Source organism: Natator depressus, chromosome 5 (assembly GCF_965152275.1).
Source record: "Natator depressus isolate rNatDep1 chromosome 5, rNatDep2.hap1, whole genome shotgun sequence".
NCBI classification, from domain to species: domain Eukaryota; kingdom Metazoa; phylum Chordata; order Testudines; family Cheloniidae; genus Natator; species Natator depressus.
The window spans coordinates 96,008,980-96,130,875 of NC_134238.1; the positions used below are offsets into that span (position 1 = coordinate 96,008,980).

A 121,896-nucleotide genomic window follows, 5' to 3' on the forward strand; every position below is an offset into this window, starting at 1 on the left:
AGTTTTTTTTCACCCCCTCCTTTCCTTTCTATCTCTCGCTCCCCATCAATCTGTGTTCTAAACATTTTCATGACAACTAGATGAGAACTGCAAATATCCCAGTGAATCCATAATATATGGATTTAAAAATAATATCATACCAGTGCTAAATTGTCCTTTATTGGTTAGCCATTCCCTCTCTTCTGCAAAGAGCACTAGAAAGGACAGGGAGATATGGAGAGAAGGCATGGGAACATCAACCCATACTGAATATTACAAAGCATAGCAAAGTTTTAAATAAAGAGGCTTGGTCTTTTCACTGAACCAACAAAACATAATATTATACAAGATTTGTAGTTATTCATAATTTGTTTATTGTATTATTATTTATAGTTTGTACAGCAATAACACTGTCCTAAATACTTCATAGACAGACACTATAATCCTTCTGCCCCTTCTATGCTCTCTCTCTTTTAGGCAGGTCCGCAGGGTTATGTGAAAGTCCATATCTAGTGCAGTAACATATTGTGTCTGCATAGCAGAATATTTGTCCTGAATTCCTCATGGTCTGCCAGGGTCACTGCACCGCCATGAAATTCTGCCCTCTGCTTTTGTGGGGTGATTTGTGGTATAAGGGTGCTATTCAATAATGAGGTAAGGTTACTTCATCTTCTTTCACTGGAGTGAATGACCCTGGCTTCAGTGGAGCTACACTGATTCACAACAGCTGAGGATCTGGCCCTTGTCCTTCCCTTCAAATGCCATCATAACTCTTTCCCTCTGTACGTATCTGATCCAGCCTCTTCCTCCCCTAGCCTTTCTACTCCACCAGTGATGCCAGCCTCAATGTCCTGTTCATCCATTTCCACAACAAACATCTCTGTGCCTCCTATCATGAAGCCCCTAACTCCTGGAATAAACTCTTTTTTCTCTCATCTGCCAAGCTACTTCCTTCTCTTTTAAATCCTTAATGAAGAAAAAAAGACCTACTTATTTTGTACTGTCTACAATAAATGGCTTAATTATATCCGCTCTTTCATATATTTATTTTATGTATAGTATGCTGACAAATTGAAGAGGGCTCAGAGAAAAGCCACAGGAATGATTAATGGATTGGAAAACATGCCTTTATAGTGACAGACTCAAAGAGCTCAATCTATTTAGTTTAACAAAGAGAAGGTTCAGGGGTGATTTGATCACAGTCCAGAAGCACTACACAGGGAACAAAATAATTAATAATGGGCTTTTCAGTCTAATAGACAAACGTATAACAAGGTCCAATGGGTGGAAGTTGAAGCTAACCAATTTCAGACTGGAAACAAAGTTTAAATTTTTAACAGTGAGGGTAATTAATCACTGGAATGATTTACCAAGGGTCATAGTGGAGTCTCCATTGCTGCCAATTTTTAAATCAAGATTGGATGCTTATATAAAAGATCTGTTCTAGTTCATCAAACAGGAATTAATTCAGGGATAGCTTATGTTCTGTGTTATGCAGGAGGTCAGACTAGATGATAAGAGTGGTCCTTCTGGCCTTATCTATAAAGCTATATCAAATAGCAACAACTAAGAGAACCACCAAGCTACTCACACGGCTATTCTGAGTAATCACAGTGAATGGAATATGTCTCTCCCCTTCCTGTGTTAGCAATGTTGGGACCCCCAGTATAAATGGGCCACCAGTTGCCAATATCATTTCAGCCTTGTATCATCTAACTCTGCCGGCAATAATCTATGACGAAATGCTCAAAACACCTATTCTGCCTTGATTTAGAAAGAGCCTCACTCTACTCAACTTGCCTGAAAGCAAGTGGTGAAAATATAGGTTCACACATTTCTGTCACAACCCATGAATCTCAAATCCAGGCCCACAAGATTCATGGGAAGGGCCATGCTTCAATCATCTACCTGACAGCCTGCTGGCAACAGCTTACCTGAGACCCATGAAGACCAGCCCCAGTGTGAGGCTCCACCGCTGATGTCCAATTGACAGAGTTTCCAGAGCAGTTGATTGGTCTGACTTAAGCCAGCAGTAGGAACAGAAAGCTGTCTGAACAACTGGACTCTATCCTCTTTTGGATTGTGTGCTTCCTGTAACCTGCTCCTGCTTCCCCGGCTTGCTCTCCCAGCATTCAGATCTGGCCTGACTCCTGGCGCTGGAATTGTGATTCCTGACTTCTGAATCATCTCCTGCTTCTGACCTCCCGGTATCCCAACCCAGATGAATCTTGACTCCTCTCTCATGACTGTGGACTCTGGCTCTGATGACTAGGTCTGGCCACCCACAACCCAGCTGTGACAATTTCCTGTTTTAGTTTTATTTGTTTCCCCAATCAATAGTACATGAGTTCAAAAACTCATTAACAAAAGTGTTTTGTCTAATGCACAATGTTCTAACATACATTGTACACACAGATATATGCCCTGAGCATGGCAAGAGATCTTATGCAGACATATAGGTCCCCTATAGTATCCTACACATACATAAAACATGAGACAAATTTACTGAGCCAAGAAATACAGGAGTCAGGAGTATGGCCTAACTTGTTGAGGCTAAATAATTGGTTAATTATTAGTAATACAAATCAGCCTGAACCAAATGTTCTAATCTGAGCAACACTGAACTTTAAAGCAGAATTCAAATTGGTAACAAACCCCAATCTGAATTTTGTGATTAGGATTTACCTCTGCAATATCTCAATTGGGCACGCAAAATCCAAACACTACCAAACTTTGAGGTTATTCAAAATCTGTACCTGAACCTGGATAAAGTGTGGTTCTGCCTCATTTCCAATTATTATTGTTGGGAGTTACGAGAGACAAGGTTATGCCCATATTTAGAAAGACTGTGGTGCCCTCTGATGTTTATTTTTTGAAACTACCCAGAGAGATTTATTTAACATGTTTGCTCACTTTAGAAACTAAGCTCAGTTACCAATGTCTCTGAGCACATATATTGTTAAACACAACCCTTTTTGTTTGTTTGTTTTGTTTTTTTAAAAACAAGCAGTCATTCCGACACACCAGACTCTGACATTTAAATCTGGGAATTGTTTGCTGTGATTCCTAATCTGATTTCAGTTGTAGTTGCTCATGGAGAGAAAAAAGGCCTCCCAAATTCACCTCTGCCTCAGTCAAAAGTGAACCCTGACCTCAAACTACAGGAAGTGATGATCTGACCATGACATTTGTAATTTTCACCCCCTTAGTCTCCAAATCTCATCCAAAAGCAACCTGCAGGGTGTGCCCATCCGAATGCATAAAACCAGAAATCATCTTTGGAATGACATGGTGGTCACTATTGTAATCTAATCCTGATCCCATCGTCATGTTTGCAGTGTTGTTGTAGTCATGTTGGTCCCACCATATTAGGAAGACAAGGTGCATGATATTTTATTTGACCAACTTCTGTTGAGGAAAGAGAAACGCTTTCAGACTACACAGAGCTCTTTTTCAGGTCTGGGAAAAGTATTCTCTGTCACAGCTAAATACAGTTGTTTAGCACAAGTAGTTGACACATTTTAAGGGACCATTCAAGATGAAGTGGCCTGTTAACACCCCTACAGTCATAAAACCAAAAAAAAAAAAAAAAAAGACTTGTGAAACCTTTAACAAACAAAACCTTTAATCTCCATGCCAGAGGACAGCTATACGGTCCCTGAAATCAAACCACCAGATAGTGATCAAATCAGCAGACAAAGGGGGTGCTATGAGGCCAACCAGCAATTCTCCAACAGCACCTACTATAAAGAAATCAAAATCCCACACTGCAATTCACCCAGCACTTTAAGGATATCATGAAATCCTTCCCCAAACATTACTCCAAGGAAAAAAATCCTACAATCTCATCCTCAATCCCATCTTAGGGATCTTCTATATGCTTCGAAGATACACAGGTAGATCCATCATATGTGACTCTTACTGAAAGAATATCAGAACTCATAAACACCATCCTCAAAGTACTCACCACACAAAGGGCCAGCTTTCTCCAGGACACAACCGACTTCCTCCAGAAACTCTGCAACATTATCAACCTCCATCAGAATGCTATCCTTGCCACTAGGGATGTCACTTCCATATACGCCAACGTCCCTCACAATGGTGGCATTGATTCCTACCTCAAATATCTCAGAGACAATGGACAACACTCAGATATTCCCCCATAACACATTGTTAAACTCCTCCATTTCATCCTCACCCATAACAATTTTACATTCAACAACAAACACTTTGGCCAAACCATGGGAACAGCTATGGATATGAGGATGCTTTCCAATATGCCAACTTCATGGACAAATGCACCAGAAAACCAATGATATACCTAAGCTACCACAATGATATTTTTATCCTCTAGACAGATGACCTAAACTCCCTCATAGATTTCCACCATCATTTTAACAACCACCAGCCATTCATCAAACTCTCTCTAGAATATTCCTGTACCAAGATCAGTTTCATGGATGCTATGACCAGCTTCAATGATGAAACCCTATATAGACAACTACATACAAGAATACCACAGATCACCACACTTACCTCCACAGATTCAATAACTACCTCAATCGCACCAAGAAATCTGTTATCTACAGCCAGGCCCTCAAATGTGACAGAATATGATACAAGGAGAAAGTCCAGGAGCACACCTTAACACACTTAAAACTGTCTTCACCAAATAAGGATGCTCCACCAGAGAAGTACATCACATCATGGAATGGTCTACCTAAATACCCTGAGAGAACCTGATTAAACACGGGGGATGGGGGGAGGGGGGAAGCCTCTGACCACACATCCCTAGTTGTCTTCTGCCACCTCCCCTGGAACCCATACGGGGTATCCTTAAACAATTACAACTTATACTTGATGTATAGCAAGCATATATGTATATAGCACTCTGATCTCACTTCCACCAGTTTTACGTGTTGAGTTACGCTGAAGTAAATGTCGTTACACTGTAACTCAGTACTGCCAACTCCAAACATTCTAATACCATGAGCCAGGTGCAGGGGGGAATCATGAAGTGTGCTTAAAAATAAGATTTTTTTTTTAAATGTTAAATTTGGGCTTCTTTTTACTTGCCTTCTGGGTTTTATGCCTTTCGGATTCACACTTTTAAGTTTTTTTTTTTCTCTGCAACCATGAGGGATAGAAATTCTCATTTATTATAAAATGAGAGCTGCATTCTCATGTAATAATAGCATTCCAGGAGCTGACTCGAAAGGAAAATACCAAATATCATGAGACACACAATAAAATCAAGAGAGCTGGCAACAGTGTGGGAGTGTGGCTGCAGAGACCAAAGGTGATCCCCCATCTTGGAAGGCAGGGTCTGGATTGCAAGGATAGATCAGCAAACTGCAGATGGTACCAGGCAGTAGGTGCTAGTTGCTATAATATAAAACCTTTTTGAATAAAGGAATAATTTTTAAATACAAATTTTCATTGCTTTAATGCAAATAGAATCCCTGATGACTGAGGCTGTTTGGAAGTGGCCATGAATAAGCACATCTCCCTGGTAGCCTGGCTCCATCCACTATTTTGGCTACACCAATTGCCTCAAAGACCTCAAGCAGACATTTTCACCATGGGGGTCTTGCAGCTTGGCATCTACTATAGTGAAAATCAAGCCCTAGGCATTGCTTTTATAAGTCTGACCTGGCATTATTTTATGTATTTTTTTAATCTATGTTATATGATGTATTTCTCTTTCCCTGAACTCATCTCCTATTGCATTAATATTTAATATTGATCTTTTTTTAATTGGCTGTGCTGTAAAAGCATGTAGTATGAAGACACTGCCTGGATAATTTTTGCTTCATAGAGCTTTTCACAAGGAAAAGAAATGAAGTTAGCCTCATCGCTTTATTGTTTTTTTGGGTCAACATTTGATGAGACTCACGTGCTAAAAGCTTTGTCCTCAAATGCCGATGTTATTGATGACCAAGATGCAAATGGGTTTGGGGTGATACCATTAACATTCATCTCCTAAAAATATGTTGTGGGGCGAATCCTTAACCCTAGGAGTTTTTACATCTACTGAAGCGTTTGACTCCATAACTAATAAACCACTCGCATAGATTATATTAACACGTTAACAAACGGGTTGTTCACTGTTTATGCAGTAAATGAGCCTTAAAAATAGGGTTGTCAGTGTTCCCTGAATGGCTGCTAATTTATGTGCAGCTGTTTGATTAATCTAAAATGCACACCGTTAGAGACGACCAAACTGGTTCAGAGGAAACAAGAACCGATCCGAACATTTGAGTGTACTGCCGTGCTGCCAGCTCTGATGATTTTATCATTCTCAAGCCTCATGGCATTTGGTTTGTGTTGTTGTTTTTTTTAAAATCCCGGGTCCTTGGGCCATGGAAGTATATGAGAGTCTCTGGTTTCCTTTCAAATCAAAAGTTATGTTTCTAGCCCTCACGGGGTTGCAAAGAAGAGCCTGAAAACATGATCTGAGTGCACCCCAAGGACTCAGAAACTAGAAAGCAAATAAAAAGAACCCACAGTTTGGCTTAAAATCATGGTTTAAAAAATTAATCTCTTGATTTTTGGGGGGCGGGGGTGGGGCTGACTCATGATTTTTTGAATGCTTTGGGTTGGCAATAATGCTAATGAAACAGAATCATTTAGTACCAGGACCCAGGGAAAGAGGAAGCCGATTGGCTCCGGCAAGGCCTCCCACTTCCCACGCTATGGTTAAGTATTACCAGTCGTTCATCCTGCTGAAGGCTGCCCCACCCTGCCCTGCCTTAAAGCCAGTGTAGCTGTCAGAGCTGGGTATCCAAGCTTGCTGGAGTGTTTAACCACATTGTCTTTCTGGGTCTGAGAGTAATTTTTCTCTGTGGGCAAGATTTACAAATGTCCGGTTGTTTTTGGTTTTTGTTGTTTGCCTTCTTCACAGCAGCCCAGAGGCCTGATAATTATGGCTAAAAAGGATTCGGAGTGTCCAAAAAAAAAAAAGTTCTGATCGTGGTAAAGAACATCACTCAATATTGTTGCAAAGGGCAGCCTTGTCCAGTGCAGGTCAGAGGCCTCAAGGGGCCAATTCTCAGGGTAAATCTGAGCACAGCACCCAACAAGGGCTGGTGGTCTGAACCATGAATTTGATAGTGGAAGTTTTGCTAGGAGGGCAGCAATTCCTTGATTGTATGATATGAGGCCATTTAGTCTGACACTGGACCCAATTAATACCTGATAGTTTCAGGAGGAGCACTAAGCTTCTTTCATAATACAATAATGTTGTGTCCTGGCACTGTAAATCTATTCACATACCTATTTCTTCCATGCCTTGATCAATGTACCATGCACATGGTTTTCTGAAGTTTAAACGTTCCCCAAATTATCCAGCTGTACTGTACATAAACAGGAAAGTGGCTGAAATAATTACCATCACTGCAAGTGTCCTTCATGATAGAGAATATTGACTTTCAGTGGCTGTTACCACATATTGAGCTATGTGAGTCTCTTCCAATTGAAAATTCCTCTCCGCAAGTGCTGTGTCCTGCATACTGATGGCAACTCATTGAACACAGCGGGGTGTGCTCTCAGAAAAGCAGAGGGAATGTTTGTGATATATGAACAACAACCCAAAACAGCTGAGTATCTATCACAACTGGGTTAATTTTAAGTCTGAGGAGGATGGAATTCTTACTTGTAGCAAAATTTCTGGGCCTGAAATATATTCCTGCCACCATGACTGTTACTAACCAGAGGAATGGGCATCCATACACGCTACTGAAAATGACTGCTCTAAGTTACAGTCTTCCTTCTAACAGAGACAGTTGAGAATGGTCAGAGGTAAGGGGATTCTTAGAATCTAAGAGCCTGGTTCAAAGCCCACCAAAGCCAATATTAAGGCCATAAGGGCTGAAATCTCCTCCCATAGTAGTTCCATTCAAGTCTGTGGCATTTCAATAGCATAAAGCCAGTGTAAGTGAGAGAAGACTCAAGCCCTAATGTTGTTCACAACCTAATAACAAAAAGAGCAATAATCTGTCTCAGGCCAATGAGTTTTTGGCTTCCTCACTCCTAGCTCAGTCAATTGACATCACTTTCATGGAACCAAAATTCTGTGAGTGCAGCAGGAAACATGAGAATTGCATTCAGTTCAGTTAGGAGTATCAATTCCCACCAACTCATATTGCTACTGGAAGGAAACCAGGCAGTCCAAAAATATACTACAAGAATTTGAATTCCTTTATGTTAACTTATGCACATCCTCCCTAATAAGAAAGAGTCCTATGAAGGTAAAGTCTGAGACCCAAAAGCAGCTGGTGCAGGATGGGGTAGAATAAGTGCCCGAGAGCAGAAGTGGGAGGTTCTACTGTCATGCTCCAGCCACTTCAGCAGGACTGAGCTGCTCTTGTTTTTTTCCTCTCTTCTGAACAGTTTCTTTGCATCTTTTTTTCGCCTGGCAGCATCAAGAGATTTTGGAAGATGATCCTGCAGTGAAACCTAGGCTAGACTGTATGGAACTGTGTCTCCACTGATGAACAAGGTATTTTTGTTCATTTTGAATGCAGTTCAGATCCATGGACCTCTAAATTAAACAATACGCTACCCACATTTAAAGTGAAGCACAAAGAAGTGAGCTAAGAAGCTGATATAGGTCAGGGTCTACCCTTATGGAGGCCGCCAGCGGTGGAAATTCAGTTGGAAGAGGACAGAGCACACTGTTGGCTGGAGCTGGAGCTTCAGCTGTGATCTAAAGCCACCTTTTCTGGGTGAAACCCCAACAAAGAGTGTTGCCACTTCTGAGCATGGCTCAGGATAAGTCACCAATGGAATACAGGTGCCAGGCTGGGGCCTAGATGATGTAATATATTACCTGGAATGGCAACCAAAGAAGGAACTATGGAAAAACCATCTTTATGACAAGTTATCCCCCTTGTCTAACTGAGATCAAGAAATTAAAGGAGAACTCGGAATTCAGCCTGGTCCTGCTTTATATCAAAAACCTGGTTAGCTGAAATAACTCATAGATGTGGAGACAGGCTGAGACAGGGGTGATGTGTCAGATGTGGCACACATCTCATTTGCAGTATGGAACTGGAAAAAAGGTGGTATTGGTTAATTTTTAGTTGATGAAGCTGAGACGCTGATACTAGCCACGAGCCAATTTTCTCCCTCTCTCCCCATGCACTTACAGAGATATCCAAGAAATACCAGAACCCCATTTAATAGCACACCTTCTGCAATGATCTGCCTTAATTGTATGGACACAGCACATTAATTGTTTCTAAAACAGAAATGGACATTCTACCATTCAGACAATAGATTTCATTTCAATTTACAGCTGGGCCAATCTTCTAATCTTCTTGAGTAAATCATAGGGTACATATTAAAATGAATAACATTTATTATTTTGTTTGTTTTGTTTCAAAGAGGGAAAACTGTCTGTCCACATTAGAGGTTGGTAATTTTTTGTTTGCCACCAGGAGGTGCAATTGATCTTTCCAATGAACAAGCAGCTACCCCTATGCTGTCTTTCTTGGCTTGGTACAGTTTCTTTTCAGTATCAATAATGCTTTTTACTTTGATAAATGTTTTTGTCTATGGTACTTCTTTCGTGGCATTTGATGGAGGTGGAGGATGGACAGTAAACTTTCACATCCTTTGACGTTTGTGTTTGCTGAACTTTACTCCCTCTTTGAGGAGCTCATCTCTTTCTTCCTCATCCTCCCGCAGCTCTATCTTCAGTTTCTCAGCTTGCACTCAGACCTCAGAGCCCAGGTAGTATTCCAGATCTGGACAATCTCCTTTGCTGCTGTTGAAGCCACAGTAGAGACAGACAGAAATTTCACTTGCAGTGAGGAATCTCCAGTATCACTGTCTTCCTGGCAGTGAGATTTATTAGCCTGTAAAAACTGCCTGAAGGAAAGTGTGGAAGCCCCATCATTTATGACATTTAAAACTAGTATATACAAAACCCTAGTCAATGTACAATGGGGAGCAATCCTACATTAGAAGGGAGATAGACTAGATGCCTAAATGAACTTTTCCACCTCTAGATTCTATTGAGCTAATTAGTGAAAATCTGCATTAAATATGTTGGACCTGATTCCTTCCTGCCTTGCCCTGTGTGTATTCATTAATACCTTTGCAATCCAGATATATATCACTGTCATTCTGAATTGGTAGGGTTTAATGTCCACTTTGTGTTCACTTTCAACCGTGTAAATTACCACACAAGGTGCAAGGCAGAGGAGAATTTTGGTCTGATTTAATCAGAAGTGGTATTTACATGTTTTAAGAGCCTATGTGTGAAATCTGCCATATCTGCACTCAGTTGTACTTCCAATTTTTTTTTCTTTTTTGAGGAGCATGGCAGGTAAAGTTGCCTCCTGTACTGAGTTCTGCAGGACATTCCTGATTTTTCTGAGGCTATCCTGCAATTACAAAGCTGCCAAGATATTGAAAACATCCCCAAATATCTTTGCGGCTAAAACATTATGATCTGACACATGGAAGGCAATATTTAAAAGATGGCAGCCTGTCTAGAGTTCTTTCCATTCTCTTTTCTCTGGGCCTCAGGTAAATGCATTGTCACTAATAATGCATTCTTTTTCTATATTTTCCATTTTTGTTGCACTTTTGATATTTCTTCTTCAGGTTCCCCCATATTGATTTTCAAGGGCACCTGTACAGTTACAGTTCCCTTCCATTCCTCCTACAGTTGATCAGCTATTGAGATTTTCCCTCAATTATTTCCTCTTTACTTTTTTGATCTATGGTAATTTGGGGGGGGAACGCTTTTTTTGATTTTCTTTTTAAATCGAGACTATTGACTAGCCCACATATACTTCACAGGACTATGTTTACAGTTTCTGTTTTAATATATACTGTCAGATACGGAAAAGAACTTCAGTAACAAACAAACAAAAAACATACTTTGTTTTTATTTTTTCTCTGTCCACAAAACCTTTTCTTCTTTCCTTCAACAGCGCAAGATAAAATCCTCCAATATGCGTATTCTCCAAAAAATGGCTCAGTCCGTTCTTCTTTTTCTCATGTTCTTGTGCTTAAAGTGAGAAAATGATTTTTTTTTTAAGAATCTAGATTTTTAAAGACAATTTAGTTTTCCTGAAAAATGTCACCTGTGTGATGGATCAGTTGAGATTTGAACTAGTAACTGCTTGTAGACATAGCATGACCCTTTCTGCTAGAAGTCTGAACTTCAGTGAGAAGGAACAGTGCATACTTCGTTCTCAATTATCAGTGATCCAGAAGCAATCCCTTTTTTTGCTGAGAGAGTATTTTTAGACAGTTTCATTCAGAAACATTTTGTGAATTACTGCCTTCTCTGGTATATATGATTTTAGAATGTTTTTAAGCCTCAATCAGGAGCACTACGTTGTGGGAAAAGTTGAGGAAGGAGCCTGAGTTGCCCATTCCTTTAATTTTGTGTACGGTAGTTTAAAGGAATACAGAGTGTCACTTTGAACAAAGGAGGTATGTGATTCATATGCAAGAATGTGCGAAAAGTGAAGACAATTGTGTTTTCAGATTGCATGAGTTGGGCACATTTAGATGTCTGCTGCATGTGCAGTCACCTGGTTTGCAAGCACAGCTGAAGTAACTGTGCATGTAACTGAGCATACCTGTTGGTGCACAGACCTCAGGCCTCTTTTCTCAAAAGTGGGCCCTTACTACTTTTGCCAAATATCTCTGTAAAAAAACAGTTAAAATGGGAACATAAATGCCACTGATCACTAGATGTTTTCTTCAACAAACCCCTTTATTTTTCCTAATTTAATGGTAAAGGGGGAGTAGATGCTGCTTTTCATTGTTATAACTGACTCTCATGGCACCTGTTTTCTAAAGATATCAGCAAATTGATCTCAAAGGCTCCAAACCAGCAGCCTGATCCATTGGCATGGAACCCTGGGCCGATGCAGAGCCAGGCTCGGGTCTGTGCTAGCAGATCTGATTGCAGGATCTGGAACTCAGTATATACAGGGGTCATTTCACCTATCCCTGAATGGCTACCTGTTAACAGCACATCATAGCTCTGCGCAACACTATATGACAGGAAACAAAGAACACTTTCTCCAGTTAAGACTAACAAGGAAATTTTAAGTAGTGAAAATGAAATCCCCAACTTATTTAGCCAGGTACCACCTCTAAAACCCCTACTCTTAAGAAAAAGTGCTATGGTCCTGTGGATCTCAATTTTGCATCTCATCTGAAAGGTGGCTCTTTCATCAGCTCAGTTCTCCCTAACAATGTATTGAGGCATGCCTTATAAACACTGGTCTGTGTTGGGACAGTGGTGCACTATTCTGTCTAGAGGGCTCCCCAAGAGGAATTCTGCTTCAGTGAGACAGCGTTGTCCTCCGAGCTCGCTACATACACTAGAGATGCACCCACTGCTTCAGAGGGTGCAGCATATTTCTTCCTGTATACTCAACAAGCCCCATGTCTTCTATACTTGCCCTCCCCCGGTTCACCTTTGTTGAGAGGGTGTTGAAAAGAAGCAGCCCCTGCACTTTCACAAACGTGAACTTCGCTTTTTACCTGGCCACTGCTCAAGAGTACAAGGGAAGGAAGGTTTTTTTGTTCCCTCCCGTCAAACACCTCTGCTCAAGAGTACAAGGGAAGGAAGGTTTTTTTGTTCCCTCCCGTCAAACACCTCAGGAGCAGCCAGACACAATCAACCCCGCAGTTCTGACTGAGAGGGGATAGAATTGCAGCTGCCTAGTGTTTTGCTTTGAAATCTGCCATCCAAGGACTGATTATCCATGACCTTGCTAAGCTTGTGTTTTGATCGTACAAGACCACAGCCCAAGGTTGCATGACTGCCAGTTAAGCAGATAGTGGAAATTTAACATTATCATTTAAAGTCAGATTACTTTACAATCTAAGCTATTCTCTTCAAAAGCCTCTGTTTCAGGAGCCCTAGTTTCTACTGACTTCTTGGTATGTTGCTATCTTTGTTTCTTATTTACCTTGTGCTTCCACAGCTGTCCATTAAGGGCTTGAGTCAACTTTGTTACTTCAGTTTTATGCTGGTGTAATTCCATGGCTACACTGGCAAAAAAACTGGAGTAACACAGTGGTGAATCAGGGCCTAAAAAGCCTTTTTAATTTATTTTATTTTTATACCATTTTAAATCCAAAAGTTTGAATAATATCACACAAAGAATGCCATGTAACAAACATAATAAAAATACATAGACATGACTTACGCGTCCAGCTCTGTAATCATTATATCACAATGAGCCATGCTGTGAGTAGAAATCAGTGCAATAACTTTGTAATGCTTAATGGTATAATAAAAAGCAGATGCAGAAGAAATTTTAGCAAGCCTAGCAAGAGAAACCAAATTATTAACAGTTCATGAACTTGAAACTACTTTATAAGCTTGAGGAACTCCCAGACAGCATCAGACAGATGAAAAACTGATACAATTTTATTCTTTCCAGATAAATAACGAAGTTCATTTCTGTGTATATTATGATCCACTTAAATTGCCGTTTAAATCACTGAAATATCACTTCATTTGCATAACCACACTGATCTGTTATTTATGAGCAGATGTGTCTGAGAACAGGGTTTCCAGATACTTATTTCTGCTAAATATAGTCCGTGTTCAGCCTACACATCAACACATGTAGGTGGCTTTACTAAGTAATTTCTCAACCAGACATGACATAAAGACCAGCATAGTAAGTAACTATGAACATGTGAAGAACAATCTTCAGGTGAAATTTCAACATACAAATAGGAATAAAATATTGGTGATAGTTTGTCACATTTTACATCTTCTATTTCTGGAAGCAAAAATCAAATATAGCCCAGTGATTCAATAACATACTTAACAGGGCTTGTCAAATTTGTTTTTAATTTTGATGAAAACCCATCTGCTGGCCTTGTTACTCTGTAAGGGGCTGAGCACAAACATCTAGTTCTAAGGTGAAGAGATGGGGATTTGGACTGGGCCACTCCCTGGAAATGGTATTCAGCCTGTGGCTCTTCATCACCATCCTATTGTTATCTTCTCTACATGGAATAAGATGTCTTATAATGTCCTAAATGATGATTTGGCAGTTGGCCCACTGAAAAAATGGTAATTTTATACAAAAATATAGACACACAAATGGACACCCTCTCACAGAGCCACTGCACAATGGGCACGCCAACCCCATTGCTGAAGAGGCCAGCACAGGGCTTTGTGTAGGTCTTTTATAGGGTAGAATATAGCAGGGTCTATGCAGCAGCAACAGATCATCTGTTCCCACCCTGGAACCTTCTCCATTCCCGACTCACTCCTTTTTCCAGTATTCTGACTGTAGGCGACTGACATGGAGTAAAGATCCATTCCACAGACCGGATGTTCGTGTACATGAACGCACCCGTCCAAACACCTCTTTCTCCCACTCCACCCCATAACCTCCCTGCCCCATTCTGCTAGAAAGGCTGTCAGTGTGGTCTGAAATATCCCACCCTGATAGCAGGTGTTGATCCTGCTGGGGAATAAGTGACTTCTGTTCAATCACTGAAGCAGGTAGCCTGTTCTAGCCTATCCAAATATAAGGGAACTGGAAGTGGCTTTTTAGAAAGAGAAGACTTACAGTATGAGCTGCGTAAAGCTGGTGTGGAATTCTCTGATGGAACATATTTCCATTTGGAAAATCATTAATAGTGAGAGAGATTGAAACGATTGGGAATGCTTACTTCAGAAAGGAGATGAAGAAAAGGGGTGTGATAAAAGCATATAAAATAATGAATGGTTTAGAGGAAGTACATCAGGAACTTTCTTCCTGTCTCATAACACATGGGGATATTCAATGAAACTGAAAGTTGACAAATTCAAAACTGACAAGAAAATACCTTTTCACATAACACACAATTAAAATCAATGTCACATGATGTCACTGAGGCCAAAAACTTAACAAGATACAAAGGGGACCGGATATTGATATGGATAAGAATATGTAGACTAGCATTAACTATTGTGACCCAAAAAAAAAGTTTTGGAAGGAATATGAAACCTCTCATGTTGAGGTTTAAGACAAGCTAACTATTTATGATGAGATGTGCATAGGGAGCAGATTATCTCATAACTGAATCATTGGGTGCTACTGATTGTCAAAGACAGGATACTGAATAGATTGACCACAGGTCTGATTCAGTATGGCAACTCCTGTTTTCTACATAGAGTCAAGCACTAATAGCCTTGTCCTGAGCTCAGAGCTGTAAGTCATATGAACCAAAGCAGAATAATCAGGGTATAAGGGCTGTACAGCTATACATGAAATCTCAAATGTAGTTCCACTGGATCCTGCCATCCTTTGAAATACCCAGACCTGAAGAAAAGCTCTGTGCAGCTTGAAAGCTTGTCTCTTTCACAAACAGAAGTTGTCCCAATGAAAGATATTACATCACCCACTTTGTCCCTCTAATATCCCCTGAAATATGCATTTAGGACAGCTACATCTTTTATAGCTGGGCTAAAACAGACCCTCGCTGGGGATGTGGTTTGAACCACAGCTGAGAGTCTCTGACTTCCATCTATTCATATGCCACCCTCTAAAATTGTCATATAAACAGTAAATGTATCAAATGCAAGTTTGTTTACCGCACAGTAGAAATAAACAACTCCCATGAGACCAGATCCAATGCCTTGGGAAGCCATTAGCTGGTGATGCCTCTCCAAATCTTTCCTTCAGCCTCCTCAGGCTCTTCTCGCTCCAATGAATAATCCTGCATCTTCCAGTCCCTGCCAGCAGGTGGAGCTGTTTGCTGCCATCCTCAGTCTCCATCAGTCTCTGTCACAGCTGGCTGCCTACTCCTCCTGCACTGCAGATTGAAAGGAGAGGTCCTCCCAGGTACCAGAGGCTGGAGGAGGGATATATATGTATGTGGTGTGGACATTGTTCCCTTGTGGTCCTTACCAGCTGCTGTCCCTTGGTAGCGCAGGGCAAATGGGTCCCTCGGCCAGGAAGCGGCCATTCAGTAGTGACTGCCAGGCCCCACGTGTCTGCAACAACCCGAGGTCAGGGCCACACTGCAGGAGACAGAATCTGAGAGTGGAGCAGGCAGAGCTGGGCTGGGGGATGCTGTGGGCTGGCCTGGTCATGTGCACTGCACCTTCTGCTAGAAGTAGGCCTCGAAGTGGCACTGCACATAGTCCAGGTACCCGACCTCGGTAGTGGAGATCTTTGCTTGCAGGATGGGACTAGAGGCCCCAAAAGAAGTGAGAGGCCAGAGCAAACCTGTTGATCTCAGTGAGTATCTCCTCCTCAATGCAGGCCTGCTCCTTGTGCATAATGTCCCTGGGCCTCCCCCAGTCCTCTCAGAGGTAGTGCTGAATGAAGTGCAGCTGCTGCTGGCAAGGAGAGTAAGGTCTCCATGGAGGCCTTGTACAAGGGCCACGTGTCATGGGTGTAGTCATAAACCCACTCACAGAAGTGATTACCAACGTCGAAGCCTCTGCAGTTGTAGCTGCTGTACTTAAAGTAAGTCAGCATCAGCTTGTCAAGGGTGAGAGCGACTGGCACCCCACCAGCAGCAGGATGTTCCCTTCCTGGATGTCATCATGGCAGAAGACCACAGGGGGATGGGACGTGGACTCCAGCAGCTCCCTGAGGCTCCTCATTTCCTTCTGCAGATTATAGACTTTGAGATGGTTGAACTTCTTCAGCTGGGCTTGCTGGGTGAAGGTGAGCTCGGTGTGAGGTACCGTTCCGTGGTCCCAAACAGCTCAATGGCTGTGAGGTTGCTGGGGTGGTCTGAAGGGCTCTGAGGATGCAGGAGTGCTGGGGTTCTATGAGTGCAGAAGGGCTGCGGGAGAGCAGAGGTGGTGATGAGCGGTGGGAGGCAGTTCGAGGTGGCAGAACAGCTCAGGGAGAAGTAGGAAGAGACACACCACACAGTGTGGGAATGGAGATTCCCATAGGAAGAAATGGGAGAAACCCAACATCAGGGGGGGAAATGGGAAAAAACAAATGGCTTTCCAGGAGTGAGGGGGGAAAAGACAAGCTGACCTATTAAGGGTAAGAAAAAACAGATGTGGAAACCAGGTGAAGGTACCAACAAAAACCTGAAAATTGTGCTCTTTTAATCTTCGCCTCAAATGAAGTTTCCAAAGGGGACTGAGGACAAGTTTTCACTTCTGCGCATGTTACTTGATGTGCAAATGGACATCTAGGTATACTCCACAGTTGATGGTTGGGTTATGTACAGTAGCACAGAGCATAGAAGGAATATTTTAGAATATAAGCAGGATATATGGTATTATACCAGTAGATACACCCAATCATCTCAAACTTACCTTTCAGTGTTAAATGTCTGTTTTATGATTGATTTGGTGACATTATTTTACTTGATCCTTGTACAGGCCCTGAGGATGAAGAATGAATATTAGCAAGGTCAAAGGATGACATGAATGGAATTGAAACGGAGGTTACTATTGCCATTGGTTGAAATTTTCTATGCAACCCTTTTTTTGATGAAATATTACCTCTTTTCTAAAATGAACATTTTCCCAGAAGGTTTTTTTTCTTTTGAAATGTTCTGAGGGAGGGGTCAGAAAAGGAAAAAGGAGAGAGAGTGGGGAGAGAGCAAAAATCCAAACACAAATATGTTTTGGAAAAGTTGTGGTTTTTTTCATTGAAAAATTTGATATTTCTTGAAGAAAATATTGAAATTTGTGTGGATTTTTGTTTGTGAAACATATCTACTATGGGTATGTCTACACTGCATTGTAATTCCAGGGAGAAGGGGGAGGGCCGCAGAGCCCGGGTTCCAGCCCAAGCCCAAATGTCTACATTGCAATTTTACAGCTCCACAGTGCGAGCCTGACTCGGCTGACTTGGGCCAGCCACAGTTGTATCACAGGTCTTTTATTTTCCCTTGTGCCTTTTGAGATCTTCTGTTCAAGTGTAAAAAATCACATATTACCTATTCTTATTTAAATATTTTGATGCTTTGTATTTACCCATTATGCCCTTTTGTGTAGGTGCTTGAAATCATATGCAAAAGTCCAATTTTATCAGCCCAATTTTTTAACTAAGATTGTTCAGCTCCTGGCTTCATGTTATAATCTTTTGTAAAGTACTATCAAACTTTATGAGTTAGCAACACTCACTACTGTGTTCATTAGCTCTGGTGTGACTGAAGAAAAATCATTAAAAATAACAAACCCACATCCAAAATAAATTTAATATTATATCCATTTAATAATTTCATTTTCATAAATGAATATTAACAAAGTCTATGAAATGAAAGATATTTTAAATACTTCAGTAAACAGGAATGTATAGAGTAAAACTCTCAAAAGGCACAAATTATTGTGGTAACACTGTGAACTCTCACATAAACAACAAAACATCTCTAAACAATCAGTTTTCAGACTAGCAGCCGTGTTAGTCTGTATCCGCAAAAAGAAAAGGAGGACTCTAGGGTGCCACAAGTCCTCCTTTTCTTTAAACAATCCATGGCTTTTTTTCTTTGGTCTTTGGGACAATGAACCCAGATAGATTTATCGATAGGATGCATTACATCATTTAATAAGCCAAATTCTACTCTCTGTCACACCAGGGTTAATCAGCAGTAACACCATTGAGTTAAGTGATTGTACCTTAGTATAAATAAGAGCAGGAATTGATCCATTCATTCTTTTTTTTTTTTAAAAAAAAAGTGCAAAAAGTATCCAAAAAGTAGATAATTCAAAAGTGGGAGGAGGAAGGTATGAATGTTTTGGCTCAAAGCCTCTTTCAGCAACTTACAATTCAGTAAAAGATATTTTTATTTCAAGTGTCCAGTCTATCAAGGCTTCCGTTGTACTGAAGAAACTAATGTTCAGCATGTGTAGGATAGAGGGAGGAGATATTTAAATATGTGTTTTGGTATTAACATTAAAGTTCTATAGAAAACACATAATAATTCTGAAGAGAAAAACAGGAGGAAGATACATTGATCTCATTAATTTCTATCTCCACAATGAAATAGAAACCTGTATTTAAGAGTGGGTTGTGTGTATGCATGATCAAACCTGTACATTCAGCTTCGACAAATGGGAACAGAATGGTCATTCATAGAGAAGTTTTTTGATAAAAACAATCAAAGTGACTAGAAGGAAATGATTATTAAACTGGAAATGAGTACATTTCAGAATTAGTGTGCTGGGAATAAATATTTCCTGCTGAAACAATTCAATCTGAAAAATGCATAGTTATATGTGTGTGCTATTGATGGGAAGGGGAAAAAAAGGAATAAAATCCCAGCAGTGCAATATAAATCCCAAACCGGCAATTCATTAACTTAATAACAATTATGGTATTTATTAAATTTCCAAAGAAATAGTATTTCCCGGAACTGATTCCAGACACATTAGCAGGGAGTGAGCAAGAAGAAAACCACACAGAAAAAGAAGTTGCGGTAGATTTTTCTTAAAAATATTACCACCTTTTATTAATCACAAATTAATTCTGAAATATTTTTAAAAGATTGCTCCCATCTCCTAACAATAAAAGCAGGAACATGAACCTTGCTTAAAAAATGTTTACTGTGCACATATATAAATGTATACTGTGTGTATAATTTCCATTCTTATGCTGAAGATTAGTCCCATAATAATTCCATAATAAATTATTGAAACATATATTAAGTAATCTATTCAGTGATTTTCCCAATTTTTTTGGAATAAATTATTAATATAAAATGTACACAATAAAATTTTAAACTGACTTATCAGTTTGGTTAATGTTTATAAAAAGGAAGGAGGGAGTCTGTAATTATGGGATATAAACATGGACTGTCCCGCATAAATATTTTTTCTTGTGTGTTTTATATCCAATTTATGTTAGTCTTTCTAAACATGACTGCTTGAATAGCTGCTTTAGTAACACATGTAAAATCATCAGCTCTTTTAAAAAACATTTCCATTAGAAAGGAATAAATGCAAGTAATGGCAAACATCCTAATCAAACACTTTATAGTTTACAAAATCTAGGTAGAAGTCTAACAGAGGCACAGACAACACAGGCTGAGAGGATTTCTCATGATCAATAATAACGTCCATCACACATCCAGAATTGTAATCTGGCTTTTTCATCATTAGGTGTATCTCAGCTCAGATCCCAGTGCAGATCAGGACCACACAGTCAAAGACCATCATTCAGATAGTGATTCTCTTCTCACTTACACCAATTTTACACCCATGTAGTTATGTCTGATTTCGTCCTGAGAGGGGAATCAGCTCCATCATTAGCCTCCTGCCCCCTGCCCTCCACCACTTCCATCATATCTTCTTCTGTTAGATACATCAGCAGATAACTAGAGGAATACTTTTTTTTTGGGGGGGGGGGGTATTTAAAATTAAGCAAAGCTTGAGATTCTGCTAGTATATCAGGAATTTTAATAAAAGGATCATATTTGCTTTTTGGCTTTCTTCTTAATAGGAAAATAATTCAAACTTTCAGAAGAAATAAAAGCAGCCCTTTAAAAATAAAAATAGAATTAAAAAAAAGAGCTGCAATTACTAATCATAGTTCTTTGTAAAATATATAGTGATTTATACCTGGGAGGGATTAGGCCTTTGCTCCAAATCCCCTCTTAACAGTGGATGCCCATAAGTATTATTTGAAAACAAAACTGGAATATAATATGTTTCCCAAGTCATGGCCAGAATCTAGTGAAACTTTTAGATTTGAAAATCTAACCCCAATCTTTACATGCATGCATTTTAATAATATAGTATAAACTTTCAGCAATATCTGCTTCCACTACCCAACAGCCTAAATTCTTGATTCTGATCTTATTTACATAATCTCTAAAGTGGTATAATTTCATTGACTTTAGTGGGGCTACTACAGATTTGCTAAGTACTGGTGTAAATGAGATCAAAATTACAACTAGGCAAAATATTTTGGAAAAAAAAATTTTTCTGAAAAAATCAGATTTGGGTCAACCGAAACATTTCCAAGTTCATGTCAAATTCACCAAATTGTTTCAGCTGAACACAAACACAAAAAATTCTGGAAAAAAAAATCATTTTGACAGTTTTGAAATAAAACATTTTGATGCAAAATGTTTCATTTCAAAATTTTCTTCAATTTCATTAAAAAAATTTAGAGATGTAAAAAAGTCAAAAACGAAATGAAACTTTTTTAGGTTAAACAAAATATATCAGTTGACACAAAACAATTTTTTAAAAATGTTTTCTGTTTGCAAAAATATTTGAAAAATGTTCATTTCAGGTTGACCTGAAACTGTTTTTTATTTTATTTTGGCAAACAAACCTAAAGTTCAGTTATTCACACAACTCTAATCAGAATCGGACCTAAAGCAGTGTGGTGTCCTTACTTCAGTTGGAGGAGCTATACATACAGTACTATCATGACTAATAATGAGCATTTCACACGATCAGTGTACTACTGTACAAACAATAATTAGCCGTATAACATTTATCACAAACCCACTCCTCTGCATACACTGAGTAGATTTAATGGAATGAAACTGCGCAAGTTAAGTGTCAACTCCAGCAGTTTTTAGTCAATGTAAGCTTATCAATAAGTGCAAGACTGGCTTCTACAATATTAATGATATAACATGTTTTCAGGAATAAACTGCAATGAGATTCTAAGGAATTAAAACAAGGACTGTAACATAACCTTTTTTAACAATTTAATAACTAGCTGTTAATGTATTTGTTTCATATCACATAAAAGAAAACCTAGTTTCAGTACAAAGATCAGTTGAGTAGTCATTTATAAGTGTCATAATGACATACCAAATATCCCACAGCAGCATTACATTTTCATCTGTTGATGTACAAATTATCAATGAAACAACACATTTCAATCATTTTAAAAGTCTTATTATTTACAATGACAGTTAAGTACAGAAAGCAACCTATTTAAGTATAAGTCAACAAGCATTACCGAGTAGATATGCCTAATAAATCCTTTGGACTAATTCAGTATTCGTAGAAATTAATTCAATTAATTTGCCTACCTGGCAGCAGTAAAATAGCTTTCAGTGCAGGGGTTCCTTCATCAGGCAAAGTAGCTGATTTGAGCAGTCCAACTCCAGCAAAGCTTTTTTAATAAAGCATTTATCCCAAGAACAATCCCAGTTCCACTGCAACAGAAGGGCAGGGTCACACATGCAACAGAAAAAATAAACAAACAGCAAATTCATTGACATGGGATTGCCCCACAAAAGCTAAACTCCAGCTCAGTTCCATCCAATCTTCTGTGATTAACAGGAGAAAAATCAGGCCCTTCTCATAGCCAGTTTTTTTCTACTGAGCGACCCTGTTAACTTCAAATAAATCCATTATGAAAAAGGCAGTCCTTTACAGAAACAAGCTTCATATATGGAAAAGCAGAGAACAGGCCTTCATGTGACAGGTCTCTTTCACAGCCAGCTCAGCCCACCTTCACTTCAGCCAAGTTCATCATGAAAAGTCACAACAGAGCCTCTTGCAGCCAGCTCCTATTCTGAATTTAAAAAAAACCAAGATGCTGGAACGAAAGATGTGGGGAAACCTAAATCATGTCATCAAATAGAACACCTCCAGGTGCAAGCACACGTGCACACTTGGCCTTGGTCATCTTGATCATCCAGTTCTGGGTCCCCTGGTGGGTAATCCACCTGAGAGCTGGTCAGTTCACTCCACAGCTCTCTGTGATCTGAATAACTGTACATTCCAACACTTCCATCTTGAATTTCTTCTATACCTGGGATTTCATAAACTACACATCCTTTTGTGATTCTAATTTCTGGAGCTGTCTTTTTAACTGCGAGGGCATGCATGGTAGGAAGCAATTCAGTGACTGAGAATAACTCACTTTCTGCTAGATTGTCTCTTGTGTTATTTGCCAGCAGCTGACCGTGACTCATCAGTTCCTTTTTGTTTAGGGGGACAATTTTCAAGCAGCATTTTTTTACAGTACTATGTGATTATAAACTAGAGTTAGAGATTTGTTGCTTGGCAACAAGTTTAGCAGTATGCTAACTAGAATCATCCTGGAGAGCCTCAACTTAATTTATTCAGATACATGAGGGATTCACAGAAAATTCTAATTTTGTGTATATTCTCTGGTTTAATGAAATCTTGCCTGAAAATTAACCTGACAAAATGTGTTGTTCTGGTTATTCACATTATCTGGTTCCCCTTTAAGAGTAGCAGAAGCAATTCATTGTTTTTCAGCTTGCTTAAGTTTTTGTTCCAAGTAATAAGATAACCAACAAGATTTCCAACATGTACCAGGTTGTCATAAAATGAGTATTTAATACCAACAGTACAGAAACAACTGTATATTTTTAATATCATCTGGTTACACAGCAAATGGACCTTAATTTCCAATTGTTTTGCTTAGACTCTGAAAGACAGGATGTGATTCATCTTGTAAGCTTATTTTCTCCTATAACCATTTTAATACTAGATACAATTTTAGCAGCTCATCTGAAAGTTGGAGACATTTGCTTCATTGTCACGGCCATAGATGTGACCAAAACGAAAAACCTTCATAAATTATAGGCTCAGTCATGCTAGACACATGGTTCAGAGGATGGTCTTGCTAGTGAGAGCATAGATCTGATTTGGCTACTTCTAGTCAGCTTTTGGCTCCAAGGCCTTCAGAAGAACAAGGATGGAAATTGACGGACAAGTGCTAAATAGTCCTTCATCCCGCACTGGTCTGAAAATGACTGAGTGAAAGGGTGATATGTAATGTGACTATTTCACCATATGTCAGCAAACGTAATTAAATCAAAATAATTTCCCCACTGCATACTTTATTACCATCCACAGGGAAATCTTCTTTAGTAAATATAAGCTTAGATCATGTTTATTTTTCTCACGTTCCAACTGGGGAACCTGAAAAATACCAGGAATATAAAAGGTATTAAAATATGTGCAAATTACTAAAATGAGTGCAATCCAAACACCAAAAAAAGATATAAAATTTCACCATTTTTGACTCTTCAGGCCTGATTTTGATCTAACACTGGTCTAAATCTTGATTTGAAGTCAGTGCAGTTACACTGATGCAAAACTGGTCTGAGATAAGCAACAGACCTGTGTTTAACTGCTTAGAACTTTTTCACAGCCCTCTGTGCCCCAAAGTTTAAAGAAGAAAGGTATAGACAGGGCCCTTGTACTCTATGGCACAACCTTTACATTTTGTGGCAGCATTCGGTGAGGATGTTACCAGGAAATGCCCTTATCTCCCTCCCACAAACCACACACGATTGTGGCTCATGGCTGGAAATCCTCATTGACATAAAATTCATCAATAATTATTTTCAACAGTAATTTAGGAGGATTTTTTTTCTATAATTACCAGGGGGCCCAGGGCCAGTCCCTTGCTGTTGGCTCCCCCAGTGTTGTTCAGGCATCTGCCCAAAAAAACTCCTTTTGCATGTGTGCCAATTAATTCCCTCTTATGAGGAAAGCTGGAGAGCAAGATGCAGCCTTAGGCAGGTTCTGCCAGGTCAGGGAGCCAAAAAACAAAATGTCAGGCGCCTAACTGCAGCAAAATAGAAAATTCCATGGTAAAAATATTGTATTCTGTGGCATCTTGGAAAAATACCAAATTCTACAGCTACTGAATCATGGGGCCCTAAATGATGGGGCAATTCACCTATCTCACTGTGATTGTTTTAGCTCTTTGCAGGCTCAGACCATGTCTGCCCTAGAGACCTTACCGCAACACAGCTGTACAGAAGCAGCTACGCTGCTGTAAGATTTCCCGAGTATCCACTCTATGCCAACAGGAGAGAGGTCTCCCTTTGACATAATTAAACCACCCCCAACAAGCAGCAGTAGCTATATCGGCAGGAGAGCATCTCCTGCCGACATAGTGCTGTCCACACCGGCGCTTCTGTCGGTGTAAATTATGTTGCTCAGAAGGGTGTTTTTCACACTCCTGAGCGACATAAATTATAATGACAAAAGTGCTAGTGCAGACATAGCCTCAGGCAGTCATCACTGCATCCTGTACTCTTGGTTCACAGTTTTAAGGATGTTGCGCAATCAAAAGGGATAATAATGTTATTTAAATGAAAGCTGAGTTTCTCAAGCATAATTCTGCAGCATGGGGTGAAATAGATTATAAAGTTCGTGGCTGACTGGTCACTAGATTCATGGGCCTTCAGGTATAGAGTAGTGGCTTGCAAGATGGAAATGGTTTTTTTTAGTTATGGTTTGTCTTTTAGATAAGAGCTTCTTAAGAGGCTTAATGTTAAAGACTGTCATTTGAAAGCAAAACTTTCATTTTAAATTATGATCTGTCTGATAAGTATATGACTAATTTATACATTGGAAAGATTATTAATGGCTTGACATTGTCACCTAACTTCTTTTCAAGAAGCAGGCTTCTTGCTTGAACAGTGATAATTACAGTCTGAGAGCCTATAAACTCCACCTGTTCTGCAGGAGAAAGGTGAATGCCAGGAGTGTGCATGGGAACTTGCTGTAGCATAATAAACTGTTCTCTACTTATGTGTTTGTCATAGGAGGCTAACAGAAATGGAGAAAGTGACAGCAAAGCAAATTGTATTTAACTTTTAAACAAAATTTGTTTGTGCTAAGCGGCTAGCGTCAGATTCTGTTCTCATGCTGGTATAATTCCATATAATGTGAATGCAGTTGCTCCTTATTTTGATTTAAGTTGTTTGACAATAAAGGAGACTCAGGCCCTTCATTTTGTCGACCAGATCGTGACTAAAGGCACAGCCCTGAGCATTGGATTGTACATAAATTGCACCATGCAGGAGTAACCCAGGAGGCATTTTACGGAGGTGGTCATATTTTTTCCATTTACAGTTTTTCTTTTGGCAAAAAATCACTGTTTTAAAAAAATGGGAAAAAAATGTAGAATTTTTGCATAGTTTTTGAAATTTCTGGGGTTTGGATGAAAAAAACAGAAGAAATATCAGTTTTCAAAAATCAAAAAGTTCTTAGTTTTCAGTTTTTCAATGAAAAATTTCCCCTGAAAAATCTAGGGGGAAAAACTAACATTTTTCATTTCTTGTGTGGTGGTGTGTTTTGGTTTGGTTTGGTTTTGGGTTGGGAGGTTGGAATATACTTAACATTTTCCAAAGGTAGAGCTTAATCTCTCTTTTGTGCCTAGGCTACCATGTACGGCTACTCTGGCCAGCAAGAAGGGAGAAGGGTCATAGCCCAGGGCCCACCCATTTTTGCCCCTCTCCATCCACTTTTTCACAGAGGAGAATATTCTAAGAGTAGGGCCTGTGCTCCAACCAGATCCCAGGTCTTGATAGATCAAGCAAGGGGGTGGTTGAGGAACAAGCGTCCCTACTTAGCTAAATAGAACAGGAGGACAATGTAGCTCTAAATGAAATAGTTGCATATCTGATTATTGTATCTGTGTAAGCTACACTGCAAGGATATCCTATATACATAGAACAGAGGAGCATCTTAGAGCTCTCCTAACATTTTGCACAGAATGGTCTCACATTATGCTAATGTAATCATGGAGGGGCAATTGTCATTTTTGTCCGCCATTTTGTTTTCCTTTCTTCATGAACACATCCGTTCACGTAACTTTTTTATGTCCCAGTAGGAAGGACAGTTTGCTCAGTAAAACTATGAGAAATTATACATTGTGAAAAACATAATTTTCATTGAAAAAAATGTTAGATTTGGTTCATAAATCTAGCCTCTCTCACCCCCACACCATAGCCACATGGCTGCACATGCATGTGCACACACACACACACGCACCCCTTTCCTTCCTATTCATTTTGGTAATAGTTCACTAACAAGAGAGATTTCCCCCCCATTTTTTCAAACATATTTAGATTTAAACATTGATGTGAGCAATCCTTTGTTGGGCAATGAGACTGTGACGTGTGAAATAACTCCAGCAAATGATCATACGGTTAACTTTAGTTCATTTTCATAATCCAAAACTATCAAGTACAATACTGTAAAACTTACTTTGTGCATTTTCCCCTCATATTTTAAGAGAGTCATTTCCTGGCTATAAAATCACAATATTACAGGATGGTTTTTCCAAAGGGCTCAGGCCTGATCTATCTTCCCCCGCTTTCTGTAGGAACTAGCCTGATCAATTTTTGAAACCTGTTTCTTGGGGGGGAGGGAATAATGAAAGTGCCAACAATCCTGCCTCAACTAGACCTCCATTATTTGCACTGCCAAATGTGGAGGCCAGTATCTGTCTTGCCTTAAAAATCACTGTGTCTTGGATAATTATCAGTAACTGAGAATGTATTTTTAATATGTTTGCATATATGGGGAATACGAATGTTGATATAACATGGTCTAGATAATAGTTAGGCCTTGCCATGAGTGCAGGGTACTGGTCTAGATGACCTCCGGAGGTCCCTGCCAGTCCTATGGTTCTGTGATTGCTGCACAGTGTTCTAAATTTCTTGGTATAAGAAAATGCTGAAAAAGTTTGATTAGTTTCATTCTGGGCTGAACCAATGACCGTTGACTCCCATTGATTTTAGTGAGCATTGGAACAGGCCCAGCTGTATACTTGTCCTGGCCATGGTTTCTGTAACAAACTAGTGACAATTAGGAGTTTTCCACAGAAAAATCCTGGGGCCTGAATATACTCAGCCTTGTACTTGTTTAGTTTTTTACACCTGGGAAAAGTGAATGTAAAATGAGTGTAAAACCAAATCAGAATGGTAGCGTTTTACACCCCTTTTCCACACATGAAAATGACCTCATAATATACATGGCAGTGGAGAATCAGGACCATAGTGTTTGTCACACTTTTTTTTTTTTTTTTTTTTTGGCTATACAGGTTTGTTTAACATTGATAGGAGATCTCTAATGTAGCTGTAATTTAGGAATGTATAACATGCTTTATCAGATCTAACTAGGCTATCTTTATTTGCTTTTAAACTATTAATGGCAGCTATTTCCACTTTTCAAGTGGAGAATAATTTAATAATAATTAAAATATTTGGTGCCACCAACTTTCACGTTTTAAACTAAAATGATTAGTGTTCTCTCTCTTTCTCTCTCTCACTTTTTGCCATGTCAAATAACCAGCCTTATTAATGGTGTATATTTTAACTCAAAAACAGCTTTCTGTGAATGCTCAAATGCTGATGACTAAAGATGTGTTCAGAGGTAAAGATGTTTCCATGTGTGTGCAATGAGTATTTGCACTTACTAATTAGCAGCACACACCTCTGGGTGTGCAAAGTAGGTGTATAGTTACAGATATACAAGTGCACACCAGTGTATAAGTCCATGTGTACTTACAGGATCTGACAATCAAGTTGTATGTCTTCCCAGACATGTCTTTGGGGGCAAATTTACTGAGCGCATTTAGAAAGAAAACCTTTGTTTTCCCTCACAATATTGCATGCAAAAAAACCTGTTGAAAATTGTACCTGGATGAGAGACATCTACCCAGAGATATTTTTTAACTACGTGAAGGGAGAATGAATACAGTCTCTTCAGCAAAAATATTTCCTCTTGGGAAGTTCCAGATCCCAGAGGCAGTGGCTGTAGTGTAAGTGTGTTTTGTATTAGATCTGAAAGGAGGTGATCTATAATCTCACTTTCCCTTTTCCTTCCCCAACCTCTTTTCCCCTACCCAAAGTCTGGTCTCTGGCTTTGCACCCCTCCGCTCCCTCCCTTCTCTCCATTTGCTCTTCTGAAGATGTCCGGGATGGTTAGGATTCATCAGGTCACACCTCAGCCTGTCAGGACACGGCGCCTCCTTTGCCCTGCTTCAGCCCATCGCTTCATTTCATCTGCAAAGAGGCTGGCGACGAGTTGGCCTCGTTAGGCACAAATAACCACAGTGAGCCAAAGGCAGACAGCGATTTCCTTCTCAGTTACCTGTCACATCCCCTCGGCTTTTGCAAAACCAGCCAGTGCTTTTATTAACCCCAATCAGAGCCATGGCAGAGAGGCAGACACACAGGCAACAGAGCTTCGGACAAGAACTCCTACTTTCAAGTTGATAATGACTTGAAACCTGAGGAACCCAAAATCTGGTCTTTCCCCTTGCCCCAGCCTCATACCCATCCTGACAAACTTTTCCTCATCTACCCTCCCTTTCTCCCCTTTTCTGTCCTGACAACTCCCCCCTCCACACTCCACCTCCTACTGAAACTCCTCCCTCTGCTTACCCAATGGCTCAGATTTGACCCCTCTCCTGTTCCTCTGAATGGTTGCCTTTGTAATATTTCCCCCGCACTTTCCTAGCTTGACCCAGGACACTACTCTTTACCTCACCCTTTTACAGCTTAACTTTCCCTTCTCACCTGCCCTCCTTTACCTTCTCCAGCCTGAAACTGTCTTCAGCGCATGCTCATTAGTAGTCTGACATTTCTTCCTGCACTGTTACCCCTCCTTCCCAAGCTTGACATGGCCCTCTTATCACCCAGTGCTCTTATTTCCCCTTTCTTGGCTTGATGCTCCCTGTCTTTCCTCAGCCTCTGTTTCCCCAGTCTGAACATCTTCTCACTCTGTCTGATTTCTCCTTTAACCAGTTTGTCTGTGGTGTGTGTTAAGGGGGAAACTCTCCTGTTTGGTATGTGGTGTTGCCTGTGTTACAACTGCAGTAGAGACATTCACTGTCTCCTCTTCCGCTTGCCATGAGGCTTACATTTCTGGCATTGGACAGAAGAGAGAGGGGATACCAGAAGGCCCAGCCAGAAAAAGTGTGTTAGGTAATTTGATGCCTCCACTGAAATAGAGGCTGGACACAGAACATGTTCCTGTTAACACCCACTGCACACACATATATATACACACACACATATTGGTCCTGCTGCTTGTCTCACACCAGTATAAATCAGGAGTAGTCCCTCTACAGTCAGTGAAGTAACAGCAGTGTAGAACTGGTATAAGTGAGATTAGAATCAGGGCTACTGTGTTTAAGATCACCAGAAACTTGAATTCATGCCTAGACATAGGAAGTCCTTCCAAAGAAGTGGCATCAAAAATATATGCTTTCATATAACTGTTTTATATCTTATACAAAACTATCAACACATAGAGATGTAATTATAGTAATGAAAGTTGAAGATTAAGATCTCTTTCTCTTTTCCACAAATGTGTGCGTACACATATATGTGTACACACGCTCTTGTAAGCCGCAAATTGTGCCCACTTACATCTTAAAAAGCATTGTGTGTAAGCACTGCAATTAGATCCTTCCGTCCTGACTTTTTGTTATGTTGTATATTTTTAACTGGTATCATAAGGAAAGGTGTATTTAATTTTTGGTTAGAATAATGCAAACCCTGCCATTTTGCTGGCAGTTGAGAAGAAGTTTAAAAAAAACCCCAACAGTCAGATACCACTTCCTTCCATGAACATTTAGCAACTATAAGTAGTACTTTGGTTGGCAAAAATAACTGCAGCAATAAATCATGTATTTTTTTAGAGGTGGGTGCAAGGTAGGAACAGCTGCTGATGGGATAGCAATATCCAGATTTTGGAATCTGAGCTGTTCCCCTGTGGGTGCTGAAATACTTCCTAACAAGAAGCAAGAATCTAACACAACGTTGGATTATATATATTTATTTAGTAATTTTACAGAACGTCATCATCTTTTCTTGGAAACCATGCAAACATCCCACCCCCAAGAATGCAGCCTAACTGTATCTATCTGTTTTCCCCTTTCTCCGTCCCCTTCCAACTTATGATCTCTCTTCTCTTCCTAGCTTCCCCCCACCCCCCTCTCTCTCATTAGTTTAGCTTGAGTTAATTAGGAAGAGAAGGCAGCCCTCAATCTGTTATGTGTTAAAATAGAACAATCCAAACAGAGAGGCACAGACACAACTATGTGATTTCATTGTCTACGGGAGACAGAAAGCCAGTGGGGCTTCTCTTATCAAGGCTAACATCTTCCCAATGGTTAATCTAACTGGCTTTAAAATGTCCCACAAATGCAGATCTAGGATAACAATCTTTCCGTGTTTCCTTTTTTTCCATTTCATCATAGGCAAGAATGAGTGAATTGGATTGACGTGGAGGTGATGGAGGAAGAGAAATGGTCTACACGTCAAAATGACAATGTATATTACATGGTTAACAGAATGAGTGGTACGTGCAATAGCTGTGGGTATTTTCATCTGCTCTGTTGTATAACAAGCTGCTTTCCCCCCCCCCAAGTGTATCATCAAGATCCCTCCCAATTCAATGCAGATTAAGTGTTTGCTTGAAGGATCTCTTTCTATGAGTAATATCACTTGATAAATTTGGGATTGAAGTAAGAATCTAAGTATTCACTTGCTGCTATTACTGCTTTGTGTATATATAGAGGTCATGCCTGGTGCTGTGACTATACTGTTGATCACAGAGCTGAGGGCAGAGTGTGCTGTGGAAGTGAAGTTTAGCAGATCTGGGACATCAAGCTTTGGTTGTAAAGGTAAGGCCTTGGAGTCTTGATTGTCTGAGTATGGTACATTTTGCATTTGATAAGATGTATGTTCCAGGAAGAAAAGCATAACAGTACGCATACAAAGAAGAATGTTTATAATGCTTTAGCCCTCAAAGAAATGTTATGCCATATTATATGGGCTACCAATATTTAAGTTTATAGCAATGGTTAAATAAAACTGACAGCTTTGTGTGAAGGTGTGCAACATTTAAGATTGTAATTAGTGTTAAAATTTATTTGTGAAGTACTAAAATGCTTAATGCAGATACAGGTATCTTTGAAATTTAAAAACATGTCAATAATCTTTGACATATGATATGCAGGACACAGAATGAAAAATCAGGGACCTTTGCTGAGAAAAGAAGAGAGAGACCTTAATTGTTTAGAGAAAATATTCTGCTCCCCCTCGCCCCCCAACATGATTTTTGAATGAGACAGAGCACCAGCATTTTAAATGAAAAACAAAGTGCAAGCTTCATAATCAGACCAAATAAGGGCATTAAAAATAGGGGAGTAGAGTATCTCTTTTGAAAGGCTTTCCTTGAAGTTTGCTTTTTCTGGAAGAGTTTCAGGCTAAGCAGAATGCAGTTGGCTTCAGACAGGGATATATTGTCTGTACATTTGCTTTGATTAGATTTTTAAATAAAATCATGTTTTCTTACAAAAATTAATTTAGGGCCAAAGTGTGCTCACCTTATTGAAGATAACAGGATTTGTCCTTTAAATTTACTTGATGTTTTTGTGCTTTATACGGTAATTCAGAGTTAGTCCTCAAATGCTTTTTCTGTGTAAAAGATTTTATATATAGTGCTTGAAGTATTTTCTATTAATAATTATATAAAATTATTATTAAGAGAAAATACTTCAAGTAATGACTCTTGACTCAATATTAGTAACCAGTGGCAGATGGTATTATGTCTAGTATTTCCATTTTCTCTTTTTTTACTGTAAGTGTCTTAGATCACAGTGTGAAATATTTTTAAACAGGCAATCAATTGAAATGTTAGAAATTACAACAAATTTGACTTAATTTAAAAATCAAGAAGATTTGAAACAATAGAGTAAGTAAGATTAAGAATTGTACACGTTATTGTTATTTGATATCTTATCAATTCCAACTAAATGTCAGTATGCTGGAGAGTTTGTAAGGATAGCCATAACATACAGATATGTGTATGTATACTTTCTTGGTTTACTCAAAAAGTACAATAAGTATTAAAATATTAATGTTTATTTACCAATTCCAAATCTCTGGAAGAGTAATCAAGGTTTCCCCCTTTGTAAAGTTGTCTTCATGGACTATAGTTGTTGGGTAAGATTAATATGCTGTGGGTCCCCCAAAAATTGACTTTTACTGGAGTAGATATTTGGCACCATGTGCAGCAGATTAGACCCACAAGTCCCATTACTGTTCATTGCCTATGCCCATGTCAGACTGCCATGCAAGACACCTGAAAATCTACCATTCAAAGCATAGCATGCATCTCAGTATAACATACAGAATCCTTGGCTCCCAACAGCCACTGAGGGAGGGGTATAGAGACAGCATTGCAGTTGGAGGAGAACAATTTTAGAACATAATTAGCTAGGGCTAATTAGTTCTAAAATTAATTAGTTTGTTTCTAGTCAGTTAAGTGAAGTTACTGTAGAAAAGTGTTGTTTAAGAGAGAGAAATGACAATTTAAAATATTATGTAATTTATCTACTATAAAATTTAGGACTGATTCTGCACACTTACAACTCCAGCGGAACTGAGTCTGGGATTGTTCAAGACATACAGAATGCAGGATCATACCCTTTTATTTGTAATAAACATATACTATACTAATTTCAGAATAATGTTTGCATTTGATTAGCGATACATGGGTTGTTTGTGTACCAGAAGAATCAACTGTATTGGCAGCTTTGTTCGTTGTCTAACAGCAAAACCTAGAACACTTAAAGCTCATGTATTTTATCATTTGTCCTTCACATGCCATTATCCTATTTACACTGCTTTGTACCAAAAAAACCCTACAACACACCTATGTCTAGTGGATCAACAGATTTGCTAGTAGAAGCTGCTTCAAATGATTCAGTTGTGCTGGTAGTTTGCCCCCTCTGACCCTAAAGCTGATGAGTGTATTGCAGTGGACTTTACTGTAACATTAGCTAAAGATCAAAACAATGATATTTTTTGTACCTAGTGTTATGCTACAAATTAAGCATTGGAGAACTAAAATAGACAGTGATTAGTGAGTTGAAGACAGTATTTATTTTGCTTTTGCTGAAGTGTGTGTGTGTGTGTGTGTGTGTGTGTGTGTGTGTGTGTGTGTGTGTGTGTGTGTGTGTGTGCCTGAATGTTAAAAAATAACATACCTATACAGTGTTAACACCCATAGAATTTTGCAAGTCTAAGAAGTCAGGTGAAAGGTATTGAAAGCACAGTAACAACTGAGTCTAGTATTCAAGTTGTAACACCGTATTTCTTAACTAAAATGAATATTTTGTGTTAATTGTGTAGTACATCAACAATAATTAGCAGATTCCTCTTTATGCTCCACTTCAGGCGTGTACAGTATATTTACCACTTTGTTGATTTCTTCAAAGGGCAGAGATATAGCTGGCGATCTTAATGACTTCACCAACTTTTTAATATTAACATGTATGCTGTCAAGGGGTTTGAAAATTCAAAGTTTTCCATAAACCATTTCCTACAAACTGGAATATTTTACACTGATTTGAAGTGTTTTATCTTCAGCAGTGTATATTTCATCTTGCAACCCATTGTCTTTGGCAAGGATTTAATGAGGGAAATACAATTGTAAGTTTAGATGAAAAGGGCCTGATTGTCCACTTTATTGAACTGCCATAAAAGTAGCGTAAAAGAGTGGATCATCAGGCCCAAGGATCGTCAGACCATTTCCCCAAAAGTCCAGTGTATTTTCTTAGAAAACAGCATTGGGTCTTCACTTTTAAACATGAAGTAGACCTCTTGTTTGTCTTTGAATCTGTTTTCTGCTTGCATTTGAGTGGTGTTTTCTTCATATCTAGAGGGGGATTACAGACTTGAACACAAATGGTATTTTATGATCTAACAAATAAAACAGTGGTTGAAAATACTGAAACACTGGCTGCAAGGTATGTGATAACCACACCCAAGGCAATTGTAGTTCCACTGTATTAACAAGTGTGCAGTTCGGGCTAATATCCATATTTTACAATAACAGTGACATCACATGGTGGGTAACTTCTGCAATGCATACTACTTTCTTAAAACAAACCAATACCTCATGAAATTTTAGTTTTTAGGGCTTCTTATGGGAAATCTGTGTTAAACAGACTTATTTCTAATTTTAAGCTGTATTTAACATAATGTGATTATTAGTTTTTTCAACACTTTCTATTTAAAAAGAGAAATAGATTTTTAAATGATACTTCAGTGAAAAGGGGAGTTCTGGGTGGTGTGTTTGGTTTTTTTTTCCCTAATGGTACAGTAGAGATGAAGTAAAGAGAAAACCACTATAAAGTATTTTATCGAAGGGGAATTTGACTACTACATGTTAACTGTGCAGACAGATATCTGACAATTAATTAATTTGTAGGACAACAAAGCAAAGAGTTTCTTTGCCCATAATGGATTTCCACACTCACCAATGTACTTTCCTTTCTTGAGCTTGGTCCACCACATATTAACAAACGCCAAACAGTCACGTTATGTAACATAAGGTCCCATTACAACAAATGCTTACTACAAGGCATAGCACCTACTACCATGACTGCGAATGCTGAAGTTCCTCACTGGCACTCCAACTCCAGGCTCACACCTACATGATATTTCAGTACATAATAAGTATCTTTAATCGATTACCATGATTATATTTAAATCCATTCTTGGGCATGAGGATCTAGACTTTCCTGTTTTTTAACACGTGCTACCATTACTAATATGTTTCAAATTACTAAGTAAAGTTTAAAGAAAAGGAGTACTTGTGGCACCTTAGAGACTAACAAATTTATTTGAGCATAAGCTTTCGTGAGCTACAGCTCACTTCATCGGATGCTGTAGCTCACTAAAGCTTATGCTCAAATAAATTTGTTAGTCTCTAAGGTGCCACAAGTACTCCTTTTCTTTTTGCGAATACAGACTAACACAGCTGCTACTCTGAAATAAGTAAAGTTTAGTGATCTGAAAACTTTTCTTTTCAGACTGGAGAAAATACTACATTAAACTATTTGATTGTCTGATGTGTGGTTAGATTAGGGAGAAATTATTAAAATGATTCACAAAGATTGCATTTGGTAATGTGAAATTCTTAAGTATCTGAGGAATATTTTTCATAAATACATGTTAATTTCACAATATTTTCCAAACAAGATACCTGTGAATAATTTTAATTATTATTCTCCTAGTTCTAACCACAACTCAGAAAGTCAAACAGTTTGATATTATACATAAAAATGTCACTGAATGAGTCATCTGTATGTATTATTCAACTAACTTTACTTCTTAATTCGGTATAAAATGCAGCATTGAGTATTACTTTGACCAAATGAATTTGAAACTTATTAAAACTTTATTGCATTAAGTTCACTATTATGGTTCTCATTCTCTACGTTAAGGAAAAAACTCTCATTGACTTCAATGAGAGCAAGATCAATCCTTCTCTCTCCATACACAAATAAATATTAAAAAAAAATAAATGCATCATTGACTTTCATATAAGTGAATTATCTTTACAGCCACGGCTGCACTTAAAATGGACAATATACTTACTACAATCCAATCTGATATAATGTTCATATAATATCCTTTTATATGTGGTATCACAGTGATTTACAGAGGGAGTCAGTCATATGATTAACATTGTTAAATACCATATACACTTTGCTTTTCAAAGGGTCTTATGTTGATTATCCTTCCATCCAAAATCTGTGGTCTCTGATGAAACACTTTTAATTGCATTAGGTGAACCGAAAATACATGATACAATTCTCAAAACACTGAATGCTCTTGAACTATGAGTACTATATACAGCTATAAATTTGCCTAGTCGCAAAGCAGCATCTTAATAACTTGCCCTAGCTTGGTATGAGCTTGCATAACTTTACTGGTAGATGACACTACTGCCTAGTTTTACAATTGTTCTTCCTCTTCATTGCAAATTACGGCACTTGAATGTTGTAATTTCCTCTCAAAGAACAGATATTTTGTAGTTTTACTATGTGCAATCTTGAGTGGGTAGGAGGAACAGCAAGGAATTCCATTACTTATTGCATAGACGTGATGGTATTCCATTAATACTATTCTGTAGGACTGACAATCGTAATGAATTAACAACAAATTGTATAGAGGGAAGAAAGTATTCAGTGCAGAGAATTTTGGTTTCTGTATGTGATTAACTGCATCATACAGTCATACCTGTGTAAAAGTATTATTATTGTTGTTATTTCTACAGGAGTTAGAGTTAGAGCCCGTTACAAACACATAAATTGAGAGGTTTCTGCTCCTGAGATGAGATTTTACACAGTAAGGGATAACAAATTGTGGAGTGGAAAAGTGACGAATGATTATGAGGGTTTATGCTCAAATAAATTTGTTAGCCTCTGAGGTGCCACAAGTACTCTAGTTCTTTTTGCTGATATAAACGAACACGGCTGCTACTCTGAAACCTCCCAAATTGTTGGGAATCAAGAGAAACTTTGTTTGCTGGAGAGCACTCTGTAACAACCTCTGTCTCACTTTTGCCTCTCTGTTTGCTCTACAATTTGCTGATTCTGCAGGTACATAGCATCATCATCATCATGACCAGGGGCTATGACTTTGGGTTATAATTCAGGTAATGTATAATTCTTATAATTTTGATAACTATGGTTCTAATAAACATAATTATTGTATGTTCAGTATAACATTGTCACACACACAAACCATAGAGTTATTAGTAGGAGATAGTGTGGATTCGGCAATAGACACTATTGTCAGGAACTTAGAAAAATAAATCATATGCACTGAAACTTTATAAGCTTACACTGATTTTTCTTGGGATACGTGAACCAAATATTAAATGAAATGTTGACATTTCCAGTGCACAGCCATCATATTCTCTCTTGTGTACAATGATGGAAAACAAGTAGGCATTAACTAGTTTATTAGCTGATAAATTTAATAATCAAACAAAAATATATCTCTTTTCATTTCAAACTTTTTGAAGTATAGTAAGTTCTTAAAGGATTTGTTTTAGGATTGGGGTCTGTTTCTCGTCTTTAAGCTATTTGGGCAACCCCCAGCCAGATAATGTTACACACAAGTGGCAATAAAAGGATTTAATTTACATTCTTGATTATATAGATTACAAGCGGCCTGAATCCATTGGTGACCAAAACTTGCTTCAGAGCATTATTCTAGACAAAAGTATGTACAATTTAAATAGAACAGAATGAAATATACAGTGTGAGATTAAAAGGTACTCTCATTGTATAACCATGTATTTTTGTAGAGAAAAAATAATTATATTTTTTTAAATAGCAATTATAAAAATAAAAAGTAAAGGGGAGAAAATATTTACGTTGCAAATAAACAGCTGTCCTAACATTTGGTAAATGTCTGTAACCATACTGGTTCTTGTGAATGAGTGGACTAGGTAGATAATGTATTACCTTTTGTTTGACCAATTTATTCATTAAAATATACACATTTCTAAGCCACTGATTGCTAATACCTGGAGAAAGGGCTTTTTTTATTTTCTTTTTCTGGCTACTTCCCTAATGGTGAGATTAAACATATATATTAAATTAATGTGAAATCATAGCTGCATTCAGTGATCCTACTATTCTGAAACTGTGAAATATTCTGGCAATTAAAAAAAATAATTTTAAAACAGGAAAGGGATTTGTTTTGTGCTAACTCTAATTTTGGATAAGACAGTTAATAGTGTCACTACACAACATGCAGAAAATTCAAACATATTCCGTTTTTTAATGCAGGCTAGGCTATCTCTAGGATTTACTGTGTACTGTAATTGGGTTTGCTTTATACTTCTGCTGACTAACAGCATTCCTCCAACAAACTAGCAAATTAATTCTTAGATTTTTAGTTGATCTCTTTGATTTTTGCTTTAGGATTGTTTTAAATTTCTGGGTATAAGTGGGTGTTATAGGAATGCCATTCCCTGACTGAGTATTAGAACTGGGCTTAAATATACATTCAACGTGTGTTCATATTATTTGCCACAAAATAGATTAATTTTTAAAAATATTTATTTAATTCAATGAGACTGTCCTACTCCCACTGAAGACAATAGCAAAACTCTGATTGACTTCATGCGGAGCAGGGACTAGCACCTAAATTAAACTGTATTTCCCAAAACTGCAATAAAGTGTTCTGCTTTGTTTTATTAATTTTTGCTGATCAGTGTTGCAGATGACTTGGAACCTGTACGTCACTGGTTCAGCAAACAGTATACATGGGACCACAAAACAACCAAATACATGAGAAACCGGTATTTCAGATTATTTAATTAATGAAGTCAGTTACACTGTATTTAAATTTGAGGATTAGAGGTGTACTACAGAACAATGGGATAATGTAAATTCTACTAATTACCTTAAAAATAAGGTACCTCTCAAGATCCAGGTGTGGGGGTTTTATTTGGTCCATGATAAAGTTAGCAGTTGGTAGTGAAATTTGGATCCGAAATCCAAAGTTTGAGTGTGTTCAGATCCACAGTTTTGGTTCAGGCCCATCTTTAATTAAACTGCTCTGGACTCAATGAAATGCTCAGCAATGCTTTACAAAATGTAAATGGAATAATGTTTTCATTTTTCTTTTCTTTTGTAAACCCCCCACTTTCATTATATGGCTAGGATAATATTTTGAGTTGCACAGCAAATTAATCTGAAAATGTTGTCTGATGAAGCCCTATGGGCAATCATTTTTGATAACAAAGATTATTATGACATGGATGGAATTTTCATGATCCTTCCCGTTCCACTTCAGATTTTACAAATTAGCGTCCTGATCCTGTAAATCCTCACTCAGGCAAGTAGTTCCTACTGTAGGCAATGGAAATACTTGTGTGAATAATGGCAGTGAGGCCAGACTCAAGAATTGACAAAAGATCCAATGCTGATCCCACACTGGTTTTACAACTGTTTAACTCTATGCAGTTCAGCAGGATTACTCCTGAATTACTGCAGTGCAGGTGAGATCAGAATCATGCCCTGCATGTTTACTCCTGTACTGTGTGGCAAGTGAGTACTGGATCTCAAACTGTACATTATTTGTAATGTAAATTTCTAATCTGCCGATTCTGAGATTCTGTAAATCAAATGAAAACAAATCTAAAAAATGGCACTGCAACTTATACTATTGATCAACTTTCGCTTCTAACAATGCCATTAGTAATAATAAAAAAGTGGTAACAGGCTATCTTGGAAAATGCATTTGGGTATATAATCAAAAGATAAATGTGAAGGTAAGTAGGAGAGCAAATGTCTCATCATTACCTATCATATATTATCAAAAACTTCTAACTGTACTACATTTAAGTATTTATTAAATACTCCCTCAAACTCAAAAAAAGGAGAAAGACATTTTTACATACAAGACTTCCATAATGAAGGACATAATCTTCTACTGACACACAGGCTTATAAAGCGCACAAAGCAATTATGTAAAATCAATTGAGGCTGTCTAAATCTTGGCTTTGAAACAAATGTTCATGTAGGGAATGCTGAAAACTACTTGGCAGCAATTGTTACTAACAATGCAGGTTAATAACTGACAACTTTTGGCTTGATCCTGGTCTCACGCAAACCATTTTTACTTCACTGACTTCAGCTGAATCACTCCTGATTTACTTCACTGTGAGATCAGGTTAAGGTCATTTATCTGCAACCTGTGGCATAGACCAATCTGTTTGTTCAGACACAATTATCTGAGAAAACTTTGAACCATTTAGCTAATTATTACTCTAGCATTACTAGCAAGTTGGGAGCTGAACAGAATTATGAATCTTAAATTCTTTTAACAGTAGAAAAATGGGAAAAAATTGAGTTCCTTCTTCAAGTATAACTTCCTTATATAATTCAACTGTCCTATAGCATTTATAAGGATGAAAGATAATTTTGCTTGAGTAAATGCCACAGATTTTTGTTGGATTGATTATTAATTAAAAATCTGCTGATTTCTTTTTATGTGTGTGTGCTTGATCCTGCAAACACTCAATATCAGTCATAGTATTTCAGAGCATGAGAAATCCCATTGAAATAAATGGGGTTACTTGGGATTATATAATGTATACCTTTTCGTAAGTGTATGCAGGATCAGGCCCCAATTTAAGATTCATACTTGCTTCCTGATTGGGACCAGGACTGGCCTTAGGGGTAAGCCACCCGGGTGACTGCCCAGGGGTGCCATGGTCAAGGGGGTGCTATGTGGCAGCACAGAGGTGTGCCCTGCTGGTGTAGAGTCAGAAACTACTCCCGGCTGGCAGGGAAGTGCTGCGTGGGGGGGCATCCAGATTTCTCCCTGCTTCCTTTTGGCAGAGGAACATGGGTGGGGAGCAAACAGTGATGCACATATACTGTCCCTCCCACCCAACATTCCTCTGCGCCCCCCTAGGGCTTATGTGAGGGGGATAGCAAGGAGCAACACCAGGGCTTCCTGTATCCAGGTCACTTTCCCCATCTGGGCTGTGCTGTGAGGCATCAGGAGCTGCTGGTCTCCTGCCCTCCCTTTACGCAGCCCAGGTGGGGAAAGTGATCTGGATGCAGGAAGCCCTGACATTGCTCCTCATTACCCCGTCTCTCCCCGCCCCCCCCCAAAAAACCTAGGGGTGCTCAGAGGAGCAGCATTTGGGGGGGGGAGCAAGCTGCAATGCCAGCTGCGCCATGCATCCAAGTCCTTTTCCCCACATGGGTGCAGGAGGGGGGAAGGGGTTGGGGTGCAGGAGGGGAGTGCAGGGGTTAGAGGAGCGGGAGAGGGGGCAGGGGTTAGGGGTGCAGGAGGGGAGTGCAGGGGTTGGGATGAAGGGGGGTGCCTAGATTCCTTTTGAAAATGAGATTTCAACTCTTAAATCTTTAGGTGCAGCAGCACCTAAATACCCTTAAAAAGCTTGACCTGGGTCCCTGTTGATTTGTAAAGTTCTCTCTTCTTACATTAATTATTATTGGCGTTGTTATTGCTGTTACTAAATAATTATTTCATGCCCAAATTTGCTAGGCACAGAGAAGACATGGTCCCTGCCCAAACAACATACAATCAAAAATTAGATAAAACAAAGGAGACAAAACATAGTAATTGTCAGGGTAATAGACAGAGGGATAAATGTCATAAGAACACATGGTTGCTTAGACTGGTGCACATGCTTCTAATGAAGCAGTTTGCTCCAGCTGAGCACAGCTAGTTTTTACATAAATATGCCTGGATGCCAAGTCAATCTCTGCAATGAGCAAAGACTCTCTCTACACTCAAGAAATGTTAATCCTCTCTCTTGGACCTGCTAACCACTGAGAGGTTTTGTATCCCCCTGGGAATTACCCTAGCATTATTAAATCCTAATCACAAAATATTACATCTACCACAGAAATATAATAATTCCTAAATCTTAAACAGGAAACCAGTTTCCTGGGGCAGCCCCCAAGGGCCTGATCTTGATGGACCGTCCAGTCATGTCATCTCAGCCCAGTTGGGCTGAGGTGTTGGGGGTCATGACTAAGTGGGCAAAGATATCTTCCAGACTGGTTCTCTTCAGCCACCTGGACTATTGGTAGGGTCACTCAGGTGTTTGCAGCCCCTTTTCCTTCTTGGGCTTGTAGCTGAAGATTACTTCTACTGCCATCATGTTCAGAATACGGTACACAGGAGGCTGGGAGCCCCCCAGCCTTCACTATGTTTGGCTCCATTTTGTCATTTCCTACACATAAGTGTCTATTTTTAAGGATTTATGGCAATAATTGTAATGACTAATTATTGCTGTATTCGTTATGACTTTGTGCATGCTTCTTGCCAGTGCACGTAGAATATAGGAAGTGGAGTGGGAGATTCACCTTCTAAAACTGTGCACACAGTTGGGAGAAATAAAATAATGTCATCAGCAGGGCTAAACTTGTTGATCTACATGGACGACATGGTATTCTTCTGCAGTGGCTCAGGTTTGGAACAAGAACAGGCAATGGGGCAGAAGACACACTTGTTTTGTATCTTGTGCAGAAAGTGTGTTTGGCTTGATGTGAAATTAATAGATTCTGGAGGGGTTTAAGCTGGATTAATATCTAAAAAAATAATGGCATCAACACCCTGCTGAGTAAGTTAGCTGGAAATCAGTTAAGGTGTTATATGATGTCACCAGTACTCCAAAAGTTTCAGCCTTGCCTTTTCCACCTATCCCATTTCCTGTACCCACAGTATTCTTGTCAGCAAGTTAAAGAAGTATGGGCTGGATGAATGCACTATAAGGTGGGTAGAAAGCTGGCTAGATTGTCGGGCTCAACGGGTAGTGATAAATGGCTCCATGTCTAGTTGGCAGCCGGTGTCAAGTGGAGTGCCCCAGGGGTCGGTCCTGGGGCCGGTTTTGTTCAATATCTTCATAAATGATCTGGAGGATGGTGTGGATTGCACTCTCAGCAAATTTGCAGATGATACTAAACTGGGAGGAGTGGTAGATACGCTGGAGGGGAGGGATAGGATACAGAAGGACCTAGACAAATTGGAGGATTGGGCCAAAAGAAATCTGATGAGGTTCAATAAGGATAAGTGCAGGGTCCTGCACTTAGGATGGAAGAATCCAATGCACCGCTACAGACTAGGGACCGAATGGCTAGGCAGCAGTTCTGCGGAAAAGGACCTAGGGGTGACAGTGGACGAGAAGCTGGATATGAGTCAACAGTGTGCCCTTGTTGCCAAGAAGGCCAATGGCATTTTGGGATGTATAAGTAGGGGCATAGCCAGCAGATCGAGGGATGTGATCGTTCCCCTCTATTCGACACTGGTGAGGCCTCATCTGGAGTACTGTGTCCAGTTTTGGGCCCCACACTACAAGAAGGATGTGGATAAATTGGAGAGAGTCCAGCGAAGGGCAACAAAAATGATTAGGGGTCTAGAGCACATGACTTATGAGGAGAGGCTGAGGGAGCTGGGATTGTTTAGTCTGCAGAAGAGAAGAATGAGGGGGGATTTGATAGCTGCTTTCAACTACCTGAAAGGGGGTTCCAAAGAGGATGGCTCTAGACTGTTCTCAATGGTAGCAGATGACAGAACGAGGAGTAATGGTCTCAAGTTGCAGTGGGGGAGGTTTAGATTGGATATTAGGAAAAACTTTTTCACTAAGAGGGTGGTGAAACACTGGAATGCGTTACCTAGGGAGGTGGTGGAATCTCCTTCCTTAGAGGTTTTTAAGGTCAGGCTTGACAAAGCCCTGGCTGGGATGATTTAACTGGGAATTGGTCCTGCTTCGAGCAGGGGGTTGGACTAGATGACCTTCTGGGGTCCCTTCCAACCCTGATATTCTATGATTCTATGATTCTATACCCTTCATTGTGATGCATACATAGCAATACAGATTAAATTAACCATGACTACTGCAAATTCTTTTGTATGAATAGAACAAAAAGCCGGTATTACAGCATTTGCTTAGACTTGTTAGTGATGAAGATGTTGTCAAGAAGTATTTCTTGTGACACTGCCTCATATAATGTTACATTTTGTGTAGTAAAGGTAGAATAAATAAAATGAGAACAACCTGCAAACCTAGGTACCTAAAGCTGCCCACTCCCCTACTTCTATTTAGGCACTTAAGTAAGTGCTGATTTTCAGAAGTATGGAGCACCTAAAATTCCTGTTGAAGAAGAAACTGCTCAGTACCTCTGCAAATCAGGCCATTTTGGCCTGAATTCATAACTCTTAAAATGACTGTTAATAGACCTTTTATGTTCACTTCAAATCCACTGAGAATTCTTACTGGCTCGGGTGTTAGTAAAGGGGTAATTCATTTTTCATGTCCCTTCACGTCTTTGGCTTCTCTGCTCAGACTGCTAATATTGGTGCAAATTAGTGCCTCGATAATGGTTTTCTGATGGGTATTCCTGTCCCCTGGGAACTGGATAAAGACCACTAACTCATTTTGCATAGGCCATTTATTAGATGTCCTAGATTTTCAAGGATGCTCCTAAACCCCTTTGGCATTTTTAAAACTCTCCCTCCGGATTAACATAACTTTCTGTCAGTAGCAACATGGGATAGGTCTGAAGCACTGACAGTCTCCCTTTATCTCCTGGCCATGCAGACTCTGAAGAAATGTCTCTGTTTATCGCAGTTTTGAGCAAACACTGATATATCTCGTGGGACACTATTCAGATATTATTTTGCATAATTTAAATATGTGCTTCAACATATTGATCTCTTGTCTAACTTCAGCATACATGATACAGACCTATTAATAAAACTGCTTATCTTGTGGACCCGGTGATGAGTTACAATGAGGCTGAAAGAAATTGTAAAAGGGCTATTCACCTTTTGAAACAACAACTTTCATATATATATATTGTGACAAAGTTCCTGCTCTACCTTGGTGGGTCTTGGGCTTATTGGCAGATTTGCTCACCTTGGAGCTTCACAGCAGCCCTCAGCTTGGCTGTTTTTCTGAACCCACAGTCCAGGTCGATTCCTCACTCTCAGCTCCTAGTGCCTCTTGCTCCCAGCTCCTCACACGCACACCACAAACTGAAGTAAGCTCCTTTTTAAAACCCAGGTGCCCTGATTAGCCTGCCTTAATTGATTCTAGCAGCTTCTTGATTGGCTTCAGGTGTTCTAATCAGCCTGTCTTAATTGTCTCCAGAAGGTTCCTGATTGTTCTGGAACCTTCCCTGTTACCTTATCCAGGGAAAAGGGACCTACTTAGCCTGGGGCTAATATATCTGCCTTCTATTCCTCTCCTATAGCCATCTGGCCTGGGCTTTTCTTACTTTTTGCCCCTGATTCAGCTCCCCCCCCCCCCGACCGAGCCAGATGCTTTTCCTTCGTTTCTGGTTTTTTTGCTGTTTTTCTGCTGCCGTTCGAGTGCTGTTTGGCTGCCAGCTAGCTGCCAGCCCCCCTCTCCCCCCCCTCCTGCCCTCGGACGCTGCTACTGCTCCAGCTGAAACCCCCTGGGGGGGGACTGCCGACCCGCTCCCCGGAGGGGAGGAGTGGAAGCCCCCAGACCCAGCCGTTTGCTGTTTGTTTGTGGACCCGTACCCGGCTGAGAGGAACTCTCTTATCTGTCCAGCATTTCTGGTATGCTACAGCTGAAAAGCCTTGCTGTTTAAAGCCACAAAGCCCGGAAGAGAAGACAGCCAACAGAAAAACCACCCAGGGAAGCTACAAACCATCGTGGAGGGGGCCGTAAGACTGAGTAACTTTTGAACTGTACTCTCGTGTGGGGGGAGGTTTTGACTGTGTCTTGACTGCATTTGTAGGGGCACAGGGGGTGCGGCACGGAGCTGCCCCCCGATCCATCGGTGCCTCCCCCACCTCCAACACTACTACAACTGTCACAGCCCCTCCGCCATCCGTCCCTGCTGGCAACTTGCCATCTGCCTCTGGATTCAGCTGCTCACCCTGATTCCACCGTTCGGACCAGAAACAACAGCCTACCAAACAAGACTCTTTGGACAAATGCACATGGGTTCACGTGCCCCACCCCCCCCCCAGACTGTCCACCCCACAGTTCGCCCCTACTACCTGACCCCAAATCCTGTTTCCTCCCCCTGTCCCGTCCGACCCATTTGCCCCCCCCCCCGCCTGCAGCCCAACAGGGAGGAGTGGTTAATCTGCTTCCCCCTCTCCGCTCCTCCTTCTGGTGTCTCACCTTCTCTCCCTGCTCTCGATGGTGGGGAATGAGAGGGGTGAGGCCCCTCTAACAACCTCAGCTGCCCCTCCCCCACCTACCCCCCGTCCAACCCCCAAGCCTCCCCCCCCACCACTGCTGCCAAAACACCTGCCACCACCCCCACTGGGGCATCAGCAGCAGGAGGCACCGGAGCGACTACCGCTGCTGCCACACCCACTGCCCCCCCAGATTCTAGGGGAGCCCCCCCAGTTGGATGGAAAGGCCGGGGTAAGAAGATGGGAAAGGGCCCCGCTACAACCACCAGGCCCTCCATGGCAGGGGCTGCCCCCACCGCTGCGGCCCCGTCACCGACCACGGCGTCCCTCCCTGCTGTTCCTTCCATCAGCTATGCGAGTGTCCCTCCCCCGGCCCCCAGGGCGTATGCCCGGGCGGTGGCAGCCCCCCCGCCTGCCGCCTTGTCATCTCACCCACCCACCGCCTCCACTACCATCAATAGCGGCTGGGGCCCCTTTCCCACCATGACCAGGAAACACGGTGTCCGTTGCCTCCTGGTGCCCACCTCACCCCACGTGGAGACATACGTGCAGGCATTGGCGAGGGTGGTAGGACCCACGGCTATTGTGGCGGCCTCCAAAATGTACAGGAAGATCATCTTTTTCTTAGCATTGGAGGCTGCCGCCTAGGAAGTGGTGGAGAAGGGCCTGGCGGTGGGGGGGGGGGGTGTTCGTCCCCCTGGAGCCGCTAGAGGACCTGGGCGTCCACCTAGTCCTGACCTCCCTCCCTCCTTTTCTACCCAACGCTGCCCTGTTACCTGCTCTCTCCACCCTGGGGAAACCCGTCTCTGTCATAAGCCCTCTCCCGTTGGGCTGCAAGGACCCCACCCTCCGTCACGTCCTCTCGTTCCGCAGGCAAGTGCAGGTTCTACCGCCGCCAGCAGCATATGACGGAGAGGCGCTCGAGGGGTCCTTCCTAGTCCCCTACCAGGGAGCCCGTTACCGGGTCTACTGCTCTACGGGAGAGGCCCGGTGCTACCTCTGCCGATCAGCGGGGCATGTCCGAAGAGACTGCCCCTTGGCCCGGCAGGGAGGGGCACCCGAGACCCCTGAGACCCGGCAGGACATCGGCTCCGTCGTTGCCGACGCCCAGTACCTGAAACCACCTCTCCTCCTGCTCAATCCACTGCTACTCCCACCCGGGCCCAAAGGTCACCTCCCTTACAATGCCCAGATGAGCGAGGGAGCCCCGCCCTCGCTGCTAACAATCTGGCAGAGCCTATGGAGGAGGGTGCAGCAAAGATACTACCGGGCATGGGAGAGGGCCTGCCCCAAGGGGAACTCTCCCTCCCTCATGTTGCCTCACCGTTACTCCCCTGAGCCCCTGAGCCATCGCCTCTGCCCCCCGACATGACCCCTGCTAACCAGCCCCCAGACGATGCTATGGAGGGCTGGACCCTACTCCAAGGGAAGCGAGGCAAGCGGAAGGCTCGAGCTCCACATCACCCATCTGATGCGGAGGCCTCCCGGAAGACCAGGAAGGAGGGCACTGACACTGAGCCTTCCGCTCTGCCCACGAGTGAGATCCATCTGCCGGTGTCGGGTGGGGAAGACACGATAGCACTGGAAGGTAGGATCTCCCCTCCATGGGAGACCCTCCCCTCCGAGACCCCTGAGGAAGCCCCTTCTGCCCGGACATCACCCGAAACCCCCATGAACCCCAAGGCGACCGTCGAGGCGGGCACCAGAGGGGAGACCCTGGGGTGGCGGAAGGCGACCTCTCCTCCATGTATGAGGAGATCGAGGCTCTAGGTCTGACCCCGGTCACCCAAGGAGAGGATGACCTTCTGCCGGCTGGCCTCGATCTGGGCAACCTCACTCCAGCCCCCCTTTCCCCATGCTTCCTCCCCCAACCGCCTTCCCGGGCGGTGACCCTACAGAAGGTAGTCCACCACCTGATGCCGTGGCTGCCAAATCCACCACAGAGCCTGCACCTGGCATCACTGGGAGCCCCTTCCCCACCCCCTTAACCCTCGAATCTGATCGGGAGGTGCCACCTTTCAGCTGCTTGCCTCCCGAAGCCCAGAACTTCGCCTCTGCCCCAGCCCCTACCCTACCCCTGTCCCTGCCCAATCCACCTCCTCCTGTAATGCTATTGCCACCCCTGGGGTTATTTCTTTCCCTTTTCTTGCAGATCCCTTTGCATTTTCCTGCCACGACCCATTAGGAGTCGCAATCTTCCCTCCGCCACCCCCTTTTACCGCAAGGCTTGAGACAGACTCAATAACTTCAGCCTGTCAGACGCCCCGTCGGTTGTCCGCACCCTACCTGCCCGCCTCAGTGGACCACGAGGCTGCACCAAGGGCCCTGCCAGGGAATAACCGAGAAATCTCAACCCCACACCCCCATGAGCTACGAAAAGCGTTGCGGGAGTTTTTAGAAGACACCCATGGCTCCTGCAGCAAGGTACAGCTAGCTCTCCAGCGATTGGGGGACTTTGACCAAATCCTCCAGGCCACAAGGGCCCTCATAAGGGAGGGCAGAGGGACAGGAAGGCAAGGTGCTGCGGCCTACGGGCGGGTCCGCAGCTTCTGTGATCATTTACTCACTTACGGGACGGGTCACGGATTGTTGCACCACCCGCTGGAGGCCGCAAACACCCCCACCAACAAGGAACCCCCGACCCCCCCCAGCCCTCCTCATGACGCCTCTCATTCTCGCAACTTTGAACACCCGGCGCTGTAGGATGGCTCTCCGCAGGTCCCAGGTGCTCTCTTTCCTTCGGGAGGGGGGTACTCTGTGGTTTTCCTGCAGGAGACCCATACGGATCCGACTGCCGAGGACAGGTGGCGGCTGGAGTGGGGGGACGGGGTCTACTTTAGCCATTTCACGGTTCGACAGGCTGGAGTGGCGACCCTGTTCTCCCCCAACCTACAGCCCGAGGTGCTAGGGGTCACTGAGGCCATGCTGGGCCACCTGCTACATCTCCGGGTCCGTACGGAGGGGCTCGTGATCAACCTCGTTAACATCTATGCCCCGACAATGAGCCCGAAGTGGCCGCAATTCTATCAGCAGGTGTCCGCCTTCCTCAGCACCCTAGATTCTCACGAGTGCCTAGTCCTGGGAGGGGACTTTAACACCACCCTTGAGGAGCAGGACCGCTCTGGGGCCGAGCTGAGCCCGGCCGCCGCGAACATTCTCCGAGAAATAGTCGAACATCGCTCCCTAGTGGACGTCTGGCATGACCACCACCCGGATGACACTTCCACGTTCACCTTTGTCCAGGTGGAGGCCCATCAGTCACATCGCTCCCGGTTGGACCATGTTTATTTATCACGTTTCCACCTTTCTTGAGCTCACTCCTCCAACATTCGGCCGGCCCCATTCTCTGACCATCATCTAGCCACCATAACAGCCTCCCTCTGTGCAGAGAGGCCGGGACCAGCCTACTGGCATTTTAACAACAGCCTGTTGGAAGATGAGGGCTTCGTGATGTCTTTCCGGGAGTTCTGGCTGGCCTGGCGAGAGCAGCGGCATGCCTTTCCCTTGGCGCGGCGATGGTGGGATCTAGGGAAGGTGCGCACCAAGCTCTTCTGCTGTGACTACACCCGGGGCACCAGCCGACGGAGAAATGTGGCGATAAAGCAGTTGGAACGGGAGGTCTTAGAGATGGAGAGGCGTCTGGCCACCAGCCCCGAGGACCCGTTCCTCTGCGGAGCGTGCCGGAAGAAGCGGGAGGAGCTCCGGGCACTCGAGGACCATTGGGCCCGAGGTGCCTTTGTTCGATCCCGCATCTGCCTCCTTTGGGAGATGGATCGTGGCTCCCGTTTCTTCTACACCCTGGAGAAAACGAGGGGGGCCAAGAAACACGTCACCTGCCTTCTAGCAGAAGACGGCACCCCCCTCACGGATCCGGTGGAGATGTGTGGGAGGGCCCGTGACTTCTACACAAGCCTTTTCTCCCCGGATCCGACCGATCCTGGCGCTTTCAGAGTGCTCTGGGAGGAACTCCCTATGGTCAGCGCGGGCGACCGAGACCGACTAGAGCTGCCTCTCACCCTGGCCGAGTTCTCGAAAGCCCTCCATCGCATGCCCACCAATAAATCTCCGGGCATGGACGGGCTGACCGTGGAGTTCTACCGCATGTTCTGGGACATCCTTGGCCCAGACCTAGTCACTGTCTGGGCCAAGTCTTTGCAGGGTGGGGTCCTCCCTCTTTTGTGCAGGCGAGCAGTGCTCGCCTTGTTGCCGAAGAAGGGGGACCTCCGCGATTTACAAAATTGGCGTCCCATCTCTCTCCTTAGCATGGACTACAAAATTGTAGCGAAAGCAATCTCGCTGCGGCTATGGTCCATGCTGGCAGACATGATCCACCCAGACCACACCTACACTGTCCTGGGCCGCAGCATTTTTGAGAGCCTATTTCTAGTCCGAGACCTTTTGGAACTCGGGCATAGAAATGGTCTGTCGTTCGCCCTCCTGTCTCTCAATCAGGACAAGGCGTTCGATAGAGTGGACCATGGGTACCTCCTGGGCACTCTGCGAGCGTTTGGATTCGGACCTCAGTTTGTGAGTTTTCTCTGGGTGCTGTACGCTTTCGCGGAGTATCTGGTTAGGCTCAACTGGACCCTGACCAAACCGGTCAGCTTCGGGCGAGGAGTACGGCAGGGGTGCCCCCTCTCGGGCCAGCTGTACGCTCTGGCAATCGAGCCCTTCCTCTGTCTCCTCCGAAGGAGGTTCACGGGGTTGGCGCTGCGGGAGCCGGAGATGCAGCTGGTCCTGTCGGCGTACGCCAATGACATGCTCCTCGTGATCCAGGACCCGGGCGACTTGGCGCGAGTGGAGGCTTGCCAGGCCATCTATTCGGCAGCCTCCTCCGCCCGAGTCAGCTGGGTCAGGAGCTCTGGCTTGGTGGTAGGGGACTGGCAGCAGGTGAGCTCCCTCCCACCCACGCTTCAGACCATCCGGTGGAACGCAGGTCCGCTGCTCTACCTAGGCATTTACCTTTCTGCCATGCACCCATCTCCACTGGAGAACAGGCAAAATTTAGAAGGCGGGGTGATAGAGCGGCTCCGGAAATGGACAAGACTACTCCGATGTCTCTCCCTCCGAGGGAGAGCGCTGGTGCTTAACCAACTAGTCCTGTCCACACTCTGGTACTGGCTCAACACCCTGGTCCCGGCCCCGGGTTTCCTGACCAACCTCCGGACATCGATTCTGGAGTTCTTTTGGTCAGGAATGCACTGGGCCCCTGTTGGGGTTCTTCATCTACCCCTGAAGGAAGGAGGGCAGGGCCTGAAGTGTCTGCACACTCAGGTCCGTGTCTTCCGCCTCCAGGCCCTGCAGAGGCTCCTCTATAGTACAGGTAGTTCGACGTGGAGCATACTGGCGCACGCCTTCCTGCGCCGCTTCCAAGGGCTCCGATACGACCGGTAGCTCTTTTATCTCTGTCCGAGAGGTTTTCCGCGAGACCTCTCCGGGCTGCCGGTCTTCTACCAGGACCTCCTCCGGACCTGGAAACTGTTTTCAACAACCAGGTCCGCGGTGGCCACCGTGGGAGCAGATCTCCGCGCGGAGCCCCTGCTACACAACCCCCAGCTCCGTGTGCAGGTGGCGGAGTCCCGCTCAGTGCATCAGAGTTTGGTCCTGGGAGAAGTCACGAGAGTCGGAGACCTCCTGGACTACGACCGGGGAGTCTGGCTGGATCCCCTGACGCTCGCTCGGCGCATGGGGCTCTCCAGACTTCGTACCCCCTGGTGCGTACTTCAGGAGGTGAAGGCCGCTTTGACGCCCGCTGCTCGGGCTTATCTCAACCGAGCCCTGCGCGAGGGCGCACCGCGTCCACCCTCTACCCCAGGCCCGCCGGACCTTTCAATTGGGCCCCTACCCCGTGGATCCCAACAAACCCCTCACCCTTTCACTGCGAGCCGGCTGCATGAACTGCAGCTGGTCAGCTTCCAAACCGCGCCAAGGAAACATCTATACACACTCACGCTTCACACCCTTCACACCCTCACCCTGGTGTCCCGCCCCGATACAAAGTGGCGGGACCTCCTGCCACCTTTGGAGGGTGAGCAGCCCCGGTAGGCCAGCCTGTATTCCACCTTGGTCCCGAGGCCCGTCGGGGACATCAGTTGGCGGCTCCTTCACGGAGCTGTGAGCACCGGCATGTTTTTGATGCGGTTCACCCCCATTCCAGATACTTGCCCTTTTTGCAATGTGAGGGAAACTCTGGTGCACATATTTTTAGTGTATGCCAGGCTGCAGCCCCTTTTCCGGCTCCTCACGAATATTTTATTACACTTTTGGCTGCACTTTTCCCCTCGCCTTTTCATTTACACACTCCCCATCCGTGGCCCCACAAAGTCGCCGGATCTCCTGGTTAACCTCCTCCTAGCCCTAGCTAAAACAGCCATCTATAAAACCAGAGAGAGGAGGTTGGCCGATGAAGCTTCCTGCAACTGTAGGGCCGTTTTCCGATCCTCAGTACATTCACGTATCCAGGCGGAGTTCCTCTGGGCGGCATCCACCGAGTCCCTTGATGCCTTTGAGGAGCAGTGGGCACTGTCCAAGGTTCTCTGCTCAGTGACCCCATCTGGTTCCCTCCGTCTGACCCTTTGATTGAGGGGAAGAGCAAGAGGCCCCAGCCCCAGCCATTGCCGCTGTGGATACCGTCATCACCACCATCTAGGAGGGGTCCTTTCACACGTGGGTGCACGTCCCCCCCAAAAAATTGCCCACCCCACAGCCTTGCCCATCTTGTTGGGCATTCTCAGGAGAGGAATAGTTGGTGACTCTGGGCGTGGCACTAGGTAACTCGAGGGAGTGGCAGACCATGAGTGTCGAGGAAGCCCCCCGCTCTAGGCCACCAGGTAACTCAGGAGGGTGGAAGACCATGAGTGTAGAGGAAGCCCCCCCGCTCTGGGCCCAGGCTAGCCTGAACACTTCTCTCCCCTGAAGGCTGCTGTGTTATACATTGTGTTTGCTTTTGGTTTGTTGCATAGTTTTGTTTTATTTTTTTTTGGTGATTTTTTGTAAGTGTGTTATGCAAATAAAATTTTCTCCTGCTTCAAAAAAAAATAATTACTCTCCTATAGCCATCTGGCCTGACCCTGTCACAATATATTTTTTCTTTATCACACTTTTTAGGAGATTGTAACAATTGTGAGGCTCAAGAGGAATTAATTCATCTGGGCTTTTACCTGGTCAACAGCTGCCAAAAAATGTATAATTTGGAGCATTCTCAGAACATCTGAATTGCAATAGTTAAAGATGGGGAACACCTACTCTCCATTTTCCTGCAATAGCAATATGAACCCTGTGTTGTATTACATGTAGGGAACTTTGAGTGGAAATATGGATCATCTTATAAGCTCTATATAAATAATAATTTGGAGTGCACATGTAAAGGATGCTAGCTTGACTCCTGCAGTGAAAAGTTGTAACCAGTTTATGTTTAGGGCGAGACTATCTGGGTTTTCCCTAAACCCATTGACTCTTTTAACGGGCATCTCCTTCTCTTCATGTAACTTCATCTTCTCTTTTAGCACATAACTCTCCTTTATATTTGACATGGATATGGTGCCAGGTTTTCTTCCTTATTTGGTGATGTTTATGCAACGTTGTATATGTACGAACCAAAAAAAAAAATCCTTCCTGAAATCCTGAACTTGAAAGACAACTCAGATTAAATAGTCAGTGAAGAAGTTTACCCCTCTCTTTGTCCGTCCTTCCTTTATATGATGGGGTAAATCCAGGGCACCTTGCATTTTTCCACCAATGCCACAGTATTAATAAAATGTTCAGGAACTTAAAAATATTATGATGGACCATTGGCCTGATCCTATGCTCATAGAAGCTCCCATTGATTTCTATAGCATGAAATCAAGCTGGGTGTGTTTAGGGAGAGGTATTTCTGGCCCTCATAGATAACCTTCAGATGTATTTTACCTTGTAGCATAACAAATGATTAATTTTATTCTGGGCATAAAATAAGTTACTTATAAATATAAAATAATTGTTATTTTAAGAATTATTAAGTTATTTTAAGGGTTAGGAAAAAAAGTCATATTTGGAGTTGTGACATACTTGGTTAAAGGCAACCTTCAATTTATGACCCTTACAAACAGAGTAAAAAAAGGCGGGGCGTACGTAGTAGATAAAGTACTTGCGCAAGCAGGGCCCTCCACGATCAGAGCTACTGTGCCTCTTGATTGATGCCAGCCATGATCTTTTAAGGACCAGTGTATGGGAAATGTGCTGTTTCTGGAAAATTAAGAACGTTCAGTGTGATCCTAATTACTGTGAGTTCTTACATAAGGGAGCAGTGTGATCTCCCTGTGATCAAATGGATAGTGTCTTATATGTCATTATCCTTTGTCTTCCTTCATCTTCTTGTCCCTCTTATTTTGTTGTTGGTTTGGTTTGGTGCATAGTGGATCATTATCTCGGTTCATATGCACCTGAAAAAAATTTGCAATTCGAGTTTAGTGATGACGTAGTATTTGAATATCAGGACCAATAATGGAAGATTATGGCATTTCTGACCTCCACACGTGCCTCTGACCCTCCTCCCTACCTTTCAGGATCATAAATACTGGACAATGGTATAGAATTATAGTCATCCCTATAACTAAAGACAAAACTTTATATGAGGATTATTCCCCTCTGTGGAAAAGTTTGAGTGAAGTATCAGTAAAAATTGCTTTTTGAAGTATTTTCCCTCATTAGTTTGTAGTAGTAGTTGTAGTAATTTGTCTTATTTTATTTAGTCACAGGTGGTGTATATGTACTGGCCTACCCAGTCCTTTTAGATGCAGAAGGCAGCTGTATCTAGGACATGTGTTGCTTGGATAAAAGTGATTTGTATTCCAATCATAGTGTCAACTTAGATTTGCCAGAGAAATGGAAACTACCACATTCAGAATTTAATAGTCAGTCCTGCCATCTATCCCTTGTAGATAGAAACCCAGATAGATCTGATGAACCTCAGTTCTTTTATCATTTCAGGCCAGTTGGGGTAAACAGAATAGTAAAAATCACAATGAAAATACATAGCCATGTATATTTTAACATCATAGAGATGATTTGGTGTAAGCTGTGAAGCAAAAGGGCCTAGTAGAGGGCATTCAATCAAAAAAGAATAAACACACAGACACACACGATAGTTGTCTAGGAACATTTTTGTCACTTTGTTTGTTGTTTTTTGTAAAATCTTCACTCCCATAAGAGGGTGCTGATCATAATTAGCTTGTAAAGATCACATTATGAAAAGGAGAGGAAGAGCACTTGCTGATGATGTAAGCATTCCCCTTTCTGAGCTGGTGGCAGAGGTAATGCAAAGTAAAATATTTAGATATTGTCAAGTTTCTCAGGACGCCCTAAAGAGTGAGATGTTCTTGCACCAGACTTGGAGTATGGGGGCACCTCTCCTTTCCATATAACCACATTTGTGATAATGGTGTAATGTAATCCTATAAAATAAGATACGTATTTTACATGCTGTCCCCATAGGTATCAGATTCACAATATGAATTTCTGGCCAAGTCCTTTATGCCATCTTCTAAAATACACTCATCTTCTGATCTATATTATCCACATTTGAGATTATGGATCTCCATAAAGGATTATACCTTTGCCTTGCATACACCTTGCATAAGGTTACCAGAACTGAAGTTCTTGCATTTGTAATCTGATCACATTTAGATATCCACAATAAACTAAACCTGACTTTGGATGGCTTGATAGCTTAGAACTTTAGTTAATAATGAGTCATATGATTTAAATCGGTTTTTTAAATCTTTCAAAATTTGATCCTTAAAATGTGTAAGTTTATAAGTTGGAAGATAAAATTTCACTGAATAATGACATCGACAGTAGTAGAAAAAACTTGGTTTAGTTGTGGAAAGATGCAATGCCAACTGTGAAAGACCTATTTCTCGTTTGTCAAGGAGGAGGGAGATAGAAGCAAGAGGATTTTGGCTGCTAGAAGTAGTTTTTTGGAACATTTTACCCAGGGTGGGAGAAGAAAGCTTGGAAGGGATCAGGATGGAGGTGTTTGGGCTGGAGGAAAGTTTTGGCAACTTGAATGGATGGGGCTGGAGAGAGTCAGACAAGAACAAACAACTTGTATTTGAATGTATTCTCAAAAATGTGGAATTCATGTCTACTTCCATGAAAGATTCAGAATGGGTTTTTCTTTTTCTCCATTTATGAAGTAGTTGGAAGGCTCATGCTTCTGTATTATTGATAGCTGAAGGGGAAATACTATGTACATTATATAGCTTCCAAATTATATGTAACCTCTGAGGAGCACTGAAGGAAACCAACATAAAAAAAAAAAGTAGAACCCTTAATCTTAGTTGGTGACAGGTTTATTCCAGTCTACATCCATAGCACAGTAATTGCATTGGTAGAAAATCACAAAGCATGTTTACTAAAAAACTTGACATCAAACTCTGTGCTGCTTGTTATGCAATGAGATATATCAAGTGACTAATTTTTATTGATTCTGTGAGGCATGAGGCTGTTGGCAAACAGCTCAATGCCAAGCTTGTGTTGCAATACGTATAACTAAAGGCTGAGTGCTTACAACCTTGTAATGTCTCCCAATGTTACTATACCTGAGGTATGTAACTGGGTGCTGTGAAATTCCCTGTTGGTGGCTCTCTGTTTGTTTGTTTGGTTTTTCTTGTTTTTAATCTTTGTGAAGAAACCAATGTAATGCATTACAATACAATTGATGTTGTACAGCTTCTTGCACATAAACAGTGTCTCAAAACACATTAAAAAGTTTTATAACGTAATTGAAAAGTTTTTTTTAAAGATAGCACTAGAAGAAAAAAGAAATCAACAGGCTTAGGCCAGGGAGAAAAGTTGTACTATCAGATAGCATTTGAAAATAGATGGAGAATCTAGTTACAGGAAATCTCTTGTAAATCTCTTGTAGGATCTGTCTCTCACACCAGCAGTGGTGAGATAACAGTGTAAGATGAAGTAGAGAGGCACCTGGGCAATACGGTTGTGAAAGGAAGAGGAAAATTTCCATACCTTGGAGGTATGGGTGAGATCCCAGGAAGGCACCAAAGATGCAGACCAGGAGGACAGATTGGATGTCTGAATCAATAAGGGAGATAGAATTAGATTTGAGGATGACACACTTGCTTCCATCTTCAAAATGTTTTGCCGAAGAAAATTGTCATGAACTTTCAAGTTTACTTGACTCCTCCATGCAGAGAGAGTTGAACAGGGAAGAGTCACTAATGATGTCAAACAATATGTCCAGATGTTCTATTTTAATTGAGATTTGAGGTAAAGATAAGATGATGATTGAGATGGAGAAGGTAGATAGAAAAGAGCAATTCGTTAAGGACTGAACATTGGACATTGGTATAGAAGAGCAATCTTTCCACACAGAAGGAATCCTCCCCTGATATGAGGAAAGAACCTTTTGACAAATGTGTATGTGATGAGATTTGCCTGCCTAGTTATGGAGGAGGTCCAGGACGATGTTGTGGTCTGCTGTGTCAAAGACTTCACAGACTTAAAAAAGAATGAGAAGGGGGAAAGAATTGATTATGGCGAAAAGCAAAAGCAGGAGGAGAGCATGAAAAGTAGCAATTTCTGTGCTAAGGCCTGAGTGAACCCCAGGTTAAAAATGGTCAAGGATGTTGCTGAATGATAGGTGACTAGACAGCTCACAGAAAGCTACCTAATGAGGTATTTTGTTGAGAAAGGGCTGTAGTTAGAATGTCAGGTAGACAGGAGAAATTTTGAAGAGGCAGGCAGTCATAGAAAGTAGAAAGTTGGGGAAATTAAAGGTATTATTGACAATAATAGTAATGTAAGGCAAAAAGTTTCAGCAGACAGGATCAAATAATATGAGAAGTCTGGGGATCAAGGTAGCAGGTAATCCTTTTTACTGGACTGCACATTGTCAAAAAGGTCCAAGGATGGTGGGGAGGAAGGAGTCAGTGCATGTCTTGTAGTGAAGGTAGCTTAAGTCAGTCCGAGATTGAAAGAAAAAACGCAAATTCCTTGCATCTGGTCAGGGAACAGTTTGGAAGGGAGAGTAAACTGTGTGTGGAAAAGAGAATAAATGGCATGGAAAAGGAAGCAAGGATTTCGAGAGTCTTTCCAGGATCTCTAAATAATATCTGATGAGATTTTGCACTCTCATAACATATAGGGAGGTGGGATATGTGCCATGGAAATGAGAATGTGATTCAGGAAAATGTCATTTGGGAACGGCACATTTCTCATAAAAACCAGGTGAGGCCATTGATCATTATGTTGCAGACCTGAGTGATAAAGCTAAATCATGTGAATTTGAGCACTTAACAGATTGGCTAACTAGAGACTGTATTATTTTCAGGAAAACTGATAACCAAATCACAGAAAAGTTATTACAAAGTATGGACGTGACTTTGCAAAGTCTATATTTGTTGTGCTATTGAAAACCATGCTTCCCAAGTGAAAGTGGTAGTGAAAACTGCTTCCCAAATGAAAGTGGTAGCAAGCAGTAAAAGGGCTGAAGTGTCTCTAATTCAAGTGCATATCAAGACATGAAGAGACACTATAGAGGGAAACAGATTGCATATACCCGGTCTTCAACGCAAACTATTGTACAGTGCTTCCTAGTGGCTAATCTTTCCCTTATAGATCTTGAATGGGGAGGGCTCACTTCCTTCAGGGATGTGGAGGGTCCAGAGTTGCAATACAGCTGGGGAGCACCCAGATTAGCAGTGTAACAAATCATAGTGCCGCAGCAGTGAGCACTGAAGCACTGTGTTCGTATGGGTATATGGCTAGTTGGCATTTGCTGATGATGCCTCACTTTAGCTCCACCCTGGAGTAAACCAGCAATACACTTATTCACATATAAACACAACAAGACCCAGGAGCAATAATAAAGGAGAAGCAATCTCTCTCCTGCCTACATCAAATAAACAGACTATTTTCTCCCCCTATCTGAAGAGATTTTTTTTAAAGCAGATACTTTAATAATCCCTCCTCTGGGACCTACATTTAGTTTTGAATGCCCTCGCTAGCCACCTATTCAAATTAGCTGAGGAGTGTTCCTCTACTTCCGCAACCCATTCTGCCCTTTTCGCCAGGATAAGGTAGCTCTGATGATAGAACTGACTTTCATTTCAAAAATTAATTTGGTCTTTCTTAGAGCCAGAAGATCATGCTATCTTCTTTTGTCCAAAGCCAAAGCTCCACAAGGAGAAATTGTGGCACATATTAGAAGTCAGTGGGGCTTCTAAGATATATACAGAAAGAACCAAATGGATCAGAAGATGAGCTTAATTATATGGCCTGTATCGTCAATCAGTGAGAGGCAACAAAGCTTCTACCTTCTCCATTGCAAGACAGCTCAGATGAGGCCTGATCACAGCTCACTGAAATCAATGAGACTTTCCATTGACTTCAGTATGCTTTGGATCAGGTCCAGGAGGCATATCGGAAGCTTAGAAAATGAACAGAATAGTGTCTCCACAAAAACTCAATGCTCATTCTTCAAGAGTGATGGCATCCTCATGGGCACAGAAGTTTCATGCTTTCTATGAAGAGATGTGTGGAGTAAACACCTTTGCTCCACACTAAGTAATAGAAACTAGACATACACAAGCATCAGTGGGCACCTCCTTCAGCAGAGGGGGGGCATTGGATGAAACAGTACTTCAGCAGTCCACTTTTCATAATGAATTACACATTGTTATTTGAATAAATTCAGGTACCCTTTCTAGTGGGCACTGCTGAAAAAATGTTACTCACAATTTGTGGAGCTGCCTCGGAAAAGGAATAGGCAATTTTTTGTTTTTATCTCCAAATTTTCTTTCTTGGATCAGGCAGGTCCATCATTTTGTCCCTCCCTTAAATTACTTGGTATTGGTAAGGATATGAGGACCTTATATTAATACATTAGTCCTCATTCCACATATTCTCTGACAATAAGTGCTGTCGACAGGAATTGTGATTTTGTTCCAAGCGTATTAAAATCACAATTGAGTACTTTACAGCTCTGGAAGTTATTCTGCCTGGCTCTCTCGTGCAAAAGGCTTTGCCTGCACCCATAACTAACAAATTTGTCTCTACCTCCAAAGCTGAAGAGCCCAGATTCGAATTTCTGGACCTGCCTGATCTAAGAAAGATATTTTGCAGGTAAGAACAAGCAATGTTCTAATAAATATTTGCAAACTTTCATAATGTCTTTCAATACAGTTTATTTCTGAAGAATTTGCATCATACAGATTTCAACCTAAGTGAAAACACTGGTGCCCTTGGTGTTAGAAATAAGTAGTGTCATTTTCTTTTTGCAGTGATATCTTTCATCCAATCATAGTCTTGTATGCAAATATACCATAGCCAGTTCAGACAAAATAGCACAAATAAAGCTAAATGCTCAGTCAGGACAAAATCACTCAGCTTCTCTGATTCCTCATTTCACCTGTGTTTCAGGAGCTAACTAAACATGTCAACTGAAAATACGAAAAAACAAATCCCAGATAGCAACTCTGCTCCAGCTATGCCTGCACCACTCAGTGATCTGAAAATTAAGTATACTAAGGTTAGTATGCATGTTTATTAACTTGCCTTAGGCATTCATATAAGACTATATATGTACTTACCGTAAGTAGTTTTGTTCAAACCATCGAAATAACACTAACTCAGTTATTGTTTGCAGTGTTGTAGCCATGTCGGTCCCAGGATATTAGAGAGACAAGGTGGGTAAGATAATATCTTTTCTGAAGAGCTGTGTGTAAGCTTGAAAGCTTGTCTCTTTCACCAACAGAAGTTGGTCCCATAAAACATATTACCTCACCCATCTCGTCTCACTAACTCAATTGTGTATTTACAAATGTTTACCTAGATTTAATTCTTATAGTGTAATTTCTGGGAACATTCTCTGATCTCTTCTGTCGTGAGAAACTCTTCCAAGGAGTTGGTAAGTTTTATACTACTATTTTTTGGTGTGCTGTCCATATTTTTTTCAGAAGCTAAGACCTGTGGTCATAAGTATCCTGGAAAGTGTAAATGACCCAGAGAAGGAAACATTTACATCATTGCAATGAACAGCAAGAAAATAAAAGATAATTGTAGAATATGTTAACAATTAGTCTAATTTTAAAATAAACTGGGATATTTACAAACAGATTTTAAGAATTATGCCAATGATGTTGGTCTGGAGGAAGGTTTTTTGTTTTGTTTTGTTTTTTAATAAAACTAAAGCAAGGGTCCTCCTGCATTTGACATATGTTCCGACTGATAATAAACCTGTTTGTCTTGCTAAGCAAGTAACTATCAATAAAACAGCTAAAGTCCACCATTGCTAATTAGTCAGTATTATCAGGAACCTTGTACAATAGCAAATTCTTTCCATACTCATTTAAAAACACAGATAAGGTAAGCATGAAATGGATCCTCTGGGCTAACCCTAAAACCAGACTTGTATTCCTGCCTTAAAAAAACACTTTATGTGTTTCATACCACATTACACAGAGAGTTGCAAGAGAGTCTGAACTTTGAACAAACAGCAAAGTCATGGTAGTTTCTGCAATCTCAGACTTTCAGGTAGTGTTTGGTAGAGCAAAGTGAAATACAGCAATAAAGAGAAACTGAGAAACTTCTGTAACAATTGTAGCTTTTGCTGGCCATGGCTATCTCAGATTCTGGACATACAGCAAAATGCCACATAGTATGTTACTGCTATCTAGAAAAGTTCCCAAGTAAAACAATCAAGAAAGTGTTCTTGTTGTGACTTTGTGAGCTAAACTTCAATTTTTCCAAAATACAAATATGCATGGGATTGAATTTTAACTTCTCACTAGAGTCAAAACTTGACTTCTTTTCAAACGTTAGGGTATAATCTGGAGAGCTCAGTGCCACTCAAGGTCAGCTCTTTTGGACCCAACTCTGCACCCCATTTTCAGGGAGACCCCAAATTGATTTTGGTACCTATTTTTCATGAATAAAGACTTCAGGTTTGGGACCTCATTTTGTAAATATTTAACAAGCTGTTAAAACTGTGCAAGTGCAGTATAGTTCTGCTATGTGATAGCTCACTTTGGCTATTCCTGTCTCAGAGTATAAAGGGCTTAATCCAGGAAAGATATTTTAGGAACTGCAATGATGCATTTTCAACTGCTGAATTAAACTACAAACAAAAAGTAATGAGGACAAGGTGATGCCCCAAGTTATTGAAGATCTGAAAAGCATAAATCGGAATATTCCTCCCCATTCCCCACTGCTTTCTTTCTTAGCCAGCATAAACTCACTTAGAAAAAACTTTCACTAATAGGACAGATTCTGTAGGTAACCACAGAACAGTCATCATATCAGATGTTTTTACATTGCCATCTAAAAAGTGTATTAATAGGAATATGTTTCTTGAGTGTTTCATCTTTTTGCTGAAATAACTAATCCACAAGAGCCTCATCAGAGACTTTGCCATGAGGAAGGTATTTCCCTATATGTGAAGGTATACAGCTTTCAACTAATTCAGAGTTTCATGTGCATTATCGTGTACTCAGGGATTGAACAAAGGGTCAAATCCAGCATATGAAAAGATCATTGAATATGTAAATAATTATGGTTCCAATCATGATTCACAGCTGTACATGTAGAGGGAACCAGCTTCACCTCTGCCCTTCATAGCACTTTCCTCCTTTTCCAAAATCTCACTGAGGACTGTCTATGGGCCAGGAGACCACATAAAATGAGATGGTGAGCTGGGATGAGGGGACCAGGATAGGGCAGGGGATGGGAAGCATACACAAGGTTACAAATACATCATCCTAATACCACATTACCAACCCATGACTAATTTTCTGACAAGCTAATATTGTCTAAGGCTGGACTGACTTTCCTAGCACCCCCCCTCCCCGACCCTGTATGGGGCTTCCAGGAGAACCAGCTGATGGCAAAGCCCAGGTAGTGTGGCATCACTGAAGTTAAGCTTCAGGGATCCACAGAAAGGCCTGGGGGGCCCAGAACCAGTGCAGTTGTACAAACTTTTCAATCTTCACTCTCCTTGGACTCCAGCAGATTCTCAAATATTTGTAGATTCTAGGGACTGGACTATCTCCCTGTACAACATGGGAAAACTGCAACCCTCTGCCCTCCTTAGAATGATCTAGGGAAAACTCTCCAGGGGACCCTCATGGACTTTTCCTCACACCATGGGCCCCTTTCACAGGTTTTTCTACAACCGGGAGCAATGTGGCCGTAAATAAATTAGATCCATTTAATCCAGAGGTATTTCTATGGTGATATAAGTATTCCCAGATCATAGTCTGTACCCTTCTCATAAAGCATGAACTAAGCATTCTAAAGAGATATTTAACACACTCAAGAGTCAATTGCCAGAAGCTGGGAATGAGTGACCAGAGATGGATCACTTGATTGTCTGTTCTGTTCATTCCCTCTGAGGCACCTGGAATTGGTGACTGTTGGAAGACAGGATACTGGGCTAGATGGACTTTTGGTCTGACCCAGTATGGCCATTCTTATGTTCTTAATTTGGATGGATTAATTTTTAAATTGTTAAAGAGAGTTTGGATCCTGAATTGGGGCATGATCCTGAATTCCTTCTATACCCAAAATTCCTTAAGAGATGTGCCGATGACATTCGTGAGTATTTTAGGTATGTAAGATTGGCTCACATGTACTGGTAAATATTTTACTTTGTTACACTAAAGAATTAGACAATGATTGTTTAACAAATTATTTCTGTTGTGATGCTTCTGAAAAGAGCAGGTCCTATGGCGCTCCAACAGCCAGGTATCAAAGCACAATTAGTTACTTATCAGGTAGTTAAATTACATGAGGTAGCAGAAAAAACAATATTTCTCTTGCCACCGCTGCTCTTCACAGTGTCTGAGGGAAAAACATGGTGTGTGGAAAGTTAAATCACTTACGGTAAATAAAGGAAAAGTGAAACAAATATAAAATGTATTTTAATCATTACAGCTAGAAGCAAAGAGGAAATAATAAAATGGTTTCAAATTTTTAAAAAAGGGTCAAATCCCTACTTAGCTGCCACCTAACCCTGTAGGTGCCTAAAATCCCTAGGTGCCTGAATTTCCACCTTACAGGAGGTATGTTTCTGCCAGTGAGGATGCGCACAGCCAGCTCGTTCTAAGGCACTTGGGCACCTATTTTATGCCTCAACCCCAGCAAGATCCTCAGACTAGGCATTCCCCTGCCTATTTCATCTGATCCAGTAGGCATTGCCACACAAAACAGCCCCAGGGCAGAGGGAGAATGAGGAGGACTCCTCCATCTCAGCCTTTAGCGTGTGGCTAGAGCACTCACCTGGAATGTGGAATGTAGGGTTCAGTGTCCTCCTTTGCCTGATGTAGAGCAGGGATTTGAACTTTTTTCCCCCCCACCTCTCAAGTGAGGCCCTGATTAGCTGATTATGAGATGTTCTAGTCTGCAGGTCTCTCTGTTTCTCCTACTGCAGCTGTTGCAATGTGTATGAATAATTAAATATGCACTGAGCCAATGTGAGAGTGGGAATGACTCTAAGGCCCAGTGATTGGAGTACTCCCCTGGTTGGCGAGAGACCTGTATTCAAACCCCATTCTCCACACCTGACAGAGAGGAGAATTCAACCAAAGTCTCCAATGTCCTGGGTGAGTGCTAAAATGTATAAGAGAGGCCTTTTTCCTCACCTGCGTGCCTCCCTGGCATTTCTTGCGAAACATGGCTTAGACTCCTAACTCCAGCAGAGAGTTCATGGCTGAGAATCCCAGAATTTGGCACCTAACTCTCAGAGAGGGGCAGGGTTTATGTTATAGCCATCTCCTCAGCATTTCTGATTGACTAGCTTAGATGGCTCCCCGTGCAGCATGCTGGCTTTTGTGGGTCCCAATCTTAGGTGCCTAATTCTTGCTATGCATTGTATAGGGCCTAGGCACCTAACTTGGGGCTGTGGCTTTCACTGGGTGGCAAGATGCCTAAAAGAGAAGCAATACTAAGCATTGCAATACTTAAGTCACTTTGTGGATCTAGCACAAAATAAGTGGGCAGAATCAGACCCTGCAGATTCCCTTTAATAGTGTTTCAGGTTTAATTGACTGGTTTTTGATGATCCATAGAACTCTTTAGGTTTAGCTGAATTGGTGGGATTTTCCATTCATACCCCATCAAACAACCACAGATGTACAGGATAGGGTAGCCAGGTGTCCGGTTTTCTAACAGAATGCCTAGTCAAAAAGGGACCCTGGCGGCTCTGGTCAGCACAGCTCTCCGGAACGTTAAAAGTCCAGTCAGTGGCGCAGTGGAGCTAAGGCAGGCTCCCTGCAGCTCCCAAAAGCAGTGGCATGTCACCCATCCAGCTCCTATATGTAGGAGCAGCCAGGAGGCTCCGCATGCTGCCCCCACCCCAAGCGCCAGCTCTACAGCTCCCATTGTCCGGGAACCATGGTCAATGGGAGCTGCAGGGAAGGTGCCTGCGAATGAGGCATCATACAGAGCTGCCAGGCCATGCCTCCGCATAGGAGCCAGAAGGGGGACATGCCACTACTTCCAGGAGCTGCTTGAGGTAAGCGCTGCCCGGAGCCTGGCCCCCTCTCACACCCCAACCCCCTGGCCCAGCCCTGATCCCCCTCCCACCCTCCAAACCCATCACTCCCAGCCCAGAGCCCCCTCCTGCATCTCCAAACCCCTCATCCCTGGCCCGACCCCAGAGCCTGTAGCCGGAGCCCTCACCCCCTCATGCACCCTAACCCCCTGAGCCAGCCCGGTGAAAATGAGTGAGAGTGGGGAGAGTGAGCGACAGAAGGAGGGCATGGAGTGATTGGGGGGCGGGGCCTCGGAGGAGGGGCGGGGCAGAGGGCAGAGCAAGGGTGTTCAGTTTTGTGTGAGTAGAAAGTTGGCAACTCTAGTACAGGACTATAAACTTGGAGCAATTACCACAGTTGGTAAGAGCGTACATGAGTGGATACCAGCTATTTTTCAATATTGTGTTTTAAATTTTTGATTTAATGTTAGTGTAACTGGGTACAGTGCTCCTATTATGGCCCTTGGGCCTCTTAAGAGCAGGCGTTCTGGGAAATGTAGTTTCCCAGGAGGGACTGCAAGTCTTGAGGGCACATGACCAGGGAGTCAGGTGACCACCTTTGGAACAATATAATGGGTAGCCTGAGTAGTGAGCGCACTGTGGGGGAATATGATGGCTCTTAGAGAGAGGTATCTCCATGGCAGGAATTATAGGATACCTAGAAAAGGTTACCTGTAGAGAAGAGTGTGTTCTTCCCCTCCCAACTTACTGAGACCTGGTTGCCAGGTTCAGGTGTTTTAAGTTGTTTTGATGTTGTTTGAGTCTTTTTTTGATGATAAAAGCCAGCCCTGAGGAAAGAACCTTGGATTGAACTGGTTTATTTATTGTGGGGGTGGGAGGAGTTATTTTACCTTCCCTGGCTGGCATATCTGCCCGCTATTTTACAGTGGGCAACAATTATATCCAGTTAGATGGAAATCTTTCTTGCTAAAGGATAAACATGGGGTAAATCCAATTTGTAGAGGCCAGCTTGAGTAACATGGGTGCACGCTGAGGTTTGCTGCAGAGCTGGGGATGAGGAATTTCATTTTGAATCCATAGAGTAGTTTAGGAACCACTCCTCAGTTGCTACTGAAACCTTTAGGACTTGAAGCCTTTGCAGAGTAGCCAGCTGCCAGTTGGGGACCAACCGTCAGAGGATTCATGCAGCAGATAATCCTGCCTTTTGTCACCCACATAAGGAGGTCCTGCAGAGCTGTGCTCCACAGCGTATAGTAGACGCGCACACTGTGCAACCCCATGAAACCTTCTTCTCTCTTTCTGCAGAGCTGCAGTAGGTTCCACTTCACACCAAGCCCTCTGTGGGTCAAATGCTGTCTGTGTGTGATAAATAACAATAGTAAGATAATAGCACACTTTGTCTTAAGAGTGCCTTGCAAACACTAATCAATTTTCACAATACACCTGTGGGATGGAGAAATATTATCTATATTTTCCAGATTGTGAAACTGAGCCATAAAAAGGGCAAGGGTGCCCAAAGCCATAGAATAAATCATTCTCAAAGCCAGGATCAGATCTCAGGAGTTCCTTGCTCCCAGTCCTATGCTCAGACCATGAAAGTAAGCAAATAAAATCCCCAGACAAGGACCTTAAGACTTCAATATTGCCTAAACCTCACAAGGCTGAAGCTAAACCCTTGCAGAGCTGCCAAATTCCCACATTTCTGATTGTCTGCAATGACTTGGAGAATTTGGAGAATCAGGATTTTACTATATTTTTATCACTGAAGATGAATTCCAATCAAATAAGATTTTGCTTGCAGCCACCGTAGAGCTACCACCTGGGTCTGTATTTTGAAATACAAAGCTTCAGAACTGTAGAACGGTGTCAGAATCCATCTACAACAAATGTTGATTTCTAATTCTAGTGGAAAGGACAAGAGTATGGTCATTATAAGACTTGCCATCTTACTTGAAGATCTCAGTGAAAACAATAGCTCTACCATGCACACCATAACATTTCTAAGTAAAAAGTTACTTGCTGCAAAGATTTGACTTGTCAAAAACTCTTAAACCCAATGAGTCATATCCAGTCCTTACAGGGGAACATGAACACTCATGCAGCATGTGCAACAGTGAGTGAACATCTGGCAAAAGAAACACCTTACTATGGAAGACCGGGCTATCTGACAGCAAACTACCATACCATGATGTAAGATAACTGCTACTGCTTTTGTAAGCATGGGCAATGAGTGTGCTGCAATTCAAGCAAGCCAGAGGCTGATCTTTGTTGCAGCGTCTGTTCACGTTGGCTTGTGCACTAGGTGTTTCTGTTTTCAGTGCACCACAGCCCATGTGTCTATGCAGTGTACACTCCAAAGGAGCGTAGCTGCCAACATACTCTAAAAAAATAGCCCCCAGTGTTACAACATATGTAACATTGCGTATAGGTTGGATTTGGGCTTTTTGCACCATTTTCTTTAGTTCATACCTGTATAAGCAAAGTCATAATGTATCCTAACGGAGATGTTTGGATACTGCAGTTTTCAGTGTTCTTGTACATTGTACAGGTTTGTACATAGTGAAAGGTTAGGATTAGGAGGAAGTGACATTAGGAACAATAATAAGTAAGGGACTGTAAAATAATAGCATTGTGTCAGTACGCTAAATGCAGTACTTAAACCAATATTTGCAAAACTTCCCAAAATGGTAAGTTTTACTATTACTCCTTTCACAGACAGATATAAATTTGGCATACTGTAGCATCACCCAGCACTGTTATGTTAATATTTACCTTTTACTTTGTCTCTTTTCTTGGCAGCATAGCTAGATGACTTCATAGGATTTTTTCTTGTTAACCACCTGACTGCTGTGCATCTGTGCCCCCTCACAGCATCCACAATTTCATACGGACTCCTTAGGATCAACCATGTGAAATTGCTAGGAAGTCGTATAGTACCTTATTATCTTTACAACTTTTGACAAGCCTGAGGTTCAGGCACTGTTGGCTGCAGGCATCGATGTGGCTGTGCATATATCTCTTTGGATACCTATACAAATACACCTCTACCCCGATACAACACGATCCTCGGGAGCCAAAAAATTTTACCGCGTTATAGGTGAAACTGCGTTATATCGAACTTGCTTTGGCCTCGAGCATTTCCGTTATTAATAGTCACTTCCCGCCCCCTGACTGACCCCTCAGAACCCCTGACCCATCCAGCCCCCCCACTCCTTGTCCCCTGACTACATCCTCCAGATGACCTCCCCCGCCCCAACCACCCCTCCCAAAACCCCACCCCCTATCTAAGCCCCCCTGCTCCTTGTCCCGTGACGGTCTCCTCCAGAGACCCCTGTGGCCCTAATCACCCCCAGGATCATAGAATATCAGGGTTGGAAGGGACCTCAGGAGGTCATCTAGTCCAACCCCCTGCTCAAAGCAGGACCAATCCCCAACTAAATCATCCCAGCCAGGGCTGGATCCCACCCCCGACCGTTATCCACACCCCACCCACTAACAGGCCCCCCAGGATGCCAACGCCCCTGTTCCCCGTCCCCTGACTGCCTCGTCCCCAGAATTTCCAAACCATCCAACCCGCCCTGCTCCCTGTCCCCTCACCGCCCCCCGAGACTCTCTGCCCCTTATCCAACCCTTCGGCCCCGGCCCAACACCCTTAACATGCTGCTCAGAGCAGCGTGTCAGAGCCAGACACACTGACGCGCTGATTCACCAGAGCGCGCAGCCCTACCCCCCAGAGCGCGGCTTTACCACGTTATATCCGAATTCGTGTTATATCGGGTCGCGTTATATCGGGGTAGAGGTGTAATCTAAAATGTGTACAAAAATATAACTGTAGGATAGTAGGCATCTCAGTTTAGGAAATATTTTTGTGGACTTGAGGTTTTCTTATCAAAATATCCACCTTTACCATTTTTTTGGTCACAGTCAGTTTAAGTAATATATCTAGGTTTTGAGGAAATCAATCTCCATTCTCCCAAATGAATTTAAATCCTTTGTTACACAATTTATGTGGTGGTGATATCCACATGCTAAATTGCAAGACCATGTGATAAATACATTTATTCTGCTGTTACAACTGCCTTACCTGCTTTCTGCCCTGTGGTAAATCAAGCAAGTTAAAACAAATTCCTACTAGGCTGAGCTATAGAACAGGGTGATATTGGAAATGGGATTAAATCTTTCTCATGCTCATTCTGCTGCAGCTTTGTCTTTCTGCACCCTCTGAGTTTGGCTCCATGGTGGTAATATGAGGGACTGACGGAGGAGCTTTGTGCCAGAAGGTGATGGTTTTAGCTATGATCATAGAGATATGCCCACTAAAAAACCCCAACTACGAACGACAGTGGTAGAGTTAGAGCTTGTTGTAAAATATAATGCAGAGGTTGTGGGATCTGGATCCACAGATAATGGAGAAGACTTGATAGGGAAGAGTACTTATTTTCACTATTGGTGGTCTTATATAATAATGCCCACAATAAAGACTAGCTAAGGTAACAGCAAGCACCAGTGTGAGCACTAATCTTTTTACCCATTAGGGTATTTCTTACCAATGTTTTTCCTACTTCCTTTTCTAAACCAAACTATATGCTGCTTGTGAGGCATTTCACCAAAAAGTGTTGACTTTTTGTGAAAGAAAAATTAGCTCTTCAGAGCTGGTGAAGAAATCTTTAATGGAGCGTGGATCTAGCCCAGTTAATAAACAAAACCTTGTTCTAGTTAACATTTATATAGAAACCAGTACCTTGAATTTCACCCAACTGTTGAGTGAATTACTTCCCACTTGGCTCTTTTAAAATTCAATATCAATGTTAAGATTTTACAGGCACTCAATAGTTAAACCCTACAGATCTGACATATATGGGGAGGCATTTTTCCTGTTTCACTCTCTCAGCACCTGCTGGGCCAGTCCAGTTTTGCACCACTCTCAAAAAGAGGCTATGTCTTAAAGGCACAAAAGAGAGCACAGTATTTGATGCAAAACTATTATAATCAGTTTACCAAGGTATAATGTTCACCATAAAGAAAAACACTTTCCCTAATTTACCATGGTGACATGTGAGATGTCAAATTTTCCTTATAGTTACAAAAGAAAATAACTGCAGTATCTCCAACACCACTTGCTGGTAACTGTAGGTAAATGTTGACTTTTTGATAGCAACTGCTTTGGTTTCTTTCACAGCATTTTATAGGGAGATGTTGTTTATACCGGCTGTACAGGCACTCATACTAACCTTCAAGCAGGATTTACAAGTAACTGAACACCAAGGAGAGAGACAGACTTACCCATTTATGAAATCCTCATTTTGTGTAGTTTTAGAACATATGCAGTCAGCTTAGGGACGATCAGTGTGGCCTAATACCAAGGGGAATGAAAGTGCCATATGGAACAGACTACAAAATTCAGAGTAAAAAGCAGATAAGATTGGGTGGTGATTTTATCCCTGCCAATCCTGAAACTTCTCTGCTGTCTTTGAAGAAAGTGCTCACATTTGACTCTGTTGTCATCCAGACATTCTAAGGAATTCAAATATTTACTTCTTGCAGGGGATTATTCCAGAGTGAGAGTGAATTTGCAAATAAGATAATCAACTGTTTTCCTGTGTGAGTGACGTCATTTGTGTGTTTAATGATACTGATGATGGATAATGATATCCATTCCATCTAGTTTTATTAAAGTGTGCTTCTGTGCCAGGATATCTCAATGTTCCTATCTGTGCGTGAGGGTGGTTGTTCCAGCTATAAAAAGGAAAACTGGCATGTGCTGCTCTTTCTGCCTGTATAAAGGTTAAAGCTACATATGTAATGCAGTTCCTGGCAAATATGAAATAATCTTTGGATGTGATCTCAGTAGTTTTAAGGTTGCTGCATAAACCAGTTTGATTATCTTTGCTTTATACTGGCCACAGTACATTTTTTGTTATTCATTATGTTTGTTAATTGCCAACAACATGCTCAGTCCTATATAAGAGCTTAAAATCAAAAAGACAGAAACCAATAAGACAGGATACCCAGAGGGGAGAATAGCTTACTGTTTTGATTTGTTTGTTTTTAAATGTCACATACTAGCCCACTTCTAGTGTGGACCGGGCAAGAAGTTGGTCATTAGAAATCATTGGAATGAGAACCAGTTGCTGGTTTGGTTACCTGGGATGAGGAAGGTATTCCAGGCAAAGGCAAAAGCATGGAATAAGGCACAGAGAAAAATGTGAGAGAAGGAGATAAATGGAACATCAAGTCTGGTGTCATTTATAGAGGGAAAATGGTGAGACAGACATGATAAAAGATTTAATCAGAGATATAGGGTGGAGCAAAGTTGTGTAAGGCCAAGAAATGCTAATCTGATGTGGTGGATGACGGGGATCCAATGAAGACACTCAAGTGGGTGGTGACATAATCACAAAAACACTACGGTATATCAGAAAACCTTAATTTTTTTCTCGTTTCCTATGATTGGAAATCCCCTTTTCACAAAATATATAACACTATAGCAGATACGTTTTAAAATCCATACACACACACACACACACACACACACACAATTAAAAGAACATTAAGGTTGCAAAGTGGAGCTCTTCTGGGAACTAAAGTTGGTAACCATCTTGCCTAAAAATACTATGTGGTTATGTAATTAAAGACCATGCACCAAGTTCCTTGCCGGTGTAAATTTGGTGCAGCTCAGCACCAGCAGAAAAATAGGCCCACACTATTGTAATGCATACATACAGCCTTCACTTTTGCATTGCCAGACTTTTGAGAGCTTCACTTTGTGTCTGTGTGAAACTTCCTAGGGTTGGGTTGTTTTAAAAAAAAATAATAATAAAAAAAAAAGATAAAACAAACATAGGTGCTGGAACTAGGAATGCTGGGCGTGCTGCCACACCCCCTGGCTTGATGTGGTTTCCATCATATACTGGGTTTACAGTTTGGTTCAATGGTTCTCCGCACCCCCACTATGCAGATTGTCAGGGGGGCTGGAACAACAAAGAAATTCTGTCCCACACAAACCTGTGCTAGAAAACAGTTGGATACTCTTAATGTGTGTGCAGAACAAGGGAAGGGCTCCTGCAGGATGATGCAGGGCTGCTCTGAAGCCCTTCATCATGCCCTACATAATTTCAAACACTGACTGGAAGGATATGGGACTCCTTTGGAATGAAAACACATAGTCAACCTTAACTATAGACCTTGTTTCACAATCCATCTGTAATACTCTAGAATTAACATGGAAACGAGTTACTGTGCACCATGTTCTGCTCTCAGGTCATGGTGCAACCTACTGAAGTCAGTGCGGTTTCCCCCACGTAGCTGAGAATGCAATTTGACCCACCATATTTAGAATATATCTCATTGCACAATGTTTTCACTTAAATAACACAATAATTTATAGTATTATAACAGTTTTAATAAGTTTCCAGCATTGTTGCATGCATTTTGAAATATACGTGCAATGTGTCTTTAAGATCCATCAAATCGTTACAAAGACAATCCATGTTTTGGCTAAATAAGCAGTGTCATTTTAGTAAATGCCTCTTGATCTGTGGATACTCCTCCATGAAATGAAATAGATCCCTTAGTTCCTGTAAAAGATTAATATCATTACATTTCTGTTTTTAAATAAGCTTTTTATTAGGATCATATTTAATGAAGCACCAGTCCACAGGCCAGAGGGATTTGGAAATAAAATCACAGAGATTAATGTTCCTTTTTATTTTTTTCCTGTGATATGGAAGTAGAGGAGTGTACAAACCACATTTTCTTGCTCTTGCACTATGCCTCAGTGGTTCCTTCTTTGTTGTAGATTTCATTAAACTGGCTGCAGCACTTTAGTGTTGTCTTTCATTTCAGAGACACATGTTGTTTGAAAGAAAATGAAAGAAAAGTTAGATAAATGGTTAAATAAAATTGCTCTCTCCAAAACATCTATGACTGCTCTGACCTAGTTGTTTGTCATCTTCTGTTAGGTGACAAATCTTCTGCCTCTGAGACACAAAGGCTCCCCTGGCAGCAAAACCTGTGTGGTTCTGCTGGGCAAAGGGGAGACAGGATTTCAAGAGGGCTATACAGGGAGTTTACATTCCCTGTGCAGCACAGAGCTCAGTTTCTCAAAGAGATTCCTGTATGCCTGCGGAGCAGGACAGGAGAATATACTGCTACACCATTCCATCTGCCGTCCCTACCCCTGTTGAAGGGATTTATTAATACTAGAGGAGCTGCAGTAGTTGTGAAAGTGGATAGAAGGCTCTATAGGTCATATACTGCCTTCTATCCACTTGTGCTAGTTCCCTGAGTGCCAATGATCGTAAAGAAGCAATTATTTTATTATATGAGTTGAAAGCTATGAGAGAATGTCTGCATTTTTAAGTCATTGGTGACTCGAAGCAGATAGGTGAATGTTACTGAAATTTTCAAAATCTTTAAAATTCCACATTTATTTATCCGTATTTACTCTGCAGAACTCGAAGGGGCCTATTCCCCATTGATGCATAGGGACCTAAAACAAAAAAGGATCGTGGATAGCTATCAGGTGATACCATACTAATATTTCATTGCAACAGGTAATAAACTACGACGATATCTGTGTTATTGATGATGTTCCTCTCTTTGTTTCCTTATTTCCTTGCAGATATTTATAAATAATGAATGGCATGATGCAACTAATGGCAAAAAATTTGCAGTCTATAACCCTGCAACTGGAGATAAAATTTGTGAGGTTGAAGAAGGAGACAAGGTAGGTTTTTAAAGCTTTGCCATGTCACTGCTTTCTTTGTATCCAGTCCAGCACTTGCAAGGCAATGGGACATATGCTGTGCTGGTGCCAATTGACAAAGTTCCGTGACTTCCGTGGAGCTATACCAACTTCCCCCGGCAGAGCATTTGGCTCCATGACAGCTTTGCTATTGATTACACTGAGACCAGGAGCAAGACCTTTTTATCAGCCACTACTCCAGTGTACAGTAGTTTGTGAATCTGGAAAAGGATTTAGTCACTCAAGTAAACTTGAAAAAAGAGAACATTTTAGAAACAAAGCCCCAAACCCTGTGTTTGGCTAATTGTTTTCTTGATTCATCTTACTATTATTCTGGCTATTTATGTCTGAATTCTTTCCTCCCATACTGCCCAGCTCCTTCTTCTGATTGTTCCTTCAGTGAAGATATAATGACATACCTGATACCATGAAAATAACTGGGATACAACGTATTCATCACTGACTGATTTACTTCAAAGTTTTGCTTACTGTGAAAGCCTTTCTTAACAGTTCTATTCACACTAAGCGCATGTACTATGTAAGGACAGTTACAATAGTCAGCCACACTGATATTTGGCCACGCTAGCCACGTTAATCCCTTAACTCCTATATAAAATGCCAGGGAATCTTTGCTAACAAGTGGTCACAACTCTGTATGTATGTCTTTTGTGAATGATGACACTTCCAATAAGAGAGTGCATCTTTACAGCACAGTGGAACATTGATTTCATATAGATTTGCAGTGATGAATGCTGCCTGCTGGATCACCAGCACCAGTTCCTGTGAAATGCATCTGGCTCATACATTTCTAATTGTTAAGATTTGATGGGAGGACTGCAAAAGGTGGTAATAGCTGAAGAGAAATGTACTTATTTTGCCGTGTATAAGACCACTTGGGGGGAAAAAGATACACTTACATACAGATTTCAAAAATCTGTAACGGAACCTGAAGAACTGAAGAGCAACGTTCGTATATTTTCATAATTTTGTATAATTTTCTGTTTGAAAAGACTTTGCTTAATAATACTATCTAGTTTCAGTGCACATTATCAAGTACAGAGTGATATGTTTAAATATAGCAGGCTCTTTTGTTTCCATAGTTTTAGGACTGATATCCAGAGACATTTTTTGGATGAACTCTCTAAAAGGAAGCCTGAGATGCGGGTGTTCTATTTCTAGCTGACAACTGTAGAAAAACTTTTAACTAGACCTGTGGAAAAAATTACTGGTTTTATCAGTTAATGTTTTCATTCATGCAAATATTTGCCTTTGTGTATGTTCATTCCCGAGCATGCATGTATACACAGGCACATGCAGGCACACATTTTTTCTGTTTCTATAAAGTTTTCTCATTTGTGACATGATTTTTGGCCTCAAAATTGGCCCGTTTTTGCTTAGAAAAGTTTGCACACAAATAATGAGTTTTGTGTATATAGATGGGTCCATGGTGAAATTAATAACAAAATGCAGAAAATACAATTTTTCAGGGCTTTTGCATTTCATTAAAAATATTTTGCACCTGTTTTAATACTAAGTACCCAGTCCTGTTTTCATTGTATATTTCATAACTCCCACTAAGTCAACAGCCATAAAGAAATGCTTGTTGGGCTGAATCTTCAAATGTGATCACACCACAATTACCCTAAAAAAGTGAGATGGCCAGAGGCTAGGTCAGTCCCTTTTGTGACTTTGAGGATGAACAGGCTGGGACGCTACTTCCACCAGATGACACTGTCATCAACAGAGTCACTGTCCACACCATTATTCTGGAGGACCCCATGTAACCCCTTTTGCCTTGACTTATGAAACTGTACCCTGCTTTTAGAAGCCCTGGCAAAAGATGTTTTAATTACGCTCTCAGCTGGTGTAGAATGGTTGTTGAAAGTGCTTTTGGCAGATTGAAATCCCACTGGAGATGTTTATGACCCATTTGGATTCCAGTGTCTGTATTACTGTCAATGCTGTACTGTGGCTTGCTGTGTTCTTCACAATCTTTGCAAAGCCAGAGGCGAGTCATTTCCTCCTGAATGGAGCTATGACAGATAGGGGCCACTGAATCAGTACACTCAGTCAGAAGCCACTGCTGGAGCTGGATGTACCCAGGCAGAAGTCAGGGATGTTTTGTGCTCCCACATTATAAACTTGCATGGCCCAATGGAAGAAGGAGAATAGTACATTTGTGAATGTGCTTGTCGGGGATGGGTGGATGGAACTCATTGATTGATGGTGAGGGAGGGGTGGAAGGTTGATTGTCATGCAATATACTTATGACCACTTCCCGAATGGGGTTGGGTGGTTGGTCAACAGTATGGACTGACGTAAGGAAGTGATTAAAATACGGATTGAGGTAGCTAACTGTTTAGAGGACTAGTGTTTGCATATTAATTCCTAATTGTCCCTAATCTTTAATTATAAAGGTGTTTTACCTTTATAATTTGAAATGTACATTGTGTGATGTGATGCAGTGATAGCAAGACACTTTCTTGATGATAAAATAAAAAGCTTTATTTATAAACATGTATTAGGAAAGTACGCCATTAACCCATTGCCAGGAAGGCCAGCTGCCATTACCACACCAAAACACCAGTAACAACAGAACCTTTTAAAAAAAAAAAAGCGCATGAACAAGAGCAAACAGAAACCCCCTACTGTTGCATGTCCCCTGCCCCCATTCCCACCCCCTATTCTCCTTGCCCTTCTTTTCCCTTTTGCCACTCGGTGCTGGGTGAGATGGGAGGGGGTCTATATGGAGGATAGCAAGGGGCAAAGTTGCCTTTCCCAGTTGTTCATGGGGCCTGATTGCATGGCCACCCCTCCATGGAGTTTTTCCCAGCTGTTTCTGGACTGCATCACAAGGCACGGTGAAAGAGAGTCAAGCTCCGATATGAGTGATGCAGCAGGAGCTGATAGTCTTGTGGCCATTAGTGATATCAGCTGCTCAGGCAGTTCTTTCTGCTAAGCTCTGTCCTCTACCTTTAGCCACCATTCCTGTTCCAGGAACTGCAAAACAAGTGACAGTTCCCATGTTGAAATCCTGCCCTCAAACCTGAGCCTTTCCTCTTGCCTCTTGCCATGACTTTCCTCTCTCTATAAGTCCCTCCATCTTTGGTGCTGGACCTGCTTGTTGGCCCTCTCCAGAATTTCAACTGTATGTTCATCGTGGAAACAGTCTGTGACGGTGCAAGGTGAAGGTTCAGGCTTCTGCTGCAGTATAGGTGAGCGGTGGAGGTGCTGCAGCCAGAAAAGGTCGAGGGGCCTGGAACAGGACAAGATACAGAGGGATATTGTCTCAGATAAAGTCAGAGCAGAGCATAGACAAACTTCTTGTGGTATTTCAAGGACTTAAAATGTTACTTTTCCAAGCTTCAGACCACAGAAGCTCCCTGGACACAGCCTTCTTAATCCCAGCAACAGAAGTACAGGAACAATGGTAAGTTAATTTGAAAGCTGGTTTTTGCTTTCTAAAAATTGTAGAACTACTTGGCCTTGCGAGGTGGGGGCATCAGTGGCTGAGCTCCAAAAGCTTTTTCTGTCATTTCAGGCCTTCCACATTTTGGAGGACATAACAGTCCTTTTTGTGCGCAGTTGACACAGAGAGATGTTATTCTAGCCTGCTGGTCAGAAACCTGCAGCGTATGCAGCTGAAGTATTCATACGTATAGTGACTGAACAGCACATCTATGAGTGGAGTTGGCTGGTCAGCTACCAAGGTGGCCCAGGAAAATGCTTCCTTTTCTGAAATGTGACTGCCTATCTGGAGTTCCTGTTTCAAGAAAAGTTTACAGCTATCAGCACCAGGAACTGGGTCATAATTCATGACTGAATCAACAGGATGATTTCTTAGCTTCCGCATGGCTTAGCCTGTTATGGCTGCCCATAAACACATAGAACTCCACAGCCATCCTCCTTATCCCCCCTCCTCTCCCCGGCCACATTTCTGGACAAAATTTCAAACTCCAGTCAAATATGGCACAAAGAGTTTTGTCACCTATGGACTACTTCTAACTGACATGGACTAGATTAGTAAATGGAAAACATTTCCACTTCCCCTTCCCACAGTTCACTGTTTTCAGTCAAACTCCTCATAAAACGGGCATGAAGTCAGTGAGTTGCCCAAGGTGCAGTTCTGGTCCCTGGTTTGAGACCAGAGTAATGTTAATCCACTCCATGAACTGGTCACCAAGCCAGTAAATTTGCAATGCTGCCAGCTTCTTTGCTATTTCCTGGTACACATAGTCATTCTAAGTACTCTGACTAAAGTATACAGTTTTGCTGGCTTTATACCAGAGATTTACCCAAATCTGGCTGTGCTCCCATGACCATGAAGCAGCATGCTTTGCAAAAGACTTCTTCTGCTCAGCCTTTATTGCAAACCCAGAAGAGTCTCATGGTGGGTTTGTAGCTCAGCGTTGGGAAGACAATGGAAGGGTTAAACACTGACCTACCAAGCTGCTGCATTACACCAATGGGGATTCTGTCTGTTTCCCTTGTGTGGATTGGAGATGCTAAGGACAGAGCGGACAAAGGAAGTTGGCCCATGGAACTGTGGGATACTTTTGGCAAACTCTCAGGACCAAGTCAGAGGAGGCTGCATCTACACTGTAAAGCAACAGAGCTTAAATCCTGGGTCCTGGCTTGACTTGGGCTCAAACCCTCCACCCCTGCAGGCTCCTAGAATCTAGGTCTGAGCCCAAGAGATTTGTGTGTAAACAGAAGAGGGTTTGGGCTCAAGCCTGAATCTGGGCCCGGGCTTACTTTGCAGAGTAGACATACCCAAAGTTTCACTGTCACAAAAAACCCTTCATATTCAGCCTAAATGCCCCCTTTCTTAATGTTCTCGGATTTCTCCCAGTTTTATCGCTTTTTACTAGACCAAATCATTTGTTTACTTTGTTATATGTTCAGCCTTTGAATACATAGGAGCTGTTGCTCAGCTTCCCATCCCCTTCCAGTAATCATTTAGCCCTAATATGGTACTGATCCAGATCCAGCATAAAATATTCTGTCTGCAGCATGATTCTGTGGATTCTAAATTACAGGTTTCAGCACTTTACCAGAAACCTGTACCATGGATTTGACGATAGGATTCAGGTCCAAGTGTGATTGTCTGATAGGTGTCCAAGCATAAGAGCTGATTGTAAGATATCTGGCAATGTTTGGAACATCTTTGCTATGCAAGTTTGGATCTATTTCTTATAAAATAGATGGCTAGATAAAGTCCCTCATGAGAATGGTTTCCTGCGGTGTCAAATATCTCAGGAGGACTCATGATGTTGGATACATGACTGCATTTATTGAACAAAAACTCCATGTAATGTAAAGCAAATGCACATCTATAACAAGTGTCTTGTTTTTTTAAAAAAAACCTAGTAAATCTGGCCCTATGAAATCTGGTCTTGGAATTTTTCATTCTTGTCCTTCTCCAGTCCAGGTTGTCTGTAGCTTATGCTCAGTGTGGCTTCGTCTTCATTTTTCATTCCTTTTGTCCTTATCCAAAGAATTTCATAACCACTCTTGATTGTATCTCACTGGCATTGTAGGTATCTTTCATGTAAAGTGCTACCCCTCTGTCAGGGTTCCCTCCCTACTCTGAACTCTAGGGTACAGATGCGGGGACCCGCATGAAACACCCCCTAAGCTTATTTCTACCAGCTTAGGTTAAAAACTTTCCCAAGGTACAAATCCTTCCTGGTCCTTGGATGAGTACTGCTGCCACCACCAAGTGAGTTAGACAAAGATTCAGGAAAAGGACCACTTGGAGTTCCTGTTTTCCCAAAATATTCCCCCAAACCCCTTCACCCCCTTTCCTGGGGAGGCTAGAGAGTAATCTACCAACCAGATAGGTAAACAAGGCGAGCACAGACCAGACCCTTGGGTTTTTAGGACACTAAAAACAAATCAGATTCTTTAAAAAAACAGAACTTTATTATAAAGAAAAAAAAGTAAAAGAAGCACCTCTGTGAAATCAGGATGGAAGGTAATAAGACTTAAAACACAGAGGATTCCCCCCTAGGCAAAACTTCAAAGTTACAAAAAACAGGGATAAACCTCCCTCTTAGCACAGGGAAAATTTACAAGCTAAAACAAAAGATAATCTAACACATTCCTTGCTATTACCTACTATTTCTGTAATATTAGATGTATCATTTCAGTAGGAGCTGGATTACTTGCTTGGTCTCTCTCTTTGTCTCGGAGAGAACACACACAGAGCACAAAAACAAAGCCTTCCCAGATTTGAAAGTATCTTCTTTCCCCATTGGTCCTTCTGGTCAGGTGCCAACTAGGTTAATTGAACTGATTGATTAACCCCTTACAGGTAAGGGGATTCTGTACCTCTGGCCAAGAGGGATTTTATATTACTGCATCCATAAAGGTTGTTACCCTTCCCTTTATATTTATGACACCTTCTACTACTTCTCTTTTTAATCTTTAAAAATCAAGTTACATTGCAAATCAGGTTGGCCTGATATTTGATCATCCTCAAATTAAATTACTCATGACCTGCAACTGTTCACTTAACATTTGAAACTCTTGTAGCTTTCATTCTTTACAAGCAATCTAACAACTCGTTAAATAAAGAGATAATGCTGTTCAGCATACAGGTTTGCTGCATATGCAGTAATTTTGTAAACTAATGTGTAATGACAACTGCTATTAACTAAATTGTCTAGTGAAATGTACAAATCTAATAAATTACAGCCATTGTAAACCTAATATTCTAGAGTCTAGTCTTTAGCCAAGAGATTTTAGGAATTTAATTTGTATGTACAATAGAGTTAACAGAGAGCTGTACACTGCCTTTCAGTGTGGTTTTTTTTAAGTGAAGATTACAAAGTACAGACACATATGTGAATGGGAATGGTTTTCCTTTCAGTTAGATGGCTCTTTTAGGCTATGCTCACTAATCCTGAAGGCCCCTAGTAATAATAAAGCATGACTACATTTATTTAACAAATGGTCAGTGAGATGTAAAGTAAATGCACGTTTATAACAAGTGTAAAAAAAAAAAAAAAAAACCTAGTAAGCCTGGCCCTGTGCATAATTATCTGTCTCTGTCTCTTGGTGTAGATTTCTATGTTAAATTAAGTCTCATACAACTGACAGAGCAGTTTTATATTTTATATTTTTTGCTCAAAGGACTTAATTAGTTGAATTTTTGTTTTGCTTTCTGGTTTTATGGATTCTAACTAGCTATTTTTTACTGTAGAAAAGATCACTGCAAAAATAAGCATTTGATCATATATAGACTAAAAGCATCTATTATCCTTAGGCCAATAGGCACCATAAAATTAAACAGTATTAATTATTATTTTATACAGTTGTTCTGGGTCATTAATATCTGACAGAGTGCATGGGAGAATTTTGAAATTTCAACAAGTATGATGGAAAATGTCTTGAACATATTTGCATTTTTTTTACAACCAGATCTGCAAATTCTATTCATTATATGATATTGGAACCACAATTAATTAAAATGAGAATTTGAGACAATTTTAAATGGTCTAGCCCAACATTTTCACCCTTGGGTGCCTAAAACTAGGCACTTAAATAAGTGGCCTAATTGTCAGAGGTGCTGAGCACCCACAACTCACTATTGGCTTATGTGTGGATCAGATGGGTTGTGAATTTGTGGGAGTGAGGAAGAGGATCTGCCACTGTGCAGACCATTCAATCCTCTCTCTCAAAGCATGGCCACATTAAGGGTACATGGGGGCTACTTCAGCCATTGAGCTGAGATTGCCTCTGCAGAGCAGCTACAAGGCTACTCCATCGGCTTGTAGGGTGGATGTTCCCTCACTCTGCTGTGCATTTCCCCTGGTATTCATGCTGAGTGAAGGGGTGGGGCATAATACCATAGAGACATTGTGTACCATTGATTTTTACACTCGTAAGAAAACATTATGTCTAAATCAGTACATGGATTACATTCCATCATACAGTGTATATAGTTGTTTCATCCGTGACAGAGAAAGTATAAATGTTCAATTGGGGATCAAATCCTTATCCCTTCACAATGTCCAACTACATGGTCTATGCATGTGGTAGCTTCCATTTGGGGAAGGAATCCTCTCCATCAGGCTACAAAATATTAGCGGAATATTAGCTTTATTGTAGCCTCAATATTCCCCATAGCTACCGTGCCTTCCCATGTAGGTGGGATTGGTCAGCAGAGCTACATGGTCATGAGTCCACCTGCTCCACACGCTCCTTTCCTTCATCCTGCCCCCAAACCTCATGCTGACTTGGACACAGAGAGCCACTGTGGAGCTGTCTGTGCTGTGATGGTAAGTACCCACTGTAGGAAGATCCTGCCTGCATAGCAGGTCTGCACTGGTTCTTTTGCTTTCTGGGCTCTCTGTGGCATGATTTGTCCCTCACTAAGTCATTGAAGGATAATTCAATTTCAGTTATCAATATTGATTAAAAATATTGGGCCCGATTCACCTTTCACAATAATTTTACCCTAGTGTTGAATTCAGTGGAGTTACTCCTGATTTACACCAGTGTGAGAGGAGAATCAGGCAAATTACAGTGTGGGACAAGTTTTCAGGAGTTGCTGCTTAAATTTTACATGCAAATTGCGCTACAGATAGATTCCTACTTTTTCTAGAAATATTCTTTCAAAAAAACCAAAGGGCTGAATTGAACCTCCATTTGTATTTTACTTGGAAAAGGAGCAGCAGGATGTGTGAAGTATGACAAACTCCCAAATACTGAAAATCATTTCTAAATAGGCCTTTAATTGCTTCTTTTGCATCCTAGAACACCCTCCATGTAGATACAATTCCCGCACAGTGAAATATACATTGCTCCATTGTTGTGAAAGCCAAAAGATTAATAATAAACAGTATTATAAAAACTGCCATAGGCTGACAAGTTAACATGTTTAATTTAGAGACAGTGCCAGCATTGTGGAGTGCTTAGGGTTGGCAATTAAAACCTGGTCAATTAATCAGACACTTCCATGATTTAGGGTGCTTAGGTCCTGCACTTCCAATTAAAAAAACAAAGATGATTTGTTTTCCAAAGAATACATCTGTGATCATCATATGAAATATTTTGGGACATATTTTGAATCTGGCCTTAACCAAGCCTTTGGGCAGTTTTATGTCTAGAATTTAGGCTACATTAGATGTTTAGATGCCTGATTTGTGGGTACGGGCAGTTACCTGGACATTGAAATAGATTGTTACACCTGCAAATAACTGTGGGTGCTAAAATGGGGGGTAAGTTTTTGAAAATCTAGACTTAAAAGTGGAGTTCCTTAATATACTTTTATGTATGGGCTTTGAGACTTCAGCTGTTTCCTATATCACTTCATATAAGTGGGAAACTTTTCAAGTGATAGTGAGCATGTTTGAAAAAAACTGATGTAAAATGAGTGTTCTCCTCTAATTAGACTGTAAGTTGCTTGCAGCAAGTTTGATGTCTTGCATTTATTCTGCAAAATGCCTAGCACACTTAAGGTGCTCTATAGATAGGGAAAAAAACAGGATTATATAACAGAATCAAATAAATCTCCATATTTTTCACACACAGGAGGACATAGACAAAGCTGTTAAAGCAGCGAGAAAAGCTTTCCAGCTTGGGTCGCCATGGCGTACAATGGATGCTTCAGAACGGGGAAGGCTCTTAAATAAACTAGCTGACTTAATTGAAAGAGATCGTCTGCTCTTAGCTGTAAGTATAAAGCATTTACAGAAAGAAGGGAAAGGGTGGTCTTATATTGATGCCCTGATTTTCACAGGACACATCATCAGTGGGAGAAGTTGGTGCTCAGCCCTTCTGAAAATCAGGCCATGTCAGTGCTTGTTTTCAGCCAAGTCTCTGACTGGCTTGTTTTGTATTGCTAATTGGCATGTTTAAATGACCAGCACTTTTGTACCCTCATTCAGCAAAGCAGTTAAACATATGCTCAGCTTTAAGTCATACTCAGATCCTACTAACATCAATGTAACTTCAATGGTATTTAAGTACATGCTCAAAATTGATAAATCAGGGCCTAAAAGCAAAGCTCCGCTCTTAAAGATGGAAAGAATTTTGGATTTCATTAACGCACCATTTTCATCACTGCCTCCTCCTCCTCCCACCCTCTCCCTTATATCTCACAAATTTTGGATCAAAGACCAAAGGCGCAACATATTTGCTGTTGACAGTGAGAAGGTGAGCAAATAGAGGACCACCTAACTCTGAATATTTAGTAGAGTGCTCCTTACTGGAACATTTTAACAGTCAGATGGCTGACAACTTGCATTAATGCATTTTAAAACTTTACAGCAGTGCTGCAAATAGCTGTGTACATGGTCCAAAATATTTACCTACACCTTTCTCTGTAGCCCAGTTTTGTTGTTGTCATTGAGATGTTCACTTTGCTATTGCAAGCAGTGTTAGAGATGGGGTCTTATAGTGATCAGCTACATAAAAAATAACCACCAGGTATTGTAATAGTTCACAAAATCTTGAGCTGGGACAGTGTTTTTCTGCCAAAGATGCCAGAAATTTAGCCACAGCATCCAGTGTAGCTAACCTCCAAGATAACACAATGATTTAACCATGTTACCCAGAGTAATTCAATCACAGCATTCAAACTATACAGTCAGCAGCTGCAGACAGCACCAACAATTTAATGTAATGGAACCGGCATACTTAGCCTACAAAAATACATAAATATCTGCAAAGAAATCTCCATTTGCCCTTCTCTTTCTTTCTGGCTATAGAGTCTTCTTAAATAACACTTGCCTGCATTCCAAAAGGCTTTTTAAACCAAAAATGAAGATTTATAAGGGCTGTGGTCACTTGCTCACACTTGAGAGTTGGCAACTGCTAGTTTCTAGGGCAGCTTATTTTTCAAAAATCAGATCTGAACATATACCTTTCTTCAGCAAAGTACCCACTTTAAACTAGTCCTGTCAGACCTAACTGAAGAACTAGCTGTTACACTTCTTGGGAAACACAGGGGAAACTACATTGTGAGCCTTCCACTATTTAAACTGGTGGTTTAGCACATTTTAAAGGAGTCATACTTTTGATGTGGATTTTACATACCAATTTTACTGATGACATATACTGATATTTGTATCTTTGCCATACAGTACACACTATAGAGGTGTAAGAGTCAACAGTGTAACACTGTTGCAAAAAAAGCAAACATCATTCTAGGGTGTATTAGCAGGAGTGTTGTAAGCAAGACACAAGAAGTAATTCTTCCACTCTACTTCATGCTGATTAGGCCACAACTGGAGTATTGTGTACAGTTCTGAGCACCACATCTCAGGAAATATGTGGACAAATTGGAGAAAGTCCAGAGAAGAGCAACAAAAATGATGAAAGATCTAGACAACATGACCTATGAGGGAAGATTGAAAAAATTGGGTTTGTTTAGTCTGGAGAAGAGAAGACTGAGAGGGGACATGATAACAGTTTTAAAGTATGTAAAAGGTTGTTATAAGGAGGAGGGAGAAAAATTGTTGTTCTTAACCTCTGAGGATAGGACAAGAAGCAGTGGGCTTAAATTGCAGCAAGGGTGGTTTAGGTTGGACATTAGGAAAAACTTCCTAACTGTCAGAGTGGTTAAGCACTGGAATAAATTGCCTAGCGAGGTTGTAGAATCTCCATCATTGGGGGTTTTAAAAGCAGGTTGGACAAACACCTGTCAGGGATGATCTAGATAATACTTAGTCCTGCCTTGAGTGCAGGGCACTGGACTAGATCACCTCTTGAGGTCCCTTCCAGTTCTGTGATTCTATGAAGAGAAAAGGAAAATAAGCTACTTCCACAAGATAGCTGAAGCAGTCAGTTTTTTTTTTACTTGCCAATCCAATAATATCTAATTACTCCTTCCCTCCCCTACTAAAACCTCTTGTACATCTCTGTTTTCCTTAATTTGTTTTTTATTTTCCATACCTTCCACGTGATATTGGATCCCTCTTCCATTTTAGATAGGAAGTGTTCATAAATTCATAGATTCCATGACCTCTGGGATAACCTCCTGTACAACAAAAACCATAGAACTTCCCAAAGTAATTCAGAGAGCACATCTTTTTTAAAAAAAAAATCCAAACTTGATTTAAAAGTGATCAATGATGGAGAATTTACCATGACCCTTAGTAAATTATTCTAATGGCTAATTACCCATACTGTTAAAATTTACACCTTCTTTCCTAAATGAATTTGTCTTGCTTCAGCTTCCAGCCATTGGATATTATACCTTTCTCTGCTAGATTGAGGAGCCCATTACCAAATATTTGTTTCCCATGTATGTACTTAAACCCTGTGATCTAGTCATCCCTTAACATTCTCTTTGTTAAGCTAAATTGAGCTCCTTGAGTCTATCACTATAAGGCATGATTTCTAATCATTTAATCATTCTTATGGCTCGTCTCTGAACCATCTCCAATTTATCAACATCCTTCTTGAATGGTGGACACCAGAGCTGGACACAGTATTCCAACAGCAATTGCACCAGTCCCAAATACAGAAGCAAAATAACCTCTATACTCGTACTCAGGATTCCCCTGTTTATGCACTAGCCCTTTTGGCCACAGCATTGCACTGGGAACTCATGTCGAGCTGATTATAAACCATGACCCTCAAATCTTTTTCGGAGTCACTGCTTCCCCAGATAGAGTCCCCCATCCCGTAGGTAAAGCCTACATTCTTTGTTCCAAGATGTATACATTTATATTTATCCATATTAAAAACAAATACTGTCTGCTTGTTCTCAGTTTACCAAGCCATCCAGATCACTCTGTATCAGTGACCTGTCCTCTTCATTATTTACTACTCCCCCAATTTTTGGGTCATCAGCAAACTTCATTAATTATGATTTTACGTTTCTTCATAAACATTGATAAAAATGCTAAATAATGTAGGGCCAAGAACCAAACCCCGCAGTACTCCACTAGAAACCCATCCGTTTGAGGATGATTCCCTGTTTACAATTGTATTCTGCAACCTGTTAGCCACCTTTTTAGTCCCTTTAATGTGTGCCATGTTAATTTTATATTCTAGTTTTTTAATCAAAATGTTGTGTGGTACCATGCCAAATGTCTTACAGAAGTCTATTACATCAACACTATTACCTTTATAAACCAAAATTTATAATCTCATTAAAAAATCAAGTCAGTTTGACAGGATTTTTTTTCCATAAATCTATGTTGATTGGCATTAATTAATTTTTATTAGCCAAGTCCTCTATCAGACACTCCATTACCTTGCCTGGGATTGATGTCAGACTGACAGGTTTATAATTACCAGGTCTTCCTGTTTACCTTTTTGAAATGTTGGTACATTAGCTTTCTCCCAATCTTCTGGAACTTCCAGTGTTCCAAGATTTATTGAATATCATCATTAACAGTCCAGCAAGATCAGCCAGCTCTTCTAAAACTTTTGGATGTAAGTTATCTGGACTTGCTGATTTAAAAATGTGCAACTTCAGTAGCTCCTGTTTAACATCCTCCTGAGATACTAGTGGAATGGAAAGAGTGTTAGCATCATATGATATGCCTACATGATCTGGTTCCCCCCCCCCAAATCCTGAACAAAAATATTGAACACGTCTGCCTTTTCTGCATCATTGTTATTGAATGCAGTGCCTTCCAGACCCCATCAACAAAAGATTCTGAGTTTTTTCCCTTCCCAAAGCTGAACCAATTTAGATAAACTCAGAACACCCCTGCAAACACCACTGATCAAAACTTAAGGAGAATCCAAATTTTTTGTTTTGATTTTAGTTCAATTCATTTTTTAAAAAAAATTTGCATAAGTTTGCATATTTGGCCAGGACCAAAAACATAAATGCTGAAACTCCAAAACAGTACATGGGGATTTTTTGGTATTTCCGACCTGCCTAGGAGCAGGAAATACTAGGTGCTTCTCTTACTGATGATCCCCACGAGAGCCTTCACACAGTTTAAGACCCCTGGTATCCATGTGCATAGGGAGACATGAGAAAAACTGTTCTAACAATATTTCAGTCTCCAAGAGGTTTCTGAATAGTTTGCTTAATCTTTAGTTTAGTTCTGGATAAACATGTACACCTTTGATTACTTAGTGAAACGTCCCAACTTTTAGAGGTTTAACTCCATTATCTGTATCTCAGCATGGGAATCTGCCTTACTAGCAATAGGTGTTTCTGAGAAATTGCTTGTACGTTCTGGGTCTAGTTAGGTCAGAAATCTCAAAAAGCAATAAGTGTACAGCTGGATGAATGTGAAAAACACAAATCAACAATGTTTTAAAAGTTCAGTTCTGATCTATTTTGAGCTATGGGCAAATGTTCAGGTCCATTCTTAAATTTATGTTAACCTACTTTCCAACCCTAATTTTAACTGTGTCTATTTTTTCTTTAACATCTTTGCTATTCTGAAAAGTTTTAGTAAAATGAAGTCAAAACATAGTGGAACGTGGGATTTCTTTAATGTTAACTCTTGGGCTGGAGTACTGACAGAAGTGGGCACCCATGATCAAGGGGAAAATTACAGGTTTGGAATCACTAACTTGTCACTCTAGAGTTAATGTTTTGGATGGCTATTTGCCAGAGGTGGAGGGAGGGCTTGAGTGTAGAAACCAAGTTAGAGGGTTTTATTCATTCATTTACCACTATGTAGCTAGCTAATAAAAGACAATCCATTGTTTAGGAGGTGTTTATTTTTCCATACTGAAATGCCCTTCATCAAATGCCCTTCCTCATTTGTATAGGCCTCTCATATGCAGACTGTGAGACTTTGGTTTGATTTTGGATGTCATTCTGGCCTAAGAGCCCTCCACAATGGAACCCTGCTCACATTATTTGTAGATTATTCACTCTTTCATTGAGGTTCCATGGAAGGCCTCCCACAATACTGAAGAACCACAGTATCCTAGTGCAATGACACCTGAGTGGTGTTGCCTTTGCTGGGAGCCTCTGCATCCCTTGGACATCATTGAGGAGGGTTAATCAGCTCTGAATAAGCGGTTGCAGAGTGTGCAAACTGAGAAGGCCCACTGGCTTAATATTTATGGTTCCATTTATATCATCTGAGCCAGGAGCTTCCAGTTGTAGCTCTTTTTATACACACCAGTAGAATACTCAGTCTAAACAGGAGCAGCTTCACTTACTCAGCTAACAGAAATCTGTTTCCCCCCTCCCCCCAAACCTGCATCATTTAAAATGCACCATTATCAAATGATCTGTATAAATCACTGAGAGTAAAGCCCTAGGGAAACGTCTGGTTTACAGATTTCCAAACTGATTTTCCAGCGGCTCTGCTTCCTTCAGAAAGTGATTGATTTGCCTTTTAGAAAGTGAATATACCAAAGCTGCAAATCTGTAATTTGGGCAGCCAATAACACCATAACAAGTGATTTAGATAAAAAGTAACTGCCTTTATTAATACATGGTTGATGTGTTTTCTTCTAGACAATGGAATCCATGGATGGTGGGAAACTTTTTCCCACTGCCTACTTCATGGATGTGGGAGCCTGCCTTAGAACTTTACGCTACTGTGCAGGCTGGGCTGATAAAGTTCAAGGTCGCACCATTCCAATGGGTGAGTAGCTCTGAGAAAGTCTTTTCCAGCCAGACCTGATGCACGACATGTGATATACCTTTGAACTGCCTCCTGCTAAAAATTCTGTAACGTGGAAAAATATCTTGCCTTGGGACAGATTTCAGATAAACATTTAATATGGGTTGGTTAAGGCTTATCAGATGCCTCTTTTTACATCTTTGGCACAGTTAACGTAACTTACTTATTCACATTTTTGGTATTTATTCAACTAAACAATATTAATTATTTACTAGAGAAATATTAGTTTCTACATGTGAAAGTAAATCTGAAGAGTCTTTTTTAAATGGGCAATATAAGTGGTAGAGGTTACACATAACAGTGTAACAGTATTGGAAACAGATGTTAAGAAAGACTTTGGTTCAGTAAAGACTAAGACCTGAGCCAGAAGAAAGTGAGGTGCCCTACTATTCTTTGATTCCATTATTTGAGGATGGATGAGGAAGAGTCTGACTGGAAGAAGGGAAGGGAAGAAACTCACCTGATTTAGCTCAAAGCCCATTCTGTTGTCCCTTCCATTGATCAACTCTAAGGAATTTGACTGCCCTGCCTTCTCTCTAAGAAAGACAGATTTGTACTGAAGGAGGAATTAGGGTAAACAAGAGTGATAAATACTTCAACTTCAGAGATTTTTGCATCACACAGACCTCTATACTAGGCTTACTGAAACACATGTTTATTGAAACCAAGAGGATTTTATACTTGATGGATTTCATGTCAGCTAAAATATAATATTAAAAAATGTCTAAGTACCTAGGATTGTGAGTAGCTTTTTTAAAAAAACACTTTTTAAAAAAAAAAAAAGGGGGGGGGGGGCGGGGGGAGAAGAAGGAATTAAAAATGCTGAGTGGGCATGCTTTACACACCCCATCAGGAGGCCTACCCACCACACAGACAGAAGCAGAGCTGCCACTAGGAAAAAATCAGCCAGGCTGGGCAGAATCAAACACTGAGGCATGTAGGGAAGGTCCAGATTGAATCCAGATGTACTTTTTTGTTGCATACTTAAGATTTTGAAAATATCGTTTATAAGTACAAGAGTATGTAGCTATGTTTGGTAACTAAGTTTATCTTCTTTATACTTGAGCTGTTTCTCACAAAAGCTTGTGTCTGAGTGTACTATTTTTTCCTCTTGTTTAGATGGAAACTTTTTCACATTTACGAGACATGAGCCCATTGGTGTGTGTGGCCAAATTATTCCTGTAAGTTGGAGCCTTTACATAAAAAAAAAGTTTTTTATTTAAAAGGAGTTGCTTTCAAAATTATCTCTGCACAAATGAATGTATGGATCTTTAATCATCAGAACCTTCCTTCTCAGGCCAGACTGCTTCTGGACCTGATCCTGAGAGGAGCTGTGCTAAAATCAGAAGGTGCTTGGCACATGAAGGGTAAACCCCTCACAAAATATAGCACTGTTTAAAATATGTACAGTCTAGAATGTAAAATAAATTATTTCCTTACCATAGTGCCTAGGAGTCTTAGTCATGGATGAGGACCCACTGTGCTGGGTGCTGTACAAACACAGAAAAAAGATGGCCCCTACCCTCAAAGAGCTTACAATCTAAGTATGAGACAAGAAATAACAGATGGATACAGGCAGACAAGGAGTAAACAAAACAATCTGCATCATCTCTTATAATAAGTTGTAAATCTCCAAGTACCTTTTGGTGTATTCACTGGCCGCTTCACCCCTCACAGATCTTCAGAGATGGCCAGATGGCACATTGTACCCTCCTCTGTCCCTGGCTGCAGGCACAGAGACCAACTGCCTCCTGCCTGCATGAAATATTTTCAAAAGAACAGACAGTTGGCCCACCCTGCCCCAGCTACATCGTCTGCAGCAGCATGACTAGGAGATGTTTCTCCAGTGCTGTGTGGATGTTTTAAAGACTCTCTTTATGAACCCCATGATGATCATTCCCTATGATAGCAGTACATACCAACCCTAGCAGAAGGTAAACCTTTTCAGACACCAGCAGGAATGAATGAACATTTCACAGTCCTGCTACAGCAGGTTGTGGGGTGGAGGGACAGGCTGTTAGTGATCCTGAAGCTATTTCCTGTTGATTGTGAGACAACAAACCAACAGTTGACTCTCCAGAGATGCACAGCAAGGGGAGCAAGCCAACCAGCTGCTCCCTGAAGACTGGTTCTCTCACACTCAGCAATCAACCAGTCACCAAAGCCATGCGGAGGTGAGAGATTGCAAGTTACAATCCCGTCCCTTTCAGTAGGCCAATTCAGGTGAGGAACTATAGAGAGAAGGAGATGGCAAGACTCACCAGTTTCATCACCAAACTGGCAACTTTTGTCAGGCTTTGCTTGAGTTGCATTAGGTGTTTTCAGCCTCATCTGATCTCTAACTGCCAGTCTGAGTGCACTGAAATCGCATAAATCCAAATCAGTGGGTTTTGCACAGCCCATGTGGCAGTTCATGCTTCTGTTGAAGGGAAAGCCAATGCAATACAATGTTGTATTAGAAATAGGATACATCTTCTCATCTGTCTTTTAGTGGAACTTCCCTTTGGTTATGTTTGTCTGGAAGATCGCTCCTGCTCTTTGTTGTGGAAACACGGTGATCGTCAAACCAGCAGAAGAAACTCCACTGACTGCTATTTACATGGGATCTTTAATTAAAGAGGTGAGTTTGCCATAGCAGACTAGTATACTTTTCTAAGGGGCCAGTACAGTAGTAGGAACTAGTTTGCACTGTGCCAAAATAGCAAATAGCATATCTAGCCTTGTACTATGGAATTTACTGCAAACCACTGAAGCAAATGAAGGGTAAAAAGCTTACATATTTTACAATCTAGCCTACTGGAAAAAAAATCACACCACATTAGCAATCTAGTAAACTAAATTTCTTGGCAAATGACTGTGTGTTATAACAGCATCATACCTTTCAAAGTTCAAAGCAAACAAGAAGCTTTTGGAGATGAGTGGTGGTTAGTTTATCATCATGGTTATCTTAGTAATAGATCTGTTTTATGCGGGTGATTTTACGGAACACATATTTTTTTCACCTGGGTTTATGATTAATGAGGATAAAATTAAACTGCTTGCCTGCTGCCAAACTTCATGTACAATATGTCCAACTATAATACACCTCCTCTGCTTCTGAATGTCTCAAATACAGTAGTCCTTAACGTTCCATTGGTTTCAAAGTAACGTTGCTGAGTATCACCAAGCATAGAAGGGACGCCAGAGAAGAGTGGTGAAACAGTTAAACTGGCTCTTGTTAGGATCAATAAAAACAAACTAAAAACTTTATCTAGTTGTGATTACTGCCACCAAAGTCAATAATCACCAGGTTTAGTAACTTCCCCAAGTACTGGCAACACTGACTCAGCACATTTTAGTGTTATGACTCATAACAATGACTCATCACAAATACAGCCCATAGTCCATTTAGGGCAAAGATAACAGTATGACAAAGTGGACAAGATTCACAAAAGGGCCAAATGCTGCTCATAGTGAGTCACAATGGAAAACTTTACTAGAAAATACAATTTGGGGGAATTGCTTTTACTGCTCAAAGTATTTCATCTGTTCATTTTAAACAGCAAAAATAAAGATGATGGCTCCATTGAAAAGCAATATAAAAGAAAAATTAACTGAGTTCTACCCTGACCTTAATGAAGTACCGTCTCTCTCTAAATATAAGATTAACATTCCTGCAATAAGGAGTCAACTGTATTCAGAATCTCAGTGCTGTTGTTGTTCAATAGAGTATAACTGATACAAGACAATGACACTTTTATGTAGAAATGAGCAAAGGAGTAGAATTACCATTTTTATTTTAAAAAAATCTAGTTTTATCATTGTTCATTTTGTTTCTGTTTTCTTTATCCAAATTTCACCTGTTGAAAGTTCAGGTATATCTGAAGTTTGAATATATCCGGATTGAATATTTTTGATGGATGCTCCAATATAAGTTATAGGGCATTAAAATGTGCAAATTCTTATTAAAGTTGTCAAATTGTTTCTGAGTCCAAATTTGTGAACCAAAATTCATCACAGTTCTGCTTTTGCATCTGAATTGCCTATTGAAATCTGAGTCTAGTAGTAGTGGCAAAAAGTTGTTACTCTGATAGCTGCTTTATGTGAAACCAACTGGTGATCTAAATTCATGTCTTCATGGACAAGTGTTCACATCAGAATACAACATAGTCACACTTGGCACTAACTGATACCCTCATTGGTAGTCTCATTATGGAGACCAGTGATGGTATAGATTTATAGACCCTACACTGTCATTTTTTCACCCTAATGTTGGTCCTTTTAGGTTAGGGATGAAACACAGCTAAGGCAGCATAGAGAAGATTTCATTGTTTTATCACAGAATGGGTCTGCAACAGAGGACTTCAGTTGCCAATGATGTAAATCTGGTGCCTTTAATGAGCACTTAAAAAGACCAAATTTTAAAAAAATTAATTAAAAAACCTACTTATAATATATTATATTATATTTGATATTATAATTTAACATGTATATTGTAGTAGGGCCTAGAAGCTAACTAGGGTCAGGGTGCCATTTTCATAGGAAATATGAAATAACTTTTAAAAAATATATACAATATGTGTATGAGTCTCAGCTATATGGTATTCTTAATTAAACATGTCTATCTGGGAGTTATATTTCACTATTAAGTGCCTCAAAGGCTTCTTATTTCAAAGTCCCAGTTCTACTCTAAAAAGGGACTCTGTTAAAGTGATAACATGGGGGATCTGTGTTTATTACCTTCCGTGATTCCATGCCACATTTGTTTCATGTAAAATAAAATCTTCTGCTAACTGCCAGCCCTGCAGACCCATTCTATAAAATTGAGGCCCACCTTAACTACACTTACCTTGCACCTCAGTTGGGTCTAAGTTAGCAGTGAGGATTCACAAGCAAGAAGGTACCCAACTTGACTCTGAGACCCTAATGGGAGTTTGCTGGAGTGGAAACACATTCTTTTTGTAAACTGAGCAAATTTCATCTGGAGTCACCAAGAGACAATGGATTTGATTCGTGCCAAAATCTGTACACCAGGGAGGAGGACAGCATTAAACAGAAGCTTGTGAAGGGAGGTTAAACAGCACATTTCCTAGGTACACAGGACATGCCTCCTCACTAGCCAGATCCACCCACTTTGTATTGGAAAGTTCCTTGCTAGCAGTCCCTCCAGGAAGTCTTTCCACCACCAAAGACCTACAGCTCAGGTTGTGCCAATGGAAAGAAGCAAGCCATTCTGTGTGGCACACCACAATGTCATTTTTACAGTCACTTTCCAGAGCAGAATCTCACTCTAAATCACCAGTCAAATGAATGGAATTGGCTTAATGAAGTTGAAAAAGATATTAACCAGTTTTCACGTCATTAAACGTTTTCTGACTTGGGGAGGGGCATATTGAATTAATGCTGTTTCACCATTTGACAAAAGCATTGAAATAATGGCAGAAACAGAGTCTGCTTTTCCAAAAGAATGTCCGCAATGGATTGGAGCAAGATACCTAGTCTGCAAGAAAAGCAAAAAAGACAGAACTGTCAGATAGAAAAATATTTGAGTTGGGGGTGGGAATGACTTTTTGGGTGGTTGGGGAAAAATTATTGGGGAGCTGTAGAACAGAAACAATTTAATGAGAGTAATAGACATGCTCATCCATTCTTCATCATTAACTCATAGTTCTGGTGGTTTTTACAATGTAGGCTGGATTTCCACCGGGGGTAGTGAATATTGTGCCAGGTTTTGGACCCACTGCTGGAGCAGCAATTTCTCACCACATGGACATAGATAAAGTGGCTTTCACAGGCTCTACACAGGTATTATTCTGAATGCAAGTAACTATAAACTGGAACTCTCCGCTCCTCCGATTCTGAGTAATGATTTAGTGTCTAGCTTGCTTTATGTAATTATTTTAACTTTTTTTCTTTTTTGGCTGCTGTTTTATTAAACAAAGTCTGTGTAATGATTTGTTAGTTATTGAAAACTTCAAACTTATCTAAACAATGTTTGTACTGTAGGAAGGCCTCTTCAAACAAAGGAATCCAATGAGATACAACTGGTTCTAACTTAGCAGTACTATTTTGAGTCTTCTTTTTAAAAATATTATTCTCATATCTTTTGGGGGGGGTGAGGTTGTCTTATATATTTGAAAATTCAACAAATGGAGCTTTCTGCTATTTAATTTCATCAATGGCATTTTGGTAGGAAAAACTACCTGAAATCTACGCCCAAATCTTGCAAAGATTTATGCATATGTATGCACGTGAGTGATCCTATTACAGTCAATTGGACTGTTCACATGTGTAAAGTTAAACTTATGCATGAGTCTTTACAGGATGGGCCTCTGTTTAGATCAGGGATTCTCAAAGTGGGGGTCATGACTCCTCAGAGGGTTGTGAGGTTGTTATATGGGGGGTCATGAGCAGTCAGCCTCCACCCCAAACCCTGCTTCATCTCCAGCATTTATAATAGTGTTAAATATTTAAAAAGTGTTTTTAATTTACAAGAGGGGTGGCACACAGAGCCTTGCTGTGTGAAAGGAGTCACCAGTATAAAAGTTTGAGAACCACTGGTGTAAATGATCACTCATGCCATAGGCCTTTATCATGACATAAATGAATGATGGCGTCGATAACTCATATCAAAGGAAATTTTTTTTGAGAAGAAAAGTGTATTTGATAATGTTTCCATTCAATAATTTAAAGAGGGGTTGCAAATAAATTCCTGGAAGCAGGAAGATCTAGGTATTATCAACTCCCCCAAATTATCCGGCTGCAATGAAAGCCAACAGGGATCTTACCACACTATCCCTCACGCTGAAGCTGGCATCGCCACCCTACCTTCTCCAGTCTGGTTTGCAAGGGAGTCCCCTTAATAATGCAATAGGTGGAGGGGAAACAGAATGGTGCCATGCGCTGTGTCTGCCCTTCCCATATTCTCTAGTCCCCTCTGGGCCTCCTTACCTCATCCCACTGAAGAGGTAGAAGCTGGGCCAGGGAAGAGTGGGCTGTGCAGACAGAGTCTTGGTCTCCACAGCTCCCCTCCCATGTATGGTGCTTCAAAAGGCTTTCCCACTGCCTGGAATAGAGGAAGGCTGCTTGAATGGGAGAAGGTGGGAGATCAGAGCCCTGGTGCCCACTGTGGCAGCAGCTTTTCCTGCCCTCTACCTCAGAATGCCTGTGTTACAGAGGCGGGGGTGATGTTAGTGCTCAGTGCTGCTCCAAGTCAGGCACGATTGGTGAGGGAGGTGCTGTGTCCACGTGAGGGAGCCACAGAATAGCCCTTCACAGATGCATTAGTGGGAGCTGGGCTTATCTCTGGTTTGGGGATGGGGGAATTCCTGGGGGACATAGAACTCAGGGACCCACCCCACCATCTGATCCCCCCCAAAAATATTTTTAATGATTCTCATATTGGACAGCTACTAACCCGACCTTCACTTTTTTGGGAAAGTGAGAGCTGGGGATGGAACAACACTTTTAAGTTTTATGGGTTTTTTGTTATGAAAACGTTGAGATTAAATTCTATTTTGTGCTACATTTTAGGTTGGCAAACTGATCAAAGAAGCTGCTGGAAAGAGTAATCTGAAGAGGGTTACATTGGAACTTGGAGGGAAAAGTCCTAATATTATATTTGCGGATGCGGATTGTTAGTAATTCTTTTTATCTTTTTTCCTTTTATAGCTACCTTCCTCTTTTGCTTTGTGGTCTTAGACAATGTATCTAAATCACTGGTGTTTTGTTTCTTTTTTGTGTGTACAACATTGTGCATTTGTCCAGTACCCGTGTGGGATCCTTCATTCTTTTCTAGTCATGCCTCAGGATCTTTAACTTAATTTTCACTTAAAAACTGGAAAAAGGGACTTTGGTCTGACATCCATGGAAGGACAGAACTTCTGTCAGTGTGTCAGCCCTTAGTATCGTGTGGTAGTTTTGTACCCAAAGTTGATACTAACTTCTGTTATGGGACATGAATCCATGAGATTCTGAACCAATGGCAAGAGTGCTGCTAACTCAGGAAGATGGATAGCTGAAAGCTGATAATTTTCAGCATAGCATAACTGAATGCTCCTTTTGGCACTGTTGACCCAGCATCATGAGAAAATGTGGAATGAAAATTCTGTACCATGTAGTCAAAGGTGCACTTGTCTAAGTATATCATATTTAGAAATCTTTTGAGGAGTAGTGTTGGATACATGTAAGAGGGATCATCTGTGCCTTAAAAGACCACATAGTGGAAAGTTTTACCAATGAGGTGGCATGACAAAGGGAGGCAAGGCAGATTTTCCACAGGTTGTGAGCATTCAAAACCAGTATATGTAGAGACTGCAAAGAAATGAGATTTGACTAAATATTCATTTCCTTGCAGTGGACAGTGCTGTGGAACTTGCACACATTGGTCTGTTCTACCATCAGGGTCAATGTTGCATAGCAGGCTCTAGGATTTTTGTGGAAGAACCTATTTATGAAGAGTTTGTCCGCAGGAGTGTTGAGCGAGCTAAGAAAATTACCCTTGGTGATCCTCTGTCTTGTGGTGTAAATCAAGGTCCCCAGGTAAGTTATAGTTACCTAACTTTTTATGGTCCTGTAATGCTATGGCAAAGAGGCACCGGGAGGGGGTGTACTCCCCACACTGGCCCTGAGAGGGTATATTAGGCCCATTTAACCTATAGGCAGCACCTGGAGGAGCAGCCAGGGAGCAGGGAGTGATTAATCAGCTATGAGGCTCAACTGAACAGGAACAGGCGGGACCTATATCAAGCCAGGTAGTTGGCAACAGAAGGAGGCTGTAGGGAAGTAGGCTGCAGTCACTCCCTTAGAGAATGGAGGTGTGTTAGGACTATAGAGGATAGTCCACTTATTCCCTGGGAGGAGAGTTGGGAGGCTGGAAAACTCAAAAAGGGGGAAAATCAGGAAGATAGGAGAAGGCTTAGAAGAGCAAGGAATAGGAGTGTAGACCTTGGCTGCTATTTAGAGGGTCCCTGCGCTGGAACTCGGAGTAGAGAGTGAGCTCGGTTTCCCCTACCAGCCACTGGGGACATGGCACAGACCAGGCAGAGGACAGTGGACTACCTGGGACAATTTGTTCTGGAACGTCTTTATTTCACCCTCCCACCCCGCCCCGGAAGGGGAAACGCTCATAGTAACCTGGCTGGAGGGCTGAGTCACAAAGAGCAGGCTGTGGTTCCTGGAGTGAGTGGGCTTCTGTGACAGGCACCATGCTTTAAAATATATTCTATTATTAATTAGAGTCCTGGAGAGGATTACATATCAGGAGACCTGCATTTTATGCCTTACTACCTTTAACTAAAGGTTCTTGGGCAACATACTTCACCTCTTTGTCTCAGTTCCCTCTTCTATAGAATGGGGATAATACTATAGTACCTACCCACCCCCTAAAGTGCTTTGAGAAAACTCAGATGAAGGCCATTGTAGAAGTTCAAATTACTATTACCCATCTATACTAATCAGAGACCTCTAACGATAATATATTCAAGTACTACCACTGTATTATAAGTGAACAGCTGTGCAGAAGTCAAAGTTACTGACATTTTTCCCACTCCTCCAAGGCTCTTGTACTTCTCCAGTTCTGCTAAAATATTGCAAATTTTAAAACACTTTGTATCACAATTTGGTGGTGACCTGTTACATAAATATTCAATTAAGCATATTTTAAAATATAACACTATGCAACCGATAAGGATTCTTTTTAGGTTACTTTATAGCTCTGTTAAATTGTTCCTTGTCTAAAGTATGACTAAAATGGGAGTCGGCACTGTAGGATATGTACTGTAAATATACCTTTTTTACTCATTGTATACCTGATCTTTATAGAATCTAAGTATCATCTTAGAGATGATAAAGCTAGAGCTGAACAAAGAAAACTCCCCAAAATTAATGGTTATAAAATGTTCCTCTTCCTGGCAACTGTACTGACACTTGGAATAATCAAAGACATCACAAAAGATGGAAAAATACATCCAAAACCATCTTAGCTGGGGAGTTTGAAAGGTGTGCCCTGTTAGTGAAGTAACAACCCATATCTTGGGCTGAATAAACACCAAGGCCAAGGAATGTGGTGTTCATAACAATGAACTCGAAAGAACTAAGGTGTGTTTGTGTTTCTTAGTTTAGTGTGTGATTAATACTGAGCTAACATGAAGCCACCCTCATGTTATTGTTGCTGTATTGAGTTTAAAATTAAGTACTCCTGCTTGATATGAAAGAGGAAAACAAACAACAATCAAAAGGGTTGGTCAAACTGCTGAAAGGTACATTTCTGAAGAGGTTTAAATGGAAAATAAAAAAACCTTTTCTCCCCACTCCCACCATCTCCCTCTCACCCTCATTTTCATTCTTAGCTCACCAGCACCCCTTATCTTCCTCCCAGGCCAGCAGAGCTTTTATCCCCAGAATCAGTGTACCGTCCTTTTGTTTACACTGTTTTTCAAAACAGAATTGAAAAAGGGATGGAATGGGATTCAACCAAACATGGTGAACAACAATTACTGTTGTTACTGTCCTGAATGTGTGTACTGTTTAGTAATATGTCAAACCCTTTCCTCTTTTCTGTAAGTTCCTTGAACTATTTTGGCCCTCTTCTCAGTCCAAAAGGCAGCAGCAGTTTGTGATGCAGCAGCTTCTTTCAATGCGCCAATTGAAATATTGACATTTTTTGTACTGGAAAGTGAGTTAAAAGTGACAGGCAGGCCAGAAACTGGACTTGAAAGAGTAGCTGTGCACTTTGGGGGAGGAGGTGCTTAAAACTCTCACTTTTAGTTTTGCCCATTTCCCTCCTACTCTAGCTGCCTCTCTTCACTCTCTCATGGGACTTTTATTTTTGTTGTTTCTCCTCCCCCATATCCATTAAATATAATGAGACTCGGGGGGGGGGGGGTTGTTCTTTACATTATTGAGGTACCAGGACCAAGATTTTGCAAACTGTGTGCAAACTGTGTGCAGGTGTGATGTCATCAAAAGGACCCAATCAGAATTTAGACAATCGGTGTCTCCAGCCAAAGGCTAACATGTAGGAGACACAGGTTCATTTTATTTTATTTTTTTTAATGGACCTGCGAGAGAAATGTTCCCTCTTTAGCCCAATACCCAGGATTGGCAAGATTGCTATCTGAGATTCTATATGCAAAAGTCATATCATTTCCAAGCGTGTTATCAAACAAACAGCCATGTAAGGCTAGGAATAAGAGCTTTATCCTATGGGGAAGCAGCGCTTCCCAGCTTCTCAGTGAAACCTGTCTCCTACACTGGAAGGGCCTGGTCATGACAGTTTTATTTTTGTTGTCAATGTTATGACACTGGATGTTGTTTTGGGAGGTGAATTACATGCATCCTGATTTGTATCTCCCTCTGAGTCCTGCACAGTGGTACTCATGGGAGCACACTACTTCACATATTCATTCATAGGTACATGCACACTGACTCACACATCATCATCACGTATTATTATTTGGGTATTACAATAGGGTCCAGAGGCCTCTATCAGATTAAGGCTCCATTGTGTTGGGTGCCATCCAAACAGATAGCATGAAACAGAGTCTTTCCTGAGCAGCTTACAATCTAGTTTACATTATAACTGAAGTCGCCAAAGAGTTAATTTGGAAAGTGGACACAGCTGACAGCAACATCCAGCTATTTCAATTCAACATTTTCCATTCTTCATGATGTTGCACATATCAAAGATATTTTGCCAACCAGGATAACAGTAACCTTATATATCTATTGTGTACAATAAGGCAACTGCTTAAAAGTATCGCGGGTGGCCGGGGGGGGGGGGGGGGTGAAACAGACTTTAATCCTCATAAATATTTTCAAGTTTTTATCATAAGTTTTGTTGAACCACTGGGTAGCTTGGAACCTCACAAAAGAGACCAAAATGATCCAGGGTTCTCCAAAGCCTTTTAAAAACACTGTTTTATGGGAATGAGTATGATAATACTAGAGCTGATTAAGATGAAGCGTCTGGCCTCCTGCCTTGTCCTTCTGTTTGCTTAGTCAACTCTCCTGTCCCCTTCTCTACTGTGTGGAAAAGGGATGAGGTGCAAAACATCCATGGTGAATTATGATACCAGACCACAAAGAATGAAAAAGAAGAAAAACTGCTTCCCAGATAAAGCTGTCTGTGTATACTTTATTAGCGAATCCTTACTTAGAAACTCCACCAGTAAGGTTTTAGAACACAACCCTGATAACTGTAAACAATGGTGTTAGCAGTTGACAATTCTAAGAACTGGACAAATCATGTGAGTATTACAGTGAGATTTGGCTTGAAGTCAGATTCTGTAGCAAGAGTTTAGTTGTCACCTCCTCTCTCTAAGGTGTCATCTTAAGCAAGAAGATAGAACTCCCTTTCCCCCCTCAGCAAAATGATATAATAATGGGGAAAACTGCTCAATAAGAATGCTGATAAATGCTGGGCAAAAGTAAACATAGTGTGCCTACCTGAACTTAATCAATGGGAGTTTTGCCACTAACTTCACTGGGACCAGGATTTCCCCCTGAGTGTTGCGCTGTCCTGAGTACGGACCCTATCCACACTAATGGATAGGGGTAAGCTTACTCATGGGAGTAGTCTCATTGTCTTAATGACTGGGTGTTTGTAAGGCTGAACCCCAAAAACACACAGAAAAAAATCACTGAGAAAATGGACAAGATAGGAAGGTTCTCAACCTATAAGAAACAAGTTGTGGTTGGTTTTATATTTTGAAACATATGCAGAGTTACTTGTACAAAATTTCCCTCCAGGAAGGAATGGACAATAGTGTGTTTATTTTGCTGCCACAATAACAACTTTCTAACATGGTACAACTCTATTTTCTGTTATCAACTTTGCCATTTTGTTGGCAATGTCTTGTCTCAGTTGAATTCCCATTGTAAATGTCTGCTCCTTCCACATCTTGCTCTGATGGACCTGCCAAGCTGATATATGCTTGGTGTTGCTTGCATTTGTTTTTTTATTTTGGTGTAACACAATAAATAAACCACCATTCAAGCTCAATGCCAACAGTTATTCTGTATTCCAGCAACTTCCAGTGATAGAACAAAATTAAATAGTACTGAATTCAAATTCTGCTCTGTTTTTTCCCCCTCTACTAGTGTTAGTAAAAGAGTGTGACCAATCCGGCAGTTCTTGGGAAGGCTTGCCTGTATACTTGATCCCAAACAATCCCACTGACTTCAGTGGGTGCTAGATTGGGCCCTATATTAGGACTGCAGGATCAATCTCTCTGATGCCCACTTGCACGGGCCAATAGTAATCCCACAGATTTCAGAGTACTGAGAGAAGTCTGCAATTAATGTATTTTATAGAGGAGAATCTTTATTTTTTATGCAACCAGAATATCAACTTGTTTAGAACATTTAACCCTTCGTACTGTGCTTATATCTCTTATTACTGATATATATGGGGAAAGCCTGTAAAGTTTTGAGAAGTTAAAGACAAAAAAAATGTGTGGGGCTTGCCAGCTGTTTCATTTCAACATGTAAGATTTAATGAAGCTACAACATTGTTAAGGAACATTGTTAATGGGTTGGGAAGGGATTGCTATCAGTACATGCTACTTTTATCCCTCCTGCAATATATTTTCATTTAGATTAATAAGGAGCAGTTTCGTAAAATACTTGACTTAATTGAGAGTGGGAAAAAAGAAGGAGCCAAACTGGAATGTGGAGGAGGTCCATGGGGAGACAAAGGTTACTTCATCCAGCCCACGGTTTTCTCTAATGTTACAGATGATATGCGCATCGCCAAAGAAGAGGTAAATAAATTCATGAGAGTCTGTACTTTCACATGCAGTTCTCTGCTTAAATGTCTGTACAAAATATCCATTTAAAAGGTCAATTTGATAGATAAAAATTTTTGCAATAAATCTTTCATTCTAGGTTGGTTCAGTTTAGAATCTCTTTCTTAGTTACTTACATTAGCTTAGTCAACTCAATGAAAAGTGCTGGAAAGGGAGAATAATCTGCCTGGCTAAAAAAGGTTCCAGTTAGTATATATGAGACAACAGGTACAGTGGTTGGAATTTTTAGTTACATCACCCTGTACTGCCAGAGCTAGGGTAACACATAACAGAGAAAACAAATCTTTCAGGGACAGCTTGTGAACTCCTTGATCCCCTTGATGAGCAGCTATTTGCTACAGTAGTCCCATTGACTTCAGTGGAATTATTCCGTTGAGTAGCTGCTCCACCCCTCCCCCCAGAACAAGGAGTTCACAATTTGGCTGTCAGATTAATTTAAAGTGAATAAAAAAGCCCTAGTGCCTCTAGAATGAATCCTGAGGGACCAGGAGCAACAGGAGAGCGGTTTAAAAATCCTCACCAGATTTACTGGTTTCCGTTAGGACATCACTCCCGCAAGAATAGCCTCTCTGTTATCTGCACTGATCTAGATGAAATCAGGATGAACAGAGACCATTTTAAAATGTTCAAGATTAATTTACAATTTTGAACCTCAGAGGTTGACTTTCAATTTTAATTTGGGGGGAATGTTCAGGTGGCTGCTTCTTTTATCCAAACCAATTCATATAGCCCTAGTTGCAAAATTTGAACTAGATGCTGTTTCTAGTAAAGTCACGCACAAAGCTCCCATTCATTTTGGTGGGAGCAAGACTGAGCCTATGTGGTACTACTCCCCTATCCCTAGTTACAGAAGTACTGAATAGTGCAGCATTGCAATTTCTGGCTGAGAACACGGAGCTAAATTAATTGCCCAATAACAGAAGAAGAGCTGAATCTAATGGAATATTTTCCTGTTTAATAGTTAACACCCAGAAGGAGAGTAGAATTAGTTATTTTACTTGGCTTCCTTGTTTAGTTGTGCAGGCACTTGTGGAGATAAAATGCTAATAAAAGGTTTATGAGAGGAAAAATTGAATGTATTTTTCAATTTTAAAAATGGAGTTGACCAAAAATAAATAATTTAAGAGTTCACTGGAACACTGTACAGATGTGGTAACATCCTGTAACTTCATGTTAGGTATTAAATGATCTTCTGTTTCTCTTTAATTATTTTCATGTTTACAATCATCTTACTTTAATTAATTGTCGACTCCATATTATTCTAACCTCACTTGCACTTAGGATAGTAGTGAACATTTAGTTATCATGCCCTAAAGTCTATGTTCTTGATTTGACTAATAACATAGGAATAAGGCTCCTCTGACAGAAATAAAATACTTTAGAAATAAATTATTTCAAACAATAAACCATACTGAAGTTTCCACAGATTTTAACCACCTTTTTTTTTCTTTTTCTTTTTTTGGATCTGAAATAGATTTTTGGGCCAGTGCAGCAAATCATGAAGTTTAAAACTGTAGATGAAGTTATCACGAGGGCAAACAATACTCAGTATGGGTTAGCAGCAGCAGTTTTTACCAGAGACCTTGATAAAGCATTGACATTTACAACTGCTCTTCAGGCTGGAACAGTATGGTATGTAACAACGATTTAATTATCCCTCATTGATAATATTTATACATAGCCGAGGCTGAAATAGGAGGCCACTTGAACAACACTTTATTGGATGACTTACTGTATATGTTTTTTTCTTCTAACCCTTTCTGATCTCCAGGGAGGCAGATTCCCTCCCCTTGCCCTCCAATACCTCATTTGCTATTATGTAGTATTTCTCATGAATCTGCCAGTTAGAAAGTGCAGGTGACTTGATGGACTCTCCATACACAATACTGTGGTAGCACAATATAAACTTAGTTCATAAAACTCAGTTTCTCACGTTACCTTAAAAAGCCCATTCTCTTAAAATGCTTCAGACATCAACCTTGGTGGAGTGGCACCCTGGGGATGAGCTGAATGGAGAGAGAGACTCAAATGATTAATGCTGTTCTCCACATTGAGAGTGACCGGGGTGCACCAGTAAAGTGGCACATGGTAGTCAAAGGGGTAGACAGATTTTTCAAGGACCCAAAGCTTGGCCTTATTTTGTGTTGGATCTTAAACAACACACACTTAGCACCAGTCCCCTGTCCAATTAGACTTACATTATTCACAAAAGAATACATGGTTACCGGTAACCCAAACAAATACACCTTCTTACAAAAGTAATTTCAGGGTTTTGATTCAAGAGTAGGTATTTTTCTTTAGATTATTTAAAATTGTATAAACCCTTTAGAGAGAGAACCAGTGTGAAGCATCCCAGTAGTCAATAACCAAAAACATTTGAAGAGAGTAATTTTAAAAAAATATATATTTTCTTGTCTCAAATAAATGTTGTTCGCTGTGGAAATCTCTGTTTTCTTCCTAATCCTCACTTGCCAGTGTTGAAGTCAGTGGGACCTGGCAGTGAAAGAGAAGAGAATTAGAAGCGGTAGAAATGAAGAATCACTCAGTTGAAAATCCTGGAGGACTGAGTCAACTAATCAGTTGAACCAGTAGAAGGCTCCCTCTGCCCACACTATTAATTCTGCTAGTTTCCAGCCCCATTAAAAAATTTTGCCATAGGTAATTACACTTCTACTGAGGTTTCTTGTCCTCAACAGTAAATAATATAGAGTATTGGAACTGTCATGCAGAATCCAACAGAATATCCTGAGTAAATAGTGAAATGACCATAGACTTTGTTTCTGAGAGCAAACCTGAAAGACACTGACTGTTCCTTGGGCTCTGAAAAATGGTGCCAGAACTTCACAGATTTTCAGTAGGAGGGAGATTTGCTATAGTTGTCAGTTACAAATATAAAATTATCATTATCCCTTGAAGACCCTAAATTGTATCACAAATCCAGTATCTACAACTGTAAATGCAAGTATTACTGTTTCACTGAACTATGAACGACATACCTGGTAAGTATATTTAAGATCTTCAGCTGGTGGAAATCACCATAGCTCTACTGAAATCAAAGGCACTATACTGATGTTCACCAGCTGAGAATCTGGCCCATGATGTGTAAAGTCATCTTTCTTTTTCAGGGTTAACTGCTATAGTGCAGTGTCTGCTCAATGTCCTTTTGGAGGATTTAAAATGTCAGGAAATGGACGAGAACTGTAAGTAATGCTTTAGATGTGTACACTAGGATTTAGCTGTATGACATTCCCAGGAATTCCCAAACTCGACTCTGGGGGACCACTTTCACCATTTTTCACTAGAACTCTTTACCTAGGGTCTGTAGTGTCATATATTTCAGCTAAAGTTCAGAGCTTTCCTGTTATTACATATAGCGTCAGACAAATCATTTAATAAATGTCAGTAATTAAATTATTGACACTATAGCCAGTTTCTCAAAGAATGGGCACTTGTGGTGAGGTAGAAGGGCACACGTGTATATGCAAAATTGGTATTTGTGGGTACAGTTTTCCATTTTGCATGCACACATGCATGTTTTAATGCAGTTACCTGAATGCTCATGTATAATTTGTGGATTCCACTTTAGGTGCTCAGTTTTTGAAAATTCGACCCATCCTGCATATTGTAACTAGTGAGGCACAAATTTCAAAAGTTTTGGAGCTTCATTTTAGTTTAGATGAACATTTCCAGGTTTACAGGCTCGTGGCAACAACATTTTAAAAATGCTTCCCAGTTCCAGTTTACTCAAAAGTAGCCACGGAAATAGCCTTTCACAGTCTCAGTCCTTCTACCTCTGGTTTTGACCCAAACCACAAAGTGCAAAGGTACATACAAATGAAAAGTGAACCAAACGCATTTGAATCTCTGAAGTTTGGTTCATATTCCATTTGGACTACTTGTTGGTTTATCTGAGCCAGCTCACTCATCCCTACTTGTAATATTAGCAAATGTGATGAGTCATGTAATGAGTAATATCATGAAACACCTGACATCATGTAAGCCTGTTGCATGAAATAGCATTATGCCTTCTGATTTTCAGAACATACATTGAAAGCAGCCACCTGCAAGTTTCTAAAGAACACCAATATATCACAGCAGCAATGTTCCATCTACATTAATTTGTTAACTGAAGGGTAAAGCCAAAACAATAAATATTTTCCCTTTTATTAAGTCTCAAGATAGATGCTTGCATCGAACAACAGAATTAATTTGATAAATAACATATGTACAGGTGTACCGCATCTGAGTTAATGCTCTCTTTCTAGAGATAAGGGGTAGGATTTTTCAAAAGCACTCAGCATTGGCCTCAATCTGCTCCTTTTGGCAAAACGAATTTTGAAGGGAACAACTAGGCCTAATCTAGGCACTTCTGAAAATCCCACCCAAAGAGAACAAATGATGATTTAAGCCATTGCTATCAAAGACTGTTTTAAATTTGGTATGTCAGATACTTGAGGCAGCCATTTATGAACCACTGTCTTTAGAAACCAAGGGAAAAAAGCCCTTGCAGAAATCAGGAAATACATACAGTTATTAGAGAGAGATTTCACCACTGGAAATTGTACAAAAATAATGTAAACACTGGTATTATCTAGAGTAAGGATTTTTAAGGAAGTTGAGCATCTAATTCCCATTCGTGCCTTTGTAAATCTCCTCCCTCATGATGTGTAGGAGTGCATCATCAGAGTTAATGGAGTGACATAAAAGGACAGTTAGGAGGCAATGTTTCCTTTGGCTTAGGTGTCTAACTTAGGAATCTGAGCCATAAGTAAACCAAACATGAGATAGAGAGAATTTATGGAGACAAGTCATATGGAAAGGAATAAAATTTTATGTTATATTTCTATACACAACATTTGGCAAAAACATTTTCAAGGAGTAGACACACAAACAAGCAAATGTGTAATAAATAACACAGAGAACAAGAAAGTAAATGTGTCAGGCTATATCTAGAACTAAAACTAAAAGAAAACTTAGTAGGTAACCATTACAGTGAAGGTTATACAATTTTGCTGTTACAAAGTAAATAAATGAATGTTATGAATGGCCAAGATGCCTCATGAAAGAAATCTCAGTAAAGGATTTCTCAGTGTAGGGTCCTGATAGTTGACAAATCTCAGCTTTTCTCATATACATACTTAACAGTATGGTTATAGGAGCCAAGATATAATTAGATTGTAGCAAGGCCCAGCTTAATATGCTGTAAAAACAATCAATTATTTCTAAACAGTGTGGCATAAAATGTAAAACATCTAGGAAACTCGAAGTTAAAGCATACAGGCCATCCTGATTTCACAATGTGAAATTTAAAGGGCCACCATAATAGGTTAAGGGTCAGTCAGATTTAACTTTAAGTTTCCTGACTTCTGTTGGTTTATGTCAAAGCCTGAAAAATATTTAAACATACTGTTGTATACAGTTTCTTCACTAACTAAAAGTTCTCATAATGGGTTAACTATGTGTTTCATTCACCCAAGAATAAGATTCTTAGGAAAATTCAGACAGCTGAGGAAGGCCCTGCAAAGTGTATGCGGGTGTATGTCGTGACAAGTTCCTGATTGGGGCTCAGTTTAAATATGTGCTAAATGGCTTCAGTAACATTGTGTCATACCAAAATGGAAGCCCTTTGACACATTTTTCCTGGGAAGCAATTGCTTTTGTGTTGAAAATAGCATCCAGCGGTAGCCTAGCTACACTGAAAACTTCCAAGGAGGCCAAGAAAATGTAGCCAGTTGTAAAGTACTACAGCAGATCTATTCTGAGACATCACTAATATGATCAGCATTGCAGCGAGTGCTATTGTTGTTTCTCATTTATCTAGGGGAGAATATGGCATTCATGAATATACAGAAGTTAAGACTGTCACAATCAAAATTCCACAGAAGAACTCGTAATGTTGCTCCAGGGCAGAATTTAGCATCTTCAAATGCTAAGCAAATCTGCAAAGGTTAATTGCGTTGTGAAAAATTTTACATCCCAAATTATTCATTAACTTGCAAACAAGGAATTTGCTTACATTAACATGATCGAGATTAATGTAGAAATTGTACATGTAATTAACTGAGAGGGACATTTTAATGCCTGGAACATAGCTAACAAATTTTGAAATTCTTATTGAGAAAGGACTATTTTTTCAATGGAAGATATGTGCTATGAAAATGTCTTTTTTTTCCCAATACATACGGCTTGTGCAGTTTGATTTAATGTGCTATTCTAAATATTAGATGGCAAGCTGTCTTTACATTTTTCATCATGACGTTAGCAAAAGCACTTACAAATTACTATCTAATCAATATTCTTCTCTGTCTCTTTGGAAAATCATAGATTTGTTCTGGGTACATTGCTGAGAATGTTGAATTTGTTCATCATGTTAAGTACTCCACACGTAATCTGGATGTAAACCTTATTAAAATCTATCTTCAAATCTAATATTGTTTCTTTTACTGACATTTAAAATGGCAATAGTTTTCACTGAGCACTGTATAGTACACTTTGGATGCGACAGAATACGCAGTACTCTCAATTAAATGTGCTTAAGTCATTAGAAATATATTAAGTTGGCTCTAGGAAAGCTAAACTACCTAATTCTTTGACAGTTACTTATAGAAGAAAACTGTAATAAATACATAGGTGCACAGAGACCAGGATAATCTGAGTCCAGCATTAAGGGTATGTCTACACTTAGAAGTGGAGATGTAAATTGCAACTTGAGGTGACCTACTCAAACTAGCTCTAATTGAGCTGCCATGCTAAAGATAGAGTGTAGCCATGCAATGGGAGGGGCTAGCTGCCCCAAATAAGGACTGCAGTCATAAACATGGTATAAACCCCTAGACAGACAGACAAGAAGTAGAAGAGGGTTCCCTTGGGGTGGGACACCTGCATTCTCTCTCTCTCCTGTTTTTCTTCTCCACTTTGTGTACACCCACACACACCCACACACCCCTCAATGTTTTTTTCTCCAACTGTTCTCTTTAACCTCATCTCTCCACTGTTTTCCCCTCTTCTTCCTGATCCCTCTTGTTGGTCTTCATCTCCTTCTCTCGGCCTCTTTCTCCCCTATTTTTACTGTCACACAATAGGGCTCCTCATACTATGTGGTGGAGGCACAGTGTGCTGATATTATCATACAGCACCTCTGCCCACACCCTCCCATTGCAGGCCGCCTGCAGCAACACCAGCAGCCACTAGCTAGACCGGGAGTTGCACTGTGAGGCAGAGAGTGCTGCAACAGCTCAGACCCGCTATCAGAGATGCTTAGTGGTCCTAGACCCTGCTGAAGTCAAGACCCAGGGCAGTTGCGCTGGCTCTCCCTCCCCATTGACAGCCCTACAAATAAACTCTGTCCATTAGCCAGGATATGGTACATTAGTAAACAGAAAATATGTACAATACAGAGGCTGTTGTGCAGTACAGAATGGAAGAGGATTTTATTTATTAGGGGTGTATCTACACTAGAGTGTAAGCCCAGAGTCTGAGCTCAGACTCAAGCCTATCTCCCCTTCTGTCTACACACAAATCACGCTAACCCAGGGCTCAGACCAGGATTCCAGTGGGGTGGATGGTCTGAGCTTGAGTCAAGCCAAGACTAAGTTTGAGCCCTATTGCTTTGCAGTGTGGACTCTTGCTCTTGGAGTCTGCCAAAAGTATCCCACAGGGCAACTTTCTTTGTCCTCTCAACAGTCAAGTTTGATGGACTGTCAAGTTTTCCCACACTGAACCACAAACAAAGGGCTATAGCATCCATATTTTGGGAGGGCGCTAGGACGTCTGAGATATGGGTGGTTGGACTTGGGCCTGCATAATGCAATGTAGATTCTGGAGCCCCAGGTTGGGACCCAGGGTTCACCAGTGAGTGTAGACGCTGAAGCCTAGCTCAGGCAACCTTGGCATGCGACCTGTCAGGGTCTGGTGAGCCGGGACAGTTTGTTTACCTGCAGTGTCTGAAGATTCAGCTGATCACAGCTCCCACTGGCTGCAGTTCGCCGTTCCAGGCCAATGGGAGCTGCAGGAGGGAGCGGCCAGCACATCCCTTGGCCCGCACCGCTTCCTGGAGCCTTTATTGGCCTGGAACAGTGAACCGCAGCCAGCGGACGCTGCAGGTAAACAAACCATCCCTGCCCGCCAGCAGATTTCCCTGACAGGCCACATGACAAAGGTTGCCGATCCCTGCCCTAGATTATAGAACCAAGAGTCTGCTAAGCTGACTTCTGCTAACTTTGGGCTTACGTTGCAGTGTAGCCATACCTTGTGATACATTTGTCAGCGCAACCAAAACCCAGATCTGAACTTCACATCTGGCCCCTTCTCCAGATACTAACAAACTCCCCTGGACTTTGGGGAAGATAAGGTCAGGATCCAGTCTTCATTGCCAGGCCCATCTCTACACAGGATTCTATATTATCCTTTTTTGGAAGGTGATACCACCAAATCAACTCACTCATGCTCTAGAACAGTCTCATCACCACCCACATTTGGAGAATAAGCAGGACCCACATTCCAGCTCCCATCACCAGAAGACTAAGGGGCTGCAGGAGAAATTGAGCAGAGAGAAAAGTAGAGGGGGAATCAAAAGTGATATAAATGGTAGGTGATAATGGTAGAAGGAGATTGTACAGAGGGGGAAAGAGCGAGAGAGAAACCACTGATGGTAAAATAGAGGCCAAATAAGAAAAGAAAACCTTCTTGAAAGAAAGAAGGAAGGAGGGGGAAATGAAGCAAAACATTTAAAGATGACAAAATTGTAGAAAAAATAGTCTTAGTAGAAAAATGGATACTAAAAAGAATTAAAGACTTGTTAAGATACACAAGGCAAAGTGGAGTCTTGAGGTGGGATTTTATAAAGCTATGATTGTTGGCTCCCACTTAAGTCAGTGGCAAAAGTCCCACTGGAGCAGAATTAAGCCAGCAGTGACCACCTTTCTGAAATTTCACCTTAAGAAAAGAAAAAGAAAAGAGCCCTCTGTTTCTCTGCCTTATCGGAGAGGCTGAAATCTGCCCTCAGATACATGCATGTATCTCTCCTGGCCTACATATCTTTTAAAAACTGATAGAGCTTTATGCCGTATTTTGAATCTGGTTTTATTGTGGTTTGGCAGTTTCTAGCACAAAAGAAACCTGAACATGTTCCCAATTTTGCAGATGGAGAGTGATACTACTTGACCTCTTTCAATGGCTAAATATCATTTGAAAATTGGATGTATGCAGCTAGCTGGCATCTCACACTGGCTTTAAGCTCCTGTCTTTGCAAACATCTTGGATCAGATGAGTGTGTATGTTTATGTAAAGGCAAACCCTGCCATTCAGCCAAAGAGGAATACACAATATTTTCCTGCGGAGCCATGTCTAACACCGAGTTAATCTGATATCGTGCTGAAGTTGTTATCAAGCACTGCCAATGTAAAGAGATACACCTTTTAGCAATGAAGTAAGGCTAAAAGACTAAACATGTTTGTCCAAAGTATTTGAGCTACGTCTGAATGAGGCAAACCAAGGTACTGTAGCCCAGGTAACATAAGAAGATCAATCAGGTCTAATTGTCTGACACAAACATTCAACTTAGGAGAGTTTCAGAATATATGGAAGGTCTTATCTATAAAGGTCCAAATCCTGCCCCAACAGGCAGCTTGAGTAACTCAGCTGGGTACTGGAGGAGTCCTCTCCAGAGTACAGAGCAGAAGTAGAGCCACTTTGTGGGCACTACTACAATTTCCTGGCCTTTGTACCTGCACTCTCCACATCAGGGAGAGGGGTTTAAACTGGAGGATGTTCAGAGCAGTAGATCCTGCAGCCACAACCCACCCTGCCTCTAAAGAGCTCCTAACTGTAGTCACACTAGAAGCCCTGCTTGAGGCTTCACTCTGTGAGCACATAGGGGGCACATCCCCTGAGTTGACTCCTGGTATTCTGTCCCTCCCCACCTATTGCAGCAGAACTGCAGTGGTTACAACCTGTCTAAGGCTGGTCTCAGGAGCCTGGGGAAGGTGAACTGGGAGCTACATGAGAGTATAACACTTTCAATGAAATGTTCAAAGGGTCACCATGTTATGGACTCCATCTATCCACAGGCACAATCTTTATCAATGGCATGTTCAAATAGGTATAATGGCTTGTACTTACTTAGTTTGTGCATGCATAAATGAGGGCTTATGCTTACAAGTATTGCAGATGCAATTAAAGAAGCCCTTTCTTTCTGGGCCTCATTCACTACTGTGTTATTTCTGGTTTTTGCCAGTGCAACTCCACTGAAGGCAATGGTATACAACAGGAGAAAGGCAATGGCTGATCAGGCCCTCTCACTGGTATCTGTTGTTTAGCAGGTCTGTGAAGTTGTGTCCACTGGGCCCCTACCCCGTAGATCCCAACAAACCCCTCACCCTTTCACTGCGAGTCGGCTGCATGAACTGCAGCCGGTCAGCTTCCAAATTGCGCCACGGAAATATCTATACACATTCATGCTTCACACCCTTCACACCCACACCCTGGTGTCCCGCCCCGATACAAAGTGGCGGGACCTCCTGCCACCTTTAGAGGGTGAGCAACCCCGGTGGGCCAGCCTGTATTCCACCTTGGTCCCGAGACCCGTCGGGGACATTAGTTGGTGGCTCCTTCCCGGAGCTGTGAGCACAGGCGTGTTTTTGAAACGGTTCCCCCCCATCCCGGATACTTGCCCTTTTTGCAGTGTGAGGGAAACCCTGGCGCACGTATATTTGGAGTGTGCCAGGCTGCAGCCCCTTTTCCGGCTCCTTACAAATATTTTATTACGCTTTTGGCTACACTTTTCCCCTCACCTTTTTATCTACACACTCCCCATCCGTGGCCCCACAAAATCACGAGATCTCCTGGTTAACCTCCTCCTAGCCCTAGCTAAAACAGCCATTTATAAAACCAGAGAGAGGAGGTTGGCTAATGAAGCGTCCTGCGATTGTAGGGCCATTTTCCGATCCTCAGTACATTCACGTATCCGGGCGGAGTTCCTCTGGGCGGCGTCCACCGACTCCCTTGACACCTTCGAGGAGCGGTGGGTGCTGTCCGAGGTTCTCTGCTCGGTGACCCCGTCTGGTTCCCTCCGTCTGACCCTTTGATTGAGGGGAAGAGTGGGAGACCCCAGCCCCAGCCGTTGTCGCTGTGGATACCATCATTACTGTCATCTAGGAGGGGTCCTATCACACGTGGTGTACATCCCCCCCACCCCCAAACTGCCCACCCCACAGCTGTGCCCATCTTGTTGGGCACTCTCAGGAGAGGAATAATCGGTGACACTGGGCGTGGCACTAGGTAACTCGAGGGGGTGGAAGACCACGAGTGTCGAGGAAGCCCCCCCGCTCTGGGCCCAGGCTAGCCTGAACACTTCTCCCTCCTGAAGGCTGCTGTGTTATACCTTGTGTTTGCTTTTGTTGCATAGTTTTGCTTTATCCTTTTTGGTGATTCCTTGTAAGTGTTACACAAATAAAATTCTTTTCTGCTTCAAAAAAAAAAAAAAAGTTGTGTCCACCATTTTAGAGTAAGGTTCACAGGAGAGGTGGTCTAGCTGCCTGTTTTCAAAACTGAAAACTGATTGCTCCTGAAGCCCCTGCCAAATGTATTTTATATATTAGATTTAAATAATAAAAAGACACCCATTTATCTGTCACAGAACAGCTAGTCTCTCTGAGTAGACCAGGCATAGCTCCCTTGTATCAGAGTTGGTAACCAGGTTGAGCTAATTAAAGGGGGGAAGGGCTACTCCTGGGGCTATAAAGACCTGTCAGAGGGCAAGAAAGGGAGGAATAAGTGGGACAGGCTGTGCTTGGGGAGTAGAAACCACAGAGGTGTAAAGTCAACACCTGTGGTGGGTCCCTGGAGCTAAGGAGGTAGCAGAGCTGGCTGCCACTGGGAAGCTGTATGACTCAATGCAGGATCACCAAAGACTCTGGGTGGGGCAGCTGTGAACCATTCAGACAGTTGGTGAGTTAAGGGAATGTTTTTATTTGCTTATGTGTGGACAATGAACCTTGTTAAAGGAGACTGGGCATGGCACTGTATGCTTGGGCTGGCATACCCATGCCACACCATTAGTAATACAATAAAATTGCGGCAGCATTCAAGTAATCATTTGAACAGGAACGTAGCCAGCTACCTTCAAAACTCCTTTCCACCCTTTTTTCATTATAGGAAGCATACCCGTAGCCCTCTCAAATAGCTGTCTTTTGCAGTATGCCTGAACATCACCAAATTCAGACTATTTCAGACCAATGGGGGAGAGAGTTCCAGAGTCCCTGCAGCCCTGCCAGAGAACACCTTGCAAGCTGTCCCCTCTTATTTTATAATGAGGGGGATCTAGCTTGGCTGCTGCTGACCACAGATGTGGCAGTATGGCATGGCAAGAGAGGCAGGCTAATTAGGGCCAAATAAATGTAGCTGTTAGAATCCCCTGGTTACCTAGCACCTGAGCTGATGGTTCAGATCCTAAGATATAAGGCAAGTCATGGAAAAAACCACTAAAGACACTGTGGGTGCAGGGGTTACTGGTGTGGCTAAAAAGATAATTTCCTAATGAAGCAGGGTTTATGGAGAGATTTGAAACACAAGAACTTGGCAGCTAAAAAGGGGACAGGAGGGAGAACTGGTCTAGGTGTAGGGGGCTGTACAAAAGCCCATGTGGGAGAAAAAGAAGGTGAGAGAAATTGCAGGAATGTAAGAAGCAAGACCAGCAAATGAGAACAGAGCTAAGGATTAGGGTGAGATTATATAGGGCTTTCAAGGGGAGGATGAGGAGCTTGAATTTAATGCTGTAAAAGATGAAGCCACTAAATTGGCTTCTCAGCAGTCCCCAGTATCCATTCCAGGAGAGGTTCCTCCTGAAAATTCCACCTGTTAGACCTGCATGATTGTTGCAATGTCCCCTCTTTTCATTCAAGGTATGGGCCAGTTCTACTGGCTTGAAGGCTGCCTAATATCCATTTACTAAAACCTGACATTTAAATCATTCCTTTTAAGGAAAAGCCCACTTTAACATCACTGTCAGAGTAAAAGCAGGCTCTCTGAAAATTGGGAATGATAGTTCTCTGGGAACTTAGTGGGAGGCCCTAAAGAAAGTTCTTAGAGGCTGAATTATAGCCTTTGCCTGGCAGAGAAAGAAACAGTGGCTTGATGAATAAACTGCTCTGGAAACAAAAAATTAAAAAGCTGGAAGCCCAACATAAACGGAGTCAGTCAAAGTGTTACACAGTCTTGAAGGAAAGATATAAATCACTTGGTGTATGAAATATTGGACAGGCATACAGGTCCAACAAACAGACCTGGAAATAGAATGGGTTGACTGTTGATATTCCAGCTAATGAAACAGTCCTCAAAGGGCAGCGACGAAGATGATTCACCCACAGTATAATAAACTGACCTAGAAAGCAGAAGAGACCACAGCTGCTTTTGCACGTTACTACCAGGTTTCATACCCTAAATTTCCCTGTTCACTGTATGTGCTAGCCAAAATACAACAGGGGTTTTGGGGGTGGAGGGTGGAACACAGATAAAGTAGCAAAATTTTCCAAAGAGGAAAGCTTTGGAAACAGGCAAGCTTGAGGAAACAAACCCCTTGGACATGTTGGTATGGAGTTGACTTTAGTAAGACTTACCTACCAGAAATGGGTTGAATGTGTTGAGGGCTCTCTTTCATGTTCATCAGAAACAAATATTACTTGTGGACAGGACAGACAAATAGCCACCATTATGATATGACTGAAGAAGAGTAAATATTTGAATTTATGTGCCTCATGCTGCACCAGCCTTTGCTCAATATCGGCTATTATGATGATGATTAAATAATAGCAGACGCCTTGATAATTATGACTGAATGCTTGATGCATCCTGCAGAAAATTTTGACTTTGCAGAAACTGCATTTTCCACTGAACAAATTTAGATGGAAAATTCCTAACCAGCACTAACCTAAAGCTTTTAGAAACAATTAATAGGAGAAATAATTGGATTATTCTTCCCTTATTTTCAGTCAGGAAAAGTGGAGTGGTGAAAATAAGTTATTTGATAGGGGTTTTATTTGTTTATCAAAATTTTCCTCTCTTGATCCACAAAGAAATCTTATCAATTGATAAACATCACCAGATTCTTGTGGGGCATGTGAGGAAGAGGAGGATTAAATATAGACTACTCCTGACAGAAAATGGGCTTGAGATCTAACTTTTCTTAGCTCTCTTAAGTACCACTAGACAGCATAGCTAAAATACCTGTTTGATTGGGTTTCTAGTTCAGATGAATGGGCATGAAAATTTATTGAGCTAGTGACCTTTTCTCACTTCTACTTAGGTTCAGGCCCATTTATTGATATTTTTTTTTCCAAAGATAAATGTGCAAGCCCAATTTAATATCTGAGTTAATAGCACTACAGTCATCTGGCATCAAGAGGGAAAATTATTAATAACCCTCCATTATCCAACATAGTAATGATTTTTGCCATTCCTGACATCACTCCAGGGTTCTCATGAGATCTCAAAGTCAGAATGGAAAGAAAATACATTACTTTTTCTAGACTGGTGTTTTCAAGATGTGTATGTAAGATCTCACAAAGTAATTTAAGAATTTAATATAGAGAGTAGAGACTTCAACCAAAATTTTCATCTGCAACATTGCTTGTTTGTGGACATGATGGGAAGTGAAATGAACGAATATTTTGAATCCACATTGGGGGAAATCCGATATATGAGCAGGTCCAAAGGATGAGTTGCATAGATAGATGGAACATAGATGGATGGGACTGAGTAAACAAAGCTTTGAGCCAAATTCTTCTCATTTGCACCAGTGTAAATTGGAGTGTTTCTGTTAAACATAGGAGACAAGAACAAAGGGATATAAACTGGCCATCAACAAGTTAGGCTGAAATTAGACAAAGGTTTTTAACCATCAGAGGAATTAAGGTCTGAAACAGCCTTCCAAGGGGAGATGTGGGGGCAAAAAACCTGACTGCCTTCAAGACTTAGCTTGATAAGTTTATGGAGGGGATGGTGTGATGAAACTTCCTACAATGGCATGTAGCTGATCCACAACTGCTAGCAGCAAATATCTCTGATGGTGGGTGATGGGACACTAGATGGGCAGGACTCTGAGTTACTACAGAGTATTCTTTCCCAGGTGTCTGGCTGGTGGGTCTTGCCCACATGCTCAGGGTCTACTGATTGCCATATATAAGGTCAGGAAGGAATTTTCCCACTGGTCAGATTGGCAGAGGCCCCGGGGATTTTTCACCTTCCTCTGCAGCAAGGGCCATGGGTCATTTGCAAGTTTAAACCAGTGTAAATGGTGAATTCTCTAACTGGAAGTCTTTAAATCATGATTTGAGGACTTCAGTAACTCAGCCAGACATTAGGGGTCTATTATAGGAGTGGGCGGGTGAGGTTCTCTGGCCTGCAATGTGCAGGAGGTCAGACTCGATCATGATTGTTTCTTCTGACCTTAAAATCTATGAAGTACCAGACTGGATCAGATCCATGGTCCATCTAGCTCAATATCTGTCTCTGAGAGTGGTCCATACAGATGCTTCAGAGAAAGGTTCAAGAATTCCACAGGAGGCAGATGTGGAATAACCTGCTATGCAAAGTATGCTTAATAGTTAGAGACTGCCTTAAACCCTTAAGCATGAGGTTTATTATCTCATTGAAATCAATGGAATTACTCCACATTAACACCAGAATTTGAGCCATTCTATAGTAAAAGCAAAATAAGAAATGGATTTCTGAGAAACTACCATGGAGAGGGACTCGATAAATTGTAGAATTTAGAGAATTCCACAATAATTGCCTACAAATATTCAGTCAGACTGAAAAATGAATACTATGGAGCCAGAGTCACTTCCCCTTTTTGTTTTTCTGTGAATGATCAGTTTTACTCACAATAAAATGCATGGGAATGTATGTTAAGACAGGCAAGGTAAACTCAAGCATGAGAGTAGTTACACTGGGTGTGGTCTAATTTATGGGATTGGTTGCGGCAAGGGGAACTGGACAAGATTTCATGGAATGGAGACAGTCAACTGAGTCAGGCAAGGATCTAACTGTCCTTTGCAGCAAGCACTGTGCAGGTATATGGAATTACTTTGTGTGACTGAAGCTAGAAAACTAGATTTGAACGCTGCACCCAGACAATACTTCTACTAGTCTAATTTTTCTAAGAATGATGCCTCAGGGATGGCCTGATTGGCACAGAAAAGAATCCTTAATCCTGTTTATCTGCTACCTTTCCCTGAATGTCTGCCTTCCCCTGAAGGCCCCACTAGCTTCTTCAGGCACTCCGGGTCATCAAATCAGGGAACAGAAACAATGCTAGTTGGCTTATGCAATCAATCATTACTAACCAATAGAGCACAGCTTTTCAGTATTGGGTACCAAACATGTACAGCATGGTTAATCCACAGGATAAAAATAATTTAATGAATACATTTGAATGATGAATAAATTAAAGGAAATCATGATCGGTTTGCAGACATTCCTCATGAAGAGAAGGGTTCTAAATTCATAGAGCAAATTACTCACTGCAAATTACTTGTTCAATTCTAATACACTAATTACTATATATTCTCCCCACTCTATCATTTCTCTTTTGGCAGATGTTTTAGTGAGAGAGCGGTGAGTGATTTTGTCTCTGCTCTACAGATTATCAGAGTACCCATGATTTTTAAAAAAGGAGAAGCTTAAAGTCAAGCTCCTAAATCTATATTCTGACTCTTAAATAAAAAACCTGATATTCAAAATTATTGACTACCCACTAGCTCCTGTTAACTTCACACTAGTAAGACATATGTTCAGACTAAAGTTCTTCTGATCCCAGGTGCACAGTAAAACACAGGAAAGTTTGTGTGACAGGTTCAGAAACATTGGTGCAGGTAAGTGTAAGCTACATCTCCTTGCACCTGCATGGGCCATGTACCCCAAAGGAAGATTCGCCCTGAAGGAGAGTAAGTGCAACCAGCTGCCCTCAGGGTTCTTACTGGCAAAGGGAGGGGGGGGAACAATGCTGAATCTTGTCAGAGCTCCAGGGGACCTTGATGGGTGGGAGTTACTGGGGGGAGATGTTGGATAAGAGCACTCCATGGCCACACCCTTCTCAAATAATATGGCCTACTTTTTAAACTATTCTATCTCCCTCATGGTCCCCATTGCACAGGGAAATTGAAGTCATTTTCTGCCACCATGTTCCCTTCCTGATGAGCTTGCTTCCCATGGGCTGTCACAGGTAGTATATATTCCATAATGTTCCATTTTAATGTGGTTGAGGAAAATACCCTATTAGTGTTATTAAAAGGGGCAGCCAAGAGATATGCAGAATGTTAACTCTGACTGCACAAAAATGCATTGGACTCATCTTACTAATTATGGCTGGGCAACTGTATGACTGCTCTTGGTTACAGAAACTTCACAAGGGCTAAGAAACACACTATCAAAGTGCATATCAGGTCACCTCAGAATTTGTTTACTAAAAGATTGATCTTCATTAGTTCTCTATTTATGCCTTAATAGATAAATGGAAACTATCAACTGAAATGATTTGGAACTATTATCGTTAAACAATATTATCATTAGTGAACCTAGGCTCTATAATCAACAAAATATGAATTGTGTCTTACAGTTTGTGCTTCACCCCAGTCAGTGCTCTCATCTTGTGCTGAGTCACCGTGTTCCTCTTCAGATGTGTCCTAGTTTCCTGCAGCAAAAAGAAAAATGTCTGCGTATTAGACTATGCATTGACGTAAGACTGATCATGTCTGATCATATGCTCCTGTCCCAGTAATTGCATGATGTTGCTTTCTTTTGTGAGGATGCTGTACTCACCATAATTAATCAAGCAGAACCCTTTTTAAACCTTGATGTTTTATCTGTCACTTCCCCAGACCATGTTAAATACCAAGCCTGGAATGACTGGGCATTGATGCCTCTATTGTGGTTCCCAGGTGGTTACTTTGTGGCTAGTGATAGTACTATTGGTACATATAGCACCAGAGATGTGTCAGGTGACTCTTTTTTCAAGATATTCCCTTCTTTAGCTGAAAGGCTTTTTTAAATTAATGTATTTGTTGCACTATCTTGTAAAGGGTGCACATACATGAAATAGATGAAATGTAGAATAAGGACCGATTGCCT

The 121,896-nt window shown here is 41.3% G+C and overlaps 1 protein-coding gene and 1 pseudogene across 1 annotated transcript; one reads left to right on the forward strand and one right to left on the reverse strand.

The window, feature by feature from the left end:
- Positions 1-16,059: 16,059 nt before the first annotated feature.
- LOC141987899 (choline/ethanolamine kinase pseudogene) lies at positions 16,060-20,041 on the reverse strand (annotated as a pseudogene).
- Positions 20,042-60,530: 40,489 nt separating this feature from the next.
- Positions 60,531-110,202, forward strand: ALDH1A1 (aldehyde dehydrogenase 1 family member A1). The gene is made up of 13 exons (XM_074953240.1): positions 60,531-60,712; positions 74,295-74,399; positions 83,958-84,098; positions 89,818-89,947; positions 91,106-91,167; positions 92,478-92,606; positions 95,657-95,770; positions 97,499-97,601; positions 98,322-98,506; positions 103,564-103,728; positions 105,248-105,405; positions 106,899-106,973; positions 109,595-110,202. Exons 1-13 carry the CDS (start codon positions 60,617-60,619, stop codon positions 109,665-109,667), a joined length of 1,536 nt encoding a protein of 511 aa, XP_074809341.1. The 5' UTR covers positions 60,531-60,616; the 3' UTR covers positions 109,668-110,202.
- The last annotated feature ends 11,694 nt before the right edge of the window (positions 110,203-121,896 follow it).

Bases quoted from the DNA above. Each gene is read 5' to 3' on its own strand.
- ALDH1A1 (XM_074953240.1), top strand. From the start codon at position 60,617: ATGTCAACTGAAAATACGAAAAAACAAATCCCAGATAGCAACTCTGCT. The intron at 98,507-103,563 runs GTAAGTTATAGT...ATTTTCATTTAG, and splicing joins GTGTAAATCAAGGTCCCCAG to ATTAATAAGGAGCAGTTTCG. The intron at 103,729-105,247 runs GTAAATAAATTC...GATCTGAAATAG, and splicing joins TGCGCATCGCCAAAGAAGAG to ATTTTTGGGCCAGTGCAGCA.